This window comes from Hemibagrus wyckioides, linkage group LG05, assembly GCF_019097595.1.
Source record: "Hemibagrus wyckioides isolate EC202008001 linkage group LG05, SWU_Hwy_1.0, whole genome shotgun sequence".
In the NCBI taxonomy this organism is placed as follows: domain Eukaryota; kingdom Metazoa; phylum Chordata; class Actinopteri; order Siluriformes; family Bagridae; genus Hemibagrus; species Hemibagrus wyckioides.
The window spans coordinates 12,961,090-13,093,811 of NC_080714.1; the positions used below are offsets into that span (position 1 = coordinate 12,961,090).

A 132,722-nucleotide genomic window follows, 5' to 3' on the forward strand; every position below is an offset into this window, starting at 1 on the left:
TTAGAACTGTGGATGATTAACTGATTTAAGCAAAAAAAGTTGAAAAAATATGATCTGATATTTTTACAGCAGTTTAATATAGTGGATGTTATGATCCCAAACGTAACGAAAGGGTAGTGAATTTGCCCACAGTGTATTATTGAACTTAAAATTATATTTTCAGAATTTGAGTCAAAATAAGGTTTGTCACCAAAAATCATTACATTTGCTGAAATACAGTAAAAATTATTAGGTTTTATATTACAACAATTTCTAATTCCTTCTGTTCACCTGCCCCATTAACAACTGTTCACAGACCAGTCCTTCACACCTAGTGGTTTATCACATAGAAATTATTTAATTATACTATTTAATTATAGCATGGGAACAGAAGTGGGCCTTCGGAACTATTACATTAGCATAGAGAATGTACACCAACCAGGCATAACATTATGACCAGTGACAGCTGAAGTGAATAACATTAGCACCTGCTAGTGGGTGAGATATATTATGTAGCAAGTGAACATTTTGTCTTCAAACTTGATGTGTTAGAAGCAGGTAAAATGAGTGAGTTTGACAAGGGCTAAATTGTGATGGCTAGATGACTGGGATCAGAGCATCTCCAAAACTGCAGCTATTGTGGGGTGTTCCCGGTCTGCAGTGGTCACTATCTGTCAAAAGTGGCCTAATGAAATGAGCAGTGGTTGAACCAGTGACAGGGTCATGGGCAGCCAAGGCTCGTTAATGCACGCGGGGAGTGAAGGCTGGCCCGTGTTGTCTGATCCAACAGACCCAACAGCTACTGTTGCTTAAATTTTTTTTTTTTTTTTTAAAAAGAAAAAAAAAAAGTTAATGCTGGTTCTGATAGAAATGTGTCAGAATACACAATGCATCACAGTTTGTTGTGTGTGGGGCTGCATACAGTAGCCACAGACCAGTCAGGGTGCCCATGCTGACCCTTGTGCATGGCCAAAATCGGTAACAATGGGTACGTGAGCATCAGAACTGGACCACAAAGTAATGAAAGAAGATGGCCTGGTCTGATGAATTAAGTTTTTTTAAATCATGTGGATGGCCAGGTGTGTGTGCGTGTGCATATCTGGGGAACACATGGCACCAGTATGCACTATGGGAAGAAGGCAAGCTGGCGGAGGCAGTGTCATGCTTTGGGTAATGTTCTGCTGGGAAACCTTGGGGCCTGCCATCCATGTGTGCATCATGCATCATGGCACCCATGGAGGCAGATGTGTTTGCTCGCTCCACTCTTGAATGCCGGCTTTTTCTTCTTTTTTGTTTGTTTCTTGTTTCTTCTGCAGTGCACAAATGTCATGCACTGCTAACATACAATAGACAGGCATTACTGGACATCAGCAATTCAGCCAACCATTTTGAATTTTTAATACCTCTGGAACTATGAATCATTAACCACTCCCGCAACCACCGCCACCACCCACAGGAAGGCCCAGAAGCACCAAGCTTGAGTGAGGAAGCTGACCCGAGGAGAGCACTCACAATGGGAAGTAAGACAGTGCTACACTCTAATTTTTACTGCGAATGGTTCAGGAATGGTTCAGGTTTGATGAGCACAACAACGAGTTTGAGGTGTTCACTTGGCGTCCAAATTCCCTAGATCTCAATCCAATCGAGCATCTGTGGGATGTGCTGAACAAACAAGTCTGATCCATGGAGGCCTAACCTCAACACTTAGAGGACTTAAAAGATCTGCTGCTAACATCTTAGTGCCAGATACCACAGCACACCTTCAGGGATCTAGTGGAGTCCATGCCTCAATGGATCAGGGCTGTTTAGGCAGCAAAAGGGGACCATCACAATATTAGGTAGGTGGTCATGATGTAATGGTTAGTTGGTGTGTATGTATGTTTTATGTTATGTTTATGTTTATGGCCGGTGTGGGTGCAGGTTTTCATTCCAACCAAGCAGAAGCTACACCTGATTCCAACTGGCTAATCAACTGATCTTGGCTTTCAGTAGACTCAGGTGTGGCTTCTGCTCAGTTGGAATGAAAACCTGCACCCACACTGGCCCTTTGCGGATAAGATTGGACAACCCTGATACATATAGTGTATCAACAACCACTATATACATATAGTGTATATATATATATATATATATATATATATATATATATACACTATATTGCCAAAAGTATTCAAATAATCAGAATCAGGTGTTCCAATCACTTCCATGGCCACAGGTGTATAAAATCAAGCACCTAGGCATGCAGACTGTTTTTACAAACATTTGTGAAAGAATGGGTCGCTCTCAGGAGTTCAGTGAATTCCAGCATGGAACTGTGATAGGATGCCACCTGTGCAACAAATCCAGTCGTGAAATTTCCTTGCTCCTAAATATTCCAGTCAACTGTCAGCTGTATTACAAGAACGTGGAAGTGTTTGGGAACGACAGCAACTCAGCCACGAAGTGGTAGGCCACGTAAACTGACGGAGCGTGGTCAGCGGATGCTGAGGCGCATAGTGCGAAGAGGTCGCCAACTTTCTGCAGAGTCAATCACTACAGACCTCCAAACTTCATGTGGCCTTTAGATTAGCTCAAGAACAGTGCGCAGAGAGCTTCATGGAATGGGTTTCCATGGCCAAGCAGCTGCATCCAAGCCATACATCACCAAGTGCAATGCAAAGCGTCGGATGCAGTGGTGTAAAGCACTCCGCCACTGGACTCTAGAGCAGTGGAGATGCATTCTCTGGAGTGACGAATCGCACTTCTCCATCTGGCAATCTGATGGACGAGTCTGGGTTTGGCGGTTGCCAGGAGAACGGTACTTGTCTGACTACATTGTGCCAAGTGTAAAGTCTGGTGGAGGGGGGATTATGGTGTGGGGTTGTTTTTCAGGAGCTGGGCTTGGCCCCTTAGTTCCAGTGAAAGGAACTCTGAATGCTTCAGCATACCAAGACATTTTGGACAATTCCATGCTCCCTACTTTTTGTGGGAACAGTTTGGAGCTGGCCCCTTCCTCTTCCAACATGACTGTGCACCAGTGCACAAAGCAAGGTCCATAAAGACATGGATCTGGTGTGGATGAACTTGACTGGCCTGCACAGAGTCCTGACCTCAACCCGATAGAACACATTTGGGATGAATTAGAGTGGAGACTGAGAGTCAGGCCTTCTCGTCCAACATCAGTATGTGACCTCACAAATGCGCTTCTGGAAGAATGGTCAAAAATTCCCATAAACACACTCCTAAACCTTGTGGACAGCCTTCCCAGAAGAGTTGAAGCTGTTATAGCTGCAAAGGGTGGACCGACGTCATATTGAACCCTATGGATTAGGAATGGGATGTCACTTAAGTTAATATGCGAGTCAAGGCAGGTGAGCGAATACTTTTGGCAATATAGTGTATATATATATATATATTTTTATATTTATATATTTATATATTTATATATTTTTAGTATAAAAAGTAAATATATATATATATAAATATATAAATATATATATACATATGCAACATTCATGCTGCCACTAACACTGTTGTCTGTCTGTCTTGTCTTTGTGCCTTTGTGTATGGTAACAATGGGTGGAAGTGTCAGTCTAAGCAAATCCCTAATAATTGGATACTTAACAGTGGTATTGGCATGATATTGGCATTGGAGAGAGGGAGAGAAACAATGGCATCCTATCTAAGAAAAGGGTCTTTTGATGATGATGATGATGGTGATATTTAATATATCTGTTAAAGGAGAAGGGAACTCAACACTGCATCATGGCTGACACTATGGGAATGCTCTTTGTGGAAGCAGTGTCTGAAGCTCAGTGTGAAATCACGCCAATCTGTTGGCTAAGGAGGTCATGTGATGAAGCAGAGCACACCAGTAAGACCATAAAAGGGCATCTATGTCACATTACTCCAGACTCTTTGTCTTCAATTTGCGATTTCTCCCAACCTGAACAAGGAATTATTATTATTGTTTGCATCGGACTCTGAGGAGCTGATGTGGCCGATTCAGTCTGCCACTGAATTTCTTCCTAAAAACTGCTAATGGTCTTCGAGCTGTTGAAGGCAATTGAAAAAAACTGTGCATTTACGCTAAGTCAGCATGCCAGCTTTGGTTATGGAGCAGAAATGGAATAAGAGACAGATGAGTGGTTTCTCGAGTCGTCTCTGCTGACTCAACTTCCTCCGCTTCAACTCCAAGAGCTCGCTTTACAATTTCTCCTCATCCAAACAAGGAGTTATTATTATTATTGTCTGCATTGTACTCTGAGGAGCTTGATGTGGGAAATGAGGAGCAAGCAGTAGTCAAATTGGCATCGCATTCTCTGGTGTTCAAAAGCTCCTCAGATTGGGCTTATGAAAGGTTATCGTTGTTCCCTCTGAGCTTGACAATTGCTACCTAACTTCATGCCACTTTACACCTCCATACAGGTGTCTCCCATTTTTCCCAGACCTTCACACTGAGGTGTCAAGGTTATGGAATAATTTTTATTCTGCCCATTTGTTCTCCTCAGCCACTGCTCATTATACAGCCATTGTAGGCCTAGATGAACATGGGTACATAGGATTGAAGAGATTCTTGCAAGCTATCTCTCCCTTTCATCAGCTGCATGGAGAAAGTCTGCGCTCCCATCGAGCCCCTTTTGGGCCACGACAGGTTAAGCCTGTGTAGTGCTGTAGTTTTGCAGGCGTAACAAGATGAACTGCTAAAGTAACTCATCTGCAGTGAGGAGCTCATCAGCCCATGCCATTGGCTGTTTGATGGCTGTGTTGGTTGCCACAGAGAGGCTATCTGACAGCGGTAAAAGAAAGGGACAAAACCTTTCTTTTAGACAACCCAATGTCTCCTATGGGCTTGTTCATGCTCCTGCTCCTTATGTGTCACCACCTCCTGATTTAGCCCCTGCCAGCTTGCAGTTTCAGGTGAGGTTAGAACGGTGAGAGGTTAACATCTCTCTCAGACCTCCTGGCAGCGTGGAAGTTTCTGCTGGGTGTGTTGCAGGAAAAAAAGGCCACAGAATCCAGTTTGCTCCCATTCTTCTGCTTTCAGGGTGTGTTGCTCACTTGGTTCCAAAGAACGAGGGGGATATGCCCAATTTTGGACCTTCGTGCTCCTAACTTTACACTGAAATGTACAAGTTTGAGATACTAACACTAGGTCATTATGTCGCAGATAAGGTCCGAGGACTGGTTTGCAGTGATAATCCTGAAGGATGTCTTAAGCATCTTGCCAGAGCACAGGGGGCTCCCCAGGTTCCCTTTTGGGTGTGTGTGGTGCCGGGTTATCCCTTTAAGCTTAGTCTTATTGCTCATCCTCACAAAGTGCATGGAGGCTGCATCATTGCACTCCAGGGCATCTATGTTCTCAATTATTATTAGACTGGCTCATCTTGGCTCAGTCAAGGGACATGGGAGCTGGGCATTGAGATGCCATGCTTGCTCCAATGAGGTCTCTAGGCCTCAGGCTCAACCCAGGGAAATGTGTGCTTTGTCCTTCTCAGAGAACCACCTTCTTGGGGATAGTTTGGGATGCAGCCACAATGCAGGCATGTCTGTGTCCTGCTCGGAGGGATCCCATCCTTTTTGCCATCAAGGACATCTGGCTAGGCCAATGTATCTCTGCCACGCAGGCACAGAGGGTTCTCAACTCATGGAAGTAGCATCCAAAGCTATTCCTTTGAGTCTGCTACACATGAGACCATTTAAATTCTGGCTCAGGATCAGGGTTTTTTTCACCCCACAGACACCCTTTTAAGGGTCACAAGGATTATGCATCACAAGCTTCATACCCTTCTTATGTGGACAGACCCTGGTTTTTCAGGTCCCACTTTTAGGGTGTGTCATAGTTGCAAGGCTCCCCCAATGGAGGCCTACCTCTTGTGTTTGTTAGCGGTCCTAGATGCCCACCCCGCCCATGGCATTTGGAAGGGCTCCTGTCTGCTGTGGCACACAGATTGCCTGAAGATAGGGGCTGTGTTTCTTGTGCTGAAACACTTCCTCCTGAAACTCATGGGCTACCATTACCTTTTATCATTCATTAGGACAGTTTGTGTTCTTGCCCTCTGTTCAGGTTGGAGCACCAGATTTTACTCTAGGCAGAGACCATATTTCTCTCACTAAGAGCAATTTACACGGGATGCATGATGGTGAAGCAAGCTTTCTGCTAAGGCAGGGGCTGAGGCCCTGGGAAATAGCATCTCAACCTGTAGGTGGTGGAATACATATGACAATTTTGGCAAGGCTGAAGTGGTTTTGTTCGCCTCTGAGGAGTAGTCCCACTGTGCCAAATGTTATGACCATGACCAAGTCTGCCTGTTACTGGTGGCTACTCATTGTCCCCAGTCAAGTTTGTGGACTTAATTTCCCTTCTGGATGGTGCTCCTTGGGAGATTTTTGAGGATGTAAGGTGAACTGGATTCTGTAGCCTTTTCCTACAGTACCCACTGCAACACACCTGGCAAAAGCTTCTATGCTGCCAGTTGGTCGGAAAGAGGTGTTAGCCTCTCACTGTTCTCACCTTGCCTGGTGCCCTGAAACAGTGAGCTGGCAGGGGCTAACCCAGAAGGCTTAAGGAGCAGGAGCATGCATGGCATGGCTGACCCCCGAAGCACCAGAGGTGGCAGAATAGGAAGCAGTAAAGATGGCCATGAAGGGACATTCCTGGAAACCCTAGCCTTCAGGCATTAGGATTCCTTTCTGCCTCAAGCGCTGGCCAGCCAGATTTTACACGGGGGTGTTGGGTTGCAAAACAACCTTCTTTTCCTTCCTCAGCAGGACAGGCTGGGGCTGGTGGCTACTGGTTGATAGCCCTAGTTCCTCACTGCAGCAAGTGAAGAAGGAGAAGGTTTTGTTCATTTCTTTTATCTCTGTCAGATTGCCTTTCCGTGTCAACCAATGCAGCCATGCAATGGCCAATGGCATGGGGTGTAGGCTTAGTGGCACAGAGGGCTAAATCTGTGGCTTGGCCTCATTGGTGAGCCCCTCATCACAGAAGTGCTCCTTTAGCACACGTCTGATACACCTGCAAAAACGCAATTGTGTGCAGTGCTGCCCCTGGCTTGATTTGCGGCCATGTAGTCCTTCCCTATAAGGACCACCCTCACCTGACAAGGCTTCAGGGGGAGAGCAGACTTTCTCCAATTGCTCGCAAGCATCTCGTCATCCCTATGCATCACCACATAACCATGTTCGTCTAGGCCCACAATGGCTGAATAGGAATGGCCTAATAAGGATTATACCACATCCTCAACAGTCCTCCACATCCTCAGTGTGGAGGTCTTTGAAAAAAGGATACACTTGCATGGAGGGGGAAGGTGGTGTGTAGTTAGGTGGCCATCAAGCTTGGAGCAGACAATTCTAACTTTTCATCATGTCAATTGAAACTAAGCTTAGCAACAGCACATGTAATCACCTCCAGGATGTGGTGGCAATTCAACTGCTGCTTGTTTGTAATTTCCCCCATTAAGGAAAATACAGCCAAGAAAGCATGGAATGAGAATAGCGACAGCATGCAAAACTGCCTTCAAGGCATGAATGCCACTGATCATTTTCTCCCAGGAAGCAATTCAGTGGCATACCACTCATCATTGCCCATATCAAGCTCATTTGGGTTGGGAAAAATTGTAAAGCAAGCTCTTGGAGCTGTAGTGGAGAAATCCAAGCAGAGAGACAGGACAAGAGAAAGGGAATCACCCATCTCTTGTTCTGCCTTTGCTAACTTATGCTGCGAGACCCATGATCTAAGTCAGTGTGCTGTTTCAGCAAACACAGGACCCAAGACACAAGTGCCTTGGCTAGAGAAAACAGCCAAGTGGGAGAAAAGCTTACTGAGAGGAAATGTTTCAACCCAGACAAAGTGAGAGTTGTCCCTCATAAAGAAGTGGGGGCATGGATACACACACTTTCTGAACTTGCTTGCTATCTTTCCCAATTTTCTTTTACCCTATTCTAGACAGACAGGACAAACAATCATTTACATTTTGACCATTTGAGAGACCCTCTTATCCAGAGCAACTTTATCTAATTTTGTACAACAGACCATTTAAGGGTTAAGGGCCTTGCACAGGGGCCCAGCAGTGGCAGCTTGGTGGACCTGGGATTCAAACTCACAACCTCCAGATCAGTAGTTCAGCATCACTTCCTGAAGTAATGTGTGATGTGAGTAATGTGACACAGTAGCCCTTTTATGGTCTTGGCGCACTCCACTTCATCACATGGCATACATGAGCCATTAAATTGGCATGATTTCACACAGCGCTTCAGACAACTTATGCGAAGAAGAATTCCCCTAGTTTCAGCCATGACTCAGCATCAAGTTTTCCTGAAAGGGAACCTAACTCTCTCACAGTTTTACTGAGGATAATCAATTTAAGTTATTCTTTACACAGTTCATGTGCCCATAATTCTGAACAGAATTAACCAGAATAAGATTATGAAATACATGTTATCGTAACTGAGATAACACAAGATAACTACATGGAGATAGAACTACGTTGATCTAGCTAATAGATTTCTTGGGTTCAATTCTGATTAAGAAGATGCCTAGGTTCATGTTGCTGCCGGTGCCTTTGTACCAGCTGGGGGAAATTGCTAAATGAGATTCAATATCCATGTCGCAAACCTTCAGTGTTTATTCATGAGCATAGAGCATATGTAGCATACACAAGAGAAATAACTAAAAACAGTGTATCTTTGATTCTAGTGTTTATGTTGCTTAGTTTATCCACAGATCACTCTGACTATCACTGAGCATAGCTTGTCACAAGTAAATTTCAGTCAGTCTGGTAAAATTCCTAATTAGCCTTAAAATTAGTGAATTTCCATTGACTCTCTGAATAGTACAGCAATAATAGTTGCAAAAATATTTCTGGATTTTTTGTAGATGAGCATAGAGAATCAGTGCATTATCAGCTCATGACATTCTGTTCACAAATGTTTATTTGTCCAATTTGATGCAGAGGACTTTCCATGGTTGATACTATTATATAGTGGAGTTGAAAAAAGTTTGCATGACACATTTCAGCAAAGTGTTCTGTTTTTTGTCTTATAGCTGTTGGCAATGTTGTTCATCAAAATGTTCTGAAATTTCTCATTGTAGCTCTTGTGTCAATCAAAGTAAGTGGTAGACTCATTCTGAATGTATCTTTTCCAGTTGGGATAAATTGTGCCTCGCCAGATAATACCTTAAGTGTTAGTGAGATGGTAGACACTGACACAAGAATACATATAGATACATAGCTTATGTAAAGCAAACTATTATCTTACTCTTAATTTTCCTTTTTAAGCTGATAATGTATGCATTTTCATTAGCCACAAACTGAATGTCTATGTTTGCAACTGTAGCATAAAAGGTTTCAGTTACAGATTAACCCAGACTCCACTTGAGTTTCTTTTCAGAACTATGCTAGTTTTCCTTGTTATTCTTATTTAGCAATTTCAAATATTTGTTCATTAATACATATTGAGCAAAAAAAGGATCTATCTATCTAAGTCAAATGCAGTATTCAGGAGAGCAGTGTCTGCTAATTCTACTTTTATTGGTGAATGTTATTATTTGTGGTGGATGTGGAGGGTTGAATGTACAAGCTGTGCCATTTAAATAATTTAATGATATTGTCTATGGCAGGGCAGGCTATGGAGGTATGTAGGCTCTAGGCAGTGTTTGTCAGCAAGGTATTGTAGTAACAATACTGAATCAGGGTAACAACGGGATATGGCCAGACAATTGTCATATATGTTGTTTACGCATTACATTATTACTTTAGAAAAACAATCGATTTCAAGTTTTGTGTAGATACTACAAAACGAAATGTTAAATCTATTAAAGGTCAGCAATAAATAATTTGTACTATTATATTATTAGTTGTAAGTTAAAAAAGAAAAAGATAAGAAAAAGTACATGTTTCACTTGCACATGGTACTTATGGAGATAGAGATACTTATTGATGCAATTGATTGGTTTCCTAAACAAACGTCCCTTATCAAGTATACTTCTATGGTTTGTGTACAATACCTTATACAAACCAACAGTTTGTAGTTAGGAACAACTGTAGGAAGCAGGTAAGCAACTACAGGTTGCAAAAGTGATAAAAAGTAAAGGCCTCATAAAGTGTTGACTCTCAGTGCTGGTCCCAAGCCCAGATAAAATGGGAGGGTTGAGAACGGAATGCAGAGATAGACTGTAGTCTCTGATATATATTGCAGTTTCCAAACTAAATTGTGATGGAGCTTGTAAGGACACTCTCAATTTCACATCTATAAAACCTACTGTGGCCAAATTTCCTCAGCCTTCTCAAGATGTGCAGATGCTGACATGATGTCTTGACTAGTTGTGTAGTATTATGAGACCATGTAGCAGAAGCACGGAAAACGTTTGCTCACTGGACAATAAACTGGACTACATCAAACCACACGGCGAGAGTTCAGAGACTGCTGAGTCTTTGTTTTCACAGGAGTTCTGGATGTCACCATTCAGCTAGCCGGGCTCACCGTGGTTCGTGCCGGCAGAAATGCAGCTCTGTGAGGTAAGACTCACGGTGGCAGCATGTGTATTTATATCAACATGGAATGATGTAAGAACTCTGTACTTCTTTCTAGTTACTGTTCATCACTAGTGGAGTTTGTGACTGTTAGATGCAGGCCATTTTATTTACCATGTGAATTCACCACCGCAAAGGACTGTTTATTATCGCCAGAGATTTCAATCATGCAAATCTCAAAACAGTGCTCCCTAAATTTCACCAGCATGTGGACTTTGTGATGAGATGGGCGAACACTCTGGATCTTGTTTACACAAACATTCCCGGCGCGTATTGTGCAGAGCCACGTGCCCACCACAGCCACTCAGACCTCTTCTCTGTTATGCTAATTCCAGCATACAGACCACTCATCAGATGCTCTAAACTGGTTCTGAATCAAGTTAAAACCTGGCCAGCAGGAGCCACCTCTGCTTTTCAGGACTTTTCAGGTTTTGAGTGCACTGACTGGAACATGTTCAGGGAGGCTGCAAGTCTCTGCAAGGCTGCAAGAAGTCTGCTAGACCAGACAACATTCCTGGCAGAGTGCTCAGGGAATGGGCAGAATTTCAACATTTCCCTGAGCAGCACTGTTGCTCCTACATGCCTCAAGACAACAACCATCGTCCCAGTGCTGAAGAAGTGCACGGTTTCCTGCCTCAATGTCTAGCTGCCTCAATGACCCTGCAGTTTGCATATTGTCCTAATTGTCCTCCACAGATGATGCCATCACCACAACCCTCCATCTGGCCCACACCCACCTGGACAAGAAGGACTCATACATACAAAGGCTGTTCATAGACTTCAGTTTAGCATTCAACACAATCATCCCTCAGCACTTGATTGGGAAGTTGAGCCTGATGGGCCTGACCATGGTGGGTCTCATTAGCAAGAACGATGAGTCAGTATACAAAAGCAGGTGCAATAGCTAACAGTCTGGTGTAAAGCCAATAACCTGTCTCTGAATGTCGACAAGACTAAAGAGATGGTTGTTGACTTCAGGAGAACACAAAGTGACCATTCTCCACTGTTCATCGACAGATCCTCTGTGGAGATCGTCAAGAGTACTAAATTCTTTGGTGTACATCTGGCAGAGAAGTTCACCTGGTCACTTAACACCAGATCCATCAGCAAGAGCCCAGCAGCATCTTTACTTCCTGTGGAGGCTGAGGAAAGCCCATCTCCCTCCCCCCATCCTGACCATGTTCTTCAGAGGGACTATTGGGAGCATCCTGAGCAGCTGCATCATTGCCTGGTTCGGGAATTGCACCGTCTTGGATCAAAAGACCCTGCAGCTGATAGTGAGCTGATAGTGATATCACGGACATTCACACCACAAACTGCATTCGCAAAGCCAACAGCATTGTGGATGACCCCCCACACCCCTCACACACACTCTTCATCCACCTGCCATATGGAAAGAGGTACCGAAGCATTTGGGCCCTCACAACCAGACTGTGTAACAGTTTCTTTCCTCAAGCCACCAGGCTCCTCAACAACCAGAATTGAACTATACCAACTCTCTCTCTCTCTCTCTCTCGCACACACACACTCACTCACCTGTGTGAACAGACTCACAAATATAATGTTCACTACTTATTTGCACTACTTCAACCACTGTTAAAATGTTTCAACAACTGCTAATGTTAACTTCTCATTTACACCACTTCAACAGCTGCTACTGTCATGCTGCTATATGTATGTATGTTACAAACATAGACACTATATTGCCAAAAGTATTCGCTCACCCATCCAAATAATCAGAATCAGGTGTTCCAATCACTTCCATGGCCACAGGTGTATAAAATCAAGCACCTAGGCATGCAGACTGTTTTTACAAACATTTGTGAAAGAATGGGTCACTCTCAGGAACTCAGTGAATTCCAGCGTGGAACTGTGATAGGATGCCACCTGTGCAACAAATCCAGTCGTGAAATTTCCTCGCTCCTAAATATTCCACAGTCAACTGTCAGCTGTATTATAAGAATGTGGAAGTGTTTGGGAACGACAGCAACTCAGCCACGAAGTGGTAGGCCACGTAAACTGACGGAGCGGGGTCAGCGGATTCTGAGGCGCATAGTGCGAAGAGGTCGCCAACTTTCTGCAGAGTCAATCGCTACAGACCTCCAAACTTCATGTGGCCTTTAGATTAGCTCAAGAACAGTGCGCAGAGAGCTTCATGGAATGGGTTTCCATGGCCGAGCAGCTGCATCCAAGCCATACATCACCAAGTGCAATGCAAAGCATCGGATGCAGTGGTGTAAAGCACGCCGCCACTGGACTCTAGAGCAGTGGAGACATGTTCTCTGGAGTGACGAATCGCGCTTCTCCATCTGGCAATCTGATGGACGAGTCTGGGTTTGGCGGTTGCCAGGAGAACGGTACTTGTCTGACTGCATTGTGCCAAGTGTAAAGTTTGGTGGAGGGGGGATTATGGTGTGGGGTTGTTTTTCAGGAGCTGGGCTTGGCCCCTTAGTTCCAGTGAAAGGAACTCTGAATGCTTCAGCATACCAAGACATTTTGGACAATTCCATGCTCCCTACTTTGTGGGAACAGTTTGGAGCTGGCCCCTTCCTCTTCCAACATGACTGTGCACCAGTGCACAAAGCAAGGTCCATAAAGACATGGATGACAGAGTCTGGTGTGGATGAACTTGACTGGCCTGACCTCAACCCGATAGAACACCTTTGGGATGAATTAGAGCGGAGACTGAGAGCCAGGCCTTCTCGTCCAACATCAGTGTGTGACCTCACAAATGCGCTTCTGGAAGAATGGTCAAAAATTCCCATAAACACACTCCTAAACCTTGTGGACAGCCTTCCCAGAAGAGTTGAAGCTGTTATAGCTGAAAAGGGTGGACCGACGTCATATTGAACCCTATGGATTAGGAATGGGATGTCACTTAAGTTCATATGCGAGTCAAGGCAGGTGAGCGAATACTTTTGGCAATATAGTGTATGTTAGTGGATGCCATGGTCTTCTCAGTTTTCAAGTTTTCACATCATATTTCATTTTGTTTTTTATTGCACATGTTTTTCTTGGCACTATGTGTCCTGTCTTGTGTTGTTTTTGTACTTCCTGTTTCTGCACTGTCTTGTATTTGCACTGTTTGCACCTAGTTGCACACATTGCGCTTTATGTAGCTAGGAGAAACTTCTGTCTTAGCTCTGTATTGTTGTTTCTGTTTTTGTAATTACATGTTGTATGTTGTTTATGTAGCAACAGGATCCTGGAGAAACATTTCATTTCACTACGTACTGTGTCAGCTATAGGGTATGTGGTTGAAATTACAATAAAAGCTTCTTGACTTGACTAGACTTGATGTGAGATCCTCAGTAATGTAAACACCCAGGAGTCTGAAACTGCTCACTCTCTCCACCTCTGTCTCACCAATATGCATTGTGGAGTGCTGCTCCCTCCTCCCTCAGTGAATCGACAATCATCTCCTTTGTTTTGTTGACATTCAAGGAGAGATTGTTGTCCCTGGCTTCACTTCACTAGGTCAGGCATTTCCCTCGTATATGCTGACTCATCACCTCTTGTTATTAGACCGATGACTGTTGTGTTATCAGCAAATTTGATAATGCTGGTATTGTAATGGGAGGCCATACCATCATGAGTGAAGAGTGTTTAGAGCAAGGGGCTCAGCACACAGCCCTGTGGAGTTCCTGTGTTTATATTTATTGACCTGTAAGCATGGTCCCTGATTCTAACAGACTGGGATCAACCTGTAAGGAAGTCCAGAACCCAGTTGCAGAGGGTGGATGGCACCCCAAGATTGTAAAGCTTGTTGGTGAGCTTTGATGGTATCACTGTGTTGAATGCTGAGCTATAATCAATAAACATTATTTGAACATAGCTATTCTTTTCCAGGTGAGAGAGGGCAGTGTGTATAGTTGTGCTGATGGCATCCTCTGTATATCTGTTGTGAACTGGAGAGGGTCCAGAGTGTCTCATCACTATTGGTGTTCAGTAATCGATGGAGTCTGTAATCATTGAGGCAGGATGCTTTATTGTTCTTTGGCAACGGTAGGATAGTGGTCCTCTTTAAGCAGAATATATCTGTGAAGACATCAGCTAGTACCTTTGAGCAGCATCTGAGTACCCACCCCAGGATTTTGTCTGGGCTGGCTGATTTTTGTGGGTTTATTTTACCAAAAGCCTTTGCTACAGCAGCATATTACACCATGAATGGTGGGTTCTGAGTTTTCTCAGCAGTCAGTCTAATACATGGTTGTTCATTGTTGAGAGCCTTGAAATGGGCAAAGAATTCTTTGAATTCTTCAGTTGTGATGTGGCTGGCATAGAGCTCACACCTGCTTTTGCCCTGATAGTCTGTCATATTTTGTAACCCCTGCCACATGTTTAGTGTAGTGAGTCTGAGCCTGTATTCCCTCTTGGCATCTTTGATGGCTATTTGAAGACTATATCTAGCCTTCTTGTAGTCATTGGCATTGCCAGAGATTACTGCAGTTAAGAGAGCATGCTGCATGACTTGAAATTCACTGTTTATCCATGGTTTTTGATTGGGGTATGGCTGGATCTGCTGAATGACTGGTGCAATGTTGTCAGCACAGGTGCTGACAATTCTTTCTTTATCAATTCTGATTTCTTTACCCTGCATATGGACAGCTCCTCAAGCTGTAACTAGTTAGTTACAGCTTGAGGAGCTGTCCATATGCAGGGTAAAGAAATACAGCTTGAGGAGCTGTTTGTATGTAAAGTAGGGAAATACTGAAATGTGATCAGACTGTCTGAAGTGGGGGTAGGAAGTAGTGAAGCCTTGTAGTAGAGCAATTGGGTCGATAAGCACTCTAGCACAGCAGTACTGACTTTTGATTTTTTTATGATCCACCACACATTCTATGATCAAACAGTACAAGCTAATTGTTAGTGTCTCAGGTAGTAAAGGCTACAGCAAGGGCAGAGCTTTTTCTTACAAAGCCCCATAGCTATGAAGATGCCTTCTATTTAATGTTCGGGACTCAGACACAGTCTCAGTGTTGAGTCCAGTCTGAAAACACATTTGTTAGTCAAGTTTTCTATGTATATTTTTTAGGTAAAGGAGCCGATCCGGGAGGATTATGGGTGGAGTGACTGGCCTCTAGATGTCCCAGGAACCCTTCATGTCTATATCACCTTCACCTCTCCCTTTTACTCATGCTGTCATAACTACTCTTGCCGGAGTCACTGCTAGCACTTTCTACACAATGTACATTGTCTTTAATCATGACTAAAGCATAAATAAAATTTCTCAAAGAGGCATCTCTGCAGGAACTCTAGCACTGTACTAACAGGGCAGTGAACTAGATCGTGACGATGCCGATTACACCAGAGGCAAAAGTTCAAAATAGTCTCCACAACCTCAGTTGAGAGAAGAGAGTCTAGGTGCTGGTCCCCCTTAGGGGCCAGACCAGAGTTTCTAAATCTCAGGGCAGGGGTAGAGAATTGCCCATGCACCTGAGAGAGGAGGCTCCTCCTGATGGAAATCCCCCAAGGATCACCATCCAGGAGGAAAAAGAAAGGCACAGGGCACAGTGGGTTGACTCTTCAGAGGCGAACATAGCCACTTCTGCCCGGCCAAAAATTGCCACCTATGGGTGGAAATGCCATTCCCTGGGCCTCAGCCACCAGCCATGCAAGCACTGCATCTCAATGCCTGGCTGCCACGTCCCTCGACTGAGCCAAAATGAGCCAGTCATCTGGGTAATTCATGTAATTCGACTGAGCCAAAATGAGCCAGTCATCTGGGTAATTCATCATGGATGCCCCGGGGTGCAATGATGCCAGAGCAGCACTCCATGCACTCCATGGGTGAGCAATAAGACTAGGCCCAAAAGGAGAACCCGGCACTGGTATTCGTCGCCCTGAAAGCAAACCAGGGAACTCTCCTGTGCTCTGCCGAGATACTTATGTGAAGATATGCACCCTTCAGGATTATTATTGCAAATCAGTCCTCGGACCTGATCTGCAAGACAATGACCTTGAGTGTTAACATCCTGGACTTGTATGTTTTAGCATACAATTCGGAGCACACAGGTCTAAAATTGGGTGTAGCCCCCATCCTTCTTGTTAACCAAGACATGCCAGTTTGATCTAGGAGAGGAATGTACTCTACAGCCTTTTTCTTAGATGTGAGAGAGGTTCCTCATAGAGAAACAAGGTTCGGTCTGTGCCAGCACACCCTGAAAAAAGGAGAACTAGAGACATGACCTACCCGAGCCGATAAATCGGCATGATTTCACACTGAGTTTCCGACACAACTTTCACATTGAAGCGTTCCCATAGCATCAGCCATGACGCAGTGTTGAGTTCCCTCAAAAGGGAACTGTGTCTTTTGTATCTTGATATACAGCAGGTAAAACAGGTATTGAACACATCACAATTTTTCTCAGTAAATATTTTTCTAAAGGTGCTATTGGCATGACATTTTTACCAGATGTTGGTAACAACCCATGCAATCTGTTACATGTTGCAATCCACACATGCAAAGAAATTAGACCAAAGATGTCCATAATTTACATTATGTATAATAATGTCAAATGACACAGGAAAAAAGTATTGAACATATGAAGAAAGGGCATGGAAAGCCAAGATACCAGCTGAAATCAATCAGTAATTAGAAAATAATCCTGCCCCTTGTCATTGAAAATTAATAGCAGTTGGTTCAGTCCCAATTGATGGTCTATATAAAGGTGTCTCGTTACCATGATGTCACACAAGAAACATCTCATGATGGGTAAAAACAAAGAGATCTCTCAAGACCTTCACAAACTTGGCATTGGTTACAAAAGTATTTCAAAATTTCTGAATGTTCCAGTAAGCACTGTTGGGCACATAATCCGGAAGTGGAAAGAACATCATTTTACCGTAAACCGGCCACGACCAGGTGCTCCTCACAAGATTTCTGACAGAGGAGTGAAAAGAGTTTCAGAAAAGTTGTCCAAGGGCCTGTATGCACGCTCACCACGCAAGACTCTATTGCTAAAGAAAAAGCATGTCGAAGATGGATTGCTGCACAACATTTGAACAAGCCTGTGAAATACTGGGAGAATATAGTTTGGTCAGATGATACACACCATGTTTGTAGGACAAATGGCACTGCACATCACCCCAAAAACACCATACCAACAGTGAATTTTGGAGGCCAGAACATCATGGTGTGGGGCTCTTCCCTGAGTCTCGTACCAAGCCTTGCTCTTATAGCCATTCTGATAGATTTATGTGTATGATCCTTGCCTGTTTTCCTGTTTCCTTGTTTCCCGGTTTCTGTTTTGGTTTTGTTCGCCTAGTATTTGCTTTTCCGGTTTTGACCTTCCGGCTGTTCATCCGTTTACGATTCTGCCTGCTGATTCTAAATAAATATCTGCAAATGGATTCTATCCCTCCCGCATCCAGCGAGTCCTTACAGGGAGGAGTTTCACAATTATTCGTGATGACAAGCTAGCACTATATAAAAATCTAGACCTAAATTGAACACGTCTGTAGTTCTTTATACTAACTTAACATGTAGTGACATAAAGTAAGTCTACCAAGATGAATCCACTAATTGTTATTTACAGACCTCCAGGGCCATATTCTGAATTCCTTTATGAATTTGCAGACTTCATTTTTAACCTAGTTATATGTATAGTGTATATCTTAGTATATATGTTAATATAGGGGGCACTGTATCATGACTGATCCTGCACTCCAACCCCAACCTCCAAGGATGGGATATGTGAAGAAAGAATTTCTCTTTCACCCAGCTACACGACATGGAAAAACCCTCCACTCAAGTACCACAGAAGTTTTCAGAGAGATTCAGATAAAAGATTTCAGAGAGCACCAGATAAAATCCCAGTTCAGCCTACTGTTTCTTTGTACTGTACTAGGTATGGTAGAGTTTTTAAGCCCAACACAAAGTACTTAAACTAAATGCTGTGTGAAACTTGGATAGTTTAAGAGATGCACAGTGTTTTATGTTATGTGTTATTGTAATAGAGTATTGTAATCCATAATAGAATTCATCTCTTTCATAAGTATGTTAACCACAGCTTTGTTATAATGTGAAAGTTGAAGGGTTTTTTTGTTTCTAGCAAATACAGAGTGCAATCTATTTTTCAGTTTTCCATTGTTATTAACAGAGACTGAGTAATGTTGAGAGTATTTAAAAAGGGGAGATTTACATTAAGTTTGTCACGCTGTTTTGACGCTTCAGTGTTGAATCGCGAGAGTTCGTTACACGAGACTTGAGTGTTATTACAAGAATGAAGCGTATGTGCCGCATATCTCTGGAGTTATGTCCGATGCCTGAATAAAGCAAGATAAAGATTCTTCCTCAACTTTCATTTCACACACACACGAAGCAACACTGGGAATCAGTTTTAAACAAATGACAAGCGAGGATCTAAGGAGATTCACTTCACCATCATATTTGTGAAAATGTAGAGGTAGAGCACGTCCTATGGTGATCATAATGCCGATTTTCTTTAATATGAAATCTAATGTTAGCTCATAGCATTGAAGAATTTTCTTGTGTATGTGAATAAATCTGCCATTTTATTAATTGTCATACATGGCTAGTTATGCTTTAGTTGGCTAAGTAAGCAACGTAATCAGTAACTCTTGAGCAGCAGTCTATATTAACGATACTGATGTTATACAGCAACCCAATAAACCAATAGCTCAACTTCTTTATAGTTTTTTTTATGTAAAGCAGAATATGATTAGTGCTGTAATTGCCCATCACACACCAAAGCATTAGTTACTAAATACTGAAATATTGACTATGCTGAAGTTTCTGTTAAAGTGAATCTGCTTAGATCCCCGCTTGTCATTTGTTTAAAACTGATTCCCCAGGACATGTCCAGCACACATTAGTTAGCCTGTATGAGTTTTCCAAGTCAGACTGCCCTGCTGTAGTAAATAATATTTTCTTTTGCCGTGATGTTTGTTTTAATTTTAAGCACTTTATGTAGGAAACAATTTTAAAAAGCTAGAGACCCTTTATATAAATCCTCTTTAATACGTCGTGTCCATGCACAAATACCTGTGCCCGTAAACACTGACACACACACACACACTGTTTTATCAGGTTTTAATTTATTATCTTAAGAATAGTATAAATCTTTGCAAGAAAACCTTACTGATCTCAAGCCCCCATGTTCCCCTTGCACTCCTTGATTTAGAACAATGTTAACTGACATCTGAATCTTGATCATTTTTCAGACCTTATATTAACTGGCATGTGTTAGTAGAGTGACAGATTCTTTACATAAAATGAGTAGTTAATTACAATAAATGACAACATTAGTGTTAGGATAAATGAAGTACATTTGGATACAAGTACTTTTGTATTTCAACTCGTAGTAGTAGTTTTTTTTCTTCTTGTTGTTTTTTAAACTCCCAAAGAGAGATGGAGCAGTTCCTAATCTAACAGATAAATTAAAGAAACATAACGAATTATTGATGTATTCATTGATGGAGACTTCAAAGCACTTTTGTACATAGCTCTGGATAAGTATGTCTGCCAAATGCCATAAAAGTAAATGTAATTAAAGTCAAAGCAAGCAGCAAATCCAATTCAATCCATTGAGGAGAAACTCCATCAAATGCCTAAGAAAGTGATATGAAAGTGTTTAAGGTAAAAACAAACAGGCAATACTACCATACAAAAGGCAAAGTTTTCCATAAGGAATAAAATAGGAAGCACTGGAACTGGGAGACAGTATCTTGAAACATATCATTTCCACCAGTGGGCAAAGACAGGAAAAACCGTGGTCCAGAGAGAAATAAAAGAGAAGAGAAGAGAAAAATGTATGTGCTAAAAAGAAAACAAGGATTTATTAGGACAGTTATCTTAAATATGGTTTTATTTAAGCAATGGACACAGTGAGAACTAAGTGTGTAATCATCTGTGTTGAGAAACTAACCAATGAAAGCATGACGCTCTGCAAACTGAGGAGGCATCAGAGCACCAAAGAATTTTTCCTAAGGAAAAAAAGAACTTATGTCAATTATGCCCCAAGAATATCAGAGATGCAATGGCTAGAGTTGGAAATGAAAATAGACAAGCAACCTGTTGCATCCTTCAAGTGCGCTCTCTTAATTGGCGAGTCAAAAAAGCTGCACATCATCGGGGCAACTCTGCTCAAACCCGCATGTGTAAAACCTCAAAACTTCTAAATGTAAAACTGTACCTCTTTCCAATAATACAGTAAATAACCAAATCAGTAGAATGTTGAATGATCTTGAGAATATGTTGGTTGAAAAGTTTAAGATGCACCCATTTTCTATTCAAATTGATGAAACTTTCACAGTGGCAGATGAAGCAGTACTCGTTGCATATGTGCAGTACATTGAAGATGGCAAAATAAAGCAAGACACAAGAAGAATACATTTTCCACATGATTGACATGTATTTCACCAAGCAAAACATGCTTTAATGATGGGGAAAAAACAAGGGATTCAAAACACGCTTGAAGGAAAACTGTCTTGTGTTTCACTGTATGAAGACAACAAACACCTCTTATGAGCAGAATGAAACGCTGAAGACGGTGGTGAAAATTGTCAACTTTATTAAAAGTGAAGAAACGAATCTTCGCGGAGCCCTGTGAAGATGAGGCACACCAGACACGAGAGGTCAAGAGGCCAAGTGTTAGTTCGTTTTGGCATGCATAAATCGACATATGTATAATTAAAATATGGAAATAAACCGATCAGGCATAACATTATGACCACCTGCCTAATATTGTGTTGGTCCCAATTTTGCTGCCAAAGCAGCCCTGACCTATCAAGGCATGTACACCACTAGATCCCTGAAAGTGTGCTGTGGTATCTGGCTCCAAGATGTGAAGCAGCAGATCCTTTAAGTCCTCTAAGTTGCAAGGTGAGGCCTCCATGGATCAGACTTGCTTGTCCAGCACATCCCACAGATGTTCGATTGGATTGTGATCTGGGGAATTTTGAGGCCAAGTCAACACCTCAAACTCGTTGTTGTGCTCATTAAACCATTCCTGAATTCTGCTTTGTGGCATGGCGCATTACCCTGCTGAAAGAGCCCACAGGCATCAGGAAATACCATTTCCATGAAAGGGTATAAATGGTCTGCAACAATGCTTACGTGTCAGAGTAACATCCACATGGATGGCAGGACCCAAGATTTTCCAGCAGAACATTGCCCAAAGCATGACACTGCCTCCGGCGGATTGCTTTTTCCCATAATGCATCCTAGTGCCATGTGTTCCCCAGGTAATTGACACACACACACACCTGGCCATCCACTGTGATGTAAAAGAAAACGTGATTAATCAGACCAGGACACCTTCTTCCATTGCTCCATGGTCCAGTTCCAGCATTGTTGGCACTTTTGGCCATGCACAGGGGTCAATATGGGCACCATGACTGGTCTGCAGCTATACAGCCCCATACGCAAAAAACTGTGATGCACTGTGTATTCTGGCACCTTTCTGTCAGAGCCAGCATTAACTTCTTTAGCAATTTGGGCAACATTAGCTCGTCTGTTGGCTCGGACCACATGGGCCAGCCTTCGCTCCCCACGTGCATCAATGAGCCTTGGCCACCCTTGACCCTGTCACTGGTTCACCACTGTTCGTTCCTTGGACCACTTTTAATAGATACTGACCACTGCAGACCAGGAACACCCCACAAGAGCTGCAGTTTTGGAGATGCTCTATCTAGTCGTCCAGCCATCACAATTTGGCCCTTGTCAAACTCGCTCAAAACCTTATGCTTGCCAGTTTTTCCTGCTGCCTAACATATCCCACCCACTAACAGGTGCCATGATGAGGAGATAATCAGTGTTATTCACTTCACCTGTGCCTGCGATAGGTTGGCACTCCATCCAGGGTGTATCCTGCCGTGATGCCCAATGATGCCTGAGATGGGTACAGGCTCCACATGACCCGATGATAGATCGGATAAGCGGTACAGACTTCACCTGTCACTGGTCATAATGTTATGCCTGATCAGTGTAGAATTGATTTGCTGATATTATTGTTCTTAAATTAATTCATGAACAGTATCTCACAAAAGTGAGTACACCCCTCACATTTTTGTAAATATTTTATTATATCTTTTCATTTGACAACACTGAAGAAATGAGACACTGCTACAATGTAAAGTAGTGAGTGTACAGCCTGTATAACAGTGTAAATTTGATGTCCCCTCAAAATAACTCAGCACACAGCCATTAATGACTAAACCGTTGGCAACAAAAGTGAGTACACCCCTAAGTGGAAATGTCCAAATTGGGCCCAAAGTGTCAATATTTTGTGTGGCCACCATTATTTCCCAGCACTGCCTTAACCCTCTGGGGCATGGAGTTTACCGGACCTTCGCAGGTTGCCACTGGAGTCCTCTTCCACTCCTCCATGATGACATCACAGAGCTGGTGGATGTTAGAGACCTTGCGCTCCCCCACCTTAGGGTTTAGGTCTGGAGACATGCTTGGCCAGTCCATCACCCTTACCCTCAGCTTCTTTAGCAAGGCAGTGGTCTTGGAGGTGTGTTTGGGGTCGTATCATGTTGGAATACTGGCCTGTGGCCCAGTCTCCGAAGAGAGGGGATCATGCTCTGCTTCAGTATGTCACAGTATGGTTCATGGTTCCCTCAATGAACTGTAGTTCCCCAGTGCCGGCAGCACTCATGCAGGCCCAGACCATGACACTCCCACCACCATGTTTGACTGTAGGCAAGGCACACTTGTCTTTGTACTCCTCACCTGGTTGCCACCAGACATGCTTGACATCATCTGAACCAAATAAGTTTATCTTGGTCTCGTTGGCACGTCCACAGGACATGCTTATCTTCAGCAAACTGTATGCGGGCTTTCTTGTCCATCATCTTTAGTAGAGGTTTCTTTCTGGGACGACAGCCATGCAGACCAATTTGATGCAGTGTGCGGCATATGGTCTGAGCACTGACAGGCTGACCCCGCACCCCTTCAACCTCTGCAGCAATGCTGGCAGCACTCATATGTCTATTTCCCAAAGACAACCTCCGGATATGACGGTGAGCACGTGCACTCAACTTCTTTGGTCAACCATGGCGAAGCCTGTTCTGAGTGGAACCTGTCCCATAAAACTGCTGTATGGTCTTGCCCACCGTGCTGCAGCTCAGTTTCAGGGTCTTGGAAATCTTCTTATAGTCTAGGCCGTCTTTATGTAGAGCAACAATTCTTTTTTTCAGATCCTCAGAGAGTTCTTTGCCATGAGGTGCCATGTTGAACTTCCAGTGACCAGTATGAGAGAGTGTGAGAGCGATAACACCAAATTTAACACACCTGCTCCCCATTCACACCTGAGACCTTGTAACACTAACAAGTCACATGACACTGGGGCAGGTAAATGGCTAATTGGGCCCAATTTGGATATTTCCACTTAGGGGTGTACTCACTTTTGTTGCCATGGTTTAGACATTAATGGCTGTGTGTTGAGTTATTTTGAGGGGACAGCAAATTTACACTGTTATACAGGCTGTACACTCACTACTTTACATTGTAGCAGAGTGTCATTTCTTCAGTGTTGTCACATGAAGAGATATAATAAAATATTTACAAAAATGTGAGGGGTGTACTCACTTTTGTGAGATACTGTATGTTTTTAGTTTTTAGATTTTTTTTTTTTTGTTCATCATTTTTAAAAAGTAGAGCCTGCTATTGCAAAGAAAGGTCTGTCCTCCTGAACAACTGCATGTTGTAGTTACACTTTTTAAGGTAAAGAATAAAATGTACACATTTGTTTGATAACATGATTTCTCTGATTAACTGATATTTGCAAAATTCAATTCAATAGCAATGTATTATGAACGTTGGACAAATGGCGAGCAATTTCTAAAGCAAAATCACAGGCCAAATTTCCCATCATGCTGTTGCTGAGGCAGAAGTCTACATTTACAGAAGCTTAAGGCCCCAACTAAGTGTTTAATAAACATGTTTTTTAATCACTTAGTTTCTAAGTAATTGTTTAGTCTAACAGGATCACAATGTAAACAAGTTCTAAAATGAAACCAGTGTCCAGGAACGTTAACTATCCTAATCTTATAAACTTGTGTTATAAAATGTGTATAAACTTATATATAGGTTTTCTATATGTGTATTTGAGAAAGTGAGATGAAATGAGGCCCCCTAAGGGCTGTTTAATTGCTGAGTTTCTCCTTTCTATGAAGAACTTGTTAAAGTGAGGAGGGATGAGACTTTTTACTAATACAGTGTCACCTGGGAGAAAAAGGGTGGGTTGGCTGCTCTATGAGTAAAGGGAGAGAGGCAGAGTCATTGTCATGCATACTGTTTAATTTTACAATTAGTGTTTGAGTGTCATCGCCAGCAATCACCTCCAGGTCACCTAAAAAGGAGAAAACAGCATTACTTTTGATCCAAAGGGTTGGAAATGGCATACCCATAATTCAAATGGCAATACTATTTGAATGTATAATTATTTCAAATGGTGTGGTTTTGGATGTGGTGTCATGGGTCACTTTGGATGTGAAAAGTATGCCAATTGATTGTGGGTATTATTTCTTTGGCCAAGATTTTAATGACAGTGTTTGCATTTTCTTTTGCATAGGGAAAAGCTTCAGCCCATTTTGAGAACCTTTCAGCAATAACCAGAAGGTATTTTAGGTTTCTAACCATTCATATTTTAGGTGGCATGTGTGTGAAGTCAATCTGTAAGGCTTGAAACTAAGCTTCTGGTGTTTGGCGGTTTTAGTAACATTTAGAATACAAAATTGTTTTTTGAATCACTCTTCGTGTGGCATGTGGGATACCATGAAAATGGCACAATTTCCAGGACAAAAGAAAGTATATTACGATCATAAGATGAGGTCATAAACAAATGGAATCACACAGTCAGCCAAGGACAGAGTGTGCCAAAATATATTCAGAATATATCAGTATAGTGAATAGAGTATGATTTTCTGCTGATGATACATTGATATGGTTTATAATACTGATTTTGAATGTGAAGTTATTTCTCAGCACAGCCATATACTCCTTTTTTTCACCCGTTTTTTTTAATTTTTTTACTTGAACTTTGTTGATTGCTCCATCACAACCTGACATTATTATGTTGGCTTGAAAAAGCCAACATACTTTTTTTTTTCTTTATAAGCTTATTATTATTCTTAGACAATTAATTGTTAAATTTAATGTGGCCTAAACCATAAGAGCAACATGCACCAAACTCGGCACGTTTGTTGGGCCTGGTCTGAAGTTTTATGCTTTTACTTTTGTAAGCGATCTGAATTCCGGTATTCCCGGTACGGAAGCCCAAAGTGGCCATTTTTCCTATAGAATTCCATTCAAAAGTTTGGAGGTTTATAACTTGGCGGGCTTTCGAGATATCGACACCAAACTTGGCCAGCTCCTTCAGAATCTTGAGAAGGATGAAGCCGTAAATTTTTGATCCGATCAGAATTTCAGAATTCCGTTATAGCCCCGCCCCATAATTGGCAAAATCACGAAACTACCCGAACATACACATGTGACATATCAAAACACTCAGCACAATGAGGGGAACTTCATGACGTGTTTCGGGTGACGTCACGTGACGTCACATGCGCGCCACGTCCCCAAAATAAGCAGAATTGCAAAATTACTCCAACATACACATGTGACATATCAAAATGTTCAGCACAATGAGGGGGACTGTGTGACGTGTGTCTGGATGACGTCACGTGACGTCACGTGCGTGCCACGCCCCAAATTTAGCAAAATCGCGAAACTACCCGAACATACACATGTGACATATCAAAACACTCAGCACAACGAGGGGAACTTCATGACATGTGTTAGGTGACGTCACGTGCGCGCCACACCCCAAAATAAGCGGAATTGCAAAATTACTCCAACATACACATGTGACATATCAAAACAATGATGATATTCAGCACAATGAGGGGAATTGTGTGACGCATGTCCGGGTGACGTCATGTGATGACTACTTGCTTCGTCAAGCCAACATCAAAGTTTGTCGCGATGAACTTTAAAAATCTAGTTTATATTGTTTTACTTTTTTACAAATAAATTTAACAGGAGTGTATAGACTTTTTGTACCTACTGTATACCAGTATGCACAAGCAAAGCAGAGGTAAAGTTATGGGAAAGCCTAAATTATCGTGTTATTATAGAAAATTGTTATAATTATGACACTAAATGTGGGATTGGTTGATGCATATGGTATACAGAAATACATGGGAACAATGGAGGTTGAACAGAAGTAACAGAGTAACAGAAGGCAAAAAATTATACTCTCATGGCTTGTAATACAGCACTCTCAAATCAACCACTCACTGCACATAATAAAAGCACTACACAGAACTTTGGTAACATTGTAATAATAGAGAACCAGTTTGACATGTACTAATTGCACAGCATCACACTAAAGGAGTGATAGCAATGCTGTAATCTGAAAGACTCAGGGGGCATACAGTCAGGATGTGAAAAATTCACAAAATATCAATTCTGAGTCTGATGATTCATTCAGATCAAAAAATGTCAAGTAAAACTATATTGTATTTTATACTTTTCAACCACAAAAACTTGTCTAGCACTAGCTCTGGGGTGTGCATCTGCGAAGCTACGTACTACATAATCATGTTGGAAGTTCACGCTCCGAAGTTGTTGCATGTGGAATAACACAAAGTCATATGTCTATGTTAAAGTCACATGTCAGTTCTTTCTTGAACTTTGTGTAACTTTGTGTCGTTCCAGATGCAACAACTTCAGAGCGGTCCTCCTTCTCCACACTAGTAAACTCTGGGTCTGTAGTTCCACCTATGTCATGTGTGACCTTCTGACATGATTATGTAGTATATAGAATCGTGGACGCCCATCCCAGGGCTAGTGCTAGACGAGCTTTTGTGGTTAAAAAGTATGTAATTGTTTATTTTTTCTAAGAAAATGACAGGTTGTTTCACTAGATAAGACCCATCTTCCGCGGCTGGGATTGTTTAGAACCCTTTGAAGCTGCATTTAAACTGCATTTTGGAAGTTCAAACTCACGTTGAAGTCCCCCATTGCAGTCCACTATATGGAGAAAAATCCTGAAAGGTTTTCCTCAAAAAACATAATTACGACTGAAGAAAGAAAGACATCTTTGATGACAAGGGGGTGAGTAAATTATTTGTAGATTTTAGAAATGAACTTCTCCTTTAAGGAAATTATAAATCTTTACTTCAGTTCTGTAGGTGGCGGTAATGAGCCTTAATCAGGACCACGCACCTAAAACGTCGAAAAAGAAGGTTGAGTAGGCGGAGAAGGACGACGACGACGACGAAGAAGAAGAAGAAGTAGTACAGAGCACTTTTGTCGTTTAATAGATTTATTTTATTTTTTTTTTTAGCTCAAAGCTTGTCAGTGTGTTGATATTTTTTTTCCTTTTTTATACGTTTACATCAAAATGCCTGCTGAAAATCTGAGATGGGGGGCACTGGAAGCTCTAAAAAATTCACCGAAAGCAAAAATAAAATACAGTCCTGACTGGCTTGAAAAGAGGGAGGTAAATTTTAATAAAGTTTATTTAATTTATGTTTTATGTTAAAGTCTTTCTACTATAAACTATAACGATATATGTTATGTATTACCTAAAGGACGATTATAATAATGAAATCTTTTTATCCTCGAGTCATTAACAGGGTGCTACTATTCCCGCTGCCTAATGTATTTTTTTGTAGATTGTTTAAATTATTTTTATTGTTGTTTTAATTCAGATTTATTTTCAGGATATTTTGGCAGGCTGTAAAGACGTAACCAGCCTGTCCCCTCTCTCCGAACAAGTTCTAAAGGGACTCAGTCCTCAGTCTGTGATGAAAAATGGTTCCATGTTCCCTGCTGAAAGTACATCTGAAGATACACTTACTACTACATCACCCACCTTACCACTGCTTCATACTGTCAAAAAAGAGGTAAAGGTCACATCTGAGGCCACTGCTATCAGGTGCTGATATTGTCAAGGAATTCAATCCCATACAATGATGAATATGGATCTGTTTCCTGAGTTACATATTATATATTAGGTAACAGATGACACATCAGAGGGTTTGAACTCCACAGTGGAGATTTGCAGCAGCTCATCACCACCACCAGTCTCCCTCTTCTCACCCAAGACCACACAGATGGCTGGCTGCATCCGCATCTGTGAGAAGAAACATTGGGCTAAATCCAAGGTGCTCTGTGGTAAAATGAGTTCAGTAAAGTGCTATGAATTTAAACTGTTAAACTGATAGGAGAAACATGAAAACAGTGTTTACAGACCTGAAGGATGAGGATTTACAGAACAGTACCTAAAACATAGTGCCATGCAAGCAATTATGAGGAATGCACTTGCCTAACTTTTCCTTAAAAAAAATAAAGAAATAAAATCCTAGAAAATCAAAAACACATAGAAATGAAACATCCCCTGCATAACAGGCTGACCATCACCAGAGAATAGTGGTGGTAAGGCTGATTCTTTCAAAACGTTCCAGCGAAATGAATAAATTACTGAACCAATGTTTCACATGTGAATTGATGTACATTAACTATTAAATATTCTATATATGACATTCCAATGTGGCACACACAAGTCTGATGAAAGTTTTACATTGTACTCTTGGACAGTGTAGATCATTTCTGTTTCCTTCGATTACGGTGTAATGATTTATAAAAGGTCTTTACAGTTTTGAAAGCATATTAATTAATTATTAATAACTGATTTAATTATCTTTACCTGTTCATAATCAGCAAGAGTTGCTGATATTTTGTTCTAAAAACAAAATTACTATCATTATTAAGTAATGTTGCCACCTTATCCATTTGCAGTTAGAGCTGAACCTGAGGCAGGAGCTGCAGGAGTGTCTGGTTTCTGGTGTTGCTAGTCGGGAGTCAGAGCAGCTTAAACGCTTTGAAGAGTTCATGGAGCTTAAGCAGAGACAGGAATACCAGAGCATGAGGGACATGATGGAAAAGGAGTATGTTACCTCTAGCATTTACAATTTGGCAATATTGTTTGTTACGACAATATACAAATGGCAATAAGCTTTGTTACAATGCTAATAAGCTTTGTTGGTCTCTGGTTTCCAATCTCTAAAAGAACACAGGAAAGTCTTGGACGCCAGGAGAAGTTAAAGGAAGAACACAGACATAGAATGAAGGTAAGTGTGACAAATCAACCATTCATCAAAGAGAATATGTATGCGTGTGTATATGTATACCTATAATATCTGTGATAAATAGTGATGGTAACTCCAATTCTTTCAAAAGATTTCAAAATGAATAAATTAGTCTGAACTAAACCAATGTTTTACATGGGAATGTGATGTATGTTAACTATTAAATATTTATATAGCGTTGTCATTACAGTATATACTTTTATTGTATGTGGAGTCATAGATAGATAGATAGATAGATAGATAGATAGATAGATAGATAGATAGATAGTCAGACTTGATGGTGTGTATATGGTAGATGTTCCTTGGAGTCCATCCACACAGGTCTGCCATGGCATGATTGTTGGAGCCAGACTGGTTTGAGTATTTCAGAAACTGCTGAAACTGATGATTTTTACGCTGTAGGAAGTCTATAGAGTACTGAAGGCAGGAACATTTGGTTGCCGAGAGCACTTGGAGGAGAATTTTTTTCCCATTCTGATAATAGCCAGTGGTACCAGCTCACTGGTTAACATGTAGTACTGATTGAAGGTCATGAATCCCAGTATTGCCAAGCTGCTTGTGCTGGGCCCTTAACTCTCAAGTTCTTCTTCTTCTTCTTCTTTTGGCTTTTCCCTTCAGGGGTCACCACTGCGAATCATCTCTCTTCACCTATCCCTATCTTCTGCATCCTCAACACATGTACCCACTAGCTTCATATCCTCATTTATTACATCCATATACCTCCTCTTTGGCCTTCCTCTTTGCCTCCTGCCTGGCAGCTCCATGTCCAACATTCTCCTACCAATATACTCCCTCTCCCTCCTCTGAACACTTCGTGACCACCCCGTACTGCTGCTGTCTACACCTTGGACACTATTGCACACTACACACTTCACTTTATATAATTTTGCAAAATTTTGTACTGCTGCTGTCTGCGCCTTGGACACTATTGCACTACACACTATTCACTTTATATAATTTTATATAATCACTTTCTATATACGGTATGGTATATATGTATATAGAATATGTATATAAAATAGAATATATTTTATATACATATTCTATATACATATATACCATACCGTACTTATTTATTATATTTTTTTCTATTTTTTATTCTATTTTATTTTTTACCTACTGTGAACTTTTTATATTTTATATTTTGTATTTTTAGTATAATTCGTATTCTTATATTTTATATTTCGTATCTTTATATTTTATCCTTGTCTTTTGTTTTGTCCTTATTCCTTTCCTTTTCCTTTTTCAAGGGTCAAAACAGTCATGTAAGCATTTCACTGCATATCATACTGTGTACGATTATGTATGTGACAAATAAAATTTGAATTGAATTGAATTGAACATGTCCAAACCATCTTAATCTGGCCTCCCTAACTTTGTCCCGCAAACGTCCAACCTGAGCTGTCCCTGATGTACTCGTTCCTAATCCTGTCCAACCTTGTCACTCCCAAAGAGAACCTCAACATCTTCAGCTCTGCTACCTCCAGCTCTGACTCCTGTCTCTTCCTCAGTGACACTGTCTCTAAACCATACAGCATGCCCAGTCTCACCACTGTCTTGTACACCTTCCCCTTGATTCTTGCTGCTATTTTTCTATCACACAGAACTCCTGACACCTTTCTACACCCATTCCAACCTGCCTGCACTTGCTTCTTTACCTCTTTCATACACTCTCCATTACTATGGACTGTTGACCCCAAGTATTTAAACTTCTGTACCTTCTTCACCTCTTCACCCCGTAATCTTACTGTTCCACTTCCCTCCCTTTCATTCACACACATGTACTCGGTCTTACTACAACTGACTTTCATTCCTCTTCTCTCTAGCACAAACCTCCACCTCTCCAGGTTTTCCTCCACCTGCTCTCACTACAGATCACAATGACATCTGCAAACATCATTGTCCAAGGAGACTCCTGCCTGACCTCCTCTGACACTCTCTAAATCCCGGTTAAACAAACTAGTTAAAAATTCCACTGCTGCCTCTCCTAGACAGTTCCAGACCTCCACCGGGATGTCGTCAGGACCAACTGCCTTTCCACTTTTCATCCTCTTCAAAGCCTTCCTGACTTCATCCTTTCTAATGTTATCTACTTTCTGTTCCACAGAGTTCACCCCTTCTACTCTTTTTTTTCCCTTTCATTTTCCTCATTCATCAGCTCTTCAAAGTACTCCTTCTATCTCCTCTGTACAATCTCCTCACTTGTGAGCACCTTTCCATCTCTATCTTTAATAACTCTAACTTGTAGCACATCCTTCTCATCTCGATCCCTCTGTCAAGCTAACTTGTACAAGTCCTTCTCTAGTGTCTAACCTAGTGTACAACTCGTCATATGTCTTCTGCTTGGCCTTAGACACTTTCCTCTTCACTCTGTGCTGTAGCTCCTTGTATTCCTGTCTATTCTCTTCAGTCCTGTCCATGTCCTTCTTCTTCTTGGCTAACCTCTTCCTCTAAATACTATCCTGACCTTCCTCATTCCACCACCAAGTCTCCATATCCTCTTTCCTCCTTCCAGATCACACACCCAGCACCTTTCTTCCCAAGTCCCTGATCACTTCTGCTGTAGTTTCCCAGTCATCTGGCAGCACTACCTGACCACCCAGAGTCTGCCTCGACTTCTGTCTAAATTCCTCACAACATTCCTCCTTTCGCAGCTTTCACCACTTGGTTTTCTTCTCTATCTCTGTCTTTGACTTCTTCTTACAGACCATCATCCTACACACCACCATCCTATGCTGTCTGGTTACACTCTCTCCCACTACCTACTCCCACTACTTTACAGTCACTAATCTCTTTCAGATTGCCTCTTCTACATAGAATGTAATCTACCTGTGTGCTCCTACCTCCACTCTTGTAAGTCACTCTATGCTCCTCCCTCCTCTGAAAATAAGTGTTAACCACAGCCATGTCCATCCTCCTAGCAAAGTCTACTACCATTTGTCCTTCAAGGTTCCTTTTCTTTACTCCAAACTTGCCCATTACCTCCTCATCACCTGTGTTCTCCTCACCAACATGTCCATTAAAATCTGCTCCTATCACCACTCTCTCACCCGTGGTAATACTCTCTATCACCTCATCTAATTCACTCCAGAATCTCTCTTTCTCCTCTAACTCACAACCTAACTGTGGGGCATAACCACTAACAACATTCAACAGCACCCCTTCAATCTCTAGCTTCAGACTCCTCACCCTGTCTGACACTCTCTTCACCTCCAGAACATTCCTTACAAACTCCTCCTTCAGGACCACACCTACCCCATTTCTCTTACCATAATAAAACAGCTTGAATCCTGCTCCTATACTATGAGCCTTGCTACTTTTCCACCTGGTCTACTGTACACACAGTATATCCACCTTCCTTCTCTCCATCATATCAGCCAGCTCTCTACCTTTCCCTGTCATAGTACCAACACTGAGTTCCTATTCTCAGTCCTTACCTTTCCTCTTCTCTCTCTGTCTACGCACTCTCCTCCCTCCTCTACTTCTTCGACCAACAGTAGCCCAATTTCCACCAGCGCCCTGTATAGCAGTTGTTAACCTGGGCCTTAACCAATCCGGTATAAAATTCAGAGTACTGACGATTTGCATGATTAAATTTGGCAATGTTTTACACCGGATGCCCTTCCTGATGCAACCCTCTCTATTTATCCGGACTTGGGACCGGCACAGAAGTCACTGGACTGTGACCCACATGGCTAGATTAACTCTCAGTTCTGAGTAGTTTAAAAAATTAGATAAATGTATGTTGTTCTTGATAAGGGCAGGTTATGCAAAGTGCTGTAAATGAATATAACAGAAGCTCTTGACCTGATCATAATGTTGTGGAAGGAGTACGGGTGTTCATAGATAAGTGTTCAACAAAGGCACCAGATACTGGATCGTATAATCCAGTCAGATATAAGATAAAACCTTTTTTTAAGTTCATGTTATGCTCTATACCTGTTGAATAGCAGACAGCTAACATTAGGAATCTCCTTTGATCTCCTTTGAAACAGTTATAATGCTTATGCTAAAGTTGTGAACTGTTTTTTCTTGGTCAGATCCTAAACCTGCGGCTCCGGGAGGCAGAACAACAGAGGTTGAGGGAGGCAGAGCTTGAGCGGCAGAGGCAGCTGGAGGGCAGGGATCGGTTGCGAGCACTCAATGCCATTCAAGAGGAGGTGCTTAGGCTCAATCAGCTCCTTGAACCTGCACCTTACACACAAACAAGCCCCAGCTTCGACTGCTCATCTTATGTCACGCGTGGCAACCAGCTTTGTTCTCAGGTTTCTGAGGTGGTACGTGCTACGACTGAAGTAAGTTTGTAATTTTCAGTAGTTTTAGTCTTTAGTAGTGGTTAATGTAAAATGACTTGAACATTGGGCCTTCGAGACACATTGATGAGCATTCGATTCATCTTTGACAGGTTATTAGAGGATGCATGTAAGACTTCAAAGTCTTTATAATGTTTTATAATGTATGTTGTTTTATCTTTACATAAAAGAGACCAAAACCCTCCGTTATCATTTGTAGTGGAAGTCTTGAGAAAATAGCACACTGGTAGGTAAGGGTAAGCATAAAAAAGGTTACAATTTATTATACTGCTGTGCAACAGGACCGCTCTCCAAGAAATCTCTGGGTGAAAGATGGAATAAGGCATGTTTTTTTTGTAGCTCTGCTGACTTTAAATTTCATCAAACAGGACAACAGAAAGCTCATTAATGACATCATAGCTTTTATATATTGTTACAGACGTTCAATATCAAACCTAATTTGACTGCTTAAAATGACGTTGAAGAAACAAGGAAAGAAAGATGGTACTGATGGAGAAAGTTCGACTCAGGCCTCAGGCGCTATGAAAGAAGGCAGCTCAACAGCTAATAACGACCCGTTGCTGCTTGCAATCGAATCTTTCTGAGAGGATCTGAGCAAAGTCAAAACTGATATTAAAGAAAGCTTGAAAGGAGAGAAAAAATTGATGCAATGCATTTAATTATAAACGATCACCGTGCAACTCTCGAACAACTTGAAAAGTCTGCTATGGACTTGTTGGATGCTGTGCAGAAATTACAAGCTCAAGTCAAATGTCTGTCCAAGAGGTGTAAGAATTGGCAGAGAAATGCATTGATCTGGAAGGCCGTTCCAATTGCGGGAGTACGAGAAGGAATGGAAAATGGTCAAGGTGCTAGAGAATTTGTCACCAAGCTGGACTGAGAACACCAAGCTCTTCGTTCTCACCCTGATGACAGTGACTCCCCATGTCAGTTCATTGCTAGAGTGAACCATGGCTATATCATGGAAAATATCATGCTTAAAGTATCTTCCCAAATAAAGCAAACTTTTAAGAGCCGCCCCATTCAGATCTTCAGAGACTACCCTTCAGCTATGGTCAAGCATTGGGCAACTTTTACTAGAGTGAGGCAGTTCCTTTGGGATAAGCCTGGTGTGTTTGGCATTCAGTATGTAACAAAGCTGTGGGTGACATTCACCAAGGGAGAGAAGCTTTTGACTGACACAAACGAAGCATGGAATTTGATTAATTGATTGAGCAATTTGGCACAGACAAGTAAATGGTGAACTATAAGTCAGAGATGAAGGTCTGTTGTTTTGTTGTTGACACATTGTTGGACTTTGGTGAAGTCACTACTAGGTGATATGCAGAGGTTGGCTTTTTTACTTTTTGTTTTTTTTATTACATGCCACCCTCCCTAGACGAGGCAATTGTTATTGTAGTCCCAAAACAAATGAAGGAACCCAAAGGAACTGGTTTCTTATAGGCCTCTTATAGATCTCACTCCTAAATACAGACCAAAAATTTCTGGCAAAAACTTTGGCACATAAACTTAACATGATGATTGGAAACTTGGTGCATCCAGATGAAACTTGCTTTATACCAAAACGTGACTCTATTTCTAATTTTGGACGTCTTTTTAATATGAAGTACTTTTCCAGGGACTTGCTGCGTGACTTAGCCATTCTGTCATTGGCTGCAGAAAATGCATTTGATTAAATAAAGTGGCCTTACCCATTTGCTGTATTGAAGAAGTTTAATCCTGGATGTTATTTCATTTCATGGATTAACTTATTGTACTCTGGTCCATGTGTAAGAATTATCACAAATCAAACAATATCCTTTTGAATAAGTTTTGAATTAGATAGAGGTACAAGACAGGGTTGCTTGCTCTCACCACTTTGTGGGTGTGGTTTTTGGGTGTGATGTGTTAGTTCCGTTTAGTTATTTCTGTTGTTCTTTCATGCATATCTTTTAGAAAGTAAGCTACACTTGTTTGCAGGTGTTTTATTTGTCTACACTTAAAAAGGGTAATTGCAAGTGATTTCCAGCTGAATTCCTAATAAAACTATTTAAACAGAAAAAAGGGGGGTTAGTTAACAATGTTTCCAAATTAGTCATTAAGGTGATTTACAGTATTTTTAGAGTATTTTATACATTCTTTAATAGGACATTGTAGTATTAAAATATTGCTTACGATTTAGTTTATAAATAAATTTTCTGAAAGAGCTACAATAACTATAATGACTATAATAACTAGCTTACCAAACCATAGTTAATTGAGAAACTCTTTTTCTAGAATAAAGTAGTTTTTAGCTTTGAAGAAGTTGGTTCTGGGTATAACTTTAACATTTTTTGAACAATTAAGAGAGGTTCCTGTTTTAAACTTAGAAAGACCACCAACTTATGATAGCTTAGATCATATAACCTGCTTAAAAGGGCAATGAAAATGTAAATAAGCTATAAATATAAAACTGTTATAAAACTGTGCAAACATATAATATGCATGACTTTAACTCTGCTATGTGCAGGGACAGTTTCCATCTGTTGAGGACATGGTGGTGGTTGAACGGACCCAACAGGAAATGAGAACACTGGTAAGAGCTATCCAGAATCAGCTTGCTCAGGCACAAGAGAAAATGAAGAACGAGCAAGAAGAAGAGTGCAGGAAGAAACAGGCAGAGATGAAAATCCAGCAAGAAGAACATCAGAAAACTGAAGTATTATCTGTTAAAGAGAAAGTCAAAAAACAAGGTAAACTTGCACAGAATCTTGTCTAAGAATGTGTTCCTCTTTGAAACCAATTCTTTGAAACCAGTGAATGAATATCAACAATGATTGATTGATGTAAACAGAAGTCTAGCATCTAAAGTTTAGCTAATTTCAAACATTAAAACAAAAATCTATGCACTCACTTCATACAGTACATTATTTTAGAATATCTGGTTAGGTATCTTAGACAATGACCCAAAACATGCTGCCAACACAACAAAGGACTTCATGATGAGAAAAATCCAAGTTACCAGACTTTGACCCAAGTGAGCATGCATTTCACATCCTTAACAGAAGATTGAAAGGAGAAACCACACAAAAAAAAGACAGCTGAAAGAAACTGCAGTACAAGCATGGAAAACCAAATGAAGAATGCAGTTTGGTGATATTATTTTTGTTGCTGGCTTGATGCAGTTATTTTAAGCAAGAGATATGCAACCTAATTTTAAGTGTTGGGTACTTTAAATCTATCTGTTCCAGTATTTTTATTCACATATAATTTGGGTTTCTATGGCAGCCCATAAAAGCCCTTGGTGGATTTTTTTTTTACACATTAATTTTGCTCTGTACCACCATAACCAGGATTTTTGCCAACATTTTTGCTTATATACTTTTGAACCATTTATTTGAGTGTTATGCTGTTTTTTTCTCCTGATTTCTTGGGTCATGTTCATTCAATTGGCAATTGGTGTGGCCCCTGTCATCAAATGAAATTCCAAGCTAAGACACCAAAAACTATTATAAGGTGTCAAAAACCCACATCACCGACCACGGAAAACGGTTGCAAATCTTTAGCAATGAACACCCCTACTGTATTTGTTTTTTTTGTGTGTGTCTCAGAACCAGTTGGGTATGAATGATGGAAGGAATCAGCTAGGGACTGTTGCTTTTTGTATGCCTGTGTTACCTGCTCTGCCATCCTGCTTCCAGACAGTGATCTCACTGAGTGATGGTGCTGCAGATGTGCAGTCATGTTGGAAGTAACTCATGTGTGACAGTGCTTGCACACAGTCATTTTTTGTTTACTGTTTTTGTTTCATTGGCATCATAGTCAACAGCAAATCCTGAAATGTCCCCACACCACAGATTCGATAGACAGTGCTGCTTCCTCGTATTTCTGCCTTGCTTCACCGTTCTCCATGGTTAGAGTGTGAAATCACACCAGCATCGCAAGCAGGGTTAAGCACCCCTAACTTTAGCGCTCACTGATTAGATATTTACTCATGGGGAGGCATTTATCTGTCTCAGCACATAGACATACAGTACAGACAGCCAGTTCAGAGAGTAATAAAATGCATGGAAATTATTTAAAAGAAAAAAACGTGATTCACATAAGCGTATTGAACTGTGGAGGTCATACTGAACGGTTCAATATTATATTGACTATTGTGGCATCCCTAATAACCACGATTATACATCCAATCATTAGGTTTCCTTAGACTGGCCCCTTCCACCCACTGTTGCAATACAAAAAAGACAACAGAGTTAGAGGAGCTTGGGAAGCATGAACAGCAAGGCAAAGTAAAAAGGTGCATTTCCCAAATCAGGCAGTGATGCAGCTGCTCAGGATGTTCTTGAAGGTCCTTCTATGGAACATAGTCAGGATGGGGGGTGGGAGATGGGCTTTACTCTGCCTTTGTAAGAAGTAGATAGTCTTTTCTTGCTGTTGAAGCTGGTGTTGAGTGACCAGGTGAAGTTCAGAACATGTGAAAGGGAGGCATCATGGGGTCACAAAATTACAAGATCCCTGGTAGACCTTCGGGCAGGCATTCTTCAGTTTTTCGGTAGCCCAATATAAAAAATAATAATAATTTAATGTTGAATACATTAATTTAGTTTAATGTAGAAATTGTAAATGAGACAAAACATAAATCTAAACACAAATACTGTGAGGGAAAAAATTATTTGATCCCCTGCTGATTTTGTATGTTTGCCCACTGACAATGAAATGATCAGTCTGTAATTTTAATGGTAGGTGTATTTGAACAGTGAGAGACAACAGAATAACTTTTAAAAATGCATTTCAGAAAGGTTATACATTGATTTGCATTTTAATGAGTGAAATAAGTATTTGATCCCCTATCAGTCAGAAAGATTTCTGGCTCCCAGGTGTCTTTTATACAGGTAATGAGCTGAGATTACAGTAGGAGCACTCTCGGGGAGTGCTCTTAATCTCAGCTCGTTAACTGTATGAAAGACACCTGTCCACAGAAGGAAGCAATCAATCAGATTCCAAACTCTCCATCATGGCCAAGACCAAAGAGCTGTCCATGGATGTCAGGGACAAGATTGTAGACCTACACAAGGCTGGAATGAGCTACAAGACCATCGCCAAGCAGCTTGGTGAGAAGGTGACAACAATTGGTGTGATTATTCCCAAATGGAAGGACTGTCAATCTTCCTCGGTCTGGGGCTCCATGCAAGATCTCACCTCATGGAGTTTCAATGATCATGAGAACGGCGAGGAATCATCCCAGAATTACACTGGAGGATTTTGTCAATGATCTCAAGGCAGCTGGGACCATAGTCACCAAGAAAACATTTGGTAACACACTATGCTGTGAAAGACTGAAATCTAGCAGCGCCCGCAAGGTCCCCCTGCTAAAGAAAGCGAATGTACAGGCTCATCTGAAGTTTGCCAGTGAACATCTGAATGATTCAGAGGTCATGTGGTCAAATGAGAGCAAAATCCAGCTCTTTGGCATCAACTGAACTCGCCGTGTTTGGAGGAGGAGGAATGCTGCCTATGATTGGAGGACATGGAGGTGGAAACATTAGGCTTTGGGGGTGTTTTTCTGCTAAGGGGACAGGACAACCGCACCGCATCAAAGGGACGATGGATGGAGCCATGTACCGTCAAATATTGAGTGAGAACCTCCTTCCCTCAGCCAGGGCATTGAAAATGGGTCGTGGATGCAAAGAGGAGTGGGCCCAAATTCCTTGAGATGTGTGCAAACCTGGTGGCCAACTACAAGAAATATCTGACGTCTGTGATTGCCAACAAGGGTTTGCCACCAAGTACTAAGTCATGTTTTGCAAAGGGGTCAAATACTTATTTCACTCAATAAAATGCAAATCAATCTATAACTTTTTTGAAATGTGTTTTTCTGGATTTTTTTGTTGTTATTCTGTCTCTCACTGTTCAGATAAACCTACCATTAAAATTACAGACTGATCATTTCTTTGTCAGTGGGCAAACGTACAAAATCAGCAGGGGATCAAATACTTTTTTTCCCTCACTGTAACTATCATATAAAATAATCAAATTGCAATCATCAATACAAATATTTGGTCCTAACTGAATTGAAGTTTCTATTAACTTGTAAGAACAATAGAGAACATGAATCAGTCTGTATCAGATTCTGAATCTGAAATATCAACTTATGTCACAGATGAGAAAATGGCACTCGATGTTGAGGAGATAGCATCTTCATCAGCTTTCTCCTTCTGTGCATCAGTCTCCACTTCTTTTCTCTTTGTTTTTGTCAGGGTTTTATTTTCCAGATGTCTTGAACCTTTTCCAGAAAACATTCAGAAACCGATTGCCTTGTCAGGACAAAAAGATTCAACTAATTACCCATTTATGGAGAGTTGCATGCAGTCATTCAGTGTTTCAGGCTGTAGAGAGGTATATGTTGTTTTCACTCAGTTCATTCGCTGTCGACTAAGTGTCAGCATTAATTTCACCAACATTAAGATAGAAGAGAGGCGTTCTGGATTCTCTGAGAGGAGAGAACTTTGTGTCCAAGCTTTTCTGGTATTCTCCTGGTTTAGTTTTCAGACTGAGTAAGCATGATGTGGTGCTCTAAACTAACTGATTTGTTCATGTTTTGTTTAAGTTGTCCTGATCATGTAGGAATGTAGGAATTCATTTCTCACTCTTCATTTACTGCACCACCCCCTTTGCTTTGGCAACATCCTCAGACTTAATTTCACTTCCTCCTCACTTCCACCTCCTTCCAAACAGCTAGCTCTAATTTGTGTACCATACAGTGGATTGTTATAATGTGGGGTGTCCTTTGTTTCAGTTTCCCAGCTACTCCTGTTTTCTCGCCCATCATCACTGCAGCTACATCAAAATGATACCCTGATACCCATGGTGTTCACTGCCTCATCATTAGCTTCTAAAACACCTGCAGCATTTGTACTCTTGACTTGCTGACATTTGATCATGTATGTGGATATGTCACCATTATCACTCACATACCTGACATGAACCAACTCCTGTTATATTGTAGTGTCTGTACTGCCATCTGCAAGAATTGATGAGAACCTGCTTTCTTCAATTTCCTTTTCAATCTGGCCTTTTGAAGTTTGTGCTTTTGCTCCAATACATTCTCTGCAAGTGTGGTTATTGAACTGGAACCAAGGTCTAGGCCATTTGCTTTTTGAAGTTTGCAAAGACGACTGCTAAATTTTGCCAATGGTAATTCACTTTGTTACATAGTAGGCTGTTCTAAAAAAAAAAAAAAAAAATTTCATTTCTTGTTGTGCTTGGTTTGTTTTTAGTATGTTTTTTTTCAATTGCCGTTTGTTCTCGGAAACGCTGCAGACTGAGCACGTCAATACACGTCTTGTGATGCAGGGATTTCTCATGGGTCTTTCAACACTACACGACCTGCACTGCTCAGTGGTAAGCTACTGGACATGCGAGTTGATGCTCCTCTGGTGACCTGCATTATTAACTACCTTACAGGTTGACCACAGTATATAAGGCTGCAGAACACCATCTCAGATGCCGTCTCATAGTGAGCAGATCAGGAGGCTGAGTATAGGAGTGTGGTGGACAGCTTTGTAGAGTGGCGTGGATAAAATCACTTACAATTCAATGTCTCAAAGGCGAAAGAGATAGTGGTGGATTTTAGGAAGCAGAGGACTCCCTCAAGCCCAAGCAACATCATGGGCACTGAGGTGGATGTTGTGGACTACTATAAGTATCTGGGTGTCCACATAGACAATAAGCTGGAATGGACCAAAAACACTGATGCACTGTTTTAAAAAAAAGGTCAGAGTTGCCTGAACTTTCTCAGGAGACTGAGGTCCTTTAATGTCTGTAGAACCATGATGTAGATGTTCTACCACTCGGTGGTAGCCAGCGTCGTCATCTACACTGTAATGTGCTAGGGTAGCAGGGTGAAGACAGCCAATGCCAACAGACTCAACAAGCTTATTAGGAAAGCAGGCTCTGTCATGGGAGTGGAGCTGGAGTCTCTGGCTGAAGTGTCCGACAATATCAAAATTTCATAATAATTACAATCTGTGTTAATATAATACCATGTGCAATATCATATTATGTGTAATGTTTTTTGTTCCCTAGCAGTTTTTTTGTACTTTTGAATACATTTTGTGTATATAGAATATTTCATTTATTTTTCATTTGCACCAATCAGGCACATTATGGCCACCTGCCTAATATTGTGTTGATCCCCCTTTTGCTGAACAAAACAGCCCTGACTCATCAAGGCATGGATTCCACGAGATCCCTGAAGGTTTGCTGTGGTATCTGACACCAGAATGTGAGCAACAGATCCTTTAAGTCCTGTAAGTTGTGAGGTGGGGCCTCCATGGATCAGACTTCTTTGTCCAGCACATCACAAAGATGCTCGATTGGATTGAGATCTGGGGAATTTGGAGGCCAAGTCAACACCTCAAAATTGTTGTTTTGCTCATCAAATTGTTCCTGAACCATTTTTGCTTTGTGGCATGGCGCATTATCCTGCTGAAAGAGGCCAAAGCCATCAGGGAATACCATTTCTATGAAAGGGTGCACATGGTCTGCAACAGTGCTTAGGTAGGTGGTACATGTCAAAGTAACATCCACATGGATGGCAGGACCCAATATTTTCCAGCAGAACATTGCCCAAAGCCTGACACTGCCTCTACAGGCTTGCCTTCTTCCCATAGTGCATCCTGATGCTATGTGTTCCCCAGGTAAGCAACGTACACACACCCGGCCATCCATGTGATGTAAAAGAAAATGTGGTTCATTAGACAAGGCCACCTTCTTCCAGTGCTCTGTGGATGAGTGCTGATGCTCATATGCCTATTATTGGCACTTTTGATGGTGCACAGGGGTCAGCATGGGCGCCCTGACTGCTCTGCGCCTATGCGTCCCCATACACAACAAACTGTGATGCACTGTGTATTCTGACACTTTTCTATCAGAACCAGCATTAACTTCTTCAGCAACTTGAGCAACAGTAGCTTGTCTGTTGGACCGGACCACATGGGCCAGCCTTCGCTCCCCACATGCATCAGTGAGCCTTGGCCGCCCATGACCCTGTCGCAGGTTCACCACCATCCCTTTCTTGGACTACTTTTAATAGATAATGACCACTGCAGACTGGGAACATCCCCCAAGAGCTGCAGTTTTAGAGATGCTCTGATCCAGTCGTCTAGCCATCACATTGGACCCTTGTCAAATCCTTACGCTTGTCCATTTTTCCTGCTTTTAACACATCAATTTTGAGGACAAAATGTTCACTTGCAGCCTAATATATCCCACCCACTAACAGGTGCCATGATGAGGAGATAATCAGTGTTATTAACTTCACCTGTCAGTGCTCATAATGTTATGCCTGATAAATGTATATTTCATTTATATTTTCAATACATTTTGTACTTCTGAATACATTTGTATATATAGATTTTCATTTTTTTCATTTATATTTCATTTATATTTATTTTTCTTGTAATTTGAAAAGGTCTACGTTCTATCTTATCTCATCTTATAACCAGTTTCATATATTTAAAGGTGATTAGAAATGGTGCTTGTATACAGCTTTTGGAAATATTCGTCTGCTCTCCTGTTACATTTGTTTTTTCATTCCTCCCCTATCCATTTCAGTTTTTTAACTGCTGTTATTTATTCCATTCTCAAGCTGAAATAACCAGAAGAGCTACAAACCTGTCTGTACCATCAAGACAAATTGCACTCATCCTACTCTTTCTGTCTGTCCTTCTTTCATGCCACCATTCAGTGCTGGAATGCTAGAATGGGTGATTACATCACCACTCTAGATTTGAGTGTATAGACAGTTTTGTGTCTGAACACATTTTCATCTAAAATCCTCTCTTCAAGAAATATATTTCAGGTTATGAGCATTTATTTGGCTCTAAGTTAAGTGAAATGTCTCATTCATTGCCATTCAAAATCTGGCATTAGCTTTGTTATTAAATCTTCATGTTTTAAACACCCATTAAACGTACAACAAAGGACTGATCAAGACAACAAATATCAATTAAGAGTTGTCAAAGGTACACATCTGTCTCTTTACACATCTGCACACATAAAATTGTTTGTACAGGTTTGCCCAGCACCTTCTGTTTGGGAATTGCTCCTAGTTATGGAAGTTCACAAATTTTATTTATAAATAAAATTTATTTTGGTTCTGTCTCTGCCCATTTGAGTGTCTGATTGGATACTGGAATTTATCCAAACAGGGTCATGGTCATAGCACTGTCAAATATCTAAATGAGTTTTTCTTTGGTTGTGTCCTAATTATCACAATTAGTCAATCAGTAGCTTCTAAAAGTCATTACATCAAGTTCTGGGATCTCAACTGTAAATAATTCACAGGAGGACTTTAAAGCTTATTGTCTTTAAATGCAAACACAAGATATTTTAAATATCATCACTGAATATATCAAACATGTACTTGATGGAGAAATTTAATGTTTACAATTGCTCCAGGCTTACAGACTATAGCTGATGATAGCACCTTGAAATGGTACAAAGAACTGCAAGGTTTGGCCAGCCACTGCGCCCAGTCCTTTGAAGATTTGAACAACACAAAGGATATGCAGGTCAACAAGTCTAGCAGAATAATAAAATGCTTTAAAGCACTTTATGTATTTGTGATTGTGTGTGTGAATGTGTATCTTTAATGTGGCTTTACAGACAAAAAAAATGAGGATGGAGCTCCAAAAAGCTGCAACAATTCCTGTGAGCCAGATCTCCAGTATTTCAGGTCTGTTTATTGTTTTCTTTCTATGTGGACTTGTGAAAATAGGTCTGTGTAACTAATCAAACCATCTGCCTTGAATTGGCTTTTGGTTTACTTTTAACTAAATAACTCCTGGATAACTAAATGACCTCTAGGTTCCCAGCTGAAGGAGATTTTTGACAAGATTGACAAACTACTATTAGGACGACAAGTTTTGTCTGGTGGCAAATCAGTTTCAACATCCCAGCATCCTCATGGACTAGAATTTGTGAGCTATAAATTGGCAGAAAAATTTGTGGTAAGTTAGAAGTATTTACAAGTATTTTATTTAATTATGAACATTATTTAATAATCTTTAAAAAAAAAAAAAAGAATCTGTTTATTGTATAATTTTTCATATCTGTACTAAAATGCTGATAGAAACAAGGAGAAGAGGAGGTGGCATCTCATCATGAAGCTGCATTCCCCATTGCAGTTGTGGCTTCAGGCGTGTGGGAATTGCACCCTAAAGTTGGAGACCTCATTTTAGCTCATCTTCACAAGAAGTGCCCATATTCTGTTCCTTACTACCCCCCAATGAAGGATGGCACCTCCATTGAAGAATATCAGCAGTATGTATTTGCCTCAGTACAAAGGGTTATTTTCCGTCTTTGTCTCTCAAGACAAAACAAGTTGGACTGGTAGCTGAACTTGTTCTTGCTTTGTAGGATTCTGGGCTATCGTGTTGATGAGTCAGGAGTCGAAGGTCAGGACAGTTTCTTGAAAAGGATGTCTGGAATGATCCGACTCTATGCAGCCATAATTCACCTAAGATGGCCTTACACTAATAAACAAGGGGTATATTGTGCCTTATATATAACAGATGTGCATTGCGTTACGTTGTAAATTGGCTTTCTTTTTATATGATCAGATTCATGTTTCATTTTTCTAGTTACAGATTGGTCCCCATGGACTGAATCATGGCTGGCGATGGTTGGCTCAGATGCTAAACATGGAACCACTTGCTGATGTTACAGCAACTCTTCTATTTGACTTTCTAGAGGTAAAAAAATATTATTTGCAAATCTGTTTGAAATTTCTGACATTTAGACATCACCAAACTGATTGCAGCTTAAAAGATTAGCTCTCCGACAAAGTGATCGCCATTAAATGGCGGGTCGCCATTAAATGTCAGCCCAGATGATACTGTAGTGGAGCAGGGAGGTGCCGGCGAACTCGAAGAAACCATCAGCCTGGCTATAATCCTCCAAGAGTTGCATGATTTTAGGACAGATAATTCAGACCAGCTAAAAGGAATGAAAGAGGACATTCAAAAAACGAATGACCGGTTAGAAAAAGCTGAGGAAAGAATTGGTTTGGAGGAGAGAACACAAAACACTGAAAGCGTAATGGCAGAGGTTTTGAAACTTCAGACGCAGTTAGAAGAGAGGATAAAAGACCAAGAAGGTCGGTCACAAAGGAACAATATCAGGATTTACGGGGTTACGGAGGGGGCTGAGGTCAATTCACCATCTATGATTGCGTTTGTCGAGGATGTGCTGAGGGAGAAACTCGAATTAGAAATATCTCGATCCCTTCAGACTGAGAGAGCGCATCGCGTGCCCGCTCCACAGCCGCCAGAAAACGCACCGCCGAGATCAGTTGTGGTGAACTTTCTCAGCTATAGAAAGAAGGAGGACATTTTGAGAACTGCGTGGAGGAAAAGGGGTTTTGTCTGGCAGGACAGGAGAGTGAATATTGATCATGATTATGCCCCGGACGTTATTAGAAAGCGCAAAGAATATATGGAAGGAAAGAAACTACTGATGTAGAAGATGATCAGGTTCCAAACCCCCTTCCCAGCCAAGTTACGGGTGTTTTATCCAGATGCGACCCGGGTATACAACACTGCAGAAGAAGCAACGAAGGATTTAGCTGACAGGGTATTCCCCATCACTGTCATTCAGCCCCCTGGGACACTGCTGGAGCGAATTTAACATCTCACCTGGCACACGGTGGGTCAGAGGGCAGAACGAGGTCGCAGGGACAAGGCAAGTTACAAGGAAAAGCTCCAGTCTTTTAGACGGTACCCCGATCACTGATTATATTGAGTAGAACTTGATGCTTTTGTTTTGATTAGAGAGTGGGGTGGGGATTTATTTTATTTAATAATTTATTTTTTGGACCTCAGTGCGAAAGCAGGGAAATGGACTAATTCATTATAATAGTTTCATGACACTAATGTTTTCGCCTATACAAGGACATAATGATATATATAATGATAGTATAGCTATCGAACTGATACATGAGTACAAGCTGCACTACCAAGGTGATCAGCTTAGGGGGCCCTTCCCTATTGTGTTGTGAAGGTTTTCCCTCAGAGCCATTCTGTTACGGCTCACTCGAGGTCAAGGAAGAGACCTCTTTATTGGAAGTCCTCAAAGTTTTTGTTTTGTTGATGGTTCTTTATTGTTTCAATTGGGTTTGGAGTGTTCAATTGCTGTTCACTGCAGTAAGGGGGATGTTTGCTCATTTTCTAAATTGTTGGAGTAGATGCAGGTTAAGTTGTGTGTTAATGAGAAATGATGTTAAATAATATTAAGGTGTTATCTTTTAATGTGAATGGGGTGCTCAATCCAATTGAAAGAAGAACTAAAAAAGGATAAAGTCCAGATTGCTTTCTTACAAGAGACACATCTTTCACAGGTGGAACACAGTAAACTGAATAGGTCAGGCTACAAACATGTTTTCTCCTCTTCTTATAAATCTGGCCACAAGAGAGGAGTGGCAATATTAATATTGAAACAAATAAACTTCAAACATACACTGCTCACAAAAAGTTAAGGATATTTGGCTTTTGGTTGAAATTTATGGAAAATGTAAAACGTTCACGCTACAGTGATATTATATCATGAAAGTAGGGCATTTAAGTAGACGCATGCAATGGGTTCCTCATCTCAAACAATTTATTAAAACAAAAGCAGTGGTGGGTATACCACAACAAAAAATGTCAATGTCTCAATAATTTTTCATGTGCCCTTTACCATCAATTACAGCTTAACAACGACGTCTCACGCTGTTCACGAGTCTACTTATTGTCTGCTGAGGCATGGCATTCCACTCTTCTTGAAGGGCGGCCCTCAGGTCATTGAGGTTCTGGGGTGCAGGGTTACGAGCCTCTACATGGCGACTCAACTGATCCCATAGGTTTTCTATGGGACTCAGGTCTGGAAAAAGTGCAGGCCACTCCATTTGAGGTACCCCAGCCTCCAGCAGCTGTTCCCTAATGATGCGAATTCGATGAGCTGGAGCATTGTCGTCCATGAAGATGAAATTAGGCCTGTGTTGTTCATGCAGGGGCGCAATGACTGGATTAATGATGTTATTCAGGTGGTATTTCGCTTATCACTGTACCATTCACAAGATGTAGGGCAGTTCTGTATTGAGTAGACACACCTGCCCAGACTGTACCACCACCACCACCAAGGCTTGTCTGGTGACAACAGTGGCTGATGCATAGCGCTCTCCTTGACGGCTCCAACATCATTGGCGGAACAGCACTGAGGCCCACTGGTCCCTCGTCCAGCGGAAATGCTCCCTGGCCTGGTGGTGTGGTCAGGTACCCTTGCAGGTCGTCTAGCACGCAGACCACTCTGATGTAAACGGTTTTGAATGGTCTGACGTGACACTTGGGTGCCTCACACCCCTCTTAAATGTCCCTGGAGTTGAGTGGCATTCATCATCTGGTTCCGCAGGGCACTGTTCACAATGAAGCGGTCATCAATGTGGGATGTGGCCAAAGGATGTCCACTTCTATGCCTTTTTGTGACTCTTCCAGTCTCTCTGTATCTCTGTCGCAACCTGCTGATGACACTCTGACATTCTAAGCTCAGTGGCCACTTCCCTCTGAGAACATCCTGTTGATCAATTGTTAGGTGTCGTCTTGGTCTCATGATGTCAAAATGTGAACAGCATGATGAAGAGGACTGTTTAAATACCAATTCTAATTGGACCAGAAAATTTATTGGTCAATTCATGGATCAAACACCAGTTGTGAATTTTGCCGTTAAGCACCTTGTTAGAGAACAGCAAGTTATGCAAAAAGTACTGAAACACTGAACAATTGGACAATTGCATTCAAAAGTGTAGAGAAGGTCAAATTAAGTTCACCTGTAAAGGTTATAGTGCATTTTAGGTGCATCCTGAAATTTCACCCGAAAGCCAAATATCCTTAACTTTTTGTGAGTAGTGTATATCTACTATCATATACAAGGAGGGTAGATACGTTATGATTATAGGAAATATAGAGAACTCCTTTGTTACTCACCTCAATGTATATGCTCCTCCTGGAGCAGATTGGTCTTTTTATAAACATATATTTGATTTAATGGCTACAAATTCACAGGGAATTACAATTTGTGGAAGAGATTTTAATGTTGGGCTGAATCCTAGATTGGATTCTTCTGATCTTAACCTGTCTAGGTGTACCTATACTCATTTTTCTTCCCCTCACTTAGTTTATTCCAGAATTGACTATTTTTTTATTTTTTGTAAAGACAGAAACAGGGTCAAGTGCCGCGAGATAGGAACAATAGATATCTCGGATCATAGCCCTGTCTATTTGACTTTCAACTTGAATGGCAAAGCAAGGGCTATGCTTTGGAGATTAAACTCTAGCATTTTAAATGGGCTTAAAGAACAGTTGAAGACAGAAATTAACATGTACTTGGAAAATAATGATAATGGGGAGGTCTCGCCACCTATGCTCTGGGATGCATGTAAAGCTGTGATGAGGGGTAAAATTATTGCAACCACTTCATTACTCAAAAAGACTAGGCAGGAGAGACTCAATACATTACAGTAACATTTAGAGAAGTTACAAAGACACATGAGAAATTTGGACTCCAATGTGAAAAAAGAGATTAAAAAGATGCAGGAAGAAATTAATGATTTATACATGCAAGAAATACAGAAAATGTTTATATTTACCAAGCAGAAATATTATGAAGTGGGAGGCAAATCTATCAAACTCTTGGCTTATAGATTACGTAAACAACAGGCAGATAAATCAATCTACAAGATTTGCAATCCTATTACCAAAAAAATAGAAAATGGCTTAGATAAAATTCTTAAAAACTAGAGATATTTTACAAAAATCTTTACTCCCAGAAGCAAATAGATGATGATTCTCAGGGGATAGGGGTTCTTGACTCCTTGAATCTACCCACAGTTTCTGCAGAAAACAATAAGAGACTGTTAACGGAAATAACTGTTGAGGAATTGAACATTGCTATTACGAGGTTGAAGCTAAACAAATCTCCAGGGCCTGATGGCTTTATCTCCTAATGGTATAAAGCCCTTAGAGAATTGACCCCCATGCTACTTACCACCTTTGATTGGATATTAAAAGGTGGGGTTGTCCCTCCTTCATGGAAGGAGGCAATTATTTCAGTTATACCAAAGAAAGGCAGAGATAAAACTAAATGTTGTAACTAAACTGTAAACTATTTCCATCAATTCTGGCTAGAAGGTTGGACAAAATTATCCCAGAGATTATTAAAATTGTTCTTCCTTTTAACTATAAGCCACCTGGATTCATTACCAAGAATTTTTGTCTCAATTGGGAATCAGCATCAATGAAATATTTGGGAGTAGTCTTATCAAAAGATATATCAAAATTATTACAAGTTAATTTTACCCCCCTGATTTTAAAGATTAATAGAGAGAAGACAAGATGGAATCTTATCCCCTTTCTGAGCATGAGCTCAAGGGTGGAATCAATCAAGATGAACATTTTACCGAGATTGCTGTACTTATTTCAATCTCTGCCAGTGAATATACCAGTGTAGCAGTTCGTAGAATGGGATAAATTATTCTCAAGATTTATTTGGAATGGGAGGAAACCCAGAATTAGATTTAAAACCCTTCAGCTATCAAAGGGAAAGGGGGAATGGGACTGCCATGTATGTGAGATTATTATTATTATGCCGCCCAGATTAAACCTTTAGTATGCTTATGTAACTCTGCATATCAATCTAGATGGAAGGAAGTAGAAAGTGTCATATCTCAAGATGTGCCTTTTCAGGCAGCATTGGGAGAATTTGGACTGATAAATACATTATTAACAACAAATAATCCTTGGTTAAATGTATCCTTGAATGTTTGGAAGAAAGTAATGAAATTAGGCAATTTGAAAGACTCTATGATGCTGATGCACTGGTGTGCCTATGACACTGAGTTTGTTCCCAACAAAACTGACAACAGGTTCAAAAGATGGACGACTAAAGGCTTAACAGCCTATTGGACATTTATGTCCAAGGGGAAACTTCAGTGTTTTCAGATGCTTAAAGACAATTATGGGCTAGAGAACCAAGACTTTTATAGATACCTCCAATTGCATCACTATTTAGAGCATTACCATAGGATTACCATGCATCCAAGAAAGTAGACGCTGGGCTATCAAAAGTTCTCTAGCCTATCAATTAGATATCTGTAAAAATGTTATTTCAAAGTTGTATATTGGGCTACAGCAAGTTAAGCAGGTAGATACACAATATATAAAGAATAGATGGGAGCGGGAAGGCAACCTCAAACTTTCAGTAAAGGAGTGGGAAGGAGTATGCGAGTCACATTGGAAAACTACTCATTCTCTGTTCTGGAGAGAGTTTGCGTGGAAGGGTATTGCTAGGTTCTTTTCCACACCTGCTCAGATGGAACAAGAGTTACACAGATCTAGTTGTTGGCGAGGGTGTGGGGTGGACAGGGCAAATCATTTCCACATTTTCTGGAGCTGCCTTTCTATTAACCAATATTGGCGTAAAATACATAAATGTCTAGAAATTATTTTTAAGATTCAAATTCCCTTCAGTTTTGAGGTGATCTACCTGGGTTTGATTTCTAGTGATTTTACAAACAAATATCTGTTCAGAATCCTAACAATAGCAAGTAAGAAAGCAATTACAAGAAAGTGGCTACAACCAGCTTCGCCAACTCTTGAAGACTGGGTGGATATAGTACATTAACTTTTTTCAATGGAGAAGCTAACCTATGCTCTAATACTTAAGTCTCAATTGTTTTCAGTACTATGGAAGGATTGGATTGAGTATGTTTTCCCTACACATTCAGATTTTGTTTAAATGGATAAAATAAAGACAGTCACTAGCAAGTGACTTAGAGCAGACATCCCACAAGAACATCTTGTTCTTCTTTTTTTTAAATTTACCTACAGTATCTCACAAAAGTGAGTACACCCCTCACATTTTTGTAAATATTTTATTATATCTTTTCATGTGACAACACTGAAGAAATGACACTGCTACAATGAAAAGTAGTGAGTGTACAGCCTGTATAACAGTGTAAATTTGCTGTCCCCTCAAAATAACTCAACACACAGCCATTAATGTCTAAACCGTTGGCAACAAAAGTGAGTGCACCCTTAAGTGGAAATGTCCAAATTGGGCCCAATTAGCTATTTACCCTCCCCGGTGTCATGTGACTCGTTAGTGTTACAGGGTCTCAGGTGTGAATGGGGAGTAGGTGTGTTAAATTTGGTGTTATCGCTCTCACACTCTCTCATACTGGTCACTGGAAGTTCAACATGGCACCTCATGGCAAAGAACTCTCTGAGGATCTGAAAAAAAGAATTGTTGCTCTACATAAAGATGGCCTAGACTATAAGAAGATTTCCAAGACCCTGAAACTGAGCTGCAGCACGGTGGGCAAGACCATACAGCAGTTTTACAGGACAGGTTCCACTCAGAACAGGCCTTGCCATGGTTGACCAAAGAAGTTGAGTGCACGTGCTCACCGTCATATCCGGAGGTTGTCTTTGGGAAATAGACATATGAGTGCTGTCAGCATTGCTGCAGAGGTTGAAGGGGTGGGGGGTCAGATGATGGACAAGAAAGCCCGCATACAGTTTGCTGAAGACAAGAAGACTAAGGACATGGATTACTGGAACCATATCCTGTGGTCCAATGAGACCAAGATAAACTTATTTGGTTTAGATGGTGTCAAGCGTGTTTGGTGGCAACCAGGTGAGAAGTACAAAGACAAGTGTGTCTTGCCTACAGTCAAACATGGTGGTGGGAGTGTCATGGTCTGGGCCTGCATAAGAGCTGCCAGCACTGGGGAGCTACATTTCATTGAGGGAACCATGAATGCCAACATGTACTGTGACATACTGAAGCAGAGCATGATCCCCTCCCTTCGCAGACTGGGCCGCAGGGCAGTATTCCAACATGATAACGACCCCAAACACACCTCCAAGACAACCACTGTCTTGCTAAAGAAGCTGAGGGTAAAGGTGATGGACTGGCTAAGCATGTCTCCAGACTTAAACCCTATTGAGCATCTGTGGGGCATCCTCAAACGGAAGGTGGGGGAGCGCAAGGTCTCTAACATCCACCAGCTCAGTGATGTCATCATGGAGGAATGGAAGAGGACTCCAGTGACAACCTGTGAAGCTCTGGTGAACTCCATGCCCAAGAGGGTTAAGGCAGTGCTGGAAAATAATGGTGGCCACGCAAAATATAGACACTTTGGGCCCAATTTGTCATTTCCACTTAGGGGTGTACTCACTTTTGTTGCCAACGGTTTAAACATTAATGGCTGTGTGTTGTTATTTTTAGGGGACAGCAAATTTACACTGTTATACAGGCTGTACACTCACTGCTTTACATTGTAGCAGTATCATTTCTTCAGTGTTGTGTCATGAAAAGATGTAATAAAATATTTACAAAAATGTGAGGGGTGTACTCACTTTTGTGAGATACTGTATGTTCTGCTCTGTTTTGAACTTTATCAATAATTTTATAAAAGGAATGTGTAGGATTTATCTGTCAAATGTATTAAAATCTGTTTCTTGGTTTGAATTTATTCATAATTTTATGTAATTATACCCTTACCCTTAGTATCTCTTTTGTGATTATGTAAATGTGATACACTGATCATTTCTATACTTCCCTGTACTGAATGGAAAAATTAATAAAAATAAAATTAAAAAAGAAAGAAATTTCTAACATTTATAAAGTAAACTCCACATGTCCTCCTCTCAACATATACAGGTTTGTGGAAATGCGCTTATGAAACAATACCAAGGGCAGTTTTGGAAACTTCTGCTCCTTATCAAAGAAGAATACTTCCCCAGGTACATTTATAGCCATATTTGTTTACTGAGTACAGTATTCACTTGTGACATAAAGAAATGTAGAGAACAAAATATCTGCTGGTGATTATTGGGTAATATTTTGGAACAGTTATTAGTAATTACAGCTCTATGCTTTAACTAATTTAACTGACTCTGTATCTGTCTCTTTTACAATAAATTAAAATAGCAATTATTTAAATTAATTGAGTTGTTTTCCTCTGATCATCGAACATCTTGTATTCTAATGAGGCGGTCATTAAAATATATCACAGTATGTTTTCATTTCAGGATTGAAGCAGCCACTAACAGTGGTCAGATGGGCTCTGTAACAAGGCTCGAGCAGTTTCTGGAGGTGAGCTGAAAAGCCCTGCCATAAACTTTCATATTATGATCAAAATATGATTAAAACTTTTTATATGAAATGTATATACTGTATGGCAGGGGTGTCCAAACTTATCTGCAAAGGGCCGGTGTGGGTGCAGGTTTTCATTCCAACTGAGCAGAAGCCACACCTGAGTCTACTGAAGGCAAGATCAGTTGATTAGCCAGTTGGAATCAGGTGTAGCTTCTGCTTGGTTGGAATGAAAACCTAGAGTTGTACAAGAAAAGCTTTTAAATAAAAGATCATGACTTTGTATTTTGATCCTTTGAGCTCAGTTGATGGCAATTTTGGGTTTCTATCATGAACCCTCACGATTCAAACACAGACTGGACATCAGTATGGGATTGGGGTTATTTCAGTAGTTAGCTAAATGGGAAAACTGTTTTATCTGTGCAGACCCTCAAAATGCGTTTTATTTTTCCTTTTAAGAAGTAAATCTAATAGAACACATTATATCCATATATATAACTCCTTCTGTGTATTTATTTTTTACTGTCATGTGAATCCTATTACTATTTATTTTCTTACTGTTGTTGTTATATTGTATAATTGTAATGTTTTATTAAACATCTTGTACAGTGCTAATGCATTTTGCCTTTATTCTTACCTAGGATGCCTTAAGAAACAAGCAGATTGAGCCCCCCAAAGGACAACTGAACTCAGCCTTCTGGAGATCCTGAGAGTTTTGATTGTTGATCTGACAACTTCCTCAATTGAGAACACCTCAGGGATCCTGATATACTATTTACACTAGGCCACTACTTTCAATAATGAAGTAAAAGAGTCATGGCTTGTTCTGATAATCCTGCAGATCCATGACTATTGTGCATCATCTGTTTATGCGTATTACAAAATCTAATTATTTCGGTGTACATATACTAAATTTTTACTCCTTGGCCACTTTAATAGGTGAACATGTACCCATGGTCATCTGTGTAAATATCCAGTCAGCCAATCATGTTGCAGGACATCAATGCATAAACTCATGCAGATAAAGGTCAAACACTTAAGGTTAGTTAAGGTTCACATCAAAGATAGGAATGTGATCTGTGATTCTGATCATGGCATGGCTATGACAACAGAACGGGTTCACTAAAACTGGACAACTCAAAATCTGTTCAATTTTTAACTGTCCAGTTCTCTAATCTTCAATTTTCTAGTTTTTCTGCACACCACGATCGTAAAGTCCCAATAGACTTCCTGTCAGCTAAAACCAGTCTGGCTATTCTCTTCTGACCTCCACAACAAGGCATCTCTGCCTGCAGATCTGCTGCCTGTTGGATGTTTTCAATTTTCAGTGTGAATTCAGCAGCAGCAACATGATTGGCTTTTTGGGTGTACATGTGTGGGGTTTAGTTTTTGGACAGGAATGTCATTACTGATGTCATAGGATAACACACACATCCACACATATATAATGTGTGTGTTTATAGTTTGAAATTGATTACTAATCTACACACAGCAAGAAACACAGTATAAACTGACTATAAACTGACTTATGCAAATATGAAATGTGGTCCTGCTGCGACTGACAGTAATATTGTATTTGTTTTTATTGAACACAAAAACTAAAAAAAGTTTGGGAAGTGTGATGATCAAACATTAATAAAAACTGGCTAGTGAATGTACGTGTTGCTCCTTGAATCATCTCACTGTTTGCAGTTTTATTCGCAGGGAGCATTCCTGTGCTCCAGTTAGTTAGATCATCTTCTGTGCAGATACTGTGGTATTGAAAAGACTTGGAAATAGAAAAGATGTTCCTATTACCTCAAGTTAATTGACCCTGTCTCATGAGAATAACATGGTAATTGTAGGAGAGTAATGTTTTTTATTTCCATGTTTCTTGTGACTGTAGCTACATGCCCATGGTGTAACCTAGGTGGGCAGAATATTTATTTAAATTTCTTTGAACCATAGTTCGTTATTCATTGAATTTTTCTCTCCAGTACGCATATCAAGCTCACAATGTATTGGATAACTTGTGTTTGTGTGTGACATTTAGATTTACCAGTCAATTCAGGTGACTTGTCAAATGGGCCAAAAGAATTTCAGTAATAGAAATAAATTGGATGATGGTTAGCCTGAATTCCAAAGTTGCTCTGAAAAGCAGACCCTTACTATATAAATCACCCATGAATATGGATATAGCCCGACATGGACACGCTAATTCTTTTGTGCTCATAGTACAATCATGCTACTATTTGTTACATTATCATTACCGCTGTTTACATTCTATGCTGGGCATTATAAACAAGTTCACATTGTTCCTGTAGCAGTTTGTCTATAATCAAGGCCACAAAAGTTTGCTCAAAAGCCTCAGATTCTTTTTTCATCACTTTCAATCTGCCTCAACACTGGACACTTAAGTCTTTTAAAAGCTGACCCAAAATTTAACAAAAATCCAAATAAATGTTATTGCTCTGAAGGCAGACAAGACATTCACATTTATTTTTCTGTATACTGTTTTTTTTTCTTTGCATATAACATTTTTTTTTAGAAATCGCAAGCATGTTCATATTGTTTGCTTTGTTTAAAATAAACTTTTTTTCTTGCATTTCAGATAATCATGAGGTACAGTATCCTGTTATTAACTAGTACAATATACACAATTTAGCTAAGATATTTGGGCAAAAACATGAAGACAAATGTTTATTTTTTGTACATTTTTAAAGATTTTATTTTATCAAAATGTCACTTCAAATCCAATGAATGTGAAACAAGATTAAAAAAAATCCAAATACCCTTGTTTCCTCCCTAACTGAGGGTCAGCCCTCTTAAAATTATAAGCTCACAGAGTGGAGAACAATAGTTGTGATTTATGTCCATGAAACCACAAGCTAGTGGGGAAAACTCAATCACAAAGCAGTTCTAATGCCATGAGCAACAAAGCTATTAAGAAAGATACTGGAAATACACATCACACACCATGGCCTTTGTTCATTTAACCACAATAACAGGATGAAATATGCATATACATTTATATAAAAATTTTACCCTATTCGCAAGTGTACATCAGACAATGTGCTGCTTATATTACAGTGTTTTGCCTTGTTTAATCCTCAAAATGTAATTGGGAGTTGAGATTGCCATAGTGGCATTATTTTGCAGTCAGTTTATTAAATGTCTTCCTGGGTAGATTTCAACATGGCACAGTCAGGACTGAAGATGGAACTAAAAAAATGAAATAAATTAAAAAAAAAATTAAAAAAAAAAAAAAAAGGACAGTAAGGAAAGGGAGTAAAAAGGATGAATTTTTGCTCCCAAGAATGGCCAAAGATGCAGATGGGTTGAGGCAGACAGGACCAGTGATGGATTATGCTCAACATTCTTACTCTTCACTCATCCTCTCCATCATCCTGAAATGAGGAAAGGACATTTTCAAAGCACCAACACACTGCTAAAATCATTTATCCACCAATAATATTAAATGAAAAATAAAGGAAGCAAATTTTGCTCTAAATTACCTCCCCATCATCCTCTTCTCCATCTTCTCCTTCTTCATCTATGTCTTCTAGACCTTCCTCATCTTCATCCTCACCTTCTCCTTCCTCATCTTCCATATCCGGGACCTACAGGCAGAACAACTTTTAACCCTTGTATTTACCTCCCATTTATTATACACTTATTCTCTCCGCGTGCCAAATTGACCTGATCTGTTTTGACCGCTTATAAAAAATGAGGTATGCATGATCATTTTTTTTGTTTCACCTTTTTAGTCAGCTTGTTTCCAACACATTAACATATTTTTCACTTAAAAAAAATAACGATAATTTGGTATTATAAATCTCATTTATATAAAATTATACCTCATTTTTGAGTACTTTTTACACCGTGTCAAAGTGACCCGAAGATAACAGGAGGGTTAAGCTAGCCAATATTCTACTCATATTAAAAGGTGGAAACTACTTGCAACTCACCAGGTAATACTGCAGAGGATTGGGCCAGATGTCGTCCTTTATGACCTCCCCCAACTCATCTGCTCCTGAATCAGAGTGATCAGTGAACCAGGTGAAAAAGCTCTCAGGCTCTTCATGTTGCCGCTTCTTGCCCATTTTACTTTGAGTTTGACTGGAACGAATTGTAAGGTCCTTCAAAGGACCACAGATTATGTTTCTTCAATAACCCATATACAGCATTTGAAAAAGTCATGTTAAAGTGTATTAATGAGTATCAATCATTCACACCTTTCCTGGTTTCCATTTGATCTCTGTTGACTTTGGAGTTGGGTCTCCACTTTCATTCAGGTGAATTTCTTTTGATAGGACTTTGTTTTCAAAATACATGTTTTCATCAAAGTACTATGAAACACAGGCAAAAATCTCAAACATAATGAAGCAACAAAAAGAAATTTAGTTTAAAAAAATATTTAGGATGTGCTAGAAACTTACAAAATCTATTCTGTAGCCTGATTTGATGTCTTCAAATTCTGTTACCTCCACCCTGGTCAGATAGTGAAGTGCTTCTTCATCCTCCTCACCAAGGAGAGCAGAGACTGGGTGAAAACAGAAGACATAATATTGAAGAATGTATATATCTTTTTGTTCTATTTGTTCGAAACAAATGATCAAGCCATTTAAGGTCATGATGGATTTTTTTTTTTTTTTACATTCTGGTGCCGATTTTTGCTTGCTTACCTTGTGGGTGATTCACAAATGTAGTGACCCAAAAGTTGGGAATTTTGGCAATGAGCTCTGACCTCTTTTGAAAGAATGGCTGGCGAAGCTTGTTATATTTTTGCTCAACTTTGAGAATTTCCTCACTGGCCTGTTCATTCAGTCTGTGATGGACAAACACATTGCCGTTTAATTCTGTTATTTCCCTTCATATAAATATAACTATTTGATTATTTTGATGCGATACGAAAATGAACTAACCTGTCAATTTCATTCTGTACTTCATCAATATGCTCAATAGCTTCCTGTTGCTCCTTTTCTGAAGACGCAGAAAATAACAATGGTTAGAAAAGATGGCGAAAACCGACTTTTCGGAATCAGGGAAATACCTCTAACGTAATAAAATTTTAAACGTCTAGGAGAATACATGGAGTTTCATGATATCAATACGGCTAAAAGAACATTTCAAATGACAAAATAAGTTGAGCGGAGTTTCCACTTTGAAATTCACGCATGTAGATAATTTACTTTTCGGCAATTTCGTCTTACTGCAGAAAAAAATCGCAGTTTGCGTGGCATCTGATGGATGTGATTCACTATGCAGCTCATAAACTAGAAGTACATTGTAGCAGCTAATTTTCTTGTCCATGAGAGGTTAGACGCCGCTTCCTGCTGCTCGGGCCGCGTGGTTTAAATGTGCAGAAACAGAGTTCTTTACCTGCCTGCTTCCCTTCTCTCGTGCAACATCATCGTATGGTTAACACACGTACAAGACTAGTTTCTTCACACACACACACCTTCCATACAAGTTGTGAGTTTTACTGGACATTTTTGGATGTGTAATTATTAACCCGATTTACCTAAGCGTATAGCCAACATGCCAGGTTAGCTAACTGATATATACATCATGGCGGAGGTCGTTACCCCACGACAATAATGTGGCGTACTGCCTCGACGATTAATCCTGTACAAATTTCTAGTTATGCCTAATAAATATATAGTTCCCCGCATTCAATGCACGTTTCATATAAAGCATATAGCGCATACACATTATAACTAAATAAAACTATTTTATCCGAACATATCGTGATAATTCGTTGCCGTAGCAATGGCGTTAGCCTTTAGCGGCTATCTAACATGGCCTCCATTGCCGGCGCCTTCCACTGCTCATGAGCACTCAACATCCAACCCCGCCGACGACCACAGCCAATCATAAACTCATGAAACTCGCAACGAGACATATAAAATTTGATATACTTTGCTGCCGCCCTTTTGGTAAACAGTTTGTGAAAGGGACTCAAAAACGTTAAAAGAGAAAGTGAAAATGGCGATGCTCACGAGGCCCTCGCTGCTTACCAGAGGTCTCGTCCGCTCCGTCGTGGTTGGAGTTCTGTTCTTTTTTACTCACTTTAGCTGGTGGGGCAGACATGTTCACCGCTTAGCAAAAAATACTTCCAGTGAAAATTACCGACTATTTTTTTTTAAACTTCCTAAAGGTGACCAGCCTTGCTGTGCACTGAAATTTGTCGCGCTCCTCAACTTACCGCGAGGAAACGCAAATAAACGCGCACGCGCGCTCCCACTTGTACTACAAGCACATCAACTACACTCAAGCGTTTCTCTTTCAGAGAGAGCGCGCCCTTGCGCTCACACTCACGGTGAACAAGAAAAGTCCGCCCCAAAGAGAAGTTCAAATAAATTTGAATGTTAATCTGAATTTCCAATAATCCCGTCTGAAACTGAATCTGGTATTTGGTGGCTTCCTTGTTATTTTTCTGCGTTCATTCATTATTCTATTTTTAAATGAACTAAAAAACAATTGATTTATCATTTTTAAAACACTTTTTTCATTTTAATATACTGAAATAATGAAATACAAAAGTGAAAATGTAATAATAAAATATTTTACACATTGTAAAAGTAACTGTTTAGGACCTTAGGTATAACTGCTGTAGTTCATTATAATGGCCATTTTAAGTGGTGTGTGAACCAGTGTGTAATAAACAGACATTTAGGCAGTGTAGACCTCAATCAATCTTCAAGGCTAACTGTGCCCCAATGAACAACAGGATTTGTTGTTTTTGTTGTTTTCAGGACTAAATTTTATTGCAATGCTGTTTCCAGCCATTGGTCATTTCAGTGCATGCAAACAATAAAGCATGTGGCAAAATCATACTGTATCATCAATTGGTCAGATTAATTATATACATTATTTGTAATGTAAAGGGCACATTATATGCCTTCAATCACAAATTCCCTTGAACTAAGAGGGATTGTCATAAAATGTCTACACACAGTGCAGTTTAAAGCACTTTAACTGCATGCTGCATAATATATCCCACCTATTGCAAGAGCCATTGTAACTAGATAATGCTATTCACATCACCTGTCAGTGGTTTGAATGTTATGGTGGGATCTGTGTGCATTTGTGTAGCTCATTGAGGAATCACTAGTTTAAATGATAGAAAAATCATAAATAATAAATATAAAATCAAGCCCCTCTAAAACCATAGGAATGGCAAGACCAATCTTTTTTTTTCTGTAGAGTGAAGACCAATTTTTTAGCTGTAGCTACAACATGCTTCTGTGATTTTATGTTTGTTTTATTTAAAATAATGGCATGAAGGGTGTACTCACTTTTTATATGTACATAGAACTGACATTTCTATCTATATTCACAACAAGCCAAACAGCTCACCATCAGTCTAAAAACTCAAGGTAGAAACATAGCGTTTTTATTACATATAAACAAACACGAAAAATAATTATGAGCTAGTTTAAGATTTTCAAGAAGAGGTAGGTCTTTACCCATCATCTGAGGAAAGTAGTGACTCAGCTGTTCGGATGTCTAGGGTAAGTTCATTCCACTACCTAGGTGCCAAAACAGAGAAGAGAATGAGTGCCTACCTTGAGACAGGGTGGGACCAAATTAATAGTTTTAGATGATCTGAGGAGGATCTCTTGGCGTGGAGGGAGCACAGCAATGGCTGGCTGAATTACTTTCAGTCAAGTCTTGAAATGACAAGAGACTGAACTGTTTTATTAAAACAGGCTACTCACTGAAGAGTAGCCTGTTTTAATAAAAATGGCCAAATCCTTCTGGACATTTTAACCTCTAATTTAAAAAAATCAACCCCAAGCTTGGAATATCTGCAAAAATTCAGGAAGGTTTCCTCAATGCTAAGTTATGATGCAATGCCAACATGTATATTTTTAACCGTTAACAATGAATAAAACATTACTAAATTTCATTAAATTAGTTGATGAAATTATTGAAGTATTTATGTTATATCAATAAACATAGACACCTTAGTTAAAACCATAATGCTGACTATACAGTTCACTGTTTTGTGAAAGGACGCACAAATGATTACTAATGAATAGTTCTTGATGTATCCAGCTGGTGCTCCCAGTATACCTGCAATATTTATAATACATTTAAAAACAGGCATGCCAATTTCAAGGTAACTCATCTTGTCTCTGGAGTATTCCCTTAACTATATTTAACGATACTTAAACTCCAGCAAATATTCCAGGGGAATATACCAGTGGAACACATGGCACCAGGACGCACTATGGGAAGAAGGTGATTATATATATAATGGGGCATAAAGATCTCCCACATTTTGAATGAATATAAAAAAAGAACACAACTATCTAGAAAAAAAGTGATTATATTTTTGAAAAGTACACAAAAAACAGTTTTGTTTTAATGGGTTTTAAAAATTATATCAAACAAATGGTGGCCATTGTTGGCAATACATTGATGGAGTTGTTCCCGGAAGCTCTCCATGACTCTCCGTGTCATCTCAGGTGGTATTGCGTCAAAAAAGAAAGAAAGATTTTTATAATAATTGATGAAGAAAATGAAAATGGAATGAAAAACCTGTCCCGCCTCTCTACTGCCACTACTGCCCATACGGCGCCCATTCCAAATGTGGGAGATCTTTATGCCCCACCCTGTATACATATATATATATATATATATATATATATATATATATATGACACTCTGCTACAATGTCACATGAAAAGGTATAATAAAATATTTACAAAAATGTGAGGGGTGTACTCACTTTTGTGAGATACTGTATATATATATACATACATATGTATCTATATACTGTATATGTATGTATATATTCAGCATCCCCGGACCGTGCTTTCCTAAACAACGCTACGCTGTACAGTATTTGATATATTATTAACATTTTACTTTATTATACTTCATTTTACTTTAATGCTTAGGTAGGTGGTATGTGTCAAAGTAACATTCACATGGATGGCAGGACCCAAGGATTCCCAGCAGAACATTGCCCAAAGCATGACACTGTCTCCGCCAGCTTGCCTTCTTCCCATAGTGCATCCTGGTGCCATGTGTTCCTTAGGTAAGTGATGCACACGCACCCTGCCATCCACGTGATGTAAACGTGATTCATCAGACCAAGCCACCTTCTTCCATTGCTCTGTGGTCCAGTTCTGATGCCCATGTGCCCTTTGTTGCCGCTTTCGGCGGTGCACAGTGATCATCATGGGCACCCTCACTGGTGAGCGGATTTGCAGCCCCATACGCAACAAACTACGATCCACTGTGTATTCTGACACCTTTCCATCAGAACCAGGATTAACTTTATCAGCAGTTTGATCAAGAGTAGCTCATCTGTTCGATCGGACCACACAGGCCAGCCTTTGCTCCCCAAGTGCATCAATTAGCCTTGACCACCCATGACACTCTCACCGGTTCACCAATGTTCCTTCCTTGGACCAGTTTGAAAGATACTGACCACTGCAGACTGTAAACACCCCACAAGAGCTGCAGCTTTGGAGATGCCCTGATCCAGTCTTCTAACCATCACAATTTGGCCCTTGTCAAACTCACTCAAATCCTTACGCTTGCCCAAAATGTTCACTTGCTGCCTAATATATCCCACCCACTAACAGGTGTCATGATAAGGAGATAATCAGTGTTATTCATAGGATATTAGCTCTGTGGCAAGCAGTATGAATATAGTGATATATACACTATTTAAAGTACTATATACACAGTAACAAGATCAGCAGCTTAAAACAATAAAATCATTACCATGAAACACAAAACAATTTTGTTTAAAGACAGATAAGTCTTTATTATACTACTCTAATACACAGAAACAAATCTATCATGTAAACACTTACAGAGCAAAAGTCAATAAGGAGGATTAAGAAAAAAATGAATGTAAGAAATGAATGAATCTTCATATAACTGTATGACTGGAATCAGGAATCAATTGTCTGAACCAGTCCTGATACACAGTCATGGTCCTTCAAGAGTTATAAGCTGAAACCTGATGTATTTCTTTAAAGATGTGTTCTGTGTAATGTATGAATCATGGTGAGCCGGTATGAAGTAAGGAGCCTTCTCTTGGGCCTGTTCTTTGCCAGTGGCCTAAATCAATTGGTTTGTCAAAAAATTCCTTGGGATGAGAAGGTCATCCCATGGTCAGAGTTGATCTAACGCTCTTCTAGTTGTTTACAACACAGTTGAAATTAAGCAGACACAAAACAGAAAGAACAGGCTCCTCATGGTTTTATGGTTCCTGTGTAGACAATGAGAATTCCTGTGTAGAGCTTTATTCCCGAAATGGTATTCTTTTTTTCTGCTTGTGCACTCAGAATACTACACTTTGTATGAATATATTTTGTAAAAATAAAACCTGATTAACAACCTGATGTGTGCTTAATAAATTGTTTCATAAATAGGCTGTTATCAATTTATTTATTTAAGATTTTAGTAGAAAATATATTGAATGTTTGTCACTTCAGTGAACAGTAAGCCAAGCAATTATATCACTTTTGCATTTGTTTTCACAAGTACGATGTTGATTCATTATAACTTTGATGAGTAAAAAAGATGGATCAATGTAAGAGATCAACATTCACATGATCTATGGCCAAGAGCACACACTGCTTCTCCTTCATTTTTTATCATATGATGCATATATACTGTAAGGAAGTGCCAGAGGCGAAAGGTGTAGAATCCATTATTTATTATATCCATCCATTTACATCCATTAATTATACACAGCCAGAGGACAAAATTGTTAACGAGAGACAAAAGCAGAGGTCAAAAATACCGGAAAGCAAGCTGTGTTGCAAACAAATCCGAAAAACAGCAAACGAAATCAAAGTCGAGGAAACAGTCAGGGTCAATACAGAAACCAGGGTCAATACAGAAACCAGTATCAAAGGCATGCAAAAATGAGAAATCAGAAACGCAAAACAAAGTCATACACGGAGAAAAACAAAACACTCAATATACAACCCGGAAGTGATACTTTGCGTATAATGGTGTGTGCGTGCTACTTAAATGTCCGTCAGAAACCATGTGATCGCTTCAAAACTCGGCGAGGGCTCCCTCCGGTGTTCAGAGACCGGATGAGACGTGTCAGAGCCGCCCTTCTAGGAACACCTCCTGGTGTTCTCCGTTGTGGATGACCCTGAGCATGAGGAGCTGGCCTGTGGGGGTGAGTTAGGTGAAACTCCTCAATTAGGGAGGGGTCCAGAATGTCAGCTGCATTAACCCAGGAGCGTTTTATGTTCAAACATTCTCCCTCCCGAATGTTTAATTTTAACAGCAAGAAAACTGATTTGTTGTCAAAAATGGAAATGTAGTTGCACCACCCTCCGATAGTGCAATCAGTAGTGGAAATGCCTACTGGCAACCTCACAGTATTGCAAATATTGTGACTTACAGTGATAAAATCGCTTCATGTATCAACATAGGCCTGAGCGCTCAGTCAAGGTCATGATTTATGGTGGGGTGGGGTTCTTTTTTTGGGTGTTTATTTGTTCTTCAATTCCTTGTCCAGTATACATCCAGTATGCATCTCACCAGATCTGTATCGCTGAGTCCTATTAACACTTCTAAATGCCTTGTATCACTACTATGACAGACTGAGGCTAGTCTGTTGGTTCATAGTTTTGCTTCATTTGAGCAGAGCCTGGATAGGTTCCCACTTGTTTCATTCTAACATTTCTTAGTGAGCTTTGGGGGCTGCCATTATCATTAACAAAAATGTCATGTTTGAGCTGACGAATGTTCTGTTGTTACTGGTCATTTCGTTATGATCTCAAGTAAGCACTATTATGTACCAGTTATCCTAGTTTCTGTATATGCCTCTGTATATTAGGATAATGAAGAATTAGTTTTTTTTCCAAGCTTACCAAATGTGGATGATATTATTGGAGGAGATTTTAATTTGAGATATATCCCTTGATCCCTCAAATTGGCTAATTTTTATCCAAATTTGCCAAAAGTAGTGTTAAGATATGCCTCTCAGATGGGTCTCTGTTTACTCTAGATATAAAAATTCTCTAAAATTCTCTAAAAATCTATTCATACATTTTTGAGAATTGAATTCTTTCTGCTGGTATTGTTATAATGCATTACTACCTGTACATACAATAAACTAGTTGTGTGCTCATGCTTCCGTGTCTATTGATATAGTTTTTTTCCCTGGTACATTCTCATCCACTTCTTGGAGATTTGTTTTATCTAGGCTATCGAATAATCTTTATTTTTTTAATCTTTTTTGGAGAAGACTAAGTTTAATTGTTACAATTACAACTTTTTTCTCTCTAGCATGGTCAGGTTTACCACCTTTCTCCATTGCTTTTTAACCTTTCTACAGAGCTTCTAGCTATCTGGTGTTGAAGCCATGATAGTTTTAAGGAAGTTTCATGCTATGGTTTAGTTCATAATCTTTCTCTTGTATTGTATTGCATTTTAGCATTTTTATTGCTTAATCCCGCCTCTTCCTTTGTGGTGTATCATTAGCCGGATTGCCTGAGGAGAGTTTTGAAGTGTTTGAAACACTTACAGTGTTTGAAAGTTTCTTGCTTGTGTCTGCATTTTAATTTTAGTTTATACTATCTAATTTTCTCTTTTGCCTCAATATTTTACATTGTCACCTTTCGTTTTCAAATTTTTTACTTACTTATTGCAGTAAATTTTTCTTTTTTTGGGGGGCTTTCTATTTTTCATTCTTCAAAAAGCAATCGGAGAAAACCCACTTCAGAGCTCTTCAATATCCATATTAATTTCACTTACAGGTACGTAATCATAAGATATGGCAAACGTTAAGCTTGCACAGTGTGTGAGCTTCAGGATGTTTAGTAATTCTTCCTCCGTCGTTAGCATTAATTTAAATGGTAATCTTAGGGTCCTATGCAAGCATAAGTTCTTGAAGATAGTGTTCCATGTAGGAGCTAATGATATACGCCTTCGTCAGTCTGAGGTTACAAAGAGTAATATTGTGTATAAATTAGCAAAGGCGATGTCCAATGCTATAATATACTCTGGCCCCATCCAAATGTGGCATGGCAATGTAGCTTACAGCAAGTTATGGTCGCTGAACTGCTGGATGTCCAGGTGGTGCATAGCACATAGTCTTAGAGCAGGTCTAGTTAATCTGTGACGGTCCAGAGCCAGGGCCAGGGAGCAGACAAGCAGGCTTATCTGACCATCTGCTAGCTGCAATGAGTCTTCACCCAGGATTCACAACATTGAGACTGTCTGTTCCCAAAGCTAAACAAAAATGTATAAATAATCAGAAAATTTGATTAGCATAAAACTAGACCATAGTGAATGCACAGCCAGCACCTTTGATCTGAAGCTAGGACTGTTAAATATAAGATCTCTTTCATCCAAATCACTTATTGTTAATGAACTGATTACTGATCAGGAGTTTAATATACTCTCATTAACAGAAACATGAATTAAACAAACACGTATGTAGCGTTAAATGAAGCTTGTCTGCCTGGTCATAGCTATACACATCAACCATGTCTAACAGGCAGGGGAGGAGGTGTCACAATAATTCATGATAATAAGCTAGGCGCCACACAAAAACCCAGACATGAATTCAACACATTTGAAGTTCTTTATACTAACCTATGTAGCCACAAAAAATAAGTTCAGAGTTGATTCCACTAATTGTTATTTACAGATCTCCAGGGCCATATTCTGAATTCCTCAGTGAATTTGCAGATTTCATTTCAAACCTTGTTGTTTCTTTAGACAAAGCATTAATTGTAGGAGACTTCAACATTCATTTTCAGAAGTCTAGAAGACCCTATGAGGACTGCAGTTGTATCCATCTTAGATTCAGAACATAATAGGACCCACTCCTAATGGAGGTCACACTCTGGATCTTATTCTAACATTCGGCTTAAATATAGAAAACGGTCACACTTCCACAGTCAGAAGCTATCTCAGACCACTATCTTATTTCATAAAAATTTCATCGTAGACACAAGATACACAATTTGCCATGTCACCATGTTAAAAGTACATTTACATCTGCTACTGCAGAGAAATTGACCAATAGTCTTGTGGGAAATTTCTGAAACTTATACTTTTCATACATCTAATCATTAATTACATTTTATTTTAATCAGTAAGGGAATTACCTTAAGCAACTCGTATATTTGATTTCTCTCCTTTAATCTCTAAGACAGATCCGATTCAGGTTTAAGCATTAAAATAAAACAAAGAGATGAGCTAGGTAAATCGAGATAAATTGTTTAATCATTAAACTCACTCAGTTATGCTTAATCAGATGATGATTTTAAAGTAATATAACTATCAATATAACTTATCTTTACCTACTCTCACTTTCATAAACAATGATGCCTATCTAATTATCGTATTTAATCTACTGATTATCTGATTATTGAATAATCCTATCAGTATTAAGCACCTGTCATAATCATTAGTCAACAGCTAAACTTATGGTAAATAGATGAAATTAGCATAAAAATAGACACAGAATCTGAGTAGGTTGTTAGATGTGAAACCATGTAAGGAACCAGTTGGTACAAAAGAATATATAAACCCACAAAAAATAGAGATGAGCAAAACTGGCTGTGTCATCGTTAGTGGGTTATTATTCTCAAATTTTCTGGCTTTGGCGTAAACAACACAAGGGCATAAGAACAAAACAACAAGTGCCGAGACGGAAGTGTGTTTGGAGAAAATGTTATTGAAGCGCCAGAAGAAACGAGCAAAATATTATTGCAGTGGCTGATGTTAATGTAAACATAGGGAGAAAATGCTGAATAGGTGTAATGGAAAAATACAGACTTAAAAGCACGAAGCAATGGAAGATTTAGAGAATTAAATTAAACTATATTAAAATAAACTGGCGATTCCTAGCCTAAATATATAAATAATAAAATAAGTAAATGACTAAATAAATAGTTTAAAGATAAACTAGGTTAGTTAACCTAAATTAAAAAAACTAGCCATTTTACCCCTTTTACCTTTACCACCACATAGGCAATGAGTGAAAACTGAAGTAAAATAAGGCCAGCACCATTTCCTTAAATAATAATAATCCTTAACTAAAGTAATTTCCAGGCAGTCACCATGAACCACACAGGAACAACAAACAAGTACACAAACATATGGAACATGGGGGTTATGTAGGTTAAAATATAAGTGATAAATTAAAGGGGTAATGAAATAAATGTGGTTTTGGTCTAAATAAGTTCTGAAGTTTAGACAGATCAACAACTAATACGTGTTAAAATTAAAACTTGTGACCCATAGGCTGTATGAAGGCCACAGAAAGGTGGCCTTCACAGAAAGGTGTTTTTCAGGGGGAAAAATTTGTGAACTTCAAAACAATCCATAGAAAAACAGAGCCCAGCAAGTTTAGGCAGCTGGGCTAGAAGGTATATATACTGGGGGATTTGTGAAGGGGGGTGTGCTTTTTTTTTTCTGTGTATTTGCATGCCATTTCTGGTGATATTTTTAAATAAAACCGGTTGCTTCTTCTCATCCAAGCCTGGAGGAGTACTTTATTTCTTTGTTTTTGTCCTGCATTTTTTAAAAAAAAGGCTCTAGAACCACCCTGAAGTGTCTACCCGGAGAGGGGCTCTGGGTTCCAACAGTCTCCCAGAATCATCATCCATGACTGGTTGGCCGTCTGACCCCACAGAACTTGATCAGGCGACTGATTACTTAGAGTAATACCCTAGATACTGTAGCTCCACTTAAAAGGAAAATAATTAAAGAGAAGAAACTAGTACCCTGGAACAATGACCACACATGAGCTTTAAAACAATCAACTAGGAAACTAGAACGTAAATGGCATCAACTAAATTGGCAATATTTCAGTTAGCGTGGAAGGAAAGCCTTCTGAGCTACAAAAAATCTCTTAGTGCTGCTAGATCAGTGTATCTCTCTGCCCTACTCAAAGATAACAAAAATAATTCTAAATTTTTATTTTGTACTGTAGCAAAACTAACTAGGAGTAAAACCGCTGTAGAAAAGCGCACACCATCTATATGCAGCAGGAATGACTTCATGAATTATTTCATTGAAAAAATCGATAATATCAGGCAAAAAATTCAGTGTTAATTTAACTAATCTGATAGATAATCCTGTAGATAATATAACTATATCCAGTCAGTGCTTAGAATGCTTTACTCCCCTTCAAGAGCATGATTCAATTTCACAAATTTTATCTTGAAAACTTTCAACCTGCATACTAAACCCCTTACCCACATGTTTCCTTAAACAGATATTACCAGTAGTTACCGAAGCTCCTCTAAAAAAAAACAAAATTATAACTTCTTCCCTTGTCACTGGCTGTGTGGCTAAATATTTTAAACTAGTGGTTATCAAACCTTTGATTAAAAAACCTGATCTTGACCCCTGTCAGCTGTCCAACTATAGGCCAATATCAAACCTGCCCTTTATCTCCAAGATCCTAGAAAAGGCTGCAGCACAGCAGTTATGGTCATACATACATAGGAATAACATTCATGAAATGTATCACTCAGGATTTAGGCCTCATCACAGCACAGAGTCAGCCCTGGTTAAAGTGGTAAATGACCTGTTGCTGGCCTCTGATCAGGGTTGTGTATCCTGTATGCTGGTGTTGCTCAATCTTAGTGCAGCTTTTGACACCACTGACCACACTATTCTACTTGATAGGCTAGAAAATGTTGTTGATGTTAAAGAAACAGCCCTCTCCTGGCTCAAGTCTTATTTGACTGATCGTTATAAGTTCATAGATCTAAATGGTGACTTCTCTATGCATACCAAGATTATGTTCAGTGTTCCACAAGGTTCTGTCTTAGGCCCACTGCTTTTCTCCTTATATATACTCCCCCTTGGTGCAATTATTCATAAACATGGTATTAACTTCCACTGTTATGCCAATGACACCCAGCTACATGTTTCAGCTAAGTCAGATGAGAGACAATGGCTTATTAAGATTGAACAATGTGTAAAGGACATTAGACAGTGGATGGTCACTAACTTCCTCTTGCTTAACTCTAACAGGACAGAAGTGCTCGTACTAGGACTACATGCAGCCAGGAGTAAGCTTTCTGATTACAAAGTAACTATGGATGATCATTTAATGTCACTTCATGATCCATTCTATTGTTACCTCTAGGTTGGATTATTGTAATGCCTTACTGTCTGGATTTTCCAAGATCCAGTTAGTCCAGTTAATGCAGCAGCTAGAGTCCTATCTAGAACCAGAAGATATGAACAGATCACTCCTATCTTAGCCACACTTCATTGGCTCCCAGTCAAATTTCGCATTGATTATAAAATACTATTACTGACCTATAAAGCACTAAATGGTCTTTCACCACAGTACCTGAGCGATCTTTTAGTTATTTATGATCTGCCATGCCTACTTCGATCAAAAGGTGCAGGGAATTTGGTAGTACCTCAGGTAGCAGGCTACAGCAGGGGGCAGAGCTTTTTCTTACAAAGCTCCACAGATATGGAACAGCTTTCTAATCAGTGTTTGGGATTCAGACACAGTCTCAATGTCTAAAGACACATTTTTTAGTCAAGCTTTCAATGTATAGTTTGTCTTGGGTAAAGGAGCAGATCTGGAAAGTTCATGAGCATAGAGTGTTTGGTGTACTGGAATGTTTGGATACTGTCGCCTTACCCCCCTCACAAGGTTTGCTGAACCAGATGGTGATGCTCCCTGTGAGAAGGCTCTCCACAATCCCAGTTTAGAATGCCCTTAGCACCCTGTGGGGAATCTTAAACCAGGCCAGGCATTGTGGATGGTAGAGACAATGAGTTTATCTGGCTCACTCCAAAATAGTGTCCCAGTAAACTGATGAGCTGTTGTACAATATGATCACTGTTGGTACAAATGACCTCTTGTACCATTCTATTCTACAGCTGATTGAGTCTCCATAAACAGGAACTGTTTAACCAGTTGGTTATGGAGGGGATGCTTTTTGTCTAGAATGGCTGTGAGTTTACTGAGTGTTCTCTTTTACACCAACACCTCAAAATCATCCAAAGATCAACCCAAGACCAAGCCAGTCTTCTTGACTAACTTGCTGAGGTTTTTCTCCATTTCCAGCTTTATTGCCACCTCTGCAGTCTACTGCTGGAAAAAGACTTCACTGGCTGGTAGATCTTTGCTGCAATCTTGCTAAAAATATTATAGTACCCGAGCTTCCTTAGAAAGTAGAATCTGCTCATCCCTTTCCTGTACACTGCCTTTGACTTAACCTTCCAGTCCGTCTTGTTGCTGAGATGGACACCAACATATCTGTAGGTGTCAACCAGCTCAAAATACTGATGAAAAAATCAGCTTGTTATTGTTGTTTTGCTTTGAAGCCTGTGATCTGCACCATGCCATCTCTCACCTCCTTTGCATTGTTCTGCCTGCCTTCCAGCTTCTTTTGATAGACTTCGTTGACCTCCTTCAGTCTCACCTTAAACTCCTCCTGCACTCTCCACATCTGTTCCTTGTCCATCTGACTGAAAGCCCACTTCTTTTTATTTAATAGTTTCTTCAAGCAGGTAAATCCAGTTACATGAGGGAATGATTCTCCTACAGTTATTGGGGCATTGCAGTGGTAAACAGCTAGCCGTGATTTTCTACTGAAGCCTTGTAGAAGATCATGGTATTCTGCTGGGATGATGAGTGGTGTGTGTGTTTCTCTGGCTTTCTACTGTTGTAGAAGTGAACCTGGACACAGTGGTTGTGGTGGTTAGATTTCCAGTGAGTGATTTCTTTATCAGTACAGGATATTTGCAGGTCATATAGTTGCATCCATGGAAACCCCAGAATGATGTGGTGCCTAGTGGTATGGGTGATATGGAAAGAGTTATTTAAGGCACTGACCTGGAGCAGGACTGGCTGTGTGCTGTGGGTTATGATGCCATTGCCAAGAGCTCCTTTGTCAATGGCATGTTGCAGGGCTTTAATGGAGATATGGCATGTGTTCACAGTTCCTTGGTCAATGAAGTTGCCTGAAGCCCTGAAGTCAACCAGGATTGCCAAAAAAAGAACTGTATTCTCGTTCACAATATGAGTGATTGGCAAGCCAAAAAGTGAAAAATGACTCACTGTAGGAGAGTTTAGAGAGCTGTTTCTGTTTTTTAGATGGGTTGAGCATGGCCAGTGGTCAAAGACAGAGGGCTGCACAATGTGTTTAGACTGGCCACAGTAGAAACACAAGCGTTCATAGTGCCTTCTCTTTCTTTCGATACTAGAGTCGAACATTATCGGTCCATGCCCTCTCGGTGAGTACTTTCTGGTTCAGAACATGTTGAAAGGTGGCTTTTATCATGATTTCACTTCACCTTCTGTCAGCTATTAGTGTGCAGAACAAATATTTGAACTCTGCCTTTCAGGGAGTGAGAAATAGTGTGAAACAGCTCTGTGAACCTCTTATAGGACATAGTCATCTCAACCCCCTTCTGCTATTCCACAGTGGTGGCCTATTTAAGCGCCTTGCTGGTTAGCAACTTTAGGAAGGTGAGTCATCTTATATGCCTCAGACATTCCCTCATAGCTAGCAAAGTGCTTATCCTGCTACATTCATATTGACAGTGAAGTAATCAATTGTAAGCAGCTGTGAAGGTGGCATGGTCTATGGTTGTACAGAATTGTAGTCTTGGGTGTATTCTCTGGGACACTCTCACTGATTATTCATTTTGTATAGCGCCTTTTACAATGAACATTGTCTCAAAGCAGCTTTACAAAAGAAGATAAATGGAGAAAGGGGAGGGGGAAAAAGGAAATTAAAAAAAATAACTAAATAACTAGAAATTAGAATAAATTATTAAATTAAATTAGTAAACTATTTTATCCCTAATGAGCAAGCCTGTGGTGACGGTGGCAAGGAAAAACATTGTAGTTTCTAAGGTTATTATAGACACTAATTCCTTGCTGTCGCAAGCTGACAGATGAAATGGCAGATCTGTGATGGTGTGAAAGTCCCCAAGTGGCTCTGTCCATGGCTGCCTCCTGGTCCACACAGATCCATCCACAGCATAAGTGAGCACCACCAAGCGATGAGACTCCGACCAGGGAGGGCAGTGGTCACACTGGAAACTGGCAAACACTGGGAGCTCAGGAGTGGGGTGTATAGCTCAACAGAGAAAGACAGAGAGAGAAAGAGAAAGATATTATGTATGATTCTGATCATGTGATGTTTAAGGACAATGTAGATTATGTGTAAAGTGCAGGCAGGGACTCCGGCAAGACTAGCTATAACAGTATAACTAAAAGGGAGAGGCAGAAGGTGACAGACATGAAGGCTTCCCGGGACATAAGGCATCCAACCACTTCACAGTTAGCAAACCTGAGCGACTTGTGAGGGTGGTAAGGCGACAGCATCCAAACATTCCAGTACACCAAACATTCTATGCCCATGAACCTTCTAGATCTGTTCCTTTACCTAAGAAAACTATATATTAAAAGCTTGACTAAACAAATGTGTCTTCAGCCTAGACTTAAACATTGAGACTGTGTCTGAATCCCGAACACTAATTGGAAGGCTGTTCCATAACTGTGGGGCTTTGAAAGAAAAAGCTCTGCCCCCTGCTGTAGCCTTTGCACCCTTTGATCGGAGTAGGCGTGGCGGATCATAAAAGACTAAAAGATCGCTCAAGTACTGCGGCGCGAGACCATTTAGTGCTTTATAGGTCAGTAACAGTATTTTATAATCAATGCAAAATTTGACTGGGAGCCAATGTAGTGTGGCTAAAATAGGAGTGATGTGTTCATATCTTTCGGTTCTAGTTAGGACTCTAGCTGCTGCATTCTGGACTAACTGGAGCTTGTTCATGCTCCTACTGGAACATCCACACAGCAAGGCACTACAATAATCCAACCTAGTGGTAACAAAAGCATGAACTAGTTTTTCTGCATCATGAAGTGACATCATATTTCTTATCTTGGCAATATTTCTGATATGAAAGAAGGCTACCCTAGTGATATTATCTACATGAGCTGCAAACAAAAGACCAGAGTTAATAATCACACCAAGATCTTTTACTGCTGGACAAGATGAAACCGAAAGACCATCCACCGTTACTTTGTAATCAGAAAGCTTACTTCTAGCTGCATGTGGTCCTAGTACTAGCACCTCTGTCTTGTCAAAGAATTATATCTCAAATAATTTGGTTTGAAATTAATAGTCTGAATTTTTTGCCTGATATTGTAAATTTTTTCATTGAAAAAATTCATGAAGTCATTGCTGCTACATATAGATGGTGTGTGCTTTTCTACAGTGGTTTTACTCCTAGTTAGTTTTGCTACAGTACTAAATAAAAATTTAGGATTGTTTTTGTTATCTTCAAGTAGGGCAGAGAGATATGCTGATCTAGCAGCACTAAGAGAATTTTTGTATCTCAGAAGGCTTTCTTTCTCCTCATCATGGCACCTGTTAGTGGGTGGGATATATTACGCAACAAAGTGAACATTTTGTCCTCAAAATTGATGTGTTAGAAGCAGGAAAAATAGGCAAGCGTAAGGATTTGAGCAAGTTTGACAAGTGCCAAATTGTGATGGCTAGAAGACTGGAACAGCTCTTGTTGGTTGTTCCTGGTCTGCAGTGGTCAGTATCTATCAAAAGCGGTTCAAGGAATGAACAGTGGTGAACCAGTGAGAGTGTCATGGATGGCCAAGGCTCACTGATGCACATGGTGCATCAAGCTGGCCCATCTAGTCCAATCCAACAGACGAACTACTGTTACTCAAATTGCTGCAGAAGTTAATGCTGGTTGTGATAGAAAGGTGTCAGAATACACAGTGCATCACAGTTTGTTGCGTATGGGGCTGCATAGCCGCAGATCAATCAGGGTGCCCATGCTGACCCCTGTGCACCGCCAAAAAAGCCAAAAATAGGCATTGGAACTGGAGCATTGGAAGAAGGTGACCTGGTCTGATGACCCATGTTTTCTTTTACATCATGTTGATGGCTGGGCGTGTTACAGGAATTAAAGGATCTGCTGCTAACATCTTGGTGCCAGATACCACAGCACACCTTCAGGGATCTAGTTAGGGAGTCCATGTCTCGACAGGTCAGGGCTGTTTTGGCAGTAAAAGGGGATCAACACAATATTAGGCAGGTGGTCATAATGTTATGCCTGATCGGTGTATACTCTCCCTGCCGATCAACCAGAGCTTTACATGAACTTTACTAACAAGCTCATCCAATTCATGTCATTCACATCTGTCTCTGAGTGTGAGAATGTGATGTAATTATGAAAAGTAGGGTGTTAAGTCTCAGTACTGCTTTGCATATGTTCCCTCTACCTTTTTCCTTTTTGTGTGCTGCTCTGTTGTCTCTGGCTTCCTATGCTCTGCCAAATGTGGGCAAACTGACAGCTTGACAATGAAGATTACAGCAGGTTATGGTTGCTAAAGTGCTGGATGCACAGGATGTGCTCTGAAAATATGGACTTCATTGATAATTGGAGCAATTTTAAGGGGAAAGCTGGCCTGTTAGGGTGGGACTGTGTCCATCCCACTCAGGAAGTTGCTGCTCTCATTTCTTGCAGCATAGTATACATGGTGTACAGTGGCATACAGTATACATGGCCTCAGAACAAGCCTAAGTAGTCTGTGACAATCCGGAGCCAAGGTCAGGGAGCAGAGAAGCAGGCTAAATCACCGTCTGCTAGCTGCAGTTAGTCATCACACATGGTTCACAATATTGTGTCTGTTCCCTGAGCTAAACAAAAATGTAGAAACATTTGTTGTTTTAGTAACCTGATTAGCATAATACTATATCATAGTAAATGCACAGCCAGTACATTTGATCTGAAGCTAGGACTGTTAAATATCAGAGCTCTTTTATCTAAAGTATTTATTGTTGATGAACTTTTACTGATGAGTAGTTTAATGTACTATGTTTAACAGAAACATGGATTAAACCACATGAGTATGTAGCATTAAATGAAGCTTACATGCAGAGGAGGACATGTTGCAGTTATTTCTGATAGTAATCTAGGTGTCACACAACAACATATGCATGAATTCAACGAGTTTCTTTATACTAACCTAACATACAGTATGTATCCACAAAAAAGTCCATTGAGACGATTGCACGAATTGTTTTTTACAGACCCTCAGGGCCATACTCTGAACTCCTCTGTGAATTTGCAGATTTCATTTCAAGCCTAGCTGTTTCTCTCACTAAATCATTGTTAATGATTTTCATAACGAATTAATTGTTGGAGACTTTAATATTAATTTTGAAATTTCAGAAGACTTTCTGAGAACAGCAGTTGTGTCTGATCTAGATTCAGTAGTAGTTAATCAGAACGTAAGAGGATCCACTAATAATGGAGGTCATACTCTTGCCCTCAAAATTTTGGAATAAGAAAAGGAAATGTAGTCACATTTTCACAGTCTGAAGCTATCTCAGGCCATTATCTTATAAATAGGTACACAGACAGACAGACAGACAGACAGACAGACAGACAGACAGATAGACAGATCTTTGTGCGCCTTTGGGTAAAATAAACAAGTATTGTTGCCCCCCATGGACATTCGGGTTGTGTCATACAACTGTTGTGGTCTGCGTGTGGGCCAGAGTGTTGGGGATAAAACCTGTAACATTTTATGCTTGCAAGAGACAATTTTAGCAATACAACATCTGGATAACTTTAATTCCTTTAATGATAATTTTCATAGTGCTGGTGAATCCACAACAGATCTTGGTATAGATTTAATTAAAGGATATCTGGAGTTGTGGCCATACTTTGGAAAAAAAAAATGTTTGTCACTTGTTAAGATGGTTAGACTGGATGTTAAGTGGTGTATTGCAATACAGATTACCTATTAAGGTAAGAAATGTATTATTCTAAATGTGTATACACTTTATGAATGCCATCATAATGAAGATGAGTATTTAAATAGACTAGCTTTTTCAGTTCTTTTATTAAAATTTATACTATTTCTAGAGTGTATGTCATTGGAGATATAGACAGAAATTCATTATTTTCTAGTCATATTGTTCAGTTTTGCTCATTTTGTCAAGTTAATTGTTTTTGCCTGTAGATAGCTATACTTATGTTAGTGAGGCTTGGAACACAACATCATGGTTGGACCATTGTATTAGTACAGCTGATGCACATGCCTTGTTGAGGGGTATGAGTATCTTATATGATACAGTAACAATTGATCCCATACCTGTTTCTATGTTGATAAATGTTGATAAATAAAAGTATGATATAGTAAATGCCCTGCATGACTGTAGTAAGCCTTTTTTTTATTTAAGGGTATAATAAATAATACTTTGTCTGGCTGGAAGCTTTTAAATTATGGGTTATCTCAGGTAGACCCAGGCAAGTGCCTGAGCTTGAGTATAAGAAGTCTGCAAATGCAAGATATAAGTATGCTATTCCCTTTATCTGAACATTAGTAAACCTTAAGGTTCTATGGCTATGGAGCTGTTAAATCACAATATTACTGATTTTTGAAAAGAAGTCTGAACTTTTAATAATTGCAGGGTATCTCTTCCCTGTACTTTAGATGGAGTTTCTGGGGCAGAAAATATTGCTGAGTTATTTATTTGTATCGAAAATGAATTTTATAATGTGGACAATATTAAAGTTAATGATCTAATAGTGAGCCTATAGGCAAATTGCCTCATAACAAATTTAGTGACCTAGATAATGTTTCTGCTGAACATTTTAAATATGGAAGTAAGAGGATAGCCCCACTTTTGGCTGTCTGTTTCACTGGCCTTCTGATCCATGGTGTGTTACCATATTGAATGTTGGAACAGTAGGTAATTTAGATAATTATAGGCCCATAGCTTAGCTAGTGTTCTGTCTAAAGTGTTGGAAAAGATCTTGCTGGGATAAATGTGTTTATTTAAAGCAGAACATGGTACTGATCTTTGCATTTGTTTCATTGATGCATCTAAAGCTTTTGACTGGGTTAACCATGTAAAGATATTTTTTAAAATGAGACAAAGAGAAGTGCCAGAATACATTGTGAGAATTCTGGTTTATTGGTATGCCCACCAGACGATGCAAGTAAAATGGTGCAATAAAGTTTCTGCCCCTTTTGGGGTTAGTAATGGTGTGAGACAAGGAGGGATTTTGTCCCTAATTCTGTTTAATCTGCACATGGATGATCTATCTGAATGTTTGAATGCCTGTAAAACTGGATGTATGATTGGGAATATTTTAGTGAATCATATTATATATGCAGATGATCTTGTGGTGTTTAGGCAACTCTTAACTGTGTGTTCTAATTATGATTCTGAACATGATATTTTATATAATCCTAATGAGAGTGTTTTTATGATTTACACCTTGGACCTTTTGTCACTGAGAACATGACAGATGATGAGGACATTGAAAGGCAACGCTGTATGATGTATATGCACCCGAATATACTCTAATGAAAGTTTAGTTTCTGTTCAGATGAAGTGAAGGTGTCACTGATCAAAGAATACTGCTCAACACTTTATACCGCTCATTTGGGGTTCAATTATAGAACATCCAGTTTACAGAAGAATGACATTATTGTGGGTCTATCAAATATATCAGTCAAAGCTTTAGAGACAACTTTGAAACTTGAAACAAAGAAGAGAAAGTTAAATATAGAATACAATACGTTAAATTAAACGTATAGTGCAGATATTAAATGAAATACAGTTGTGGATTGAACCATATTTAACCATATGGATTTAACCATATTTACATCAGTATTTTATTAATAATTTTATTAATAATAATAAAAAAATAGCATCCTGATATAATGACCACACACAATATGCAGACCACTAGGGCTATTAGAATAAAACTGGAATCAAACTAATTTGGTATTTCAAGTAGCATGTATGCAAAGCCTCATGAACTACAGAAAATCTCTCCACCCTAATTGAAGACAAAACAAAACAAAAACAATCCAACATTTTTGCTCTCAGGTCTTCATCTTTGAACATTTCATGGCTTAGGCAGGAAGAAATTAGTTTTAAATCTATAATGAATTCAGAAATTACATTATGTATAAGTAGCTCAAAAGCTCCTGGTTATGCAATTCCATTTGACAATATACAGTTGAAGAAAGGACATTTATAATCACATTCTCCAGTGGCACCCAGATGAGAATGGGTTCCCTTTTGAGTCTGGTTCTGACTGAGGTTCTTCCTCATATTGTCTCAGGTGTTTTTTCCTTGCCTCCATTGCCCTAATCTTGCTCATTAGGGATAAATATAAATTTCATTTTAAAATTTTTATATTCCTATAAAGCTGCTATGAGACGATTTCCATTGTTCAAGGCACTCTACAAATCAAGTTGAATTTCATTGAATTAATTGTTGCCAACAGTGCTTCTTTTGAATAAAATGTCTAAATACTAAATTTGCCAAAAATAAATAAATAAATAAACTCTAGAACCATTTTATAATCATAAAAATGTAATTTATAGCACAAGAGAGTGTGCAAAACCTGAAGAGGTCTGAATAATTTTTAACCCACTGTATAGTCTCTACACATAAATCATCTCAGATCTTTTCCCACCTTAAATGTGATGTAGAAACCAAAAAAAATCAATTGTAACACAAATATATTTTTAAACATACTTGTATGTTTAGTATGCACACCCTTACCTTTTTTTTTTTTTTGTTAAAAGTAGTCAATTGTCATTTTTCTATATTACAAAAACCCTTAACAGGGTTGTATTGACCTTTTATATATCCACTGTTTTCTAATTTGTGAGATAACAAACCAAACTTTTTAAAATTTGGGGGGTAATAAGTAAGAATTTTGACATATTGGGTAAAGAATTTGAGATGCCAAGTTTATGTAAATCTAAAATATCAGATATTAAGTCAAAATTTTTATTTTGAGATAATTAGTCAATAGTTTAGGATAAATAAGAATTTTGAAATAAGTCTTAAAAAATCTGAGACATGTGGGGAAAACATTTAAGGTACTAAGTGTAAAACTGAAATGTTATGTCAGAATTGTGTCAGAATGCTGCTGTCAAAAATAAAGAAAATATTCTCTTAATTTCTCCTTTATTATCTGGTAGAAATTAGCTTCTTCCATACTTATTTGATAAAAAAAATAATCAAAGCAGCTATAAAATTGCAGTTCAGGCACCTGTTAGTTTATCCATGTGAAATATTAATACATTTTCATTTGTGTTCATTTATGTGCATTTTAGATTTATAATAGTGCACAGATAAAACTGTAAATTATTAAATAATGTACCCCACAACTATACTTCTTAACTTTAAATTGTGTTTAAGTAACAAAGCAACGATAATTTTGCCATGATTATATCTGCCATTGTACTCCTGTTAAAATAATTTTCTCCTGTTAAAGTAATTGTTTTCAGTCATGGTAATAAACAAAAACTGACCTAGCTAGTCTGCTGTATGCACTTGTACAGTATACAGAATAGACTCCAAGAGGACCATCTTAAATGCTTCAGACTAGTTTGAGTGATTGTTAGTTTCTCCAATAATCTCAGCAAACGTCACAATTTCGGAAACGGTTCAACGAGTAAGAATCCGTGTTGCACAAGTAGGTGGAGTTTTACATATTACGGCCGTAGACGTCGTCGTCACAGAAGTCGATTCAGGAAGCCATTACGTTGCGTAATTTAGTCAAGAAAAACTTACTATTTTTACGTATTCTACGCACTTTTAAAATACTTTCCTTAAGTCCCATTTAAAATATTATGGCATCGCAGGCAAAGAAGAGAAAAATGAATTTCTCTGAAAGAGAGGTGGAAATCATCGTGGAGGAGATGGAAAAGCAAAAACACATTTTGGTGAACCACTTCAATGCTGGCGTCACTCACATCGCCAAAAATAACGCATGGCTTGAGATTCTGAAGCGGGTAAACGCTGTGACCAACTGCCAGCGCGAGCTTGTCGAGGTGAAGAAGAAATGGTCTGATCTGAAAACCGAGGTTCGTCGGAAAGTGGCGCAGGCTCGCGCAGCGATAGAGGACACGGGGGACTGCACCACGGTACCGGTTATTCTTACTGCCATGCAGCAACGCATCTGTAACCTGCTAGGTGAAGCCACTATCATCAGTCTGCCTGCTGGAGAATCGGGAGAGCCGAGTGCGGAGATTGCGGTGCCGGTGCCCATTAGCACAGCCACTACTACCGTTACATTAACGCAGAGTAAGTCAGTGGCGTTGCTGCAGCGAGATTTGGCGCTTATATTTGTAACACAATAACACTACAGCAAATGTTATAAAATGTTGTTATCGCGACTTTATTATTAACAGCTAAACAACTTTACGGTTACTTCACATCCCCACTGTTGAAATTCTGAAACAAAAAAAGGAATAGGTTGTTTTGAGCAGTGGCCAAACGCAGAACCGTATTCTGTAAGAACAAATATGGATGGGGTTTGAGTTTCTGTCTGTTTCTTATTAAGAACCCACCCACCTCCCACTTTTTACAATCTTTAGTAATTCCTAACATTGATTATCTCAATACAATGGCACATTTCAAGTGGGATATATAAGTCAGTAAGTGGACAATTAGTTCTTGAAGATGACGTGTTGGAAGCAGGCAAAATGGGCAAGTCTGAGCATCCAAGCAACTTTGAGCCAAATTGTGATGGCTAGATAACTGGGTTATAACATCTCTAAAACAACAGATTTTGTAGGGTGTTCCCAATATGCCTTGGTTAGTACCTGTGGCACAAGAAAGGACACCTGATTAACTGGCAACAGGGATATGAGTGCCAGAGACATATGGGAAGCAAAAAAGTTAATGCTGGCTATGATAGTTAATGCATTGCAGCTTGAATCATATATGGGGCTGCATAGCAACTGAACAGTCAGAGTGGCCATGCTGGCTGGGGCTTAGAACTGGATCATGAAGCAATGGAAGAAGTTGGCCTGGTTTGGTGAATCACATTTTCTGTTACATCATGTGGATGTCTGAGTGCATGCTCATCACTTACCTGATGAAGAGGTGGCACCCAGATGCACTATGGGAAGATGGCAAGCCAGTGGAGGCAGTCAGATGCTATGGGCAATATTCTGCTGTGAAACCTTGGGTCCGTCCATTCATGTGGATGTTATTTTGACAAGTACTAGCTACCTAAATATTTCGGCAGAACAAGTACAGTCCTTTATTGCAACAGTATTCCCTAATTTTGGTGGCATCTTTTAGCAGGATAATGCACCCTGCCACACTGCAAAAAATGCATCAAATACCCAGATTTAAAGCAGATCAAGGTTCACACACAAGCACTCTCTATTTAAGCTCTTCCTTGTAGTGCATGCAATATGTCTTTTCTACCATTCTTCGCTAGTACCTACAAATTTCAAGGTCTTTAATCTAAAACAAATTTGATTTTTAAAAAAATGTGTGGTTTGAGCTACAGGAGTTCAGGGGGAAAAAAGCTTTATGGCTTCAATATTGTGCCAAAATATTATTGTACAAATTTAAATAACATTCCTGAAATAAATCTGTAAGGAGTTTTTTTAACATTTAAGATGGTTTAAAAATCAACTGTGCTAGATGACATGTAGTCTGTTGCGCATAGATTTTTAATATATAAATCAGAAAGTTTGAGTTATTTCAGACATTTAGGTATTTTAAACAAACTTAAAATCAAACTGTTAATGCATGTTGTTAAATAGCCATTTATCAGGTGATTATGTATCATTACTGCTTAGATAAAATATTGAACATGTTTAAGTCTGATGGGTCAACTGTTAAAGCAATAAATGTACTATGAATCAGTGAATTTGAATTCAGTGTAGGTTTATTATCAGTAATGAAGGTAATCATTAAAAAAAAAAACCGCACACGTGCACACACTGGAAAGTTGCCTGATCACAGGCCAGTGGCACTATTTGAAAAGAAATTTTGCTCCCCTTTCTTTCTGGCTTGCAAATTTCTTCTGGTTAAAGTGAGCCATCTCAGTCACCAGTCTCTTTTACACTGACAGCAATGCCAATGCATTCAATAAGTGCTGGAAAAGCACTGAGTGTAAGCTCAACTGCAATCACTTGATTGCAAAGTGTGAAAATAGTGCTGCGCCCCAAGGACAATTTGAAACAAGCCAATTAGAGCTCACCCTCAAATCGCATGCTTTTCAAAAGTTTATGGACTGACGTACACACTTGTTTGTCCGGCGCCCCGCACACACACATGAACGAAATACAGTTATGATTTTTTGTTTTAAATAAATGATAATATAACTAACAATGGAATAGTAGAACTAAATGATTTTATTTTGTTATTAAAATATATAATTATTCTAATGTGTTAAAGTAGCATTCTTTAAGGGGGCAGCGCCCCAGTGCACCCTATTGAAGCCACCACTAGTGACTTGATTGCTCTGTACCTCTTTCCAGATGGTAAGGAAACAGACATTTTGTATCCTGGGTGAATGGAGTCTTTTATGATGCTGCTGGACTTTTCTGCAGTCATCTAGCATGCCACAATGTGATACTGTATGTGAGTATGCTCTCTGTGGTGCTGTGGTAGGAATTTACAATGAGCTGTGTAGGTAGTCTGGCCTGTTTAAGTTTCCACAGGAAGAATAGCCTTTACTTTCTTCCCAGGTGAGAGGTGTTGATGGACCGTGTGAGATCTTTTGCCATGTAGACTCCAAGGACCCAGATGTTGTTTGCAGAGGGAGTTTGGTGGTCTTGCTGAATCTCTTGTAGTCTACAATGATTTCTTTGTTTGTTTATTTTTTTGTCTTTAGGACCAAGTTATTGTCTATAAACTACTGAATCAGATGTTGAATCAACTCAGTGTAGACTGTTTCCTCATTGTCAGATTTAAGTCCTACTCAGATAGTCATCAGCAAACTTTACTATAGAGTTGGGGGAATGAGTTGGGCTGCAGCCACAAGTGAAGAGAGTTAATAGGGCAGGGTTAAGCGCACAGCCCTACGGTACACCTCTGTTCAGAACAAGCATGGAGGAGGTATGATTGCCTATTCTGATGTGTTGCAGTCTGTGGAGAGGTTGCAGTAGTAAGCTGTAAGGAGAAATTGACTGTAATGAGAGGTTGATGATGATTGTGAACACCTCTGCAAGCTGGTGAGCACATGTTCTGAGTGTTCGTCTCGAGACCCTGTCAAGACCTGCAGCTCTGTGGATGTCAACCCTCCCCAGAGTGGATTCCACTTGATGACGGTAAAGGAGAGTGCTTGCTTGTCCTTTGTTGATAAAAGGAGGGCTCAAACTCTGTTGCTTTTGTCATCAAAGCAAGCTAAGAAATCTTTCAGGGAATCAAGGACAGAGGGGCCATTGATTCCCTGAACAATTTCCCTCAACAATATCCAAACTGAGGGTAAACACGAACTGAGAAGAAACTGAGAAAAGCTAAAACTTGCTTAAACTGAGAAAAGCTTTAACCTTCAATGACATCCAACTAGCTCAACCAACCATTCACAACAGTCCAGCCCAGAATTCCAAATCTAAATCTTGGTATTCTGCTGGCCCCATATTTGCCTACAAGGTTGTGTTAGTGCTAGCAAGTATTTGGAAATTCAAGTGATCAGGTGCATGCTGTGGTCCAAATGTTTTTATCATACACTCATACACACAGCCAAAACAGTTCAGTTTTGGTTTGAGGAGCACCAGTATGAACTATAACATACACTATATTGCCAAAAGTATTCGCTCACTTGCCTTGACTCGCATATGAACTTAAGTGACATCCCATTCCTAATCCATAGGGTTCAATATGACGTCGGTCCACCCTTTGCAGCTATAACAGCTCCAACTCTTCTGGGAAGGCTGTCCACAAGGTTTAGGAGTGTGTTTATGGGAATTTTTGACCATTCTTCCAGAAGCGCATTTGTGAGGTCACACACTGATGTTGGACGAGAAGGCCTGGCTCTCAGTCTCCGCTCTAATTCATTCAAAAGGTGTTCTATCGGGTTGAGGTCAGGACTCTGTGCAGGCCAGTCAAGTTCATCCACACCAGATTCTGTCATCCATGTCTTTATGGACCTTGCTTTGTGCACTGGTGCACAGTCATGTTGGAAGAGGAAGGGGCCAGCTCCAAACTGTTCCCACAAAGTTGGGAGCATGGAATTGTCCAAAATGTCTTGGTATGCTGAAGCATTCAGAGTTCCTTTCACTGGAACTAAGGGGCCAATCCCAGCTCCTGAAAAACAACCCCACACCATAATCCCCCCTCCACCAAACTTTACACTTGGCACAATGCAGTCAGACAAGTACTGTTCTCCTGGCAACCGCCAAACCCAGACTCGTCCATCAGATTGCCAGATGGAGAAGCGCGATTCGTCACTCCAGAGAACGTGTCTCCACTGCTCTAGAGTCCAGTGGCGGCGTGCTTTACACCACTGCATCCTACGCTTTGCATTGCACTTGGTGATGTATGGCTTGGATGCAGCTGCTCGGCCATGGAAACCCATTCCATGAAGCTCTCTGCGCACTGTTCTTGAGCTAATCTGAAGGCCACATGAAGTTTGGAGGTCTGTAGCGATTGACTCTGCAGAAAGTTGGCGACCTCTTCGCACTATGCGCCTCAGCATCCGCTGACCCCGCTCCATCAGTTTACGTGGCCTACCACTTCGTGGCTGAGTTGCTGTCGTTCCCAAACACTTCCACGTTCTTATAATACAGCTGACAGTTGACTGTGGAATATTTAGGAGCGAGGAAATTTCACGACTGGATTTGTTGCACAGGTGGCATCCTATCACAGTTCCACGCTGGAATTCACTGAGCTCCTGAGAGCGACCCATTCTTTCACAAATGTTTGTAAAAACAGTCTGCATGCCTAGGTGATTGATTTTATACACCTGTGGCCATGGAAGTGATTGGAACACCTGATTCTGATTATTTGGATGGGTGAGCGAATACTTTTGGCAATATAGTGTAGCTCAATCACCTGACTTTGAATATCTTCGAACTAAAGTGGGAAATTTTGGATAGAAGAGTCAGAAGCAGGTTTCTTGCTCCAACCCCTCTGAAGCAACTAGAAGATATTCTTCTAAATAAATGGTACAAAATTACACTAGAAAATATTTAGAAGTTGTATGAATCTATTCCAAGAAGGTTAGAAGTTGTATTAAATGCAAATGGTGGTCTACTTATTATTAATTAATAATAATAAAAATAATAAATAGCCATTGTGACTGTGGATGGTCCTTTATTCTTTCTCATTAGCTGTCAATATTACAACAATATTAGAATGTTCCCATGTCTCCGGTGCTCATGTGAAAGTAAACTTGTGATCTTTTCCGAAATTCCACCCGGACCCCTTTAGCTTACTGTGCTGTTCTTTCTATCCGATGTCCATTTCCTGACTGCATCTTTTATATGACCCAAAAGTTTGTTGCTGTTCAAACTTTTCAGCTTTGTAATGATTTATTACATTTTTCACTTTCATTCTGTGAAAATAGCAATAACAATGACTTTTTTTCAGTGCTAAAAATTGTATATTGATAGCTTACCAATGCTTAAAGATATTATATACTGAACAAAACTGAAAAAAGGTTTTGTTATGAAAGCATCTATAAATGTACAAACACTGTCTGTTAATTTGTGTAAAATTACAGAACCAATACTTTTTTGCCAGTGGAATCTAATCTATTAAATAAAAAATAATTCATGTGAAATTATGATAAATTTTCTGGTTAGTCACGGTTACAAGTTGTTTTTTTTTGTTATTTTTCATTATACATGTAAATTCACAATTTTTTAAATTTATTTTAGCAGAGCTTAGATAGATACAACTTTATTGCAAAGTACAGGTACATAGCAAAGTCTAAGGTATTTTTAGCAACGCTGCAATAGCAATGCTGAAATATAATGCATAACTATACAAACAATAACATTTAATAATAATAACAATTTCAATAAGTATACAGCATGCACATAAAGCAAGTTAAACTTCTGCAGGATTCTTATACTGTTTTATTTTGTACAGCAGATATTCAGCCAACACCTGGTGCTGCCTGTGATATGAAAACTCTAGAAGGTAAGCCTTTTAGACCATTATTGGGGAAAAAGTCTGATTAGTCACAGACTAAATCACCAATTTTCCTGTGTTGAGTAGTGACCTGGTTCATTATTTTATTTACTTTATTACTTTTACCTGAAACTATATTTTGCTATAAAGAAGATGCCACAGATTAATGACAGTATTTTAGGGCTGGGCAATATTTTAGGGTTGGACAATAAAACTGAAATATTAGCCAATATGTTGTTGGAGGTCTTACACCTATATCCACATTTTCATCGATTTCATTGAGCAGATTGTGAAAGTTGAATTAGCAGAGCAGTAGCTCTAAAATAATAGCTGTACATAAAATATTCCAGTCAACACAAAAGAGGACAAATTATTGTTTCTCTGGCATACCTGTGATCAGGAGAGCAAGTCTTTGTTGTGTATTGATGGTAAGGTCTGTTCTGTTTGGAAACTTCAGCAATACTGTTTAAAAAATAATCTAGACCTACTGACCACTTCCTGCTTTCTTGTAAATGAACACCAAAGACCAAAGAAACATAAAAAAACATATTTTTATTAAACAAATATAAAACAAATAAGAATAAAGAGGAACATTCCTTAGAAATAGCCTTTATCTGTCACATATACGTTACAGCACAGTGAAATTCTTTCTTCGCATATCCCATCCTTGGAGGTTGGGGTCAGATTGTAGGGTTAGCCATGATACAGCACCCCTGGAGAAGAGAGGGTTAAGGGCCTTGCTCAAGGGCCCAACAGTGGCAACTTGGCGGTGCTGGGGCTTGAACCCCCAATCTTCCGTTCAATGACCCAGAGCCTTAAACACTTGAGCCACCATCACCCCTGTTTTGGTAGATTAATATTAATAAAGTAATTTAATTAATTTGAATTACATAACAGTCAGACTTTATACACTGACTGTGAGTCGTGTTGAGTTCAGGATAATTACTAACTTATGCTCAAAAATTTCCTATAATTCTTGATAGCCTCTTTTTATATTAAAGTTGCTAAGGGGTCTAAAAGTTTCCAAATTGAAAACCAAAGTCTCAGTTATGCCTTTAACATCTGTCACATAGAGTAATATGCACTTATTAATATGAATAAGTATAACTAGTCCACATGGAAGAGAACTGGAAAAATCTAGCCATGGGGGTCACAGTCCAGTGACTTCTGTGCCGGTCCCAAGCCCAGATAAATAGAGAGGGTTGCCTCAGGAAGGGCATCCGGCGTAAAACATTGCCAAATTTAACCATGCGTATCGTCAGTACTCTAAATTTCATACCGGATCGGTCAAGGCCCGGGTTAACAGGGCGCTGGTGGAAATTGGGCTACTGTTGGTCAAAGAAGTAGAGGAGGAAGGAGAGTGTGTAGACAGAGAGAGAAGAGGAAAGGTAAGAGTGTAGGACTGAGAATAGGAACTCTGAATGTTGGTACTATGACAGGGAAAGGTAGAGAGCTGGCTGATATGATGGAGAGAAGGAAGGTGGATATACTGTGTGTACAGGAGACCAGGTGGAAGGGTAGCAAGGCTCGTAGTATAGGAGCAGGATTCAAGCTGTTTTATTATGGTGTGGATAGTAAGAGAAATGGGGTAGGTGTGGTCCTGAAGGAGGAGTTTGTGAGGAATGTTCTGGAGGTGATGAGAGTGTCAGACAGGGTGATGAGTCTGAAGTTGGAGATTGAAGGGGTGATGTTGAATGTTGTTAGTGGTTATGCCCCACAGGTAGGTTGTGAGTTAGAGGAGAAAGAGAGATTCTGGAGTGAATTAGATGAGGTGATAGAGAGTATTCCAACAGGTGAGAGAGTGGTGATAGGAGCAGATTTTAATGGACATGTTGGTGAGGGGAACACAGGTGATGAGGTGGTGATGGGCAAGTTTGGAGTTAAGGAAAGGAACCTTGAAGGACAGATGGTAGTGGACCTTGCTAGGAGGATGGACATGGCTGTGGTTAACACTTATTTTCAGAGGAGGGAGGAGCATAGAGTGACTTACAAGAGTGGAGGTAGGAGCACACAGGTAGACTACATCCTATGTAGAAGAGGCAATCTGAAAGAGATTAGTGACTGTAAAGTGGTAGTGGGAGAGAGTGTAGCCAGACAGCATAGGATGGTGGTGTGTAGGATGACTTTGATGGTCTGTAAGCAGAGGTCAAAGATAGAGATGGAGAAGAAAACCAAGTGGTGGAAGCTGAAAAAGGAGGAATGTTGTGAGGAATTTAGACAGAAGTTGAGACAGGCTCTGGGTGGTCAGGTAGTGCTGCCAGATGACTGGGAAACTACAGCAGAAGTGATCAGGGACTTGGGAAGAAAGGTGCTGGGTGTGTGATCTGGAAGGAGGAAAAAGGATATGGAGACTTGGTGGTGGAATGAGGAAGGTCAGGATAGTATTCAGAGGAAGAGGTTAGCCAAGAAGAAGTGGGACATGGACAGGACTGAAGAGAATAGACAGGAATACAAGGAGTTACAGCACAGAGTGAAGAGGGAGGTGTCTAAGGCCAAGCAGAAGGCATATGATGAGTTGTACACTAGAGAAGGAGAGAAGGACTTGTACAGGTTAGCTAGGCAGAGGGATCGAGATGGGAAGGATGTGCGGCAAGTTAGAGTTATTAAGGATAGAGATGGAAAGGTGCTCACAAGTGAGGAGGGTGTACGGAGGAGATGGAAGGAGTACTTTGAAGAGCTGATGAATGAGGAAAATGAGAGGGAACAAAGAGTAGAAAGGGTGAACTCTGTGGAAAAGAAAGTAGATAAGATTAGAAAGGATGAAGTCAGGAAGGCTTTAAAGAGGATGAAAAGTGGAAAGGCAGTTGGTCCTGACGACATCCCGGTGGAGGTCTGGAAGTGTCTAGAAGAGGCGGCAGTGGAATTTTTAACTAGTCTGTTTAACAGGGTTTTAGAGAGTGAGAAGATGCCTGAGGAATGGAGAAGTGTATTAGTGCCGATCTTTAAGAATAAGGGTGATGTGCAGAGTTGCAGCAACTATAGGGGGATAAAGTTGATGAGCCATACAATGAAGCTATGGGAAAGAGTAGTGGAAGCTAGGTTAAGGAAGGTAGTGGAAATTTGTGAGCAGCAGTATGGCTTCATGCCCAGAAAGAGCACAACAGATGCAATTTTTGCTCTGAGAATGTTGATGGAGAAGTATAGGGATGGTCAGAGAGAGTTGCACTGTGTGTTTGTAGACTTGGAGAAAGCGTATGACAGGGTGCCAAGAGAAGAGCTGTGGTACTGTATGAGGAAGTCAGGAGTAGCAGAGAAGTATGTCAGAGTGGTGCAGGACATGTATGAGAGGAGCAGGACAGTGGTGAGGTGTGCTGTAGGTCAGACAGAGGAGTTCAAAGTGGAGGTGGGACTGCATCAGGGATCTGAGCCCCTTCCTGTTTGCTATGGTGATGGACCAGTTGTCAGAGGAGGAGTCTCCCTGGACAATGATGTTTGCAGATGACATTGTGATCTGTAGTGAGAGCAGGGAGCAGGTGGAGGAAAACCTGGAGAGGTGGAGGTTTGCGCTGGAGACAAAGTCTGAAAGTCAGTCATAGTAAGACTGAGTACATGTGTGTGAATGACAGGGAGGGAAGTGGAACAGTATGATTACAGGGTGAAGAGGTGAAGAAGGTACAGGAGTTTAAGTACTTGGGGTCAACAGTCCAGAGTAATGGAGAGTGTGGGAAAGAGATAAAGAAGCAAGTGCAGGCAGGTTGGAATGGGTGTAGAAAGGTGTCAGGAGTTCTGTGTGATAGAAAAAGTTCAGTGAGAATCAAGGGGAAGGTGTACAGGAAAGTGGTGAGACTGGGCATGCTGTATGGTTTAGAGACAGTATCACTGAGACAGAGACAGGAGTCAGAGCTGGAGGTAGCATAGCTGAAGATGTTGAGGTTTTCTTTGGGAGTGACCAGGTTGGACAGGATTAGGAACGAGTACATCAGAGGGACAGCTCATGTTGGACGTTTGGGGGACAAAGTTAGAGAGGCCAGGTTAAGATGGTTTGGACATGTCCAGAGGAGGGAGAGTGAGTTAATGAGATATTGGTAGGAGAGTGTTGGACATGGAGCTGCCAGGCAGGAGGAAAAGAGGAAGGCCAAAGAGGAGGTATATGGATGTAATAAATGAGGATATGAAGCTAGTGGGTGTAAGTGTTGAGGATGCAGAAGATAGGGATAGGTGGAGAGAGATGATTCGCTGTGGCGACCCCTGAAGGGAAAAGCCGAAAGAAGAAGAAGAAGATGGAAGAGAACTGGAAAAAGAGCAAACAAGCCTTTTATCACTTTCCATCAGCTTCCATCCTCAGCTATAGTTGTGGTCATAAGTGCACATACACCTTGCTTAATCTGCAAAAATTTCATACCTTTCACATATGTTTGCATGTAGTTCAAAAGACACAGTAATACCTGAATTTACAGATGAACCGATTCAAAAGTTTACATACACTTGATTCTTAATAGATTGTTCTTAATAGACTGATTCTTAATAGTCTTAATAGATTTTATTTATTTACTTTTTATTTTTTACTATTATACCCTCATTGGGGGCTGAGCCCCCATTAAATGAAAATCCTAGAATCGTCCCTGTTTGACCCCTTCTCAAAAGTGGCTATATGATTTTGAAATCTATATTTTAGCACTTAGGACAATTAAAGGACTCATACCCAGCTATTACAAAAGGTGCATACAGTTACTTCATTCATTCTTAAGAAGGCAAAATGATATATTAAGAGCTAAGGGATGTAAAATTCTCACTGGGAAAAGATGGATTTCAACATCATAGTGTTGGAAAGGAGTAAAGTATGCAGAAGATGCTGGAAAAGCAAAGAATGTGCAGGACCTGGAGAATTTCTCTAAAGTACAGTTGGTGGTTTAACTGCTCAGGACAAACAAGGGACTCATGAACAACTATCAAAAGATAACATACTATGAGGTTGAATTTCTAGGATGTCTCGTCTTTCTATTCAGTTCAACTGTTTTATTTAAGTTGAATCTCATAGAAAGAACCTTCACTGCAGATTGATAAATGTGTTTAAAAAATGTGGGGTTGTTTATTACTAAATTAAAAGTTTAATTTTAGTATCATTTAGGGATAAATAGCATTTGATGTCTTCTTAAGATTCCGAGACCTACTTTTGATACTTTTTTGCAAATGTATTCAGAAAACAGCTCTTAGTGTTTTAAACTAGTGCTTAATAAGATTATTTGTGTGATACAGTAGCTGAGACCACATACCACACTCTGGAGGAGGGCATGGTAGAGTACTGCACAACAGAGACACCAGTCACTGTTACGACTGAAGCACCTGTGGAGGTTTTGGCAGCACAGTCTGAGTGCTCAGTAAAGCCACAGGAGCTGAAGAGCCGCATTGCATTGAACTCTGCCAAGCTGTTGCAGGAGCAGCGTGTCACCAACCTGCATGTGCGTGAAATCGCCCAGCATTTGGAGAACCAGAATGACCTGCTGCAGATGATCCGCCGCTCACAGGAAGCACAAGCCTGTGCCCAAGAGAGACAAGCACAAGCCCTTGAAGGTACACAGGCCACCCTTCTTGCCCTCATCCAGATGTTCAAGCCTGCTCTGAAGGACTTGAGAAAGTTCCTGCAAAATGCTAACAATGCTAATGTAACTGGAAGCATTGAGACTGCCGAGGGGGTGGTGAATATGCCCCAGGTGGAAGATGGACAGTAGACTGGCATGTGTTGTATTCTTGGGGGAATGAAGGGTGTGTGTGTGTGTGTGTTTTGGAATATCCTTGCTTTTTTCCCATGCTCAACCATTCTACTTTCATTTAGAGTATCTTGTATTTCAGTGGTTCTCAAAGCGGCCTCTGGGAACCATGGGGGGATTTTTACAGTTTAAGAGCTCCCTGACTCCAATAAGAACCACTGTTATATGTTACATGAATGTAGACTTCATGAATGATGACAATATACTGTCTTTATACCACTTTCTTCTTTTTTCAACTATATTTTAATTTAAAACTTCATGATTTTTTAAATTAATTTTGCACGTAAGAATGAGCTTCCACTAAATCAGCAAGGACATTACAAGTCAATAAACATGACAGATTTTTAAACACTTGTCAACTCATTTCATAAATAATGTCTTACCAAGTTCCCCTGGCTGATTCAAGATGGACAGGACTATCTTTGTTACAAGTGATGTCAGAGCTACCTGAGTATCAATCAGATTATCTGCTTATATCAGTTCCCTTTTACAACAGCCACGGGAACTGGACTGATGACTTTATGTTCACTCAGGCTCTTTTCACCTAAGAATCTCTTTTTATATTTTATATTAAATACACGAGTTTTTATAATACTCATGCAGTGTTACAATGTGAAGAGCTAAGGCTACAGTTTCCAGCAATGTCTTTGTGTTTGCATAATAAACATTATAAACAGAAATATACAGAAATGGATGCCTAACACCACTCACATGTCATGTGATGGTAATTACAGTGTCATGCTTAAATATTTACCTCCTTGAACCTTTTTACATTTTATATTATTACAGCCTAGAACTAAAATGGACTTAATTGGGATTGTTACCATTTAATTAACACAATATCTTGTGTTCACTCCTGAGCTTGAGTTACTGTCTGTGTGGAGATTTGCATGTTCTCCTCAGGTTTGTATGAGCTTCCCCGGTAATTCTTTGGTTTCGTACCACTGCCCATGCAGGTAAGTATAGAATTTCAGCTTTTATTTCCTATTTATGTATTTATATTTTCATGACAAACACAAACATAGACAAACATAGCACACTTTATTAGACCACCCAATATTTAGATAAGCAAAAAATTTGGAATATGTCACTGACAGGCGTTTCTTGTTCCCTAGGTGTGCTCTGAACTGTTTGAATGTTTGAACAATAAATAGCAACTACCCTTGGTTTTTGCCTTCAGTTTCAGATGTTAAGACTACATTTGTTGTTAAATATTATAAGAATCACTCAGAGACTTTGGCACCAGCTTTGAACTGCTGTTGTGTCAGTCAGTTTGTGCTTAGTTTCTTTACACTGATTTAGTCATCTGAAGTTGCTCAAAAGCTCCCGGTTACACAACACCATTTGATTACATACAGTGGAAGAAAGGACATTATTTATAACTGTAAATGCTTATTTTTAGAGTTTAAACCCTCAATATGACCCCAATCATGCTCCCAAAACACTTTAATTTCATTTGAAATTAGCTTAATTCATTACCCTTAAAAAGAAAAATGTTTGACATAAAAATAGAGTACAGTATCTATATAAAAACCAAGGGAAAAATCACTGTGATCACTTATTCACGGAATATACACGCGTGTAGAACAGAGCATGGGACAGGGTGAGATGAGTCGCGACATCACGCATACAAAGCATCATAGCTACCAGCCAATCAGCAGCTAGGTAAAACTGTTAATGCTCTGTGATTGGCTACTTCCAACCCTTTCAGCCAACAGCATGTCATAATCGGCGACGTTCAATATCATTAAAATAGCATTTATATTTTATTTATATTGATATTTTGTTGTTTTTACTTTTATATTTATATTACTAAATTAATAAACTAAACTTTTTTTTAATAATTTCGCATTAAAAAGCATGAAAATGTATAAATTGCCACAAAATTAGTGGGTCTGCGAAAAATTTGCAGATGGAAATTAGATAGGTTCCAAAGAAAATTTCGCGGATCAGTGAATCCGCGAATCATGAGACGCGGATCTGTGAGGTATTACTGTAATCACATCCAGTGGCACCCAGATGAGGATGGGTTCCCTTTTGAATCTGGTTGTCTTAAGCTTTCTTCCTCGTTTTAGAGAGTTTTTTGCTTGCCATGTTGCCTTAGGCTTGCTCATTAGGGACAGAAACATTGTGAGAGCTGTAACAAAAACAAACAAACAAACCAAAACAGTGACATCACCAACAACTTCCACAGGAGATGGTGAATTTATCACAATCCACTGAAGAAGGCAGTTTTATTGACTGATACCAGGAAGAGACCTCTACTAAGGTGATGGAAATGCCAAAATGTAGCTTGTGATCCAAAACATATTAGTTTATTTGGGCAAGCACAGTAGACATAGTGCCATCGCTTGTATGGATGTTTCTGGAACAGGCTCGCTAATCTTCACTGATGATTTAACTCGTGATGGTAGCAAAAGAAGGAATTGAGAAGTCTACAGAATATTCTGTCTACCAATCTATAGAGAAATGCATTTAACCTTATTTGGAGGCACTTTATGCAGCAAGACAATGACACAGGTCGCACCATTAGTCCAATAAACAAAATGAGTTCTCCCAAACAAAAAAGCCTAATAATACATTTAATACTGCCCTCTTACATTTTTGCTAACTTGCATAATATGTAAAGCCTGAATTAGTTTTAGGATTTTGGGCATATCTTCACATATTTGGTGGCAAACTACTCAGCAAAGCTTAATAATTATCAAACACATGTTGACATGTGGCTCAAGTGGTTAAGGCTCTGGGTCGTTGACCGGAAGATCAGGGGTTCAAGCCCCAGCACCGCCAAGTTGCCACTGTTGGGCCCTTGAGCAAGGCCCTTAACCCTCTCTGCTCCAGGGGCGCTGTATCATGGCTGACCCTGCGCTCTGACCCCAACCTCCAAGGATGGGATATGCGAAGAAAGAATTTCACTGTGCTGTAATGTATATGTGACAAATAAAGGCTGTTTCATTTTTTTCATTTTTTCACATAATATGGCTGCCACTTGCCAATCAATTTTATTGAGATGGAGATTGATTTATGCAAATAAATTTAAGACAGGATTATCATTGAAATATTGCACTAAATTTGGTGATTACGTCCCACATCCCACCCCCTACAAGCCAAATAAAATCACTCACCCATTCTAGGGGAGGGCTATATTAAATAAATTTACCATTTGCATTTTATACCAATCTGCCAAAATATTAATACTGCCTGCCTAACTTTGTGTAGATACCACTTTGCTTCAAAAAACAATCCTGATTGACGACTCCAAGACATTAGCACCTTTAAGTCCAACTCCTGTAAGTTGTAAGGTAGAGCCTCCATGGAACAGACTGGTTTATCCAACACATCCTGAAGATGCTTGCGCAACAACCTGCTGCTGTGAGTTGAGTAATTGTCTTGCACATGTCCATTCAGTCTTTTTAGAGGTTGGTTAGGTTTTTAATACCGTGTGCTGTGCATGCAGTACAACTGTGCAATTTTTATTGACGTTTGAGCTTAATTAAGCCAAATGCATATAGGTTTGCAGAAAAGTGGCATTGTCTGTCCAGTTGTTGACTGAATAACTGCCACAAATGACAAGTTTTCTTAAAGCAAGACGGCTTTGACGGCGGAATTTCAGACACAGATGACCGTCGTGCGTGGGCTTATCAACAAAGTGGACAACATCCATCGTGAGATGAGAGGCCTGAAACAAGACGTAGTCAGCTGCACATCAGATATATCCAAGCTTCAGGCAAAGCTGGCAGAATTGGAAGATCGGGAAAGATGCAATAACGTCCGGATTGTTGGTCTTGCAATGAACCGTGAGGAAGGTGACACGATACGCTTTCTCCAAGAAATGCTCCCAAAATGGATCCCCTCGCTTGCAAACAGGCCAATAGAGATCGAACGAGCCCACCGACTCTATGGACAGCAGAGATCCCCAGAGATGGGTCGCATTATGATTTTCAAAGTGCTGAGATATCAAGATCATCAGGCCATCTTAGAAGGGGCCAGAGAGGTGAGCAAGAGGGGACCAATCCTGGATGTTGAGAATCAGCTGAAATTCTTCACTGACTACAGTGCTTACACTTCGCAAAGACGGGGAAGCTCGGGGGGCAAGGCAGCAGCTGATACTTGCTGATGCCAATCCATTCGCGATGGACTTCAATCAAAATACCAAGTAACCAGCCATTATTACTGGTAGGACTGTTCATGTAATGGTGTGGTCCAGGACACTTGATATTATTTTGAGTAAACCTACGAATACGTTTAACAGTCTCTCATATTCATGGTCATAATGTCTTAAATTTGGTATTTGCATTTAGGAATATTTTATGTTCCAGTTTGGCAAGTATTTATTGTAGAAAAATGTGCTTTGAGTTAAAAGTAGTGTATGGTTCTGATGTTCCTGTTAACTTCTGATTTTTGATGTCTAAATATGGGAGGGAGCGGAAGAATCAGATCAGTGGGACGTATGAGGCTGTCACGGTTCCAATACACAAGTTGGAGAATAGCCAGCGGTCTGGGGGAGGGGGGAGTTTCGTCCTGCCACATATCTTTTCTTCTGTGTTGGTGTTGAAATATGCAATCGAAGATGCTGTGTCTAAAACATTGCATTATTTGAATTTTAATATAGTTCAAGTTTACAGTTTTTTTTGACAATGGTTAATATTTCAATTGTCAGTTAACATCAGGTCTAAATAGTCCTATAAAGAAAATAAAGTTTCTGCATGGTTTGCACAGACACTGTGTAGATGTGGCCTTAGTTCAAGAATCTCATTTAAAGGCAACCAATGTTGCTCGTATACAAAATAAATTTTATAAAGTCATTGCTGCATTCAGTGATGACACAAAAACAAAGGGGTCTCTTATTCTTATTAGTAACCTTCCTATTGTTATAGAGAAATGTAGCAATGATAAATCTGGTAGGTTGTACTATTTCTGTACAAGCATTCAAGGCAAGAAAATAGCTTTTGTTTCTGTCTATGCCCCAGAAGTTTTTGATGTAAATTTTTTTCCATGGTTGACTAATAAATTGTTGCTTTTGAATGAGTATGCATTTATTATTGGAGGAGATATGAATGCACTTGCAGATTTGATATTTGATAAATCCACTACTATATTTTCCAAGAGAGAAAATATAGTAGAGAGATTACACTTCAAGACACACTTTCTTCAAGACATCAGACACATTCCAGAAAAGATTATATTCTATGTTCTCGTTAATTTAGGATGTGATTTGAGAGCATCACAATCCTTCCTGCTGTTATATCTGACCACAATTCACTGCTAACTAACTTTCTTACTGCTCAAAGGATAGATTTCCAAGATGGCAATTCAATATAACTCTTCTGCAAGATTCTGGGTTTTTAATAGATTTCAGAAATAAGCTGAAAGACTTATTGAACATAAACCTTAATAATGTGGATTAATCACATGATGGTATGGATGGCCACAAAAGGGTTTATTAGAGATTTTCTAACATCTTTGTTATCTTTTTCATCACATTTAATTAAAACAAGAAAATTACAAATTGAGGAATTAAAACAAATTTGCCTTTCCCAAGAGATAAAGTTGAAGAAGAAATACTCAAGGAAATGATCTGATTTGGAGAATAGCTGAATGTATTATGCATTGAGTTCGGCAAAAATATTATTATAATGGGCCAAGACCCAGTAAATTATTGGCTTTACAGCTCAGACAAAGTGAAGCTAGGGCTGTCATTAATACTATTTATTCATCCACAAAAGGCTTAGTAACCAATCCTAGAGAGATAAATAATAGCAATTAGGGCCAATTATGCATGCTGCAATAAACACAATACAAAAGGGACACTTTGAGAAACAAATGAATATAGCTTTAATTTCTTTAATTCCGAAAAAGATAAGGATCATACTAAATGCTCAGATTTTAGACCAATTTCATTAATAAACTCAGATCTAAAAAAAATATGTTAGGGTCTTAGCTCTGCATCTTGAAAAAAATATCTGCAAATTAGTACATAGTGATCAGTCTGATTTTATTCCAAATCATTTGGCTGCAGAAAATATACGTCGGTTGCTACATGTAATTAATGAAAGTAAAGATAAAAGTTCCCCTTGTGCAGCCTTATCTTTAGATGTGGACAAAGCTTTTGACAGATTAAATTGGGTTTATTTATGGAGGGTGCTAAATAAATTTGGGTTTAATAAGAAATTTATTAATATGGTCTGCATAATTTATGATAATCCATCTGCTCGATCCTTTAGCGCAAAAATATATACACCATTAACAATTTTAGAGAAGTTGAGAAATTATTATGTTACAACAACAAATAGCACCTACAGACTTCTTTATGGAGTAATAGAAACATCAAATGTGGTTTTGAACCATTCACATCAGAGCAGTGGTCAAAGCAGGGAATAAGAACTCTTGCTGACATATGGGATGATTAGCTTCCAACATTTATGCATATGGTGTGGGAATGTGAAAAGGTTTATGAGTTTTCGGGAAAAATTTAGTCAGTATTGTCTGATATCATAGGAAAAGTACAACCAGTTGTGCTTCCTCTAAATGATGATTCCAAGGTTTCACTGAGAAACAAAAAAAAAGACCTGGCAGGCAGGTGTAACATCTGCCAAAAAGATAATTGCACAAAGATGGCTCCCTCCAAATACTTTATCTTTGTGACAGTGGCTATTTCAGTTTCATGATGTAGTAAAGTTAGAATTTTTAACAGCTAGAATAAATAAAGCGAGAGCCTCAACACTTGAGGCATGGAAAATTTGTATGTGACCTTATCTGTAAAAAGCAATCAATAATCTACCCCCCCCCCAAGAAAATATATATATATACTGAACAAAATTATAAACGCAACACTTGTTTTTGCCCCCATTTTTCATGAGCTGAACTCAAAGATCTAAGACTTTTTCTATGTACACAAAAAGCCTATTTCTCTCAAATATTGTTCACAAATCTGTCTAAATCTGTGTTAGTGAGCACTTCTCCTTTGCCGAGGTAATCCACCCACCTCACAGGTGTGGCATATCAAGATGCTGATTAGACAGCATGATTATTGCACAGGTGTGCCTTAGGCTGGCCACAATAAAAGGCCACTCTAAAATGTGCAGTTCTATCACACAGCACAATGCCACAGATATCGCAAGTTTTGAGGGAGCGTGCAATTGGCATGATGACTGCAGGAATGTCCACCAGAGCTGTTGCTCGTGAATTGAATGTTCATTTCTACAGCACTACACACTATGCATAGCGCTCTCCTTGACATCTCCAACATCAATGGCGGCCATCATTTCTGCTCAACTTGAATCGACTTTCATCAGAGAACAGCACTGAGGTCCCTCGTCCAGTGTAAATGCTCCCTGGCCCGATGCCTGTGCCTCATTGTTACGCTGTGAAGGGATTCTTGATATCTCAAACGGTTCAGCCGTGAGAAGCCCTTAAACTTATGGCAAATAAAAGGAAACAGGAAGTGGCTAATAACTGTGTATATTGAGTGATGTTCATCAAACCTTTTTTGGCCTGATTCCTGCAGTACTAAACTATGTCCACTAGATGGATGAAGCTCTTTCCCCTTTATTCATTTATTTTTTAAACATGTTCATGTTCACAATTTATATATACAGAGTTAACCAAAAATGTATATACATGTCAGGAAAAGAAAAATTCAAATTTTATTCATCACATACAAAATCATACACAGTATGACATGTAGTGAAATGCTTTTTACGACTGTCCTACATTTGAAGAAGAAAAGAGTAAAAATTAAAGTGTGTAGAAAGTGTGAAAAATAAAGGGATATAGTTAAAAATATAAAGAGAAAAATAGGGAAAATAAGTGTAGAAATTAAAGACAAAAATAATTTTGAAAAACCAATAGTTATCGGATATGCATATGCAAATACATGTGTATATATAGATATAGATATATATGTAAACAGTATGATGTATATTATATTAGTATAATATTATTAAAATTAACATATCATAATATCATCATATATATATATGTGTGTATATTGCCAAAAGTATTCGCTCACCTGCCTTGACTCGCATATGAACTTAAGTGACATCCCATTCCTAATCCATAGGGTTCAATATGACGTCGGTCCACCCTTTGCAGCTATAACAGCTTCAACTCTTCTGGGAAGGCTGTCCACAAGGTTTAGGAGTGTGTTTATGGGAATTTTTGACCATTCTTCCCGAAGCGCATTTGTGAGGTCACACACTGATGTTGGACGAGAAGGCCTGGCTCTCGGTCTCCGCTCTAATTCATCCCAAAGGTGTTCTATCGGGTTGAGGTCAGGACTCTGTGCAGGCCAGTCAAGTTCATCCACACCAGACTCTGTCATCCATGTCTTTATGGACCTTGCTTTGTGCACTGGTGCACAGTCATGTTGGAAGAGGAAGGGGCCAGCTCCAAACTGTTCCCACAAAGTTGGGAGCATGGAATTGTCCAAAATGTCTTGGTATGCTGAAGCATTCAGAGTTCCTTTCACTGGAACTAAGGGGCCAAGCCCAGCTCCTGAAAAACAACCCCACACCATAATCCCCCCTCCACCAAACTTTACACTTGGCACAATGCAGTCAGACAAGTACCGTTCTCCTGGCAACTGCCAAACCCAGACTCGTCCATCAGATTGCCAGATGGAGAAGCGCGATTTGTCACTCCAGAGAACGCGTCTCCACTGCTCTAGAGTCCAGTGGCGGCGTGCTTTACACCACTGCATCCGACGCTTTGCATTGCACTTGGTGATGTATGGCTTGGATGCAGCTGCTCGGCCATGGAAACCCATTCCATGAAGCTCTCTGCGCACTGTTCTTGAGCTAATCTGAAGGCCACATGAAGTTTGGAGGTCTGTAGCGATTGACTCTGCAGAAAGTTGGCGACCTCTTCGCACTATGCGCCTCAGCATCCGCTGACCCTGCTCCGTCAGTTTACGTGGCCTACCACTTCGTGGCTGAGTTGCTGTCGTTCCCAAACACTTCCACGTTCTTATAATACAGCTGACAGTTGACTGTGGAATATTTAGGAGCGAGGAAATTTCACGACTGGATTTGTTGCACAGGTGGCATCCTATCACAGTTCCACACTGGAATTCACTGAGCTCCTGAGAGCGACCCATTCTTTCACAAATGTTTGTAAAAACAGTCTGCATGCCTAGGTGCTTGATTTTATACACCTGTGGCCATGGAAGTGACTGGAACACCTGATTCTGATTATTTGGATGGGTGAGCAAATACTTTTGGCAATATAGTGTATATGTGTGTGTATATATATATATATATATGTATATGTGTATATATATATATATACATATACATACTGGGCGTGGCACACACCCGTCACAGCACCCCCTGGAAAATCTTGCTGCATAGCTGATACACACTTGCATGTATCCAAACTTGGTACACACTTAGATCTCATTGAGCTGAACAACTTTCACATTGCATGTCATTAAGTCTAATCCACAGGAAGTCAATTATTTTGAGTTGATTGCAAAACGCACCCAATGGAATTTGAAATACTCCTCCTAGGGAATTGATACCACCGCCACCAAACCCAGGCTAATGATCTCAAGACAGTGATAATGTAAAATCGATAAGGGATATCTCAAGGGATCTCAGATCTTTGATATCTCAAACGGTTGAGCCGTGAGGAGCCCTTAAACTTGTGGCGAATAAAACGAAACAGGAAGTGTACATTAAGTGATCTACATGAAACCTTAGGATTATGTTAAGAGTAGAAAGCTGATCACACAGATATGACAACTATGAGTCTCGGTCATAGCGCCACCAACTGGAAAGATGTAATAAAATATTTACAAAGATGTGAGGGGTGTACTCACTTTTGTGAGATACTGTATATAAAAACTGATATAGAAATATAGTTTAGAGGGAGAGTCAGCTGTCTTTTTGCCATCAGTGTACATTGCTGTGATCACTTCCATTAGACCCCAATTCTCACTTTTGTCTTTTTGGTATTTCCCCTTTAAATGCACGTACCCACTGTGTCTGGTGCACCTAGTCGGCGATGGCACCGTTGCTTGGGCCCGATCATCGTTGCTTGCAACTACAGTGAGTAAAAAGTGAGTACACCCCTCACATTTCTGTAAATATTTTATTATATCTTTTCATGTGACAACACTGAAGAAATGACACTCTGCTACAATGTAAAGTAGTGAGTGTACAGCCTGTATAACAGTGTAAATTTGCTGTCCCCTCAAAATAACTCAACACACAGCCATTAATATCAAAACATGCGGCACAATGAAGAGAACTGCTTGATGAGTATCCTGGTGACATTACGTGATGTCAGCAGAATACACATAACACAGTATACACTATGCAAAGCACACTATTACTATCTCATTTACTTATTATCATTAGTGGCCCATGCTATGCAAAGAACACAATATTACTATCTCACTTGCTTATAATCATTAGTCAAATCATGAGGCTTATTCCAAAAAGATGTGCTATGGCTATTCTAAGCGATAAGTGGAATCACTAAATTACTGCAACATGGACATATGACATATCAAAACGTACGGCACAATGAGGAGAACTGCTTGATGAGCATCCTGGTGATGTCATGTGATGTCATCAGAATACACATAACACAGTTCTCCTTATTGTGCCAAGTGTTTGGATATGTTGCTCCACTCTTGCTCTTGTGTTGTAATATGTTATAATACTTAATGTTTAAATTAAATATAAACAAGTAACATATTAAGTAACTACAACTCCTCATTGCCATGGCAAGCACCACTCACATTTTCTTCAGAATTTGTCTTTCTTCAGAATATCTAGTTATTAGGGGTGCTTTCTATGCAAAGCACACTATTACTATCTCACTTGCTTATTATTAGAGGTATATTGACATCCTATCTATCCACTAGTATCCAAAAGTTTAGGCCCCCTGTCTGACCACTTGCCTCTAAAAGTATTGGCAACCTGTCTGTTCATTCAGGGATGAGTTTTGCCTTGGCAAGCACCACTCACATTTTCTTTAGAAAATATTCATGTCTAGTTTGTGGTGCTAGCTTTGCAAAGCCCACTATTATTATCTTTCATACATTAAATTAGTGGTGCTTGCTATGCAAACTTACTCTTACTATCTCTTCTTCTTCTTCCATATAAAATTTTGGGGGTGAAATTTAATTTGTGAATGCTTTGGAAGGTATGTTTTCTTTTTAATTTCTTTATTCCTTAAGGCATATTCCAAATGAGATACACTATATTGCCAAAAGTATTCGCTCACCCATCCAAATAATCAGAATCAGGTGTCCCAATCACTTCCATGGCCACAGGTGTATAAAATCAAGCACCTAGGCATGCAGACTGTTTTTACAAACATTTGTGAAAGAATGGGTCGCTCTCAGGAGCTCAGTGAATTCCAGCATGGAACTGTGATAGGATGCCACCTGTGCAACAAATCCAGTCATGAAATTTCCTCGCTCCTAAATATTCCACAGTCAACTGTCAGCTGTATTATAAGAACGTGGAAGTTTTTGGGAACGACAGCGACTCAGCCACGAAGTGGTAGGCCATGTAAACTGACGTAGCGGGGTCAGCGGATGCTGAGGCGCATAGTGCGAAGAGGTCGCCAACTTTCTGCAGAGTCAATCGCTACAGACCTCCAAACTTCATGTGGCCTTCAGATTAGCCCAAGAACAGTGCGCAGAGAGCTTCATGGAATGGGTTTCCATGGCCGAGCAGCTGCATCCAAGCCATACATCACCAAGTGCAATGCAAAGCGTCGGATGCAGTGGTGTAAAGCACGCCGCCACTGGACTCCAGAGCAGTGGAGACGCGTTCTCTGGAGTGACGAATCACGCTTCTCCATCTGGCAATCTGATGGACGAGTCTGGGTTTGGCGGTTGCCAGGAGAACGGTATTTGTCTGACTGCATTGTGCCAAGTGTAAAGTTTGGTGGAGGGGGGATTATGGTGTGGGGTTGTTTTTCAGGAGCTGGGCTTGGCCCCTTAGTTCCAGTGAAAGGAACTCTGAATGCTTCAGCATACCAAGACATTTTGGACAATTCCATGCTCCCAACTTTGTGGGAACAGTTTGGAGCTGGCCCCTTCCTCTTCCAACATGACTGTGCACCAGTGCACAAAGCAAGGTCCATAAAGACATGGATGACAGAGTCTGGTGTGGATGAGCTTGACTGGCCTGCACAGAGTCCTGACCTCAACCTGATAGAACACCTCTGGGATGAATTAGAGCGGAGACTGAGAGCCAGGCCTTCTCATCCAATATCAGTGTGTGACCTCACAAATGCGCTTCTGGAAGAATGGTCAAGAATTCCCATAAACACACTCCTAAACCTTGTGGACAGCCTTCCCAGAAGAGTTGAAGCTGTTATAGCTGCAAAGGGTGGACCGACGTCATATTGAACCCTATGGATTAGGAATGGGATGTCACTTAAGTTCATATGCGAGTCAAGGCAGGTGAGCGAATATTTTTGGCAATATAGTGTACGTTGAGAGAATACCCTAGCTACATGAATGCCCTGGCAACACCCGACCTCTTGTGCTCTTGTGGCTGAATAGGCCCAATTCAGCACATCCACATTCTAAAAAAAAAAAGAAAACAAATCTTTCTTAGAACAATGGAGATTTTTAGAGTAGTAAAGGTGGAGCATCTTGATATATAAATACACATTATTCGGAATGGAATGTTTAATACTCACATGTCCACAATGCTCAGGTGACATAAAATGATCCCAACAATTTATGTACAACACAAGGCACACCAGTTTTAAAGGTTAAAATTGATACAGAGTAAAGTTAACCTTTGAACTGGATACTGTTTAATCATTGCAAGCCAACCTCAAAGTCCAGCAGGAGGCTTTAGTTACAAACAAATAAAACAAACAGAATACACACAGTTGAAACTCAGATACAGAGAGAGCAGGTAAGCAAAGAGAAAAGACCGTACACTAATACTACCTGTACTCTATTATCATTGTTGTATTACATGTTTTATCAAAAAAAAATGCCTTTATTTTTCCTTTCCAATCAACAAACCATCCAACATTTCAAAAGGATGTGGGTTCTATTAGTCATAGCAACAGCCTTTCTCCTAAATGCTCCAGCTTTAGGTGGAGTGAAGGATCTAAGTTCACACTTCAGCTTCTATGACAAAAACAATGCAATGGCTATTAATACACAGATACTTCCCCAGGGTGGTGACAACCTACAGATGGAGTCTGAGTCTCCAGACTTTGACCAGGACAACACAGTCACCAAAGACTTGCCAATGGAAGGCTTGGAAGAGGAGGATTACATTGATTTTGAAAAGATACTGGCAGAAGGAGATGATGACTACACTGAAGGTGATGCAATAGATGAAATTACCACATCTGAGCCTGATCTTGACGTTGTCTCAGAGGTGTCTGACCCAAAAGTGCACAGAGCATGTCTCTTGAGACTCTTTCATGGTCAAACACGGCTGCAGCGCATTAATGTGGTCAATGCTTTTTTTGGATTTCGCCTCTATCGAAGCCTCCGTAAACAAGTGAACCAAACAGATAATGTCCTGCTGGCACCTGCTGGAATTTCCATTACCATGGGAATGATTGCACTTGCTGTTGGTTCTACCACACACAAGCAGCTATACCAAGCTTTAGGCTTTGCTGAATTTGTCAATGCCAGCATTCACTATAATGATTCCACTGTGCACAAGCTTTTCAGCAAACTTACACATCGACTATTCAGACGGAACTTTGGTTACACTTTGCGATCTGTCAATGACTTTTACGTCAAACATACTGCCATCATTAGAGAGGGCTTCCGTAGACAGGCAAAGACGTACTATTTTGCTGAGCCTCAATCTGTGGATTTCAGAGACCCAGCTTTCCTTGTGAAAGCCAACCAGCGTATTAAGAAGATGACGAAAGGGATAATCAAAGAACCTCTTAAAAGTGTTGACCCCAACATGGTGGTGATGCTTCTAAACTACCTCTACTTTAAAGGTAAATACCCTAAGCATAACAATAACAAACAAAATACAGTGACGTTAGCAATAATAATAAAATATATAGTGCCTTTCTAGCACCCAGCTCACTGTACATTTGAAAAAAATATTAATAGGAAGAAGAAAGAGAAAAGGGATAAAAGTTTTAAGGTGCTCTTTAAAAAGAGGAAGCGGTATAACGGACACAAATGTTCTCAGGCAGAGTATTCAAAAGCTTAGAAGATATGGCACTAAACCATCTGCCCAAATGTTGTTAGTCTGGTCATAGGCACCACTAGTTGACTTCTGGGATTTACAGCTGCATGAGATCAGAAAGCAGAAGTTCTCTAGCTGGCATTTACTTCAAAATTTTAAAAGGGCCTTTGGCTTAATAATCATAGACTAGCATGATGTAAGTGAATTAAAATGTATGATTATAAGAATGTTTACATGACTGCTTTTGTTTAAATTATTGATAAAGTTAACAATTCTAAGATTTGTATTTAGAACAATGACTCAGCAAGGAATTAGTGCAGTTCTCATCTAGCCCTGGGTTAAACATGCAGGAACATGGGAGCAGAAGTTTCCAAAGGAGCTAACCCATTACCGTAACTTCCGTGTGAGTGAGAAGCACCAGGTTCGTGTGCCGATGATGCAGAATAAGGGTACCTACCTGGCTGCATCTGATCATGACCTGAACTGTGATGTCCTACTGCTGCCCTACAAAGGCAACATAAGCATGCTCATTGCTGTGCCACAGAAACTATCTGGTATGAAAATACTTGAACAAGAGGTTTCACCTATTGTCATTAACAAGTGGCTCAACAACATGACCAACAGGTATGTTATCAACAAAATCCTCATCAGTGGAATGGGTTAAGAGAGATATTTCTAAATGTAAAAATTAATTTTTGATGCTTTAAAGAAGAAAACCTTCAGCAATCTTACAACAGAGTTCTATTCAGCATTAAGTTAACTCCTTGCATCAAAACCATATTGAAAATAAGTTTATCTTTAAGTAAAATTTCTGAAAAGAATTTTGCCATGGGGTTTCTGTTAGAACACGTGAGGTGGTGCTCCCACAGTTTAAGCTGGAGCAGAGCTATGATCTGGTCAACCACTTGAAGCAGATGGGCCTAACTGACCTCTTCACAGAAAAGGGTGATTTCTCTCCTCTGACTTCTGAGAAGGTCTCTGTCAACTGGGTAAGACAAGATCTTTTGCTAAAAGGAAACAGTATATGGAATTGTATATCTTTACCTTTGTATGTAAGGACTATGCTAAGCTAGCTTTGGCTATTTGACTATAACTAAAAGAATGTGTTAATATATTAATCATGCTCATTTCACATAATAATTTGCTCACTAATATAGTATATACTAATAATTGTCTCACTTTTTCAGTTTAAGCACCAAAGTGCCATCACAGTAAATGAGGAAGGCACTGAAGGAGGAGCAATGACCCATGTGGGTTTCATGCCATTGTCAACTCAGACACGCTTCATTGTGGACCGGCCCTTTCTCTTTTTCATCTACGAACACCGCACTGACTGCCTCATCTTTATGGGACGGGTTACAGACCCATCAAAGAGTTAATTTTCTATATGCATACAGCCAAGATTTAAAGATATTACAATCTAAGCACTGTAGTAAGTGTACTGCAATGGAATAGATCACCAATTAAGAGTCTAATTCAGCAAAGTTATTGCCAGACTGAGTAGTACTCAACAGTGTATTAGTAAATTATAAATGATGTAATTAATATTAGTTTCCAATTTATGAAGAAGTATGAAACATTAAAATGTAGCATTAAAACATTTAAAGCATTGTAACATGTTTGTGATTTTTACTGACATGGGGTTGTGGGTGGGTTCATAAAAATACACAAAAACAGCCTTTCAAATTCAACTCCACAAATGTTTTTTTCCATTTTTGCAGTTGAATTTGAAATGCTGTTTTGTTCAACTGTATGTAAACTTTATGCCAATATGTTCCTTCTTTGAGTGTTTTTATGATTCATTAAATGAAAGCCCAAACAAATAGATATTTAAGAAAATCATTTCCCCATCTTTGATATCATACATATCCAGATAGTGACAGCAAAAGCTGAAGTAAAAATAAACTACATTTATTTTGGTACATAAATATATTTAGAAAAAGCATCTGATACATCGGATAGAGTTTAACAATCAGTAAACTCTGTCATTGAAAGCTACACTGGAATGGAGGTCTTATGATTCTTTTGCAAGTTTTGCAAGCTTTGGCATTTTGGCATGTATAAGATGCTTTTCTAAACACATTCCTGGCTTTCACTCTAATTTTTTGAAACAGTTTAAACATGAGTACATGCACTGATGTCTACTTTATACAGGTCAAAAATAGTCAGTTAATGTTTACATAAAACATCAAAATGGGGGAAAAGTGTGATCTATGTGACTTTAACTGTGGCTTGGTTGTTATTGACAGAAGGGCTGAGTATTTCAGAAATGTTTTGATCCCCTTGGATTTTCACATTCAACATTCTGTAGTGCAAAATAAACAAAACAATACTGCAAACTGAAACATCCTATAGGAAAATGACCAGACTGGTTTGAGCTGACACATAACACATGAGACTTTGATGCGGATGAGCTACAACAGTGAAAAACAAGAACCTGAGTCTATTGTGGACAAAGACTCACAAAACTGGATAGTAAAAGTCTGGAAAAACTAACTGGAATTTGTAAAGAAATACAGATATATGCCACAAAAGTTCTTGAGCCCACAAACAGAAAAAATCTGCAAAAAGCTCTGCAAAAGAATCCCCTCACTCGCAGTCACGGATCTATTGATTTAGGCCACTGGCCAAGGAACAAGACATAGCACCTAATGCTCCTCACCCGAAAATCTGATAATCTAAGGCCAAAAGGAGGGGGTGACTAACCTAGTGAGACTTTTCCCCACAAGGCTCTCAATTCTGTCACCACCATTTATACATTCCACAGAACCCATCTTTTAAGAAACGCATCAGGTTACTTTACAGCTCCTTAAGGGACAATGACTTAAAATTATGTAGTATGGTTTGGCAAACTGCATTATATGTAAAATTACTATAACCACCATATATATAATTATAATTATTTTACATTTAACATGTAAAATATTGTACTGTGATGAACTCTTTATATATATCTTTATATATATCTATATTGTCATTGCACAAAGTACATGTACAAACCCTATAAAATGCAATTTGCATCTAACCAGAAGTACATAAGTGGCATTACAATAAATTACGAATAAAGATATACAGCTATGGGGTAATATGTACAAGGGAATGGATGTCTTACAGTATGTACAGGAGGTGCAGTAGGTATTATAAATTGAGATATATGTGGTTTATATGAAATACTGTGCAGGTTTTCGGCAGGTGTAAAAAAAAATGCTGTAAAGTAAGAGTGCTTTCAAAAATGTGTTAGTTGAAGTGTTTGTGATGTAAATAGTTAATCAGACACCGACACTACCAGTCAAAAGTTTGAACACACCTTTTAATTCAGTGTTTTTTGTTTAGGGATTTATTTTCTACATTCTAGAACAATACTGGAGATTTCAAAACTATGAAATAACACACATGGACTTAAGTAATCCATATGTAATGACAAAAAACAATAGTCAGTTGTTATTTTAAGACATGAAGGTCAGGTGTTCTGGAATAGTTCTTGCAAGAACAGTATTGTGAAGTGCATTTGCAAAACCCATCAAGCACCATGATGAAAGACCATCCCAGTAAAGCAAGAACAAAACTTACCTCTGCTGCAGAGGAGAAGTTCATTTAGAGTTGCCAGCCTCAGAAATCACCAATTAACAGTACCTCAGATTAGAGCCGTTATGAAGGCTTTACAGAGCATAAGTAGCAGACATATCTCAATATCAACTGTTCAAAGGACATTATTGTGTATTTCGGCCGCCTTCAGCATTGTTTTACAATGTAGAAAGAAATAAACATTAGGAAAGGAATTAGAATTAGAACCATGGAATTAGAAGGCATGCCCAAACTTTTGACTGGTAGTGTATTTGATGGTATTGCTTGATGGATAAGTATCTGGCTGTATTTCTCAGCATTGAGGACACCATTCATTCTCTCCATCTTCATTTGAAGAAATGCAGCCCTAAACTTGCAAGGAACTGCCGCCATGCATCACTGTTGCCTGCAGACATTCATTATTGTATTGTCTCCAGCCCTTTGGCAAAGAAACTGACTCCTGCTACAGCCAAATATTTCAATTTATAATTTGACTCATAAGTCCAAAGCACCTGCTGCTATTTTTTTTGCATCCTAATTCATATGTTGTCATGCATAGTTGAGTTGCTTAGCCTTGTTTCCACGTTAGAGGTATGGCTTTTCGCTGCAAATCTTCCATGAAGACCTGTTAGTGGCCAGACATCTCCGGACAGTATATGGATGTATCTGGGTCCCACTAGTTTCTGAAAGTACTTTGCTGATGCCAATGAGTGCTGGACATCTTCCAATTTTGATTAGAATTAAGCATAATGTGTTATTCATCTCCTGCATTAAGTTTCTTTGGCCAATCATTGCATCTACAGTCCTCAACATTGCCCGTTTTGTGCTTCTTGATAATAGCTTGAACAGCACACCTTGAAACCCCAGTCTGCTTTGAAATCTTTGCTGATGCAGTATAAGTACCTTGTGTTTTGTTGCTGTGCTCAGCCTTTCCTTGGGGTATAACCTGTGATATGAAATTGTGTCCCCGAACCTCACCTCAGAAGCAGTGTGGCTGTTCCTCACCCAGTTTTAAGCCTCCTACACAGCTGTTTCTGTTTCAATTAATGATCATTAATTCAATTCAATTTATTTGTATAGTGCCTTTTACAATGGACATTGTCTCAAAGCAGCTTTACAAAAGAAGAGAAACAGAGAAAGGAGAGGGGAAAAATAACTAAATAACTAAAAATAAATTATTAAATTAAATCTTTTAACTATTTTATCCCTATTTTATTTTATGAACAAGCCGGTGGCTTGGAAGCTTGGATGGTGACAAGGAAAACTCCCTGAGATGATATGAGGAAGAAACCTTTAGAGGAACCAGGCTCAGAAGGGAACCCATCCACAGCACCAGTGAGCACCACCAAGCGATGAGACTCCGACCAGGGGTAGAGGCAGTGGTCACACCAGAAACTAGCAAACACTAGGAGCTCAGGAGTGGGGTGTATAGCTCAACAGAGAAAGACACAGAGAGAAAGATATTAAGTTTGCTTGTGATCATGTGATGTTTAAAGACAATGTAAAGACTCTAGCAAGACTAGCTATGACAGCATAACTAAAAGGGAGAGCCAGAAGGTGACAGACATGAAGGCTTCTTGGGACATAAAGTGTCCAACCACTTCACAGTCAGCAAACCTGAGCGACTTGCGAAGGTGGTAAGATGACAGCATCCACACATCCCAGTACACCAAACACTCTATGCCCATGAACCTTCCAGATCTGCTCCATTACCTAAGAAAAACTATGCACTGAAAGCTTGACTAAACAAATTCAGACTAGACTTAAATATTGAGACTGTGTCTGAATCCCGAACACCAATTGGAAGGCTGTTCCATAGCATGGTGGATCATAAAAGACTAAAAGATCGCTCAGGTACTGTGACACGAGACCATTTAGTGCTTTATAGGTCAGTAACAGTATTTTATAATCAGTGTGAAATTTGACTGAGAGCCAATGTAGTGTGTCTATGATAGGAGTGATGTGTTCATATCTTCTGGTTCTAGTTATGAATCTAGCTGCTGCATTCTGGAACATCCAGACAGTAAGGCATTTCAATAATCCAACCTAGAGGTAACAAAAGCATGAACTATTTTTTCTGCATCATGAAGTGACATCATATTACTTATCTTAGCAATATTTCTGAGATGAAAGATGCTACCCTAGTCATATTATCTACATGAGCTTCAAACGAAAGACCAGAGTCAATAATCACACCAAGATCTTTTACTGCTGGACAGGATGAAACAAAGACCATCCACCATTACCTCTAATCAGAAAGCTTACTTCTGCATGTGGTCCTAGTACAAGCACCTCTGTCTTGTCAGAGTTAAGCAGGGGGAAGTTAGTGACCATCTAATGTCCTTTACACATTCTTCTATCTTAATAAGCTGGTGTCTCTCATCCGACTTAGCTGAAACATATAGCTGTGTGTCATCGGCATAACAGTGGAAGCTAATATCATGTTTACAAATAATTGCACCAAGAGGTAGCATATATAGGGAGAAAAGCAGTGGGCCTAAGACAGAACCTTGTGGAACACCATACCTAACATTGGTATGCATAGAGAAGTCACCATCTATATCTACAAATTGATAATGATCAGTCAAATAAGACCTGAGCCAGGAGAGGGCTGTTCCTTTAACACCAACAACATGTTCTATCAAGGACAATAGTGTGGTCAATGGTGTGAAAAGCTGCACTAAGATCGAGTAGCACCAGTAAGGAGACACAACCTTGATCAGAAGCCAGTAACAGGTCATTGACCACTTTAACCAGTGCTGTCTCTGTGCTATGATGAGGTATAAATCCTGATACATTTCATGAATGTTATTCCTATGCAAGTATGAACATAACTGGTGTGCTACAGCCTTTTCTAGGATCTAGGAGATAAAAGGTTTGGTATTGGTCTATAGTTAGACATCTGACAGTGGTCAAGGTCTGTTTTTTAAATCAGGGGTTTGATAGCTGCTAGCTTAAAAACTTAAAAGGGAAGAATTAATAATTTTTAGAAGAGGTTCGGTAGCTACTGGTAATATCTGTTTAAGGAAAGATGTGGGTTAGGGATCTAGAATGCAATTTGAAAGTTTTGAAAAGGAAATTAGTGAAATTAGATCAGGCACTTGAAGTGGAGTAAAGCATTCTAAGCTCTGATCAGAAATAGTTACATTATCTAAAGGATTATCTATCAAGTTATTTGGTTTTAAATTAACAGTCTGAATTCTTTGCCTGATATTGTCAATTTTTTCATTGAAATAATTCATGAAGTCATTGCTGCTGCATATAGATGGTGTGCACTTTTCTACAGTGGTTTTACTACTAGTTAGTTTTGCTACAGTACTAAAGAAATTAGGATGGGTTTTGTTATCTTCGATTAGGGCAGAGAGGTATGCTGATCTAGCAGTACTAAGAGAATTTTTGTAGCTCAGAAGGCTTCCATGCTAACCGAAATACTGCCAATTTAGTTTGATGTCATTTACGTTCTAGTTTCCTAGCTGATTGTTTTAAAGCTTGTGTGTGGTTATTGTACCAGGGTGCTAGTTTCTTCTCTTTATTTATTTTCCTTTTAAGTGGAGCTACAGTATCTAAGGTGTTGCGAAACATTCTCCAGGTAATCAGTCACCTGATCAAGTTCTGTGGGGTCAGACGGCGAACCAATCATGCGTGATAATTCTGGGAGACTATTGGTAAATCTCTCTGCAGTAGCAGACATAAATGTACACTTAATACGGTGATGTGGCAAATTGCGCATCTCATGTCTAAGACCCATTTTAAATGAAACGATTGTGATCTGAGATAGCTTCCGACTGTGGAAGAGTGACTATGTTTTCTATATTTAAGCCGAATGTTAGAATAAGATCTAGAGTGTGACCTTGATTATGAGTGTGTCCTATTACATTAACACCTACTGAAGCCAAGATGGATACAACTGCTGTTCTCAGAGGATTTTCTGGCTTATCAAAATGAATGTTGAAGTCTCCTACTATTAATGTTTTGTCTAAAGAAACAACAAGGTTCAAGATGAAATCTGCAAATTCACTAAGGAATTCAGAATATGGCCCTGGGGGTCTGTAAATAACAATTAGTGGAATCCACTCTGTGAACTTATTATTTGTAGCTGCATAAGTTAGGTTAGTGTAAAGAACTTCAAATGTGTTGAATTGAAAATTGAACATTAGCTTGGTATAACTGGTTAATCACACACCTGATTCTGATCCTACAAAATCCTTGACTTTGTGCAAGTGTACAAAGTATGCAAGTGTAAGAATTGATGCTGGTTTGAAGCTAAAGGGTAGTCATACCAAATAAAAAATATATATTTTTTGAAAGCATTCTTACTGCACAGCATTTCTTCACACCAGCCTAAAACCTTTGCACAGTACTGCAAGTATAAATACAAATATACACCTTATATATTTTTGATGTTTGATATTTCATTTCCCAAGGTTGAAAAGCACATACCTCAGAGACTAACTGACATTAATTCATAGGCAGAGAATTTGGGTTTTGCCTGCCCTAAACAATGTTTAATTAGAAAAAAAACATTTTGGGTTTGGCCTAGCCAGAAAGGGTAAATACAAGTCATTTCTAGCCAATAAATTACCCACATCAAGATCACTTAACACAAAGGCTCTGACTCCAGCCTTTGCATCACCATGAGCTCCTCTTCTCTCATCAGATCTCCTGCCTCCGAGAGTCAATTGAGTACACCTTCTGACTACACAAAATTAACACCATCATCCAAAACAAGCGCATCAGTGAAGCAGTGAAGCATAGTGGAGGTAGTTTCATGGCTGGGGCATGCCTTCCTGCTTCAGGAACAGGCTCACTAACACTGCCAACTCAACAATGAACTGGTTTTAGATTGGTCATGTCAATAACCAGACTTTAACCTAGTTGAGCATGTATTTAACCTTGCAGAGAATTGAATGAAAGGGTGTGTGGTAAAACCCTACCTTTAGCTATTTCACATTTCACTCATCATTGTTTTTCATTCATCATTTCTTTCCCCTTACCATGGCTAAAATTACAATTGTGTGGTCCTTGCTAGGTAGGAAAAAAGTACACCTGTTTAGCAACAATAAATTAAAGCAGTTCTTTCTGATGCCATTTTAGAGAGTTTGACCCACAGTTCTTTAATACATTGAAGGAATTAATTTATGCACACATCCAAAGCATCTTAATTGGGGTTGAAGTCTGGACTTTGATTTGGCCATTCAACCACCTTCATTCTTTTTTTTTTTTTATCTATTCACGTCAATTTGCTTGTGTGCTTGGGATCATAGTGCTGTTACCTGATAGAGAGATTTACCTGGCATAAGTCATAACTTTAATTGTTTTTGACAGCTCAGGTCAAATGTCAAATATTAATGATATGTAATTAAAAAATAATTATAAAAAAGGTCAAAGGTTAATGACTAATGACTGTTTAATGATGTCCGTATATTGGTCATATAATCACATAATAATTTGGATTTCCAGATAAAACGTTGTGGAGGGCTAAAGTCTTTACTTTAACTGGTTTTACAGTCACACACACACACACACACACACACACACACATGCACACACCAACTCCGGGAAGTAAAACCACCCACTCAAATTCCATCAAACCATTAGAGTCTCTGATAGACATTAGCATTTTAAGGACACTCACACACACAGAGATGCACACACACACAGACACATGGACCCCGGAAGTAACCCCCCCCCCCATTCTTCTTTACCATAGCAAAATTTTGTTGCACAGAAATATGTTTTTCTAGTCTCATGAGACTGAATTGAGCTTTCTCATTACAAGCTCGACTTCGATTTTCTATTTCTCCTAAGGGTGACATTTAGAATACTAAATGATACTGAAACAAAATGTCAATGATATTAAGTGCAATACTGCTCAAATACTATTACTGCCTAAAGTATGTTATACTTAAGTTATACATATACTTGAGTGAACTAAAATGAGTAGCTGGGCAGAAAACAAAACAATGGGACATCTGACCACCGTAACTTCTCCTGGTCTAAGAATGTCAAAATGGTAAATGATCATTTTCATCATGATCATTTTCATCATGATCATCGAAAACATCATTTTCATTCAAAATATCCCATGGTGTAAAGATTTTCACCGTGTAGTCATCCTCAAAGTGTGCAAAGGCAAAATGTCCTGGGAAAAAATCATTAATATATATATATTAGAAAAATAAATTAGCAAATTCTGGGACCACAAATTTCCAGTTCACCCCATTTTTTCCAAGATGCTCTACTAAAATGTACTTTGTCGTTTTGAATAATTATTATAAATGTATTGATATAATTTTAGAATTTTATGTCTTTCTCCACCAAATGGCCTTTTCTACTGGGGTACCGCTAAACCTATGAACAATGCTTTATTTATTATAAAATGAGTGTTAAAGCAGTGTTATTTATACCTTATTGATAATGTGTTGGAGATGGAGACTCTGGAACAAAGTGCGACATTTTACTAAAAATTAGGAATCTTTATCTGATATAAAGACCGTGGTTCCTTTCCACACTCATGTGCAACGAGTTTTATCCGCTGTTTGCTGAACCATCCGTTTGTAAAACTAGTCATGTATTATGCACCTTAACCTATGTATCCGATATTTGTTTTTTACAATTGCTTAGAAACAAAAATGTTGATATAGTAAAAGTCTTTAGTTATCTGGTTGAATATTTGATGTATAATAATGTAAACCTTACTCACGTGATAAGTGTTCTGAAATAGAATCAATAATCCATATCTATGTTTGGCCATTTTTGTTCCATTACTCCGAAATGACTGAACAATTGATGAAGAACATGTACTATGCACTGTCAGACCTAGGGTCGTACGGCAGTATTGAGAGCTTGCAAAGAGCTATCATTGAGAAAGTGGGTAAGAGAGTTAATGATGCTGAGATAAAAAGCTGGCTAGCAGAGCAAGATGCGTACACACTGCATAAACCACTATCTACAAAGTTTAAAAGAAACAAGGTTTTTGTAAAAAACATTTTTAGTTGATATGACCAACGTGTCAGAGAGTAATGACAACGCGAAATTTCTGATAACGTGTATAGATATTTTATCTAAACATGCTTGGGTTCATGTATTACGAAACAAGACCGGAACAGAAGTGACTAAAGCTTTTGATTTCATTCTAAAGTAAGGAGTTCCCAAAAAACAACAAACTGACCAAGGGAAGGAGTTTTTTAACAAATATTTTCTAAATTTAATCAAAAGACACAACATTGTTCACTGAAAGCAACAGTGTGTGAAAGATTTAACAGAACGCTAAAGACCAGGATGTGGAGATATTTCACAGCTTTTAACACAAGGAAATACACAGATGTTGTACAGGACTTGGTCCATGCGTACAATCAAAATTACCATTCCAGCATCAAAATGAAGCCCATCGATGTGAATGAAAGGTATTTTCAGTGTATTTAAAACCCTTTAGGGGCTATTTTCACCGAAAATAAAGAAACTAAAATTCAAGTTTGAAGTCGGTTACGTTGTTAGAATTTCCCGTTTAAAAGATAGATTGAAAAGGGCTATGAACAAAATTTTACAGATGAATACTTAACAATATCTGAACGGTTACAGAGAGATCCCCCGGTATATAAATTGAAAGACTGTGACGGTGAAAAAATTGAGGGAACCTTTTATAAACCAGAGTTACAAAAGATTATTAGGACAGGACGTTCAAAATAGAGAAAATCTTGTCTGAAAAGATCCGAAACCGGAAAAAAGTCTGTCTGGTTTGGATGGCCCAATAAATTTAATCCCTGGGTTCCTGCCAAAGAAGTAGTTGGCATTGTGCATTAGAACTTAAAATTATTGTCTTGAACAAAACAGAAATCTATAATTCTTTAACCATGGAAGAGAGCGGATTCTATTCAACTCTTTCAAGCAACATGTCACTGCACACATACTCTAAAAATAAGATCGTATACTATACTACTAAATTAGCCAAACCAGTTTGAAAGAAGAATGGGAGATTTCACTCGCAGAGGTTCAATATGTCCATAGTTGGCACTCAGCAACCCAGCAAGAATGTCAATTTCATGTGGTTCTGTTGGCTGGTTCAAAGAAAATAAAATACTACGTCTGTCACATCACTAAATCATATTATGAAAGTATTGAAAAACTGGTTAGTGAAATCAACCAAACTATGAAAAACCATAATATTGACATGGAGTTATCCTATAACCCCATGAAAAATAAAATATGTATGGTATGCCAAAAAACGTATACATTCAGCGGGAAACGGAACTTAGCATATATGCTAGTTCTGCAACGCAACGTTCTGTTAATGTTTGATGAACTGGAAGCGCCTTATCCGGCTGATATTCGTGCCGGCATTTACACAATGTACGTGTATACTGACGTCATTGAGTATCAGCACGTTGTTGACAGCTTAGTCCCTTTGTTGAGATGTTTACATATAATGGTAAAACAATAAAGTGGTCAAAATATCTTATGACAAGCCACATTATGTGTCTCTGACCAAGAATTCAAAGTTAAATCAGACCAGAACAGACAAATACCATTTACTTACGGGAAATTTATAGCTAAACTACACTTCCAGTTGTAAAAAAAAGATAGATAGGCGGTACGCTGATCCACAGTCCTATGTGAATTATTACGTCAACCAGGCCGGAAATGGCCTCACAGGATTTCATAGTGCCCCCACCAGTATGGGGAGGGTCTCTTTGGTCTGTTCAAGGGTCTTTTTAGAATGGCAGTTCCATTCCTCAAAAGAGGATTCGCTATTGCAAAACCTCATGTAAAAACTGCTGCCAAAGGTAATGTAAGCGCTGTAGTGAGCAACATTATACACAAGACACACACTCAGAATCAGGATGGATCGGGTCTTGCACTGATTGCGTGCAGAAAATCTAAAAGACCCCCAGGACATCGACGCACAATTCAGAAAAAAAGACGCAAGGTAACTAAAATCAAGACCAGTGTGAAAAAGACCAAGCAAAGAGGCACGAAGCATTCTCCCATCTCTCATATGAACGCTGAACATTTTTTAACACCTTGGCTTTTTTACACAGTCTATCCTCAGAGTGTACTAAGTCGGAATTGGATATTTTCACACTACCTTACACCCAAACAAGTATCGAAACGTAAACTTATGTCGAAATACCTCCGCTTTCAGCTGTGATGGACAACGGACCCCAAGGAGTTCTTTGTGCCCGGAAATGGTGAGGATTACCTCGACTTGAATAACACTTTTTTACACCTAACCTGTAAAATCCTGAACGCTGATGGTACCAACATAGCTAACGATGCAAAGGTTGGGGTTGTTAACTATCCAATAGCATCGCTTTTCTTACAAGTAGATGTGATATTAGGGGATTGTCTTATTTCTCAATCTAGCAGTACATACCCATACTGTGCTACCGTCGAATGTCTTCTTAACCATGGATAAGAAACCCTGGAAACACAATTTTGCACCGGATTATTTTACAAAGACATAGCAAAACATATCATTGACCCTGATGGTCGAAACGATGGTCTTAAACAAAAGGCCCGGTTTAGTGCTGAAAGCAACACCTTTGATCTGATTGGACATATTCAATCAAATATATTTTTTGAAGATAAATTTTTAGTGAATGGCGTCGATTTCAGGATTAAAATGATTTGCAGTAAAGATGAATTTTGCTTGATAAAGGAAGGAAATACCAATTTCGTTCTTAAAATGCTCAACGCCTCTTTTTGTGAAGAAAGTATCCGTCTCACCTCCAGTAAAACTCGGTCATGCGCAAGCGCTACTTACAGCCACCACCAAGTATCCCATTGAAAGAGTTTGCATGAAGACTTTCATCCTGGCTGCAGGGAGTCACAAGAGAATCTTTTCCTCGGGCCGTTACGTAAAACCATTATCTTTGGAGTTGTAAACAACGATGCCTTCAGCGGTTCATACAATAAAAACCATTTTAAATTTAAACAATATGATACAGAGTTTGTAGCGCTCTACATAGACAGTACTCAATATCCTGCAAAACTGTTTCAACCAGATTTCCAGTAAAGAAATGTGATCCATGAATTTAATTTTAGCTTTTTAATTTTAGCATCAGGAAAGTAGCTAAAGGATCAGGCATCATCAATTAACAGAGATGAGTATACACACAGTCAGGGGCAATTAGGGAGAGAGGGTAAGCAAGAATAACACGTTTTGAAAGGACATTTTAATGTAATATTGTCTAATAATAAACACAAATTAACACAAATAGTATGCAACTTTATAAAATTTCATTCAGTCTTTTTTCTGACTCCTCCCATCATTTCAGAGTCTTGCTACTAAAAATGAGTTCATTAAATTCATTACATTATCTCTGTCACACAGGTATACCATGCAATATTATCTGTTTTACAGCTTGTGTGTGAAGCTGTGTCGTGTAGATGCTTTTTTTATTATTGTTATTTTACAATAATCTATATTATACTTGCACTCCTTATTTCATTTCTCATTTATGCTGGCACTACTGTATGTATTATTCTTTGTTCCTATTTTTTTTTGCCTCTCTTCTCTTCTCTTATTGTTCTCTCATCTCTCATTCTCTTGTCTGTCTTGCTGCTTGTATCTCTACTTCATGCTCTTGGTGACTTTGCTATCCTATTTCTCTGAGGGTGGAATCATCAGAGAGTATCTCCGAGACTTGACTTGAGCAAAACGGTGAATTACCATACTAGTATTTATAGTGCTCAGAATTCCTTTTTCAACTGACAGAACAGCCAAATGATTGAGTCTGTTCTGGTCCATTTGCCTATGTTATGTATGTATTTTAACTTAAATACTGCATTAGTTGAATAATAGAAAGCCAAGATGTTCAGACTGCAATGTCTTAGTGCTTTAACAGTTTATATTTTATTTAGATCCATTTTTAGGCTTATTAGGCTTTTAGGCTCTTGTTCTTCAAAGGATTATTTTTATTTAATTTTTTTATTTTTATCATCCGGGCACTTTTGGGAGTCTTAACATGCTCAAAAACTCATGAAAATCAGCAGACAGGTTGGAATCTGCGGCCTTTAGGACGTCACTGTGGCTCGGCCCTGGGCGTGGCACACACCCGTCACAGCGCCCTCTGGAAAATCTTGCTGCATAGCTAATACACACTCGCACGTATCCATGTAAAACTTGGTACACACTTAGATCTCATTGAACTGAACAACTTTCACATTGCATGTCATTAAGTATAATCCACAGGAAGTCAGTTATTTTGAGTTGTTTGCAAAATGCACCCAATGGAATTTGAAATACTCCTCCTAGGGAATTGATACAACCACCACCAAACCCAGGCTAATATGATCTCAAGACATTGATAATGCAAAAGTGTGAAGGGATTTTTGATATCTCAAACAGTTCAGCCATGAGGAGCCCTTAAACTTATGGCGAATAAAACGAAACAGGAAGTGGCTAATAACTTCTGTGTACATTAAGTGATCTACATGAAACCTTAGGATTATGTTAAGCATTGAAAGCTGATCACATGGATATGACAACTATGAATCTCGGTAGAATAGTTGATAGAATATGTCGCACAGATTCACCGGTACAGTTGATGCAATGTCATCTACACTAGGACTCTGGACTAACAAGCTGTTGTGAATCAAACTTTCATTCAACACGTTAACCGCTTCAGATAAATATAGGTTAAGTATGGGTCATATTGTAACAGACTATTTGAAGAATTTTCAAAACTGAAATCACATGGTGATGTTGGGGTATTTTCAATTCTAATTTTTTTACCTTCTGAACATGAAATGTTACATGGATACTTCTGTGCCATTGTTAGCGCTAGTTTTCGTAGAGAATTCTTATCAACTGATCATTCACTGTCAAACATCTATATAAGTATCCGCGATTGATAAACAAAAATGCAACAAGATCCCTACCTGGATGGTTTTGAAGTGAACAATATAGATGAACAAAGTTTTCCAGTAGTCCTAGTCTTTTTCAAAATAATTCCACAATTGCATTGTTAAACTCCTTAAGAAGGTTTTGTTCTTGACCCAAGTTATATTCCCGTAATTGTTCGATCTCCTCTTGAACGTTTATAGGAGCGTTAAAGTTATATCCATGTAAGAAATAATCCCCTTGAACATCTGTATCTGTATCTTCTGTATCCGTGTTATATTCCAGTAAAAAATCCTCTTGAACGTTTTCTTCTCGATTCAAGTTAAATTCCTCTATTTGTTCAGTCTCCTCTTGTTCTCCTTGTGTCATATCTAAAAGAAAACAGAAATTTGAGAGAGCTTTATGCACTGAATGTGTAGGTGAAAATAGAATAAAATTATAAATCACACATATTAACCCACCGGAATCACTAGAATCACCACAGACAGTCAAAGTATTCTCGAATTCTGATTATGACACAAACAAAATATAAATATATATGACATATGAAAGGTTTTACAGAGTATTTATGCTTTTATGATGTGACTTACGTGAAGTTTGTTGGATTGGTCTAGGCTGTGGTAATACAACAAAAAGTTAAAAAGTTAAACTGTAGATATAATCTGAATATAAAATGACTGGTTAAGTTGATGGGATATGCCTAACTTCTGAATATTTCATAAATTTCATTAAAATTAAATCAAGTATAGGATAATTTAAGTTCTTACCCATTGTGAAGTCCATGGTTGGAGATGTCTTAAAGTTTTAAAGGATAGCTTAAAAGTTCTTCAGCCTCTGATGGATTTCCGAAGATATGAAACCTTGCGGTAGACACCTGAATGTCAAACTTTTGAAAGTGTTAGCTTTTATAGGGTGTTTCTTCCCCAAACAAAAGAAGGGGGTGTGATGGATAATTCATCATTGCGTCATTGAGGGTTTGGGAGTTGGGAGGCTTTTTGGGTTGGGAGTATTGCTCGGGGGTATCTTTGTTTAATTCACTATTTTTCATTTAAAGTATCTTATTGCGGGTGTTGGGGTGCATGGATGGGTTGGAAGTATTGCTTGGGGGTATCACTGGTTAATTGTTAACTGTTAAATTTGTTGCTCTGATGCGGTATGTCTGTTGCAGAGATGTATTGTTTTTCCATTTCCGTTTGAAAGGCCCCTGGTGAAAAAAATCCATTCTAACAATGTAGTCCTTACACCATTTTTGAAACTTTTCCTAGTCACACTGATCAAATGTTACGGTCTCAGTAGCACTGCTCCAGTGGATGTGACCAGGTCCAGATAACCTGAAAAGCGATACGATTCTAAAATGTTTTGCAAATCTCCCCAAAGTAGATTTCAACTTTTTTGGTGCATGAGGACATATGGCCATAGTTGCGCACAAAGAGTCACCAATATTTCAAATGCAGAGACATGAAGTATTTCAAGGGAAAAATTGTGGGTGTGTCTTTATTTTTTGTATTTTTTTTTTACATTTTGTGTATGTGTATGTCTGTGTGTATGTATGTGGGACTGTCAAAACCAATTAAAGTAACGACTTTCACCTTCCACAACTTTTTAGACAGCTATCCATTCGGCCACTCTGTTGGCCGCCTTGTTTAAACACGAGTGGGGCGGTTTTATTTCCGGAGTCCATGTGTCTGTATGTGTGTGTGAGTGTGTGTGTTTTTATGTGTGTGTCTCTGTGTGTATGTGCTTGTGACTGTAAATCCAATTAAAGTAACAAGTTTAGGCCTCCAAAACGTTTTAGCCAGAAATTCAAATTATTATGTGATTATATGACCAATATACGGAAGTCATTAAAGAGACTTGATGGAATTTGAGTGGGTGGTTTTACTTCCGGAGTTGGTGTGTGTGTGTATGTTTGTGTGTTTATGTGTGTGTGACTGTATGTAAAACCAATTAAAGTAAAGAATTTAGCCCTCCACAACATTTTAGCCAGAAATCCGAATTGTTATGTGATTATATGACCAAAATATGGAAGTTATTAAACACTCATAAGTCATTAACCTTTGACCTTTTTGATAATTACTTTTTAATTACATATCATTAATATTTGACTTTTGACGTGAGCTGTCAAAACCAATTAAAGTTATGACTTATGCCAGGTAAATCTGTCTCCTGATTGAATTTTGGATTAGCTTCACCAGCCTGTTGTTCAGATGGTCTCATATTTGTCTCAAGAAGCTTCCCAAGTCCTGTGGCTGCAAATGAAGTTCAAATCATCAGCCATACACCATCACCATGTTTGATACTTTGTATGAGGCATTTGTGGTGACACTATTTTGTTTTTACCATTATCTCCACACTGGTCTAAATCACTCCAAAGGACACTGTTCCAGAAATTTTGTGTTTTTTTCTGATGCATTTTTCACCCTAAGTTATGTACTTCTTTTTGAGGAGAAGGGAGTGGGTCTGTCATGGCTACTTTGAACATTCTGCCACCAGACCACCAACGGCAAACTAGAACACCCTACTCATAGTGCACCACTTCTTCTGTTGTGTTTCCTATTTCCCCTGTTTATTATGCTCACCTGTTTTGTGTTATGTGATAAATCACCTTGTTTAAGCTCATTTGTTTTATGATGTGATGATTTGTCTAGCATTTGTTGACATTACCACAAGTCTGTTACTTTGCCTATCATTGCCTTGATCCTAGTTTTTGTGTTTCATAGCCTTTTTTAGTTGTTTTAAGTGTCCACAGTCTATTTGCCACTTTTAAGAGAAGATAAATAAATAAATGTTTTAATGATTAAAATTGACAACTTGACAGCTCACACCATGATGAACAGATAGAAAGCACTGTCATTGCAACACATCTTCACTGTAGTGGACAATCTGCTTCACAGGACACCAACTGCATCTCCAAACTAAACAATTCTTTATATAAGAGAGCTTAGCCCTTAATATCTTAAAGGTAAAATATAATGTTTAACTTTTTTTCAAGCCAATATAATATAATAGTATAAACCTTTTTCCCAGTTTTGGAATTGTTTTGTTATGTTTGTGTCCACACATAAGAATAGACCATGAAAATTTAGATTTTATGAAACAAAAAAGATGGCCAAGATATATTATCTTGACAGGGAAATGGGAAAATTAGTAGTATATATAATTATTTATTTTATATATAAATGAATATATAAATGAATATAAAGTTGTATTTTGTCAGATATTGGAAGTGTGGTGTGAGAGCATAATTTTGGACCAAATTGCATGCACAGACCATGAGTCTGATATTTACAGAGTAACAGAAAAACTTTCCTCATCATGGGGTGTATCAAAGGTGGGAACATAAGTCCAAAAGTTTTGTCAATATTGACATGGGAAAGTTGTTTTATTCAGATAGCGGATATGCACACACATAAATCAATTTTCTGTGAGTCTCATTTAAAATATGCAAATTTCAAGTTTACTTCTTGCCTCAAAGTTTTAAAAAAGTTTTAATTGTTTTGAGTTTTCTTGGCTGTAATACAGTGTAATATAAAGCAATGGAATGTCAAATTTAATGCAATTTAATTTACACAATGCAAATGCAACAAAGGTTGGAGAAAACATAACAAAATCATTTTTATCATAATTTTTTATCAAATAGTCATTTTTACTAGTCATTTTCATAAGATAGGTTAGAGACGAGAAATAAAGTAATTAGTCATCAATTTTTGATCAAAGAGTTAGGTTTCCTATCATGCCTCTGTACTCACTGCACTGTGCTCTTCTGGGGCTGAAAACACAAGAATACATAAACCTGTACCAAGCTTGCAACGTCTTGAAATTCACCGGGAAACACATTTTCAGAGCCAGAAAAGCACAGGGCAGGGAGCACACACAGGTGTGATAGAAAACCTGGCTATTTGATGAAAAATGATGAAACATGATGTGTTAAATGGTTATATAAAGAATTTCACCTCTCCATCCCACGTTATGACATGTTGAATTTTAATGTAAACAATGATCTTTTATATCATAGTTCATCCAAAAGATGTGAAAAAAGTAAATGAAAACTTCCCTCTTCAGCTGCATATATGTATTTTCCAGAAAAACATTTTGCATTTTAATGAAAACAATGATCATTCGTATCATAGTTCAACCAAAAATTGTGAAGAAAGTCTGTGAAAGCTACGCTGATCAGATGCACATATGCGCTCTGAAAGGAGCAAGCTTTGTTATAAAATTTTGCATTTTAATGTGTACAATGATATTTTGTATCATAGTTTACCCAAATGATTTGAAGAAAGTTTTTGAAAGCTGCCCCGTTAAGATGCACATATGCTCTGTGATAGGAGCACACTGCGCTGATTTCACCCCTCCATGCTGTTATAAAATTTTGCACTTTAATGTATATTGCGTATCATAGTTCACCACAAAGATGTGAAAACTGTGAAAAGTAAATGAAAACTACTCTGATCAGCTGCACATATGCATTTGACAGAAAACCCCTTTTCCCAAGCTCATAGTCCCTTGAAACTCACGGAATCGCATTTTCAGGGAGCACACTACTACACTGTGACAAGCCTGTTCGATGAAACATGATGAAAGGAGACTTTGATAAGGATTTACTGAATGAAAGTCCTCTGTCCACTAAACACAGGAAGACTTCTTGTCCTGCTCCTTGGCTGTCAGATGTGCTTTGCAACAATTGGAGAAAACTACGAGCAGCACAGAGGAAGTGGAATAAATCTCAGCTGGACGCAGATCTCATCTATGGCGTCAAATTCGTAATTCGTAAATAAAAATAAAAATACACACAAATCACAGAACTGAATACAAAATTTAAAAAGTAAAACAAGCAAACAAAAAAGAACTCGAAATACTTGGAATTGAAAACAAACTTTTATTTTCCGTGCTTACTTTACTCGGATGCTTATTCTTTCTGCTACTTTTTGCTCGTTATTTAATTTTCTCTTTATTCGCAGTTCACTTTTCTTTCGGCTGCTCCCTGTTCAGGGTCGCCACAGCAGATCATTTAGTCCGTATGTTTCAATTTGGCACAGATCTCACGCCACAACCCTTCCATTTAAACCCGAGCTTGGGGCTGAGAGTTACCTCTTCAGTGGATGGGTTAGCGAACTGCCTGGGAATCGAACCCAGGCCGGTGGCAATGAGAGCGCAGGTTCCTAACGCTGAACTACCAGGCACTGCTTTTCTTTCCCAGTTGCTAGTTTGTTATTCCAAAAATCACAAGTAGAGTTTTATGCAAATTAGGGGGCGGGATAAAAGTCTCCATTAGTCCACTGCTTCTCAACCTACTGCCTTTTTTTTCTTTGCTTGGAAACAGAATAGAGAAAATAGTGCACAACAACTGAACAAGCAAACAGAACACAGCAAGTGAAAAAGAGGAAAAGAATAAAAGAAAAAAGGAAACAACCAAACAAGGATACAAGATACAATTGTCAGATACAATTCAAAACAGAAGAAAGAGAATTAAAAGTCACTGAAAACAGGGAAAAGTTTACAAACGTAGTTTTTAATGCATTTTTGTTCTATGACAACTAATGAAAGGTATTGCTTAGATTCTTTTTTAAACACAGCAAAAAGAGGTCTGGATTTGTGAATGTGGATTTTTTGTGGAATAACAGAATTAGGATCATTATGAAGAACTGATATTTTTCAGCAGGACTGTAATCAGTAAATCCCAACACATCGTCCTTCCAAAATAAAACACTGTTTTTATAAATTTTAGATCTAAAAAAAAAAAACAAGCTCATCTTGCCAAAACGTCGTTGTAAAAGAACAATTCCAAAATGGCTTGCTGGATAATATTTATAATAATTTTGTAGGTATTAGATAGAAAAAAGGTATGTGGAAGCATCCATACTTCTTTCCAGCAGATATATCCTACTGTGTTACTGCAGTAAGCAGTAACGTATGGTATGGAGACAATATCCTTCTGGAATAATGAGAGAATGGTTTTATTCAAAGTCAAAGTCAAAGAAGCTTTATTGTCACTTCAACCATATATAGCTGACGCAGTACACAGTGAAATGAAACAATGTTCCTCCTAGACTAAAGGTGCTACACATAACAAAGACAAAGTACAGTGACGCAGACAAACATAGAGCTAAACATAGAGATAAAACTAAACTATACTTAAGGTGCAATCTTTAAGCTAGACATACAACAGAAGTGCACAGGATGACAAGACAAGATAGTGCAGACAAACAACATATAGACTGACTTTGTGCAAGACAGTGAGTGCAAATATTACAGGATCACAGGATCAATATAAAAATGTAAAGTGAAATGTAAAGTGACATGTGCGTGCAAACAGGACAATTAGTGTGTGTGTGTGTGTCCAGCACAGTTCAGTTCTTATTATTGGTTTTGCCAGGAGAACTGAAGCACAGCTTACCAATGAAATTATCAGTCAGGCTAAGGGAGGCCAGTAGTAATGAATGAGAACCTTTCAGTAAGGTGAGAGCACCTGATAGAATAGCACCCATAATGATAGAAAATTCTTTTGGTGAGACAGGAAACTGAAAATGATCAAGAAATTCTTTGTAGGAAAATAAAAAGCCTTAAAAATTAATTAAGTTGACCAGTAGAATGTTCCTGTCAAACCAATTTTGAAAAAATATGTACTTATTCTTGTAAAGAACATTACAATTGTTCCAAATAAAATATTTATGGGGTGAAAAGTTGTGCTTGAATATCAGGGACCTAGCCAAAAGAGCCTGCCTGTGAAAAGCTAGTTGGTAATTTATCAATTTTATAGTTGCAGATCAAAAGGAATTCAAGACCACCAAATTGGGAAAGATGTAGTTGGGAATGAAGACCCTGGGTTCTTCCTAAAATGTTTTAGCCATTTAATCTTAAAGGTGTAACTTAGTGTAATAAAGTCCAAGAAGTTGATACCACCTTTTTCAAGTGTGTTCATCACAACAGACTTATAATATAATGAACTGATTGCTTCCAGAAAAAATTGAAATTGCTGGTCGATGACTTTACCTACACTGTAAAAAATAAAACCACCACTTGTCCAGCATACTGTACTTTTTGAGTAACATATACTCAGAATTGTGAATAACTATGAATCTACATAAAAATACATGTTATTTCAACAATATTCTCTAAAATGTTATACATACATCTTTAACAAAGTTTTCTGGACAAACATTTTTATGTTGAGCAGCAATGTTGATAATTAAATAATTTGTGCATGCGTCATACATGATGCGCCAGTTGAAAATCATGCCATTTTGAGCACACTGTTGCCAACTTAACAATTTTGTTGCTAGATTTACCAACTTTTCAGAGTACCATAGCAACAAATTTAGCCATTTTTAAAACTTATTTGGCTACCTTTAGCAACTTTTGAAAAGTGACTGAAACACAAACCACAAGACTAAAGACAAAGAGTGCAGGGGCAGGGCTACCTAAGGTCTAAATATCTGGGCACAGAAGCTGCAGCAGCAGTGAAAACTGTTGGCTGGGCACAGTAGCAGTAGCACACTTCACATTTTTGGTAAAATACTTAAAATGACAACCACAGTAAAAACTCAGTGAATGTAGCTATTGATGAATTTTTGATCTGTAAGAGACTTAGCTACATCTATCAACATGTCTCAATCAAAACTGTACAGCCAGAAATAAGGAAAAGAGTAGGAGTCTGAACCTGAATTTAAAGGGTGGCTGAAGCCAGTAGATGGGGATGACTGCAGAGCATACTGTGCATACTGCAAATCAGATATGCTTACAAAAATGTATGACACCAAAGACATTGTACTACAGTAAAGCATATAAATAAATCAAAACCATATAACCACACAAAGCAGTCTACATTACCACAGCTAGTTAAGAAAGTGGATAACTGCAAAAGTGCAGAAGCTACAATGGCAATGGCCATTGCTGAACATTGTTCACTGCTAGCATGCCACCATTTAGGTATGGCTTGCAAAGCTGCCTTTTCAGATTCTGTCGCAGAAACAAACTTCCACATGCACCACAGAAATGATTAAGGGAGTATTGGCTCCTTATTTTCTGAAAATTATAAAATCAGATGTGGGGGATGTGAAGTTCAGTCTGCTTTTGGATGAGTTGACTGATGTCAGTGTTTCCAAATACCTGGGTGTGGTGATTCGGTATTTTCGTGCTAAAAAAAGCACATTTGTGTCCACATTTTTTGGGCTGGTTGAATTGGAGGCGGGTGATGCCAAATCAATAGCAAAGGCAATAGTTGAGTTTCTTGAAAAGTGTAACCATAAAAAAGAGAACCTGAAGGGTATTGGCACTGAGTCCACAAGATTTTAAAAGAAGAATGTCCTTTGCCCAATTTGGTACTCATTCGCTGTGTGTGCCATTCTTTACAACTGGCTGTCAGTGCAGCACCCAAAGAAACCATCCCTACCCATAACTGGTTTTCGATTTCCCAAAAATGGTGAGAGGCATACAAAGCAGTGTATGCCACCATTAATTGTGGTCAGAAACCCCTGCAGATCACCAAAGTGTGTGCCACATGTTGGCTATCAATTGAGCCTGCGGTAACTCGTATATTGGACCAATGGGAAGAACTGAAACTCCACTTTGAGATGACCAAGACCAGTGAGCATTGCTACATGGCAGGTGTGCTCCATGCCATGTTGACTGGCCGCCACTGTTTTTTAAGTTCAAACTCTGACTATCATTTATATCGACTATCATGTAGTATGAGATTCACACATACACAGTGTACAGATCATATTCAGTGAACCACCAATAAATGAATATGTAAATGTAGCCTGTATTTTATATTTATGGAATATTCACTCATACCATCAAATCAATATTCATAGTCCTCAATGGGTTTAAAATGGTCTAATTTCTTAATTCATAAATTTACCACTACTAACTATTTTAAATTATTTGTGCTCTCTCTCTCTTTCTCTCTTTTTCTCTCTTTCTCTTACATCAATATCATTGTCTGCTCCCATGTACATGTTTGGTCTGTGAAGGTTAACATATCATTTAAAACATAGGGGCATGAACTTGAAAGATGATATAATCTTTTAAATGCATGTCTTTTTAACTATATTTTTGTAATCATTTTAATTAATATAAGATTATTATTTAACAATATTAGGTTATAACTGATTATTTTCTATTTTGCAGAATGATCTAAAGACTTAATGCAGTGTAAAAATGGCAAATTCAGCACTTCAAGCGCAGATGTCCTTCTGAAGCACTATCAGCTGCATCATCAAAGAATTTCTAACAGGTCTTGCCTTTATACAGAGTGCATTTGTGCTTTTAAAATTGCAGGTGCTTTAAGATCCCACTTATCACACCACAACACTGACACAGTCAGTCGATAACTTTCAACATTTAATTGTGAACTGTGTGAATTCCAAGAGATTTGTACTGAGAAATGGTTTTTCATTCACCTTCAAAATCATCTGAAACACAGAGAAACAGTTCAGTGTCCCTTTACAAGATGTGGATTTAAACAAACAATTGCCCAACCTTCAGCTC

The 132,722-nt window shown here is 39.2% G+C and overlaps 4 protein-coding genes across 10 annotated transcripts; 3 read left to right on the top strand and 1 right to left on the bottom strand.

The window, feature by feature from the left end:
- Positions 1 to 27,703: 27,703 nt before the first annotated feature.
- On the top strand, positions 27,704 to 57,337 carry gle1 (GLE1 RNA export mediator). 2 transcript variants are annotated; one of them, XR_009204638.1, is made up of 16 exons: positions 27,704 to 27,970; positions 28,182 to 28,376; positions 28,488 to 28,637; positions 29,272 to 29,420; positions 29,543 to 29,603; positions 33,662 to 33,916; positions 36,423 to 36,645; positions 44,357 to 44,469; positions 44,564 to 44,633; positions 44,765 to 44,907; positions 45,030 to 45,220; positions 45,317 to 45,446; positions 45,541 to 45,651; positions 53,654 to 53,736; positions 54,009 to 54,088; positions 54,730 to 54,814. XR_009204638.1 is itself a non-coding variant. In XM_058390747.1 (16 exons), exons 1-16 carry the CDS (start codon positions 27,872 to 27,874, stop codon positions 54,796 to 54,798), a joined length of 2,106 nt encoding a protein of 701 aa, XP_058246730.1. In that variant the 5' UTR covers positions 27,705 to 27,871; the 3' UTR covers positions 54,799 to 57,337. The 2 variants fall into 2 exon arrangements, 1 of the variants encoding a protein (XP_058246730.1); XM_058390747.1 differs by having other exon boundaries at positions 27,705 to 27,970; positions 54,025 to 54,088; positions 54,730 to 57,337.
- Positions 57,202 to 60,333, bottom strand: seta (SET nuclear proto-oncogene a). Of its 2 annotated transcripts, none has more exons than XM_058390749.1 (8): positions 60,088 to 60,333; positions 58,993 to 59,050; positions 58,753 to 58,895; positions 58,507 to 58,610; positions 58,303 to 58,416; positions 58,036 to 58,206; positions 57,583 to 57,687; positions 57,202 to 57,474 (listed from the first exon to the last, which is right to left on the bottom strand). In XM_058390749.1, exons 1-8 carry the CDS (start codon positions 60,158 to 60,160, stop codon positions 57,454 to 57,456), a joined length of 789 nt encoding a protein of 262 aa, XP_058246732.1. In that variant the 5' UTR covers positions 60,161 to 60,333; the 3' UTR covers positions 57,202 to 57,453. The 2 variants fall into 2 exon arrangements, with proteins under 2 accessions (XP_058246732.1, XP_058246733.1); XM_058390750.1 differs by lacking the exon at positions 60,088 to 60,333 and adding an exon at positions 59,592 to 59,904.
- Positions 60,334 to 81,587: 21,254 nt separating this feature from the next.
- naif1 (nuclear apoptosis inducing factor 1) lies at positions 81,588 to 96,867 on the top strand. 4 transcript variants are annotated; one of them, XM_058390207.1, is made up of 3 exons: positions 81,588 to 82,164; positions 87,922 to 87,972; positions 93,163 to 96,867. In XM_058390207.1, the coding sequence occupies exons 1-3, from the start codon at positions 81,711 to 81,713 to the stop codon at positions 93,630 to 93,632; spliced, it is 975 nt and encodes a 324-aa protein (XP_058246190.1). In that variant the 5' UTR covers positions 81,588 to 81,710; the 3' UTR covers positions 93,633 to 96,867. The 4 variants fall into 4 exon arrangements, with proteins under 4 accessions (XP_058246190.1, XP_058246189.1, XP_058246191.1 ...); XM_058390206.1 differs by having other exon boundaries at positions 87,925 to 87,972; positions 93,160 to 96,867; XM_058390208.1 differs by having other exon boundaries at positions 87,925 to 87,972.
- A 9,586-nt stretch (positions 96,868 to 106,453) lies between these two features.
- serpind1 (serpin peptidase inhibitor, clade D (heparin cofactor), member 1) lies at positions 106,454 to 109,436 on the top strand. 2 transcript variants are annotated; one of them, XM_058390204.1, is made up of 5 exons: positions 106,454 to 106,564; positions 106,696 to 107,624; positions 108,172 to 108,445; positions 108,666 to 108,810; positions 109,009 to 109,436. In XM_058390204.1, the coding sequence occupies exons 2-5, from the start codon at positions 106,697 to 106,699 to the stop codon at positions 109,198 to 109,200; spliced, it is 1,539 nt and encodes a 512-aa protein (XP_058246187.1). In that variant the 5' UTR covers positions 106,454 to 106,564; position 106,696; the 3' UTR covers positions 109,201 to 109,436. The 2 variants fall into 2 exon arrangements, with proteins under 2 accessions (XP_058246187.1, XP_058246186.1); XM_058390203.1 differs by lacking the exon at positions 106,454 to 106,564 and having other exon boundaries at positions 106,571 to 107,624.
- Positions 109,437 to 132,722: the final 23,286 nt, after the last annotated feature.

Coding starts and splice junctions, on each gene's coding strand:
- seta (XM_058390749.1), bottom strand. CDS start 60,160: ATGTCTGCCCCACCAGCTAAAGTGAGTAAAAAAGAACAGAACTCCAAC. Junction 58,611..58,752: donor ATTTGTGAATCACCCACAAG/GTAAGCAAGCAA, acceptor GTTTTCACCCAG/TCTCTGCTCTCCTTGGTGAG. Junction 57,475..57,582: donor GAGAAGAGGATGATGGGGAG/GTAATTTAGAGC, acceptor TCCTCATTTCAG/GATGATGGAGAGGATGAGTG.
- naif1 (XM_058390205.1), top strand. CDS start 81,711: ATGGCATCGCAGGCAAAGAAGAGAAAAATGAATTTCTCTGAAAGAGAG. Junction 82,165..87,921: donor TACCGTTACATTAACGCAGA/GTAAGTCAGTGG, acceptor TATTTTGTACAG/CAGATATTCAGCCAACACCT. Junction 87,973..93,159: donor TGATATGAAAACTCTAGAAG/GTAAGCCTTTTA, acceptor TGTGTGATACAG/TAGCTGAGACCACATACCAC.
- gle1 (XM_058390747.1), top strand. CDS start 27,872: ATGCCTGCTGAAAATCTGAGATGGGGGGCACTGGAAGCTCTAAAAAAT. Junction 29,604..33,661: donor AACACAGACATAGAATGAAG/GTAAGTGTGACA, acceptor TTTCTTGGTCAG/ATCCTAAACCTGCGGCTCCG. Junction 45,652..53,653: donor TTCTATTTGACTTTCTAGAG/GTAAAAAAATAT, acceptor CAACATATACAG/GTTTGTGGAAATGCGCTTAT.
- serpind1 (XM_058390203.1), top strand. CDS start 106,628: ATGTTTTATCAAAAAAAAATGCCTTTATTTTTCCTTTCCAATCAACAA. Junction 107,625..108,171: donor AAACTACCTCTACTTTAAAG/GTAAATACCCTA, acceptor TTAAACATGCAG/GAACATGGGAGCAGAAGTTT. Junction 108,811..109,008: donor AGAAGGTCTCTGTCAACTGG/GTAAGACAAGAT, acceptor TCACTTTTTCAG/TTTAAGCACCAAAGTGCCAT.